This window comes from Artemia sp. Qi Xiang Cuo, chromosome 17, assembly GCF_049724085.1.
Source record: "Artemia sp. Qi Xiang Cuo chromosome 17, ASM4972408v1, whole genome shotgun sequence".
NCBI classification, from domain to species: domain Eukaryota; kingdom Metazoa; phylum Arthropoda; class Branchiopoda; order Anostraca; family Artemiidae; genus Artemia; species Artemia sp. Qi Xiang Cuo.
In genome coordinates this window covers 40,834,923-40,979,101 of record NC_142810.1, presented here as the reverse complement: position 1 = coordinate 40,979,101, position 144,179 = coordinate 40,834,923, and the positions used below count along the sequence as shown (strand labels likewise).

The window sequence follows — 144,179 nt, the reverse complement described above, 5'->3', positions numbered from 1 at the left end:
CCTTCCTCATCCCCATCTTCGCCTCATGGTTGTAGAAACTTTGGAAGATGCTCATTCGATCAGATATTTAGATTTCTAGTCTTTTTTTATAAGTCAATAGTGATTGGAAACCAACCAGCAGCGAGCGGGGGGGGGGCATTGTCCTTGATTTTTTTTCCGGGGGATCTTCCTCGCCCTTAGTATAAAAGTGGGTGAACAAAATAGCTAGGTACCACTCAAATACGGGTACGGAAATTTACCGCAGGACAGGGTAATGTATAGTGGGAAGCAGAGACTCCGAGAACAACAGAAATAGGGGAATGATAGGTGCTCGTGAAAGGAAACGATGATTCTAAATCATAATCATTCGTAAAACGTGGTTTCAGTTGAATGCAAATGTTTACACAAACTTTTCCCATAGCTTACTTGGTTGGAATGATTATCAGCTCTGGGCACTTCTAATTTACAGGAGCTTGTACCGATGATTTGTTTTTTTTTTATTGTAGGTGTCAAGACTTCAATCTTATTTCAAACATGATGTTCGACAGAGAGTACATTGTTGGTTTGCGCTCCCGCTTTATCTTCAAATGTGAATCTTGCCAAGAAGAAGGTACGCTTCGTGCTGATATTCCAGTGAAATTACAAAGGGATACGAAAGCTAGCAGCAGTAACATAACACAAGAGGAAAAAACAGAACTGTCAAATAAACGACCGCTCAGCCTGAAACGGAAAAAAATCGACTGTTCAATTAGAGGTATGGAAGAAAAGAGGCAACAAAAAGAAACCGTGTCTACAAACATAAACAAAGGAGTTTTAGTTGCCGTTATAAACGCCTGCAGGACTCAAGAACTTTGTCTTGATTTATGAACTTTTTTCTACAATTGAAATTAATTGCTCATCGCAAAAAACATTTAACATGTACGAAAGCGCTATTAGGGAGTCCTTAGAGAAAATCCTTCACGATTATTCGCTAGAAAACGGTAAAATAGGGCGCCGAATGGCATTGAAGGCTGATGGAAAGATTGAATCCAACTGAATTGTCGATACGTGTGTTATAGTTGATGGAAGTTGGTGCACAAAAAGTTATGGTAATAGATACACTGCATTATCTGGTTGTGGTGTTGTAATTGGATTCTATTCAAAAAGACTCCTTCATGTAGGAATTAGAAACAAGTGTTGCTGCGTATGCATGGCAAATCGACGGCAAGAATCTACTTCAGTTCCTGAACATAGATGTTTTATGAATTGGAGTGGTTCTAGCACTGCGATGGAATCAGATATACTGGTAGAGACCTTTCGTGTTGCACCAGCTATGCATAAACTAAGATATACAAAGTTTATAGCCGATGGTGATTCAAGCAACCATTCAGAAATTATTACAAAGGTTTCATAAGGTAGGATAGTGAAAAAAATTGAATGCGCCAATCATGCTTGTACGTGTTTGGAAAAGAGGCTTTATAACAAATGCAAAGAAAGCGCAGAATCTAGGAAATTTCTCAGCGGTCCAGTAATAAATAAATTGTGCGATTTTGCAAGAAAAGCAATTGTGCGAACCACTACGCATGCCATGTCGTCAAAAGATCTGATTAGAGAGTTAAACGCAATGCCTTTGTATTTTTCTCGCGGAAACCACAGACAGAGTCCGTCTTGTTCTGAGCTATCAAGAAAAATCGCGGAACCGGAAAATGAAAAAATCCCAAGCAGTGTCTTCATTAGTCATTCACATGAAGGATTAGGCCTTCATTAGACAAGATCGCTTACTGATCGGAAACGCCACAATTAATTTGGCAGAATATTTTATGTCCATTGTTGCTAGGTTTATAGGCGGAAAAAATATAATGGTAAGCAAAAGGGGACGTTATAACACCAGTGTTACTGCTGCAGGAATACGGTATGCAAAGGGCCATTTACGTCGCCAAGAAATTTTTAGGAAAGGCATAGGAGCAACCACAACTCGTCAATTGAAAAAAGTCAAACGTGAAAGAATTATGGCGAGCTTAAGGAAAAAAATGTAAAGCAAAAAAGTGCATATTTGGCAGTATTTCAGGAAAGATTGCTAGCCGAGGAGATAAAACTATGATCCCAACACAATTGCTCCAGATCTTGACGCAGAATCTTTTGAAAATGCAAAAGTGGCTGTTTTGCAGCGCTTACAGTGTTCAGAGTCAGAGATTTGCCAGATTGAATTAGCCACACGCCTTTAGGAACTCTGTATCAACAACAGTTGGCAGCTGCAGAGAAGAAATAAAATTACTTCTTCAGTAGCAGGGCTTCTTTGCAAGCGGCGTGTTAAGACAGTAGCTCCAGTAGTAAAACAACTTCTGTATCCTAAACAAGACAGAATTAAAGCAATGGAATCAGAACCTCGCTCTTTAAATTGTGTTCCGATTCTTTCCATTTTGAACAAAATGCCTAATTTTGATCAAATGTCTTTGAAAGAAGGGTAGCGAAGAAAAAGGCTTGGGAGAGAAATGGGTTGGCATCAGTCCCTTTGACTCTTATAAAAAGCACTAAAACTTCCAATTTTCAGCTGAATGAGCACCTTCAAAAGTTTCTACGACAGCAGTAGTAAAGCATTAATAGATACAAAACGTGATTGCGTAATTTGTCTTACCTCTCGCCTGAGGTATGAATATACAGTGTAGTCTAACCGGTACATTGGCTTACCACGGGTCAGTCACCTATTACTACGAACGATACTTGCCTTACTAGACGGGTTTCTGCAAAGTGTTATGGGCTTCCTTGAAAAAATACCATTAAAAAAAAAAAAATAAACACGTATCCATGATCTTTCTTCTGGCAAAAAAAATACAAATTCCAATCAAAACTGGTCAAACGTGTTAATAACCTGTAAGTTATAGCTATCTGATAACTTGTTCAGTATTGCATGCATTATTAGTGGTATCAATGGTATTTCATTTGCGTAAAGCTATCTCGATTTGCCAAAACTTTTATCATTCGCGTAAAACTAACTCAATTTGCAAAAAAGGTATTCCATTTGCGTAACTCTGCTCTGAATGTTCTTAATGAGGATATAAATAATATAGAATGACATTGTGACTTGACCTAGCTTTACCTCTCTGATGTGGTCTGTATAATACACAAGTAACGTTTGAAAAGTATTGTCAATTTAAAATAGGATCTTACGTTCCCTTCGTTCCCCCATGTCTAAGGGACTGGGGAAGGTTGGAAAGGGGGAGGGGGTGTCAATTTTGGAGATTTCTGATAACAAGTACCATTCATGGCGATCGTAGCTCTATGTTGGCTCGTTTTAAATACTTCAGCTTATCTATTCATTTGTGTTAAATAAAAATCTTGAATCTGGAAAATGAAAAAATAAGTATTTAAACAAAATGTACGATGCTGCTAATTAAAGAATAGTAGGCTACACTCTTAATTGTTTGCATGAGGGTTCATTTAAAGAGGTCTCACTTGCACGAGGGTTCAGATGCATGGGGGTTCACTTGCTTAGGGTTCAGTTACACGGGCAATGGGGCCCGCACAAAAGCCAAATGAATGACATTGCGACTTGACCTAGCTTTACCTCTCCGATGTGGTCTGGATAATACACATCTGGGGAGTTGAGAATGGAGGTAAGTATTTAGTTTAAAAAATTCTAGGAGGACTTGAGTTTTGTGGGTAGGGTGAAAAATGGTACTTATTCAATATCCTGGTAAATATTATATCTCAATCTATTATTCTAGTTTAACTTCTAGGAATAGGACTTCATTCCATCGGCTAAATCAGTTTATTCATCTATAACGGTGAACAAAAAGACTATTAATTCTCCGTATTCTTCTGATCATGCGCCCATTCCTCCTTCTCTCTTCTTATTCTGATCATGCGCCCACTCCTCCTTCTCACTCGGGCTCAGTTGACGTCTCAGTATCCGGTAAAAATTGCATATTCCACTCGTTCTCCACAGCTCATAATATCCATCATGAGTAATATAGTGTGAGTCATCGATCTTAGGTTCCCAGTCTAGAAATGAAAATTAAAAGGCTTAAAATATATGGAATTTGTATAAGCTGTAATGGGCAAAAATTATTACTTCATGACCGATCTTATGTATATAAGGATAATGTATTAAAAAGACCGTCAAAAAAATTTTTTTTTTTCAGTGTGAGCCCGTGAAACTTTTATGGTAAGCACCATTTATCTGATAAGTAAGGAGGGTTCAGTTACATGAGGGTTCAGTTCAAGAGGGTGCAGTTGCATGGGGGATTCAGAAGCTGGGGATTCAGTTAAAGAAAACCTCCTCGACCGATATTTTTTTAATGTATTTTATAGCTATTACCAAAATGTCTAGCATAAAGAGCAAGGTATTTCAGAGGGGGTAGCTTACTTCACATACGGGATAGTTTGCATTTGTCTTAGTTTTAATGATGTTCCTTATTTCCACTTGAAAATGCTGTTTTCACAAGAAAATAGCTGGTCTTTAGCAAATTTAGCCATAGCTAGTTGAAACTCTGCATAAATATCTTCATTTTTAGCCTAATTGCGTAGGTACTAAAGGAAAATTGAACTTTTTTTCTGATTTTGTGTGTTTTCGCAAGAAAATAGCTTGTATTTAGCAAACTTAGCCATAGGTAGTTGAAACGATGCATAAATATCTTCATTTTTAGCCTAATTGCGTAGGTACTAAAGGAACATTGAACATTTTTTCTGATTGTGTGTGTTTTCGCAAGAAAATAGCTTGTCTTTAGCAAACATAGCCATAGCTAGTTGAAACTCTTAATATATATCTTCATTTTTAGCCTAATTGCGTATGTACTAAAGGAACATTGAACATTTTTTTCTGATTTTATGTTTTTTCGCAAGAAAATAGCTTGTCTTTAGCAAACTTAGCCATAGCTAGTTGAAACTCTGCATACATATCTTCATTTTTTAGCCTAATTGCGTAGGTACTAAAGGAACATTGAACATTTTTTCTGAATTTGTGTGTTTTCGCAAGAAAATAACTGGTCTTTAGCAAACTTAGCCATAGCTAGTTGAAACTCTGCATAAATATCTTCATTTTTAGCCTAATTGCGAAGGTACTAAAGGAACATTGAACATTTTTCTGATTTTGTGTGTTTTTTACAAGAAAATAGCTGGTCTTTAGCAAACTTAGCCATAGCTAGTTGAAACTCTACATAAATAACTTCATTTTTAGCCTAATTGCGTAGGTACTAAAGGAAAATTGAAAATTTTTCTTAATTTGTGTGTTTTTTGCAAGAAAATAGATGGTTTTTAGCAAACTTAGCCATAGCTAGTTGAAACTCCTCTTACATATCTTAATTTTTAGCCTAATTGCGTAGGTACTAAAGGGGCTTTTGAAATTTTTTTCTTATTTTGTGTGTTTTTGCAAGAAAATACCTGGTGTTTAAAAAACTTAGCCATAGCTAGTTGAAGCTCTGTATAAATATCTTAATTTTTGGACTAATTGCGTAGGTACTAAAGGAACATTGAAAATTTTTTTCTGATTTTGTGTGTTTTCGCAAGAAAATACCTGGTCTTTAGAAAACTTAGCAATAGCTAGTTGAAACTCTGCATAAATATCTTCATTTTTTAGCCTAATTGCGTAGGTACTAAAGGAATATTGAGAATTTTTTTCTGATTTTGTGTGTTTTCGCAAGAAAATACCTGGTCTTTAGCAAACTTAGCCATAGCTAGTTGAAACTCTGCATAAATATCTTCATTTTTAGCCTAATTGCATAGGTACTAAAGGAACATTGAACGTTTTTTTTCTGATTTTTTGTGTTTTCGCAAGAAAATAGCTGGTCTTTAGCAAACTTAGCAATAGCTATTTGAAACTCTGCATAAATATCTTCATTTTTTAGCCTAATTGCGTAGGTACTAAAGGAACACTGAACTTTTTTTCTGATTTTGTGTGTTTTCGCAAGAAAATAACTGGTCTTTAGCAAACTTAGCCATAGCTAGTTGAAAATCTGCATAAATATCTTCAAATTTAGCATAATTGCGTAGGTACTAAAGGAACATTGAACATTTTTCTGATTTTGTGTGTTTTTTGCAAGAAAATAGCTGGTCTTTAGCAAACTTAGCCATAGCTAGTTGAAACTCTACATAAATAACTTAATTTTTAGCCTAATTGCGTAGGTACTAAAGGAACATTGAATATTTTTTCTGATTTTGAGTGTTTTCGCAAGAAAATAGCTGGTCTTTAGCAAACTTACCCATAGCTAGTTGAAACTCTGCATAAATATCTTCATTTTTAGCCTAATTGCGAAGGTACTAAAGGAACATTGAACATTTTTTCTGATTTTGTGTGTTTTTTGCAAGAAAATAGCTGGTCTTTAGCAAACTTAGCCATAGCTAGTTGAAACTCCGCATAAATATCTTAATTTTTAGCCTAATTGCGTAGCTACTAAAGGAGCATTGGAAATTTTTTTCTTATTTTGTGTATTTTCGCAAGAAAATATCTGGTCTTTAGCAAACTTAGCCATAGCTAGTTGAAGCTCTGCATAAATATCTTAATTTTTAACCTAATTGCGTAGGTACTATAGGAACATTGAACATTTTTTCTGATTTTGTGTGTTTTCGCAAGAAAATAGCTGGTCTTTAGCAAACTTAGCCATAGCTAGTTGAAACTCTGCATAAATATCTTCATTTTTGGCCTAATTGCGTTTCTACTAAAGGAACATTTTTGTTGTATCTATTGGTATCAATATTCCGGTTTTTAAAGTTTCGGTTACTATTGAGCCTTACGTGCCTGAAATCATGAATTAGAATATTTAATTAGCTGTTTGGGTTTTCAGACATAGTTTTTTAGATGTTCATGGGTGTTAGGTTCCTGGAGGTTTTATGACTCCTCCCTCCAATGAATTCAGATGGTTTTAGGACTCATCCCCCTAGCCATAACTCCATTCAACCTTGAGCGAAGATATAAAAGTTTGATGAAGTATTTTTCTACTTAACAACTAAATTAATAACTTCCAAGATGATAGGACTGTATGACACAGAATTTATCAGTTACCGAGAGTTCAATGACTCCTCCCCGCAATGACTTCCAGGGGTTTTATGACTCCTCCCCAGAATGAATTCAGATGGTTTTCGGACTCATCCCCCTAGCCATAATTCCATTCAACCTTGAGCGAAGATATAAAAGTTTGATGAAGTATTTTTCTGTTTAACAACTACATTAATAACTTCCAAGATGATTGAACTGTAATACACAGGATTTATCAGTTTGAAAAAATCATCTTGTGGTGTTATATTTGAATGTGCATTTTTATTATTGTCTATGGATCTCGAAGAAATTGACTGTTATCATTGGATAGTGAACTATAAAATGTTTGAGTATGATAAAAGCTTGTGGAATACTACATTACGTCATATAAACAGACTGGGATTCTATGATAGAGTGATTACACCACTTAATAATGCTGGTCGGGAACTGAGAAATGTTCAGGAGGAAGTCAGTGAAATTTGCAGCTTTTTCGGGGTTGAAACGCTCTACGTAAAGGGCAATGTACCTACAGATAAAGTTTTAATTCAAAAGTGTGACCCTAGAATTCCACTTTTCAATCTAGAAGAGTTTAAGTGTCCTCTATTTGAAGGGGGTTATCACCGTCCTGAAGACGAGGTTAGGTTCTTCGCACAGTGGATACCTAAGAACATACCTGATCGTGATAAATCCATAAGACATGGTAAAAACTTTTCTATATCATGGGACCATCCTTTGTGGATGTTTAAGAGTTAACTATAAGTTCTATTTTTTTTTTAAACATTTGTTTTTGTGTTGTTTTTTTCTCAAAAAAAAATCTCTTCATACGTTTAAGCAATAAATATACTTAGGCTTCAACCGTCTTTATTATCTAGAATATTTATATTCTAAACAATTAACAAACTCTTTCATAAAGTCACCTCTTGGATACACAATGCAGAAACTTCATTTAAGAAACTATGAAAAAATTGTAAGTAAGTAAGTAACAAATTCTTTCTCTAAGTCACCTCTTGGATACACAATGCAGAAATTTCATTAAAGAAATTATGAAAAAATTGTAAGTAAGTAGCAAATTCTTTCTTGAATTCACCTGCTGGATAAACAAAAAGACATTTCGTTCAAGAAATTATGACAAAATTCTAAGTAAGTAACAAACTCTTTAGTGTTTACACGACTTAGATACACGATGTAGAAATTTAATTTAAGAAATTATGAAACAATTCTCAGTAAGTAACAATTTCTTTCTTGAAGCCAACTCTTGGATACACAATACGCAAATTTCATTCAAGAAATTATGAAAATATTTGTAAGTAAGTAACAAACTCTTTATTGATTTCACCTCTTGGATATACAGTACAGGTACTTCATTCAAGAAATTATGAAAAAATAGCAAGTAAGTAACTTTTTTTTTTCTTTATCACAAATAATTTTCACTTAGCTGCACGATGTAGAAATTTAATTCAAGAAATTATTAAAAAATTCTCAGTAAGTAACAATTTCTTTCTTGAAGTCGACTCTTGGATACACAATACGGAAATTTCATTCAAGAAATTATGAAAAATTTTAACTAAGTAGCAAATTCCTTCTTGAATTCACCTGTTGGATAAACAAAAAGAGATTTCGTTCAAGAAATTATGACAAAATTCTAAGTAAGTAACAAACTCTTTATTGTTTTCACGAGTTAGATATACGATGTAGAAATTAAATTCAAGAAATTATGAAAAAAATCACAGTAAGTAACAATTTCTTTCTTGAAGTCAACTCTTGGACACACAATACGGAAATTTCATTCAAGAAATTATGAAAATATTTGTAAGTAAGTAACAAACTCTTTAATGATTTCACCTCTTGGATATACAGAACAGATACTTCATTCAAGAAATAATGAAAAAATCGCAAGTAAGTAACTTTTTTTTCTCTTTATCACAAACAATTTTCACTTAGCTACACAATGTAGAAATTTAATTCAAGAAATTATTAAGAAATTCTCAGTAAGTAACAATTTCTTTCTTGAAGTCAACTCTTGGATACACAATACGGAAATTTCATTCAAGAAATTATGAAAAAATTGTAACTAAGTAGCAAATTCTTTCTTGATTTCACCTGTTGGATAAACAAAAAGACAGCTCGTTCAAGAAATTATGAGAAAATTCTAAGTAAGTAACAAACTCTTTATTGTTTTCACGAGTTAGATATTCGATGTAGAAATTAAATTCAAGAAATTATGAAAAAATTCTCAGTAAGTAACCATTTCTTTCTTGAAGTCAACTCTTGGATACACAAAACGGAAATTTCATTCAAGAAATTATGAAAATGTTTGTAAGTAAGGAACAAACTCCTTATTAATTTCACATCTTGGATATAGAGTACAGATACTTTATTCAATAAATTATGAAAAAATCACAAGTAAGAAATTTTTTTTTCTATTTATCACAAACACTTTTCACTTACAAACAAGATTTAGAAATTTTATTCAGGAAATTATTAAAAAATTCTCTGTAAGTAACAAATTCTTTATTGAATTCAACTTTTGAATACACAATACGTAAATTTAATTCAAGAAATTATGAAAAAATTGGTACTAAGTTGCAAATTCTTTCTTGATTTCACCTGATGGATAAACAAAAAGACATTTCGTTCAAGAAATTATGACAAAATTCTAAGTAAGTAACAAACTCTTTATTGTTTACACGACTTAGATACACGATGTAGAAATTTAATTTAAGAAATTATGAAACAATTCTCAGTAAATAACAATTTCTTTCTTGAAGTCAACTCTTGGATAAACAATACGGAAATTTCATTCAAGAAATTATGAAAATATTTGTAAGTAAGTAACAAACTCTTTATTGATTTCACCTCTTGGATATACAGTACAGGTACTTCATTCAAGAAATTATGAAAAAATAGCAAGTAATTAACTTTTTTTTTTCTTTATAACAAACAATTTTCACTTAGCTACACGATGTAGAAATTTAATTCAAGAAATTATTAAAAAATTCTCAGTAAGTAACAATTTCTTTCTTGAAGTCAACTCTTGGATGCACAATACGGAAATTTCATTCAAGAAATTATGAAAAAATTGTAACTAAGTAGCAAATTCTTTCTTGAATTCACCTGTTGGATAAACAAAAAGAGATTTCGTTCAAGAAATTATGACAAAATTCTAAGTAAGTAACAAACTCTTTATTGTTTTCACGAGTTAGATATACGATGTAGAAATTAAATTCAAGAAATTATGAAAAAATTCACAGTAAGTAACAATTTATTTCTTGAAGTCAACTCTTGGATACACAATACAGAAATTTCTTTCAAGAAATTATGAAAATATTTGTAAGTAAGTAACAAACTCTTTATTGATTTCACCTCTTGGATATACAGTACAGATACTTCATTCAAGAAATTATGAAAAAATCGCAAGTAAGTAACTTTTTTTTCTCTTTATCACAAACAATTTTCACTTAGCTACACAATGTAGAAATTTAATTCAAGAAATTATGAAGAAATTCTCAGTAAATAACAATTTCTTTCTTGAAGTCAACTCTTTGATACACAATATGGAAATTTCATTCAAGAAATTATGAAAAAATTGTAACTAAGTAGAAAATTCTTTCTTGAATTCACCTGTTGGATGAACAAAAAGACAGCTCGTTCAAGAAATTATGAGAAAATTCTAAGTAAGTAACAAACTCTTTATTGTTTTCACGAGTTAGATATTCGATGTAGAAATTAAATTCAAGAAATTATGAAAAAATTCTCAGTAAGTAACCATTTCTTTCTTGAAGTCAACTCTTGGATACACAGTACGGAAATTTCATTCAAGAAATTATGAAAATGTTTGTAAGTAAGTAACAAACTCTTTATTGATTTCACCTCTTGGATATACAGTACAGATACTTCATTCAAGAAATTATGAAAAAATCCCAAGTAAGTAACTTTTTTTTCTCTTTATCACAAACAATTTTCACTTAGCTACACGATGTAGAAATTAAATTCATGAAATTATGAAAAAATTCTCATTAAGTAACAATTTCTTTCTTGAAGTAAACTCTTGGATACACAATACGGAAATTTCATTCATGAAATTATGAAAAAATTTTTAATAAGTAGAAAATTTTTTCTTGAATTCACCTGTTGGATAAACAAAAAGACATTTCGTTCAAGAAATTATGACAAAATTCTAAGTAAGTAACAAACTCTTTATTTTTTTCACGAGTTAGATATACGATCTAGAAATTAAATTCAAGAAATTATGATAAAATTCTCAGTCTAAGTAGCAAATTCTTTCTTGAATTCACCTGTTGGATAAACAAAAAGACATTTCGTTCAAGAAATTATGACAAAATTCTAAGTAAGTAGCAAACTCTTTATTGTTTTCACGAGTTAGATATACGATGTAGAAATTAAATTCAATAAATTATGAAAAAATTCTCAGTAAGTAACCATTTCTTTCTTGAAGTCAACTCTTTGATACACAATACGGAAATTTCATTCAAGAAATTATGAAAATATTTGTAAGTAAGTAACAAACTCTTTATTGATTTCACCTCTTGGATATACAATACAGATACTTCATTCAAGAAATTATGAAAAAATCGCAAATAAGTAACTTTTTTTTTCTCTTTATCACAAACAATTTTCACTTAGCTACACGATGTAGAAATTTAATTCAAGAAATTATGAAAAAATTCTCATTAAGTAAAAATTTCTTTCTTTAAGTCAACTGTTGGATACACAATACGGAAATTTCATTCACGAAATTATAAAAAATATTTGTAAGTAAGTAACAAGCTCTTTATTGACTTCACCTCTTGAATATACAGTACAGATACTTCATTCAAGAAACGTGATTAAACACGTTTTGAAACTACATGCTATTTGCATGCCTTTCCTTGGCACCTTTCCAAACTAGCGGGGATTCCCTACTGGTTCCTACACATTGCAAAAAGTTAGCAATACGAAAACTCCACGTTTTCAGCCAGACTGTTTTTTTAGAAAACACCCCTTTTTAGGGGCCAATCAGAGACAGCGGAGGTTGCTCAATATACAATAACTTGATTGGTGAGTGGTTACACACCACGACGGCGCATACAAAGTGAGAGAGACATGCAAAGTCGACATAGCTTTATTTCATTTTTTTAAGGTTAATTTAGACGAGGTTACCTGCGCGCACGTAACCTCGTCTAAATTAACCTTAAAAACGTCTAAAAAACCAGTCTGGCTGAAAACGTGGAGTTTTCGTACTGCTCACTTTTTGCAATGTGTAGGAACCAGTGGGGAATCCCCGCTCGTTTGGAAAGGTGCCAAGAAAAGGCATGCAAATAGCATGTAGTTTCAAAACGTGTTTAATCACGGTTCTTGAATGAAGTATCTGTACTGTATATTCAAGAGGTGAAGTCAATAAAGAGCTTGTTACTTACTTACAAATATTTTTATAATTTCGTGAATGAAATTTCCGTATTGTGTATCCAACAGTTGACTTAAAGAAAGAAATTGTTACTTACTGGGAATTTTTTCATAATTTCCTGAATTAAATTTCTATATCGTGTAGCTAAGTGAAAATTGTTTGTGATAAAGAGAAAAAAAGTTACCTACTTGCGATTTTTTCATAATTTCTTGAATCAAATATCTGTACTGTATATCCAAGAGGTGAAATCAATAAAGAGTTTGTCACTTACTTACAAATATTTTCATAATTTCTTGACTGAAATTTCCGTATTGTGTATCCAAGAGTTGACTTCGAGAAAGAAATTGTTACTTACTGAGAATTTTTTCATAATTTATTGAATTTAATTTCTACATCGTATATCTAACTCGTGAAAACAATAAAGAGTTTGCTACTTACTTAGAATTTTGTCATAATTTCTTGAACGAAATGTCTTTTTGTTTATCCAACAGGTGAATTCAAGAAAGAATTTGCTACTTAGACTGAGAATTTTTTCATAATTCCTTGAATTTAATTTCTACATCGTATATCTAACTCGTGAAAACAATAAAGAGTTTTTTACTTACTTAGAATTTTGTCATAATTTCTTGAACGAAATGTCTTTTTGTTTATCCAACAGGTGAATTCAAGAAAGAATTTGCTACTTAGTTAAAATATTTTCATAATTTCTTGAATGAAATTTCCGTATTGTGTATCCAAGAGTTGACTTCGTGAAAGAAATTGTTACTGACTGAGAATTTTTTAATAATTTTTTTAAGTAAGTTTCTAAGTCCTGTATCTAAGTGAAAATTGTTTTTGATAAAAGAGAAAAAAAATATTCTTAATAGTAATTTCTTGATAATTTCGTGAATGAAATATCTGTACTGTATATCCAGTAGGTGAAATCAATAACGAGTTTGCTGCTTACTTACAAATATTTTCTTAATTTCATGAATGAACTTTCCGTATTGTGTATCAAAGAGTTGACTTCGAGAAAGAAATGGTTACTTACTGAGAATTTTTTCATAATTTCTTGAATTTAATTTCTACACCGTATATCTAACTCGTGAAAACAATAAAGAGTTTGTTACTTACTTAGAATTTTCTCATAATTTCTTGAACGAAATGTCTTTTTGTTTATCCAACAGGTGAATTCAAGAAAGAATTTGCTACTTAGTTACAATTTTTTCATAATTTCTTGAATGAAATTTCCGTATTGTGTATCCAAAAGTTGACTTCAAGAAAGAAATTGTTACTTACTGAGAATTTTTTCATAATTTCTTGAATTAAATTTCTACATCGTGTAGCTAAGTGAAAATTGTTTGTGATAAAGAGAAAAAAGTTACTTACTTGCGTTTTTTCATAATTTCTTGAATGAAGTATCTGTACTGTATATCCAAGAGGTGAAATCAATAAAGAGTTTGTTACTTACTTACAAATATTTTCATAATTTCTTGAATGAAATTTCCGTATTGTGTGTCCAAGAGTTGACTTCAAGAAAGAAATTGTTACTTACTGTGAATTTTTTCATAATTTCTTGAATTTAATTTCTACATCGTGTATCTAACTCGTGAAAACAATAAAGAGTTTGTTACTTACTTAGAATTTTGTCATAATTTCTTGAACGAAATGTCTTTTTATTTATCCAACAGGTGAATTCAAGAAAGAATTTTCTACATATTTAAATTTTTTTCATTATTTATTGAATGAAATTTCCCTTTTTTGTATCTAGGTGTTTAACTAAGGACAGATAGTTTTACTTAAAGAGAATTTTTAAATAATGTCTTTAAAGAAAATTCTACATAACCAATCTAAATGAAATATGTTTTTTATAAAGAGAAAAAAAAGTCTATTAATTGCGATTTTTTCTCAATTCAGGGAATTAAGTACATGTACTTTAAATTAACTAGGTTACATTTATAAATAGATTTCTAATTACTTAAAAATATTTTAATAATTTATTGAATGAAATTTACGTATTGTGTATCCAAGAGTTGACTTCAAGAAAGAAATTGTTACTTACTGAGAATTTTTTCATAATTTCTTGAATTAAATTTCTACATCGTGTATCGAAGTCGTGTAAACAATAAAGAGTTTGTTACTTACTTAGAATTTTGTCATAATTTCTTGAACGAAATGTCTTTGTTTATCCAGCAGGTGAATTCAAGAAAGAATTTGCTACTTACTTACATTTTTTTCATAATTTATTTTATGAAATTTCTGCATTTTGTATCCAAGAGGTGACTTCAAGAATGAATTTGTTACTTACTTACTTACAATGTTTTCATAGTTTCTTAAATGAAGTTTATGCATTGTGTATCCAAGATGTGACATTAGGAAAGAGTTTGTTACTTGCTTACAATAGAACTATTCTAAAGAATAAAGACAGGTTAAGCTTAAGATATTTATTGCTTAAACGTATTAACAGATTTTTCTTTTCGAGAAAAAAAAACACAACAACAAATGTTTACATAAGAAATAGTACTTAGAATTCACTCTTAAACATCCACACACGATGGTCCCATGATATAGAATAGTTTTTACCATGTTTTATGGATTTTTCACAATCGGGTATGTTCTTAGGTATCCACTGTGCGAAGAACCTAACCTCGTTTTCAGGACGGTGATAACCCCCTTCAAATTTAGGACACTTAAACTCTTCTAGATTGAAAAGTGGAATCCTAGGGTCACACTTTTGAATTAAAACTTTATCTGTAGGTACATTGCCCTTTACGTAGAGCGCTTCAACCCCGAAAAAGCTGCAAATTTCACTGACTTCCTCCTGAACATTTCTCAGTTCCCGACCAGCATTATTAAGTGGTGTAATCACTCTATCATAGAATCCCAGTCTGTTTATATGACGTAATGTAGTACTCCACAAGCTTTTATCATACTCAAACATGTTATAGTTCACTATCCAATGATAACAGTCAATTTCTTCAAGTTCCATAGACAATAATAAAAATGCACATTCAAATATAACACCACAAGATGATTTTTTCAAACTGATAAATTCTGTGTCATACAGTCCTATCATCTTGGAAGTTATTAATGTAGTTGTTCAGTAGAAAAATACTTCATCAAACTTTTATATCTTCACTGAAGGTTGAATGGAGTTATGGTTAGGTGGATGATCCGTAAAACCATCTGAATTAAGTCTGGGAAGGATTCCTAAGATCCCTGAAAGTCCAAGTACGGAGGAGTCATATAACTCTCAGTAACTGATAAATTCTGTTTTATACAGTCCTATCATCTTGGAAGTTATTAATGTAGTTTTTTAGTAGAAAAATACTTCATCAAACTTTTATATCTTCGCTCAAGGTTGAATGGAGTTATGGCTAGGGGGATGAGTCCTAAAACCATCTGAATTCATTGGAGGGAGGAGTCATAAAACCCTCCAGGAACCTAACACCCATGAACAACCAAAAAACTATGTCTGAAAACCCAAACAGCTAATTAAATATTCTAATTCATGATTTCAGGCACGTAAGGCTCAATAGTAACCGAAACTCTAAAAAACAGAATATTGATACCAATAGATAAAACAAAAATGTTCCTTTAGTAGCTACGCAATTAGACTAAAAATGAAGATGTTTATGCAGAGTTTCAATTAGCTATGGCTAAGCTTGCTACAGACAAGCTATTGTCTAGCAAAAACAGACAAAATCAGAAAAAATTCTCAATTTTACTTTAGTACCTAAGCAATTAGGCCAAATATTAAGATATTTATGCAGAGCTTCAACTAGCTATGGCTAAGTTTGCTAAAGACAAGGTATTTTCTTGAGAAAACACACAAAATCAGAAAAAAAAGTCCAATGTTCATTTAGTACCTACGCAATTAGGCTAAAAATTAAGATATTTATGTTGAGTTTCAACTAGCTATGGCTAAGTTTGCTAAAAACCTGCTATTTTCTTGCAAAAAACACACAAAATCAGAAAAAATGTTCAATGTTCCTTTAGTACCTACGCAATTAGGCTAAAAATGAAGATATTTATGTAGAGTTTCAACTAGCTATGGCTAAGTTTGCTAAAGACCAGCTATTTTCTTGCAAAAAACACACAAAATCAGAAAAATGTTCAATGTTCCTTTAGTACCTACGCAATTAGGCTAAAAATGAAGATATTTATGCAGAGTTTCAACTAGCTATGGCTAAGTTTGCTAAAGACCAGCTATTTTCTTGCGAAAACACACAAAATCAGAAAAAATGTTCAATGTTCCTTTAGTACCTACGCAATTAGGCTAAAAAAGGAAGATATTTATGCAGAGTTTCAACTAGCTATGGCTAAGTTTGCTAAAGACCAGCTATTTTCTTGCGAAAACACACAAAATCAGAAAAAAATGTTCAATGTTCCTTTAGTACCTACGCAATTAGGCTAAAACTGAAGATATTTATGCAGAGTTTCAACTAGCTATGGCTAAGTTTGCTAAAGACCAGCTATTTTCTTGTGAAAACACACAAAATCAGAAAAAATGTTCAATGTTCCTTTAGTACCTACGCAATTAGGCTAAAAATGAAGATATTTATGCAGAGTTTCAACTAGCTATGGCTAAGTTTGATAAAGACCAGCTATTTTCTTGCGAAAACAGCATTTTCAAGCGGAAATAAGGAACATCATTAAAAACTAAGACGAATGCAAATTATCCCGTATATGAAGCGAGCTGCCCCCTCCGAAATACCTTGCTCTTTATGCTAGACGTTTTGGTAATAGCTATAAAATACATTAAAAAAATATATCGGTCGAGGAGGTATTCTTTAACTGAATCCCAAGCTTCTGAATCCCCCATGCAACTGAACCCTCTTTAACTGAACCCTCATGTAACTGAACCCTCCTCAGCTATGAGATAAATGGTGCTTACCATAGAAGTTTCACGGGCTTACACTGAAAAAAAAAATTTTTTTTGACGGTCTTTTTAATACATTATCTTTATGTATATAAGATTGATCGTGAAGTAATAATTTTTGCCCATTACAGCTTATACAAATTCCATATATTTTAAGCCTTTTAATTTTCATGTCTAGATTGGGAACCTAAGATCGATGACTCACACTATATTACTCATGATGGATATTATGAGCTGTGGAGAACGAGTGGAACTTGCAACTTTTACCGAATACTGAGACGTCAACTGAGCTCGAGTGAGAAGGAGGAGTGGGCGCATGATCAGAATAAGAAGAGAGAAGGAGGACTGTGTACATGATCAGAAGAATACAGAGAATTAATAGTCTTTTTGTTCACCGTTATAGATGAATAAACTGATTTAGCCGATGGAATGAAGTCCTATTCCTAGAAGTTAAGTTAGAATAAAAGAATGAGGTATAATGTTTACCAGGATATTGAATAAGTACCATTTTTCACCCTACCCACAAAACTCAAGTCCTCCTAGCATTTTTTAAACTAAATACTTACCCCCATTCTCCCCTCCCCAGATGTGTATTATACAGACCACATCGGAGAGGTAAAGCTAGGTCAAGTCGCAATGTCATTCATTTGGCTTTTGTGTGTGCCCCATTGCCCGTGTAACTGAACCCTAAGCAAGTGAACCCCCATGCATCTGAACCCTCGTGCAAGTGAGACCTCTTTAACTGAACCCTCATGCAAACAATTATGAGTGTAGCCTACTATTCTTTAATTAGCAGCATCGTACATTTTGTTTAAATACTTATTTTTTCATTTTCCAGATTCAAGATTTTTATTTAACACAAATGAATAGATAAGCTGAAGTATTTAGAACGAGCCAACATAGAGCTAATATCGCCACGAATGGTACTTGTAATCAGAAATCTCCAAACTTGATACCCCCACCCCCATTCCTACCTACCCCTGTCCCTTCGACATGGGGGCACGCAGGACCCTGTAGATCCTATGTTAAATTGAAAATTCGTTTAAAACGTTACTTGTGTATTATACAGACCACATCGGAGAGGTAAAGCTAGGTCAAGTCACAATGTCATTTTATATTATTTATATCCTCATTAAGAACATTCAGAGCAGAGTTTCGCAACTGGAATACCTTTTTTGCCAATTGAGTTAGTTTTACACGAATGATAAAAGTTTTGGCAAATCGAGATAGCTTTACGCAAATGAAATACCATTTATACCACTAATAATACATGCGATACTGAACGAGTTATCAGATACCTAAAAATTACAGGTTATTAACATGTTTGACCAGTTTTGATTGGAATTTGTATTTTTTTTTGCTAGAAGAAAGATCATTAATACGTGTTTATTTTTTTTTTTAACTGGTATTTTCTCAAGCAAGCCCATAACAATTTGCAGAAACCCGTCTAGTAGGGCAAGTACCGTTCATAGTAATAGGTGAGTGACCCGTGGTAAGTCAATGTACCGGTTAGACTACACTGTATATTCATGCCTCAGGCAAGAGGTAAGACAAATTACGCAATCACGTTTTGTATCTATTAATGCTTTACTACTGACAGCTCCTTCAATGCTGAAAAAGATTAATAAATTGAAACCCTATTGCTCTCTACTTATATTGCGTTTCAAAAATTCTTATTGAATACCGCCAACAATTTCATCATTTCAACACAAAATTTAAAGAGGGTTAATTAAATGGTAATAAAAGGATTTATTCTGGTACGCAAAAATTGAAAACAGTGAATGGAGAGAAACGACAAACCCTATAAAAATAAAAATACGTAAATCATTAGGTCGTAACAAAACATACGTCTTTCCCTACATAGCATGATCAAGTAGAAAAAAATGTTAGTAACTTAAAAGAAAAAAATACTTGGTTAGTATTAATTATTCGGTATGGTATGAAAAAAGATATAGAAATAGTGCAATTTTTCTTTTCTTCTAATTTAAACACTTTACCAGGAAAATTCTTATTAAACTTCAAAAATTTATATATACTGAGGTTTTAGAGTTGCTTCCAATTTAGTTCTGTCCAAAATAATGTGAAGATAGCGGTATGCAAGGATTCTACAGTTGAAAGTACCGCAACAGAGTTAGCTTTGGGAAAACATATGAATCAATATAAGTATTCAGCAAAAAATATGCTCTATGAATGATGATGATATATGAAGGATGAATGATGAATGATGAATGATATGAATGATGAGGCCTTCTTGAAATCTGCCTCCCATGAAATGTTAGTGTCTCCTGAGGTAAAATTCTGTTAATGTCCTCAAGTGAGACCTAGCTATTATGTTTATCCTGTTTATCCTTTTTATACTGAGGATCAGGATAAAAACTAAAATGTCAAAGTTGGCTGTCAAGTTCGCTTACTTATTAGGCTTTTAGGTTGAAACTTTCAGGGCATGATGAGGGGGATATTCAACTGATATAAAGGCAATACTTACATACAACTACACTTTAAAAAAAATGTTTGCTATTCGACAAATTTTTTTTGTTTATGTTTATCAGCAAAAATCACACAAGGGTTCTCGGTATTAGTTAGAAAAACATTGGATTAAGAGGGTAAAATATGTTGAGAATTGGTATTTTTAAGAATAGGATAGCAGCTTCAAAAATTTCCTAGTTAAGGAAAATCACAAAACAAATTATTATTATTATTATTTATTGGAAAACCCGTCATACAAAGAAAGGAAAAGATGGGGCAATAAGCAGAACAACAAAAAAAAAGGAATACACATAAACTTAGGAGTTATACATGTGGTTTGTAGTGACGAACGCTGGAGCTAAGATCTAAATCAGCACTTAGAACAAATTACACAAAACGAGAAAGAAAAACACAATTATACACTGCTCTGTAGGCACGCGACATGTTTCTTTTCTTTTTTTTAGGCTCCTAAATACTGAACAAACATAAATAATATGAAAATCATTGCATCAAGGCGTAATTGGTAAAAAAAGAAACAAGCTATCAAAAGTGAATTAGAAAATATATACAGTAGATAAACATATTAACTAGTGTAAATATGACAAGAAACGGTAAAAACAGTTAAACGACACTTGCGCGCCTGCTGGTCATTAACTCAGATCACTCTCAACAAATGATTCATTTACCCCTATATATACAAAAACAAAAGCAAGGAAATTATTCAATCACGGATCCTTTTACAACTTTACTTAAAGCAATATGCTTAAAAGAACCGATAATTAATAAACAACTCTATTATTAGTAATGTACGCAATACAAAAAAATTGACACCAAAATTGAAAATAACCAGCGTCACTTAAATTGGACTCATACGAAAAGAGACTAAATCATCAGTCAGTTTAAAAACTGCAGCAATTACACTAAGCGCGAAAACAAACATTTAAAAATAAAATAAAATAAAAAAACACAACAAATACATTTTAACTAATGGGTTAATACTGACGACCAGGGATGATTCAATTTCATTAAACGGGAATTATAAGCACGAGTTTGCTTTTCCACAGCTATAATGGGGTCAGCAATGCTGAATTTTCTAATCAGATAAGAATTGCGCGTCCAAGAGGGAAAACGTAAAAGATATTTTGCGAACCGGAAGAAAACTGAACGAATTTTTGACTTGTCAGAAATTGTGAGCATTTTCCAAAACGGCGATATGTACAAATAATGTGGTAGAGCGACAGAGTTAAAAAGTTTCGAAAGAAGATGGCAGTTGAACCGTAACTTATTAGATACAAAAGAAGCATATGATAACCAAACTTTACGTTCAATATGAGCAATTATTAGTTGTCGCGGGTGCATTACTGACAAACCAATGGGAAGACCGAGATAGGTGATATGATCTGCTGGCTTAATCCTACTATTTCCGAGAGGAATATCCTTAGGCGACGCTTGCTTCCAGTTGAAGAATGCAACTTCGGACTTTTCAGCATTGAACTGAAGACCTAGTTTCGCATACTCAGATTTTAGCGTTGCGAAAATCTCGCTTATGCGCTGGATAGTGCGGCTCACATTCAGAATGTCGTCTGCATAACATACGAGAGATACTGCACAAGCATTTGTATATCTCCCAAAGCGTTGTTTCTCATGTCATAAGACTGGGCATCTGGCCTCGCAGTGCTCTAATCGGGCCCTCTGCTCTCGCTGTGGATCATGCGATCACGCCTCAAACAGTGCCTCTCCGTGTTCGGAAAAAATGTTCTGTCTAGAATGTAAAATGTATAACGAAAAAAAATCGCCTATAAAAGTTTTATGCAAATATAATAATTTATTGACAAATTTTTGGGTAAGCACTTTCTAGACGTGTAAATTAAACTTTTTCAACTCATATCAAGCCAAATTTTATACTCTCTTTTTTACTCAAAAAGACAATTAGCTTCTTTTTTTCTGTTGTAATTCTAACCTTTGATTCGGATTGCTTTATAACATACTAATTTAAATGTTACCTTAATCAAATTCAGTATGATATTCTAAAAAATTTGATCTAGCATACAAATCCAAACAAAATGGATTAATAAAGCCTATTTTCGTTGGGAATTACATTTTTTTCTGCTGAAAAATACATAAATCTTTGTAATTTCAAAAATTTGATGGACCCAAAACACAAATGAAAATTTCAACGAAAAAATTGACCGGTTTAAATTCCAGCAAAAAATTAGTTGGAAATCAAATTTATTTTTTAGAGTGTACTACCACTTCTACTGTCGCTATTCCTACTGCTACTAATTTGGCTATTACGGTATTGTGGTGATATTACGGTGAAAGTTTCAGGGAATATTGAGAAAAAAGATTGAACTAAATCAAAACACACTATTTGCATGCAAGCTGTGAAAAGTGCCTATCAGTAAAATCACAAGACCAATGTCATATATTTAATTGTAAATTTATGGGATATGTTGAGGGGGAGGTTTGACTTACTCAAGAGCACTATGTTCATGCTGCAACTGCAGCGGAGGATTCTAACCGGGTATATATCCCCTCCCTGGATACAGCCTTGCTTATATAAGACTCGAGTTTCTGTTGTTACCACTGAAATAAGTGTAAGGCCTTCAAGAGTAGAAAAAAAATGTGACAACACACTACGGCAAAACTATTTCAGCGAAGGCTACGAAATACTGCCATGGCTTTCTTCACTTCTTACTAGGGCATTTAACGTTTACTTTTTATTTACTATATTAAATAGGTCTACTTATAAAAATTTTCTTTGAACCCTCTACATTTACATTTACAATTAAACAAAATAGAAATAATACCCTTTTAAAATTTTTTTCGTTTCATTTTATTGTACTTTTTTTTATACAAGGGATATGAATTGAAGAAACTAAATTCGCTGCTCTTATTTTAGAACTATCTGCTGAAGTCGACGACCTGAACTGCTTCTCATAATAAGAATGAAAATTATGGCCTAGAAACCTAGTTTTTGTAGCTTCAACCCCCCTCCCCTCACAGACACGCATTAATTTTACTTCCCCGTCAAAATATTATGTGAAGCTATGCATATTCCGGTAAAATATTATATAAAACAATACATTAAAATATATAAGGCAAAAGAAAAAAAAACTATGTGGAATAAATCGTTAATATCACTAAGCAGGTCACAAATCAAGGTCTAGTTTGTTTTTTTTAATTTACACAACAAAATAAAATGAATGATAGTTGCATGCCTAGAAAAAGTGTTATTTGTTAGGAGGCTGCAATCCCCTACCCCCCTTCTTGCGACAAATAATATTTTACTTCCTATCTTTATCCCGTATTACCAAAAGAAATTTCTACTAGGACTAAGTGGGATAGATATTAAAGATTTATAAGTTTTGAAGCTTCAATAACCTCCCCTCCCCCCTCATTTTTTTAAAAACATTCTTGTCAAAAGATTATAGTCTTATGCATCTCCCGGTAAAATATTATGTAAAATTATGCGCTAAAACATATAAAGCAAAAGGAAAAAAACTACATTCCATAAATCGTTATTAAGTACTTCATTTGCCCGTACGATAGTGGGCCCATCCCTGGATCTGCCAGTGACTAAGTAGAAGGTCATAGATCAAAGTCTATTTTTTAAGATTTACGCTACAGAATAGAATGAATTATAGTTGTATGCCTAGAAATTGCGCTATGTTAGGGAGCTACAATCCTCTGCCTTTCTCCTTGCGACAAAAAATTTGTATCTTCCTTGATTTATCCAACATTTCTAAACATTTTTTCTACTAGGGACAAAGTGCGATAAAAACTCAAGAGTCATAAGTCACATGCTTTTTTATAAGGCAAATTCAGTGTGTTTTGATTTGAAAGTCTCTAAGTGAATAGAATTGAAAAAAAAGAAAACCAACAAATAAAAATAAACACAAAATGTGTATTTGCCCTCTCCTCCGTTGCCCGTGTTGGTTTGTTTATCAGTCTGAATATATTAATTCATCCGAACAACTTCCTTAGAGAAGTATGAAAATTCAGATCTAAGCCCCTGAAAGCAAACAAACCTATAATGAGTCTAAGGTCTTTGAAAGGTTCATGCTACAAAATTAATCAAGTGGTACTTACATATGTTTGATTACCAATTCTTCGTAGCTCTTTAGAAAATAGGGCACATTAACCATCCAGGGAGAATTTTTTTAAAATATCCGATTCTAAATTGCGACACGCAGTTATAACTTTCAGTCTTAGGATTTCTGCTGCAGGCTCTTCTTGAAGAGATGTTTCGTTCAAGTCGAGTAAATGTTTTGGAAGTCGTGGTCTTCCAAGTTTTTTGTATATTTGCTTTAGTTTTTCCCTGTGCTTCTGTACAGTAACCAAGCCAATGCCTCTTTTATTACGCTTCTTTACCATCTTTCACAAAGCACTTTTGTAAACTAACAAGTAGTGTTGGGCGATATTCAATATCGATATTGATATATCGATATATCAGAGCAAATATCGATATCGAATATCGAAAACGATATTTGAACATATTTGACTATTTTCGGCCTTTTCTGCTACTGGTAAACGTCCTGCAGAAAAGATCCAACATAGAAAATTGTTTGGGAAATGGGCGAGAAGAAGAACAATGATGTATTTAATCCATTGACTCATACATGCTGATACACAACATACTTACCTGTATCCATAAGTTGGTATAGCCTGTTCTCAAACTCAAAATACGTTTAGTCAGGTGGACTTCCAAATGTTGCTAAGAACCTCCAAAAGGCCTTGGCTGTATTAATGCCTTCTAAGCTGATAGACCTTGCTCATATAAAAGAGAGTTGGCTTTCTATGCTGAATCCAAATATATAGGATTCATTCAGTTTAGTGTTCCCATCAAAAGATACGAGCCTGAGAAAATTTGCGGGATTTTTGGGAAAGGGGAGAAACTCCCCAAAAAGTCAAAGAATCTTAAAGAAAAGCGTACCATCAGATTCAGCATATCATGGAACCCTACTTGTAAAGATTTTAACCTCCCGTCAGCGTAAATGTAGAATTTTGTATTTTTTGTCAGAAAAAAAATCACGGATGCATGTTTATTTATTCCTCTATCTTTCGCCAGCGTGATCGCATCAATTCAAAGGCCCAAGAATGTTGGGAAAGTGCTCGTTCGAAAGAAAATAACAGTTCTAGTTCCCTTTTAAAGTGACCCGAGATATTGGAGAGCCAATAGCCCCCCTCCAACACCCTTTGTCCCTGAAAACACCCGATCCCAATTTTGAGATATTCATTTTGTTCACCATAGTTGAAAGATCGAAAAAATGTTCCTCTGGAGATAACCTGACTCCCCGCAACTTGATGAAAGTGTTTTAATTTATTAAGTTCCCTATTGTTTACGTATAGTATTTTTATTTGTAAGTACACAGGCCTTATTCGGGGAGGGGGAATTGTATGGGGGGGGATTTTCCACAGGTAGAATTTCCCATGGGCAGGGAAGTTTCTGGGGCTAACTAACAAGGGGGAATTTTACACCGGAGAATTTGTCATAACTCCTATACGAAATTCGTCATAATGTTTCTCTGCCGATTCAATTTTTGATCTAGAGATGATCCGAGGAAATTGTCATGATCCCCCCATGGTACCAGGGGGAAGGGCTATAAGTTATGAATTTTGTCTGTTGTTTACATATAGTTTCTGTTATTTGGAAGTAAACAGACGTTTTTAGGGAGGAAATTTTGCGCAAGGGATTTTCCACGGGGAGAATTTTCCATGGACAGGGAAGTTTCCGAAGATGAACTTATAAGGAGAAATATTACACGGGAGAATTTGCCAGAACTCTTATATCAAATTTATTTTACTTTCTCTTTGCCGATTCAATTTAACATCTATAGATGTTCCGGGGATATTATCCGGGGTAAATTTTCAGAGAGGCTAAAATTGCCTGGGAGATTTTTTTATGGGAGGGAGGGAGTTCCCACGGGGAAATTTTCCATGGGAAAGTTTTCAGTGGGAGCAATTCTTCGTGGCGGAATTTTTCGCAGGAGATATTCTCCATGTGGAAATTTTTCCCGGGAGAAATTCTTCATCAGAGGATTTTCCGTGGAAGAAACTTTCCATTCGGAGGATGGGATTTCAATGAAAAATATCCTGTTGAAGGAGTTTTCCGGCATGATTTGAAAAAGATCAAAAATTAAATGAAAAACAAGTCTTTTTTTCAAATGAAAATAGGCGTAAGAGAAATTTCTAGGCGAAATTGTCCGCAAGAAAATATCTGGATGGAATTTTCAGCAGGGACGGATTTGTAGTGATGATTTCCTGGTATTAAATGAAAACAACCAAAAATTAAATAAATTTTTTTTTTCAAACTAGGGAGACATATTGAAACTTGAAACAAAAAGAAATCCTACCGTATGCGAGGGGAGTTACCCCCTCCTTTAAAGAGTTCCAATTATTTAAGAACAACTCCTGAAACACAAGGGCTATTTAATTGTATAAGAAACTTTTTTAAAATACTAGAAAAACGTATATGAAGGGCATCCCTCTCATATACGGAATAATTTCTGTTCGTTTTAAATTTTAATGCTGAACCTTACTTTCGGTTGAAAAAACCTGTTTTCTTTTTTTTTTATTTAATCACTGAAAGGTAGAACAAATGCTCAGGGAAAAAACACTGACATGTTGCTGAGTTTGAATAGCCAAAAGTAGTCAGTAGGTCATCTTTTTTTACCCTGAGCCCGAGTAATTTCAAGTCTAGATTTCTATGATATTCACTCTTGTAATCGAAGTTTGTTTTTATTGCTTGATTTTCTATTATTCAAAGTTTAAAATAATTGTGCAAAATACACTTTTATTATAATTGTTGGTACTTTTCTATCAGCCAGTACACATTCGAGAATTTGGATCTAAGTAGAACCCTATCAGGAGGTCCGATCACTCACCCCTGCTGCCATCTACAATTTAGTTTAATGCCGACGGGACGTAATTTATTCAAGGATTATCGATCGAGTCTAATGGTGGTCAAGGTCAATCGATCTGTTGTTGTTGTTGTTTGGCCACGTGTAATGACATGAGGAGTGATTTACATAATCGATGGTGGAATTATTGATTTACGAAGGGGGAATTAAGAAACATTAAGGCTTCTTTAATCTTAGGTCTGTGGGATTAACGTTCTTTAGGTCAGAGAGAAAAATTAATATACTATTTTTAAATAGGGCTTCACGAAGGGGGAATTAAGAAACATTAAGTCTTCTTTAATATTAGGTCTGAGGGATAAACGTTCTTTAGGTCAGAGAGAAAAATTAATATACTATTTTTAAATATGGCTTCACGAAGGAGGAATTAAGAAACATTAAGGCTTCTTTAATCTTAGGTCTGAGGGATAAACGTTCTTTAGGTCAGAGAGAAAAATTAATATTCAATTTTTAAATAGGGCTTCATTGATCTTTAGTGTCATGAATTATAAATGACATCACTTGTTATCTTGGAATTATGTGGGAGTCTAAAGAGATAGAAATTCTATTTTTAAATACGGCTTCACGGAGCTTTAAGTCGGAGAGATAAATTGATATTCTAACAAAACCATAATAGTTTAGCTAGGAAAATTTATGAGATGAAGAGATTAACGTAGGAAAGGGTTTCCTAGAAATTTGAAATGTGAAAGCACTGAGATGCCAAACAAAAGGAACACGATGAAATTACTTTTAGGGATTATTTGGGCGAAACGGTTTTAGACAGCTTATGGAATTATTTCGGCGAAACCGTTAGAGACGTTGATTTAAAAGATGATTTAAAAGATGATTTTTTAGTGTGGTCGTTATAATACACAAGTTTCATTGAACAGTGTTGTGAGGTCCCCTACCCCAACCCCAAAGGGTTCCAATCCCCCACCCCAACCCCGAAGGAAGTCCCCGGTACTCAAAGGTTCCCAGGGCTCCCACCCGGCCCCCAGACCCTCAAAGGCCCACCCCAGGCCCCCCAAAGGCACATCGAGCTCCCAAAAGACCACCGGGGTCCCAAAGGCCTTCACCCGGTCACCAAATGCCCCCCCAGGCTCTCAACCGGCCTCCAGGACCCCCAAAGGCCCTCCACCGGCCCCCAAAGGTCCCCCAGGCTCCCAAAGGGCCCCCCACCCTCCCCTCCCTCTCCTCCCCACTCCTCACCGTCACCGTCACCTCCCCCTCCCCCTCCCCTTCTCCCGTCCCCTCCCCTCCTCCCCTCCCCTCCCCTCTCCCTACCCATTTTTTTAATATTTTTTGTGCATTGAGACACAGAAGGGACACCCTCCCCCAAGGGTCCCCCAAACATCCTCCCCGGGCCCCCCAAAGAGTCCCCTCTCCATTTTTTTAATACTTTCTTATGGCTTTATTATATCTTTTCTGAACAAGTTCCATTCATAATGTCATTCCTAAACCCATTTTCTAACCTCAAAGAGTCCCCACTCCAATTTGTAAATACTTTCTTGAATTTTTTAACATGGTATTTTTTAACTTTTTACGTTCCGACCTTTCTCAAAGAGTCAAATTTAAAGTTCTATTCCAAATATTTTCCCCGGAACAAGAAAAGTCCCAAGACATAAGAAATTTAAAGTTCACTTCTAAATTTTTCCGTAGAAGATAGGAAAAGTTATACTATGATTGTCATTATTTTCTATGAAGATAAAAAATTTCACTTTAATTCTAAATTTTCTTAAATTCAGTTCTGACCATTCTCAAAGAGATAAAAAAATTTAAAGTTTTGTTCCAAATATTTCCCCGGAAGAAGAAAAGTTCAACTTCGATTCTGAATTTTCTCAGTGAAAATGAAATAAGTTATTGATCATTTCTATTTTCCCAAAATAATATAAAATTTTCCACTTCAATTCAGATTTTTCTCAAACAGATGAAAAAATTTAAAATACTGTTCTAAATTTTTCATAGAAGATAGAAAAGTTATTGTTCTCTTCTGAATTTTATCAAAGAACATAATTAATTTCTAATTTCTCCAGAGAAAATAAAAAGCTTCTACTTCAGTTTTAAGTTCACCAAGACATAAAAAATTTAAAGTTCTATTCTAAATTTTTCCGTAGAAGATAGGAAAAGTTATACTATGATATTGATTATTTTCCATGAAGATAAAAAGTTTCACTTTAATTCTAAATTTTCTTAAATTCAATTCCGACTTTTCACATAGAGATGAAAAAAATTTAAAGTTCTGTTCCAAATTTTTCATAGAATATTGGAAAAGTTATACTATGATCGTGAATATTCAAGTTCTCTTCTGAATTTTACCAAAGAACATAATTCATTTCTAATTTCTCCAGAGAAAATAAAAAGCTGCCACTTCAGTTTTAAGTTCGCCATGACATAAAAAATTTAAAGTTCAGTTCTAAATTTCTACATGGAAGATAGGAAAAGTTATACTATGATTGTGATTATTTTCTATGAAGATTAAAAGTTTCACTTCAATTTTAAATTTTCTCAAAGAAGTGAAGAAAAGTTCAACTTCGATTCTGAATTTTCTCAATGAAAATGAAATAAATTATTGATCATTTCTATTTTCCCAAAAATAATATAAAAATTTCCACTTCAGTTCAGATTTTTTTTCTCAAAGAGATGAAGAAATTTAAATTTCTGTTCCAAATTTTTCTTAGAATATAGGAAAAGTTATACTTTGAACGTGAATATTCGAGTTATATTCTGACTTTTACCAAAGAACACAATTCAATTCTAATTTCCACAATAAAAAATTTTAAAGTTAAATTCTAAATTGTTCGGTGGAAAATAGAAATAGTAATACCATACATGTGAATATTTTACCGGAAGATAAAAAGTACTAGTTCAATTTAAAATTTTATAAATGAAGTGAAGAAGAATTCAAGTTCTCTTCTGAATTTTACCAAAGAACACAATTCATTTCTAATTTCACCAGATAAAATAAAAATATTCCACTTCAGTTCTTTATTTCACAAAGACATAAATAAATTTAAATTTCAATTCTAAATTTTTCGGTGGAAGATAGAAAAAGTAATACCATACTTGTGAATATTTTCATGGAAGATAAAAAGTTCTAGTTCAATTTAAAATTTTCTCAACGAAGTGAAGGAAAGTTCAAGTTCTCTTCTGAATTTTCTCAATGAAAAAGAAATTAGTCATTGATCATTTCTATTTTTCCAAATAATATAAAAATTTTTCACTTTAGTTCAGATCTGACTCGAAGAGATGAAAAATTCAAAATACTGTTCCAAATTTTTCACTGAAGATAAAAAAGTTCAATCTGGCTCGAAGAGATGAAAAATTTAAAATACTTTTCCAAATTTTTCACTGAAGATAAAAAAGTTCAAGTTCTCTTCGGAATTTTACCAAAGAACACAATTCAATTCTAATTTCTCCAGAGAAAATTAAAATCTTCCACTTCAGTTCTTTATTTCACAAAGACAAAGAAATTTATAGTTCATTACTGAATTTTTCGGTGGACGATAGAAAAAGTAATACTATACATGTGAATATTTTCACAGAAGATTAAAAGTTCTAGTTCAATTTAAAATTTTCTCAACGAAGTCAAGGATAGTTCAAGTTCTCTTCTGAACTTTACCAAAGAACACACTTCGATTCTAATTTCTCCAGAGAAAACAAAAATCTTACACTTCAGTTCTTTATTTCACAACGACATAGAGAAATTTAAAGTTCTATTCAAATTTTGCGGTGAAAGATAGAAAAAGTAATACCATACTTGAGAATATTTTAACGGAAGATAAAAAGTTCTAGTTCAATTTAAAATTTTCTCAACGATGTCAAGGAAAGTTCAAGTTCTCTTCTGAACTTTACCAAAGAACACACTTCAATTCTAATTTCTCCGGAGAAAACAAAAATCTTCCACTTCAGTTCTATATTTCACAAAGACATAAAGAAATTTAAAGTTCAATTCTAAATTTTTCGGTGGAAGATAGAAAAAGTAATTCCATACTTGTGAATATCTTCACGGAAGATAAAAAGTTCTAGTTCAATTTAAAATTTTCTCAACGATGTCAAGGAGAGTTCAAGTTCTCTTCTTAACTTTACCAAAGAACACACTTCAATTCTAATTTCTCCAGAGAAAACAAAAAGCTGCCACTTCAGTTCTTTATTTCACAAAGACATAAAGAAATTTAAAGTTCAATTCTAAATTTTTCGGTGGGAGATAGAAAAATTAATACCATACTTGTGAGACTAAAAATGAAGATATTTATGCAGAGTTTCAACTACCTATGGCTAAGTTGGCTAAAGACAAGCTATTTTCATGTGAAAACACACAAAATCAGAAAAAATGTTAATTGTTGAATTAGTAACTACGCAATGGGACTAAAAAGGAAGATATTCATTCAGAATTTCAACAAGCTATGGATAAGTTTGCTAAATACTAGCTATTTTCGTCCAAAAACACACAAAATCATAAAAAATTTTCAATGTTCCTCCAGTACCTATGCAATTTTGCTTAAATGAAGATATTTATGCAGCGTTTCAACTAGCTATGGCTAAGTTTGCTAAAGACAAGCTATTTTCTTGCAAAAACACACAAAATCAGAAGTAAAATGTTCAATGTTCCTCTAGTACCTACGCAATTAGGCTTAAATGAAGATATTTATGCAGAGTTTCAACTATCTATTGCTAAGTTTGCTAAAGACAAGCTATTTTTGTGCGAAAACAAACAAAATCAGAAAAAATGTTCAATGTTCCTTTAGTACCTACGCAATTAGGCTTAAATGAAGATATTTATGCTGAGTTTCAACTAGTTATGGCTAAGTTTGCTAAAGACAAGTTATTTTCTTACAAAAACACACAAAATCAGAAGTAAAATGTTCAATGTTCCTCTAGTACCTACGCAATTAGACTTAAATGAAGATATTTATGAAGAGTTTCAACTATCTATGGCTAAGTTTGCTAAAGACAAGCTATTTTCTTACGAAAACACACAAAATCAGAAAAAATGTTCAATGTTCCTTTAGTACCTACGCAATTAGGCTTAAATGAAGATATTTATGCAGAGTTTCAACTAGTTATGGCTAAGTTTGCTAAAGACAAGCTATTTTCTTGCGAAAACACAAACAAAATCAGAGAAAATGTTCAATGTTCATTTATTACCTACGCAATTGGACTAAAAATGAATATATTTATGCAGAGTTTCAACTAGATATGTATAAGTTTGATGAATACTAGATATATTATTGCGAAAACACAAAAAAAATAACACTAAATGTTAAGTGTTACTTTATTAAATACACAATAAGTATAAAATGGAAGATAGTTATGCACAGTTTAAACTAGCTATGGCTAAGTTTGCTAAAGACAAGCTATTTTCTTGCAAAAACACACAAAATCAGAAAAAATGTTCAATATTCCTTTAGTACCTACGCACTTAGGCTGAAATGAAGATATTGATGCAGAGTTTCAACTATCTATGGCTAAGTTTTCTAAAGAGAAGCTATATTCTTGAGAAAACACACAAAATCAGAAAAAATGTTCAATGTTCCTTTAGTACCTAAGCAATTAGACTTAAATGAAGATATTTATGCAGAGTTTCAACTAGTTATGGCTAAGTTTGCTAAAGACACGCTATTTTCTTGCGAAAACACACACAAACAAATAAAAAATTATCACTTTTACTTGAGTAAAAAAGCAACTAGACTAAAATGAAGATATTTATGCAGAGTTTCAACTAGCTATGGCTAAGTTTGCTAAAGACAAGCTATTTTCTTGCGAAAACACACAAAATCAGAAAAAATGTTCAGTGTTCCTTTAGTACCTACACAATTTGGCTAAAATTGAAGTTATTTATGAAGCGTTACAACTAGCTATGGCTAAGTTTGCTAAAGACAAGCTATTTTCTTGCGGAAACACACAAAATCAGAAAAAATATTCAATGTTCCTTTAGTACCTACGCAATTTGGATTAAATGAAGATATTTATGCAGAGTTTCAACTAGCTATGGCTAAGTTTGCTAAAGACAAGCTATTTTCTTGCGAAAACACACAAAATCAGAAAAAATGTTCAGTGTTCCTTTAGTACCTACGCAATTAGGCTTAAATGAAGATATTTATGCAGAGTTTCAACTAGCTATGGCTAAGTTTGCTAAAGACAAGCTATTTTCTTGCCAAAACACAAACAATAACACAAAAATTTTCAATGTTCATTTAGTACCTACGCAAATAGGATAAAAATGAAGATATTTATGCAGAGTTTCAACTAGCTATGGTTAAGTTTTCTAAAGACAAGCTATTTTCTTGCAAAAACACACAAAATCAGAAAAAATGTTCAATGTTCCTTTAGTAACTACGCAATTAGGATAAAATTGAAGATATTTATGAAATGTTTCAACTAGCTATGGCTAATTTTGCTAAAGACAAGCTATTTTCTTGCGAAAACACACAAAATCAGAAAAAATATTGTTAGGTTAAGTTAGATTAGGTTAGGTTAGCCTACGTACGCGCGCATATAGGTTAGGTTAGGTTGGATTAAGTTAGGTTAGGTTAAGTTAGGTTAGGTTTGGTTAGATTAAGTTAGGTTAGGCTAGGTTAGCCTACGTACGCGCGCGTACGTAGGCTAACCTAGCCTAACCTAACTTAACCTAACCTAACTTAATCTAACCTAACCTAACCTAACTTAACCTAACCTAACTTAATCCAACCTAACCTAACCTATATGCGCGCGTACGTAGGCTAACCTAACCTAATCTAACTTAACCTAACCAAACAATATTTTTTCTTATTTTGTGTTTTTCCCCAAGAAAATAGCTTGTCTTTAGCAAACTTAGCCATAGCTAGTTGAAACAGTTAATAAATATCGTCATTTTTAGCCTAATTGCGTAGGTACTACAGGACCATAGAAAATTTTTTCTGATCTTTTGTGTTTTCGCGAGATAATAACTGGTCTGTAGAAAACTTATCCATAGATAGTTGAAACTCTGAATACATATATTAATTTATATCCAAATTTCTTATGAACTAAAGTAACATTTAACATTTTTCTTTTATTTTTTGTGTTTTCTCAATAAAATAGCTTGTCTTTAGCAAACTTAGCCATAGCTAGTTGAAACTCTGCATAAATATCTTCATTTAAGCCTAATTGTGTAGGTACTAAAGGAACATTGAACATTTTTTCTGATTTTGTATGTTTTCGCAAGAAAATAGCTTGTCTTTGGCAAACTTAGCCATAGCTAGTTGAAACTCTGCATAAATATCTTCACTTTTAGCCTAATTGCGTAGGTACTAAAGGAACATTGAAAATTTTTTCTGATTTTGTGTGTTTTCGCAAGAAAATAGCTTGTCTTTAGCAAACTTAGCCATAGCTAGTTGAAACTGTGCATAAATATCTTCATTTTTAGCCTAATTGTGTATGTACTAAAGGAACACTGAACATTTTTTCTGATTTTGTATGTTTTCGCAAGAAAATAGCTTGTCTTTAGCAAACTTAGCCATAGCTAGTTGAAACGTTGCATAAATATCTTCATTTTTAGTCTAATTGCGTAGGTACTAAAGGAACATTGAACATTTTTCTGAGTTTGTGTGTTTTCGCAAGAAAATAGCTTGTCTTTAGCAAACTTAGCCATAGCTAGTTGAAACTTTGCATAAATATCTTCATTTTTAGTCTCACAAGTATGGTATTAATTTTTCTATCTCCCACCAAAAAATTTTGAATTGAACTTTAAATTTATTTATGTCTTTGTGAAATAAAGAACTGAAGTGGCAGCTTTTTGTTTTCTCTGGAGAAATTAGAATTGAAGTGTGTTCTTTGGTAAAGTTCAGAAGAGAACTTGAACTTTCCTTGACATCGTTGAGACAATTTTATATTGAACTAGACCTTTTTATCTTCCGTGAAGATATTCACAAGTATGGTATTACTTTTTCTATCTTCCACCGAAAAATTTAGAATTGAACTTTAAATTTCTTTATGTCTTTGCGAAATAAAGAACTGAAGTTGAAGATTTTTGTTTTCTCCGGAGAAATAAGAATTGAAGTGTGTTCTTTGGTAAAGTTCAGAAGAGAACTTGAACTTTCCTTGACATCGTTGAGAAAATTTTAAATTGAACTAGAACTTTTTATCCTCCGTGAAAATATTCACAAGTATGGTATTACTTTTTCTATCTTCCACCGAAAAATTATAATATAAATTTAAATTTATCTATTTCTTTTTGAAATAAATAACTGAAGTGGAAGATTTTTATTTTCTCTGGAGAAATTAGAATTGAAGTGTGTTCTTTGGTAAAGTTCAGAAGAGAGCTTGAACTTTTCTTCGCTTCGTTGAGAAAATTTTAAATTGAACTAGAACTTTTTATCTTCCGGGAAAATATTCACAAGTATGGTATTACTTTTTCTATCTTCCACCGAAAAACTCAGAAATGAACTTTAAATTTCTTTGTCTTTGTGAAATAAAGAACTGAAGTGGAAGATTTTTATTTTCTCTGGAGAAATTAGAATTGAATTGTGTTCTTTGGTAAAATTCCGAAGAGAACTTGAACTTTTTTATCTTCAGTGAAAAGTTTGGAACAGTATTTAAAAGTTTTCATCTCTTCGAGCCAGATTGAACTTTTTTATCTTCAGTGAAAAATTTGGAACAGTATTTTAAATTTTTCATCTCTTCGAGTCAGATCTGAACTAAAGTGAAAAATTTTTATATTATTTGGAAAAATAGAAATGATCAATGACTAATTTCTTTTTCATTGAGAAAATTCAGAAGAGAACTTGAACTTTCCTTCACTTCGTTGAGAAAATTTTAAATTGAACTAGAACTTTTTATCTTCCATGAAAATATTCACAAGTATGGTATTACTTTTTCTATCTTCCACCGAAAAATTTAGAATTGAACTTTAAATTTCTTTATGTCTTTGTGAAATAAGGAACTGAAGTGGAATATTTTTATTTTCTCTGGTGAAATTAGAAATGAATTGTCTTCTTTGGTAAAATTCAGAAGAGAACTTGAATTCGTCTTCACTTCGTTGAGAAAATTTTAAATTGAACTAGAACTTTTTATCTTCCGGGGAAATATTCACATGTATGGTATTACTTTTTCTATCTTCCACTGAAAAATTTAGAATTGAACTTTAAATTTTTTATTGGGGAAATTAGAATTGAATTGTGTTCTTTGGTAAAATTCAGAATAGAACTCGAATATTCACAAGTATGGTATTACTTTTTCTATCTTCCACCGAAAAATTAGAATTGAACTTTAAATTTATTTATGTCTTTGTGAAATAAAGAACTGAAGTGGAAGATTTTTGTTTTCTCCGGAGAAATTAGAATTGAATTGTGTTCTTTGGTAAAGTTCAGAAGAGAACTTGAACTTTCCTTGACATCGTTGAGAAAATTTTAATTGGAACTAGAACTTTTTATCTTCCGTGAAAATATTTACAAGTATGGTATTACTCTTTCCAACTTCCACCGAAAAATTTAGAATTGAACTTTAAATTTCTTTATTTCTTTGTGAAATAAAGAACTGAAGTTAAAGATTTTTGTTTTCTCCGGAGAAATAAGAATTGAAGTGTGTTCTTTGGTAAAGTTCAGAAGAGAACTTGAACTTTCCTTGACATCGTTGAGAAAATTTTAAATTGAACTAGAACTTTTTATCTTCCGTGAAAATATTCACAAGTATGGTATTACTTTTTCTATCTTCCACCGAAAAATTAGAATTGAACTTTAAATTTCTCCATGTCTTTGTGAAATAAAGAACTGAAGTGGAAGATTTTTGTTTTCTCTGGAGAAATTAGAATTGAAGTGTGTTCTTTGGTAAAGTTCAGAAGAGAACTTGAACTTTTCTTCACTTCGTTGAGAAAATTTTAAATTGAACTAGAACTTTTTATCTTACGTGAAAATATTCACAAGTATGGTATTACTTTTTATATCTTCCACCGAAAAATTTAGAAATCAACTTTAAATTTCTTTGTCTTTGTGAAATAAAGAACTGAACTGGAAGATTTTTATTTTCTCTGGAGAAATTAGAATTGAATTGTGTTCTTTGGTAAAATTCCGAAGAGAACTTGAACTTTTTTATCTTCAGTGAAAAATTTGGAACAGTATTTTAAATTTTTCATCTCTTCGAGCCAGATTGAACTTTTTTTATCTTCAGTGAAAAATTTGGAACAGTATTTTAAATTTTCCATCTCTTCGAGTCAGATCTGAAGTAAAGTGAAAAATTTTTATATTATTTGGAAAAATAGAAATGATCAATGACTAATTTCTTTTTCATTGAGAAAATTCAGAAGAGAACTTGAACTTTCCTTCACTTCGTTGAGAAAATTTTAAATTGAACTAGAACTTTTTATCTTCCATGAAAATATTCACAAGTATAGTATTACTTTTTTTATCTTCCACCGAAAAATTTAGAATTGAACTTTAAATTTCTTTATGTCTTTGTGAAATAGAGAACTGAAGTGGAATATTTTTATTTTCTCTGGTGAAATTAGAAATGAATTGTTTTCTTTGTTAAAATTCAGAAGAGAACTTGAATTTTTTTTCACTTCATTAAAAAAATTTTAAATAGAACTAGAACTTTATATCTTACGGAACAATATTCACACGTATGGTATTACTTTTTCTATCTTCCACCGAAAAATTTAGAATTGAACTTAAATTTTTTATTGGGGAAATTAGAATTGAATTGTGTTCTTTGGTAAAATTCAGAATAGAACTCGAATATTCACGATCAAAGTATAACTTTTCCTATCTTCTATGAAAAATTTGGAACAGAACTTTAAATTTCTTCATCTCTTTGAGAAAAAAAATCTGAACTGAAGTGGAAATTTTTATATTATTTTTGTGAAAATAGAAATGATCAATAACTTATTTCATTTTCATTGAGAAAATTCAGAATCGAAGTTGAACTTTTCTTCACTTCTTTGAGAAAATTTAAAATTGAAGTGAAACTTTTAATCTTCATAGAAAATAATCACAATCATAGTATAACTTTTCCTATCTTCCATGTAGAAATTTAGAACTGAACTTTAAATTTTTTATGTCATGGCGAACTTAAAACTGAAGTGGCAGCTTTTTATTTTCTCTGGAGAAATTAGAAATGAATTATGTTCTTTGGTAAAATTCAGAAGAGAACTTGAATATTCACGATCAAAGTATAACTTTTCCAATATTCTATGAAAAATTTGGAACAGAACTTTAAATTTTTTTCATCTCTATGTGAAAAGTCGGAACTGAATTTAAGAAAATTTAGAATTAAAGTGAAACTTTTTATCTTCATGGAAAATAATCACTATCATAGTATAACTTTTCCTATCTTCTAAAGAAAAATTTAGAACAGAACTTTAAATTTTTTATGTCTTGGTGAACTTAAAAATGAATTGTAAGCTTTTTATTTTCTCTGGAGAAATTAGAAATGAATTATGTTCTTTGATAAAATTCAGAAGAGAACAAGAACTTTTCTATCTTCTATGAAAAATTTAGAACAGTATTTTAAATTTTTTCATCTGTTTGAGAAAAATCTGAATTGAAGTGGAAAATTTTATATTATTTTGGGAAAAAAGAAATGATCAATAACTTATTTCATTTTCATTGAGAAAATTCAGAATCGAAGTTGAACTTTTCTTCTTCCGGGGAAATATTTGGAACAGAACTTTAAATTTTTTTATCTCTTTGAGAATGGTCAGAACTGAATTTAAGAAAATTTAGAATTAAAGTGAAATTTTTTATCTTCATAGAAAATAATCCTAGCATAAATTTTCCTAGCTAAACTATTATGGTTTCGTTAGAATATCAATTTATCTCTCCGACTTAAAGCTCCGTGAAGCCGTATTTAAAAATAGAATTTCTATCTCTTTAGACTTCCACATAATTCCAAGATAACAAGTGATGTCATTTATAATTCATGACACTAAAGATCAATGAAGCCCTATTTAAAAATAGAATATTAATTTTTCTCTCTGACCTAAAGAACGTTTATCCCTCAGACCTAAGATTAAAGAAGCCTTAATGTTTCTTAATTCCCCCTTCGTGAAGCCATATTTAAAAATAGTATATTAATTTTTCTCTCTGACCTAAAGAACGTTTATCCCTCAGACCTAAGATTAAAGAAGCCTTAATGTTTCTTAATTCCCCCTTCGCGAAGCCCTATTTAAAAATAGTATATTAATTTTTCTCTCTGACCTAATGAACGTTTATCCCACAGACCTAAGATTAAATAAGCCTTAATGTTTCTTAATTCCCCCTTCGTAAATCAATAGTCCCCCCATCGAGTATGTAAATCACCCCTCATGCCATTACACGTGGCCAAACAACAACAACAACAGATCGATTGACCTTGACCACCATTAGACTCGATCGATAATCCTTGAATAAATTACGTCCCGTCAGCATTAAACTAAATTGTAGATGGCAGCAGGGGTGAGTGATCGGACCTCCTGATAGGGTTCTACTGATCTACAGGTACGGGGTAGAAACAACCGCTATGCTTGGGAAATAGATAGGATATAATAATAATAATATAATAATATATATTGAATCTATAATATGCGTACCATTCAGAATCAGGGATAGCAGATGCGGATAAGGACTCATCGCTTTTAGAGGGCAGAAAAGGCCAAAGGAGAGAAGGATTAATTTTGGCCCGTGTAGATTCGATATCAATCATCTTTTTTCATATGTAAAAAAAACCATCATATAAAATCATCAATCATATACATAATTTGGGCTGTATATTTGCACACTAGGGGGATGGTGGGGTGGGGGTTAAGTAAAGCGGGGCTGCATGCAATAAGTAACCTAACCTAAATAAACCAAAATAACCAAATAAATATTTATTAAAACATAGCTACAATGTAGTTTCCCACTGAATCGAAGCTAATTGTCTCCGTATACAAACAGCAATAAACCGGTTGTTATATGATTTTATAGATTCAGATTCTCGAGTGTGTAGTGGCTAACATATAAGTACCCAATTTTTTTTTAACTTTGGCAAAGCCAAGAGTTAATCTGAATAAAAACTGATCAGAAATATCGAAATCGATTATCGAATATCGAAAGTAAAAATATCGATATTTCGATATATCGTTTGATCAAATTATCGACCAATACTACTAACAAGGCCAATTTCTTTAATTGCCTTTCTCTTCTTTCAAAATCTTTGACCGCAACCTAATTTGACTGAGCATTCCTATTTGCATAATATGTTGAAACATTCCCCTTTGATGTCAGTCGATACAAGTTGAAACCCTGAACGTTTATCACCTGAAAACCGGTAACTATGCCCGCCTATTGAAACTAAATTTGCAACCGCTCAGGAGTTACTAATACAAAACCGATGGCAACACCTTTTAAATAAATTAGTAAAAATATCTTTTTCGAATTAATTAGGAAAAAAACTTAAAAGTCAAGTGATTACTTTCAAAATCCTCCACAAGTCCGTGTTAAATTTATTAAACTTGTATTTACAGTTTCCTCATACAAGTTGAAATGGAATTTGCACGAAAAAGTCTAATTTAGAAAGCCAAGTAAAAAAATATTAAAAATTAGCAAACTCAGATTATATTGCTAGATCAGGGAACAGATAGAAATCAAAATCGATGCCTTAATGCGTCTGTTGTCGCCATACAAGCTAAAAATATTTAACATGGAAGAGATAGCCGGGAATTTTTCTTTCCGTTCCCCCTTAATATTAAATGATATTTAAAATAAAACAAATTTTTGTTAAAAAATGAATCTTCAAATACACGATGATACAACACACGTATCTTCTGGCAAGAGAGGATATATCGCGCGTATATTTGAAAAGTTGTTTTTCTGGGGTATTTGAGTGATTCTGCTGCCCGACTCCCTGTAGTTCGTTCTTTGCTGGATTCTAATAAAAAATAAGCCGAAAAATTTTCCCTTATGTAATGTATATCATGGTTGCAGTAACATTCCATATAAAGGCAAGTTGACAATGAATAATGATTTGGAAGGGGATCTTTAAAAACAAGGAACAGACTTCGACGAAAGCTAGAGTTGAGGTATTTCAGTTAAAAACTTGCAGCCAAGATAAACGACCTTTCAAAGGTCTTGTCAACGTATGGCAGTAATATAAATGGTAATATTTACAACTTTTTTGTAGAGAAGAAATGACAGGTTAGGTTATCATTTAAATCACGGAATCAAATTGAAAGTACAAAACAGCTAATCACTAAGGAAGATTTTTGCCGAATCATAGATAGTTTCCAAGAAAACGGGGTTAGGTTGCAACTCAGTTTAGTACGGTGGCGTTCAGATGCTGAAGTCAGTCTTGTTAGTTGACTTAGTTGACCTGACACCATTATATAGATAGAGACTAACCCACACAATTAAGAAAAGGCAATGCTTTAAAAAGCTGCTTTAGAAAATCTAGATTATTTCTATCACCAATATATCACAGTCATGTTCGTGATTATGCATTACCAATACATTAAAACGCACCAGAGTTCCTAAGATAAGAGAGAGTTGAAGTAATTAGTGATTAGAATTCTTTTTTCTCAATTTTGAGAGTACACCAGACATGAGGCTGAGACAAGTGAAGTTGAGACAGGTTTGTACAGGGAACGTCATGGCATCAAGGAGACCCATTTTTTGGTTCAAAAATAGTACTTTCCGTGTAATTCTTTAGTATTGGTCTAGTAAATTGTTTACTCCATACCCCATTGACTTGAGCTCGATCCTCAGCATTTCAAATCCACTCTGATGTAGTAGCTTTTTTTATATTGATTTAAAAACTTTGGTGTTATCAAACAACGGCTGCAAAGAATTCAAAATGTGTTATTTATATTTTTTAGTGTTGTATTTGAGTCCTGTAATGGCGCAATGGGTTTGACCTTGGCTTGGTAATACGCGACTCAGAAATCGACCCTTGATGTAGTATGCTACAACAGGGCTACAACTTGATTACAACTGCCTCCATGAAAACTTGAAATAATGGAAGCGTTGTTAAATAATACGAAATTATGAGAATTATCATACAAGTATTGAGCCCAGGCAGACTCAAAACTCTCCGGCCATTGGCTTAGATAGACTATTGTGAACAAACAAACTTTCAAATGGGGATAAATACATTTATTAAGACAGTGAAAAAACAGGCACAAAAGTCCAGAAAATTCGATCACATATACAGCGACCGTCTTCAGTAGAGACACTAAAATATTAAAATTGAAATTAGCATATTTATACACAACAAAATAAATAACTTTTCGGGTCTTTCACAAAATAATGAACTTCCGAATTATTCACTAGATTATTTTCAGAGAGTTCATTGACTAAGTTCATTCAAAAGGTTTGATTTTCCTTCTTTAATCTTGCCACCGTCTAAATAAATGGATTTTTCCCCATTTGAAAGTTTATTTGTTCGTCATAGAACGGCAGTGTGGTCTACGAAAACAACGCCTAATTAAAGGTGTTACGTCGAAACTAGACTATTGTATTAGCGACTGAAAGAAAATCCAGCGTTTCACATCTACAACACGTGTAAACTGACACAAAAAAAGGAGAAATAAACGCAATAAATTATAAAAAGGAAAAATTAATTACAGATACAGAATAAGAGTCAAAACAAAGAAAAATACTACGAATTGAACAGTAAGCGTACCACTTTAGAGATAAACAAAGTTCATCAATCGAAATGCTTTATATCAATTACAAATTGGAACACTAAAAGCCTACCTTTGGCATAGCTTAATCGCTTTGACGGTTGATGATTCATTTTCTGATAATCTCTTTCCTAATATTTGGAAGGTCTTCCCGATGTAGGAAGAACCACAAGATACTATACACAACATTAGCTAGAATGGGGATAGTTTTATCCTTCCTAGAGTTGAAACAGTCCTGTATTTATTTGAACCTTTAAATATGATATTGCGGTTGTCCTTAGAACTTTTATTCGTAATTTTTACTCTTTATTAATTAAAAAAACTTTCCAAAAAAGAAGTTTTTCAAAGAAAAGTAAGGGCCATATTAAGCTTAAGATCTGCAGAAATAAAAACATATAATAATTCAAACTCAAATCGACCACAAATTACTACTAAAGAATAAATGATAGCCAAAACGATCAGAAATTAAATAAACAATCATACATAAGGTACTAATATAAATGAATAGATAAATCTTAAAACGAGTAAAGCTTAAATTGAATATGCAAACCAAAAAAAATCTCGAAGAAAAATCTTTTACTATGAAAGAATAGATGACACCCACAATGAACAGAAATTAAATAAATAATCATAGCAAATAAACACACAACAAATACTAATATAAATGGATAAAAAAATATTAAAACAAGTAAAATTTTAATTGAATATGTAAATCAAGCTTAAAACGGACAAAAATCACTACAAAGAAAAGTTTGGACCCTGCCTCCTTCTTTAACTGTAAAAGTCTAAAGCCTACTGCGTCATTGGCACTTTACTGGACGCGAATTTTATTACAAAATATTTTCTTTTGTACTTATTACAACATTGAAAATAAAAAAAAATGCGGTGAAATAAAATCTTGAACTGAAGGGATTCCAGCAATTAATATATCATATATCAAAAATTCAGTTTAGTTTTATTAGATCCGACTGTTCAAGACACAAATTTTTTTAGTATCGCGTCAATAATCCAGTAGCCTTTTTACTTTTACAGTTGGGGAAGAGGGCAGTAGCCTAACTCTTGTTTGAAGTGATTTTTTTTTTCGTTTTAAGCTTGATTTGCATATTCGATTTAAGTTTTACTCGTTTTTACAACTATTTATTCTCTTATATTACCACCTGTTGTATGTTTGTTTGCTATGATCATTTATTTAATTTCTGTTCGTTTTGGGTTTCATTTATTCTTTACTAATAAAAGATTTTTGTTCGTTTTACAATTGATTTGCATATTCAATTTAAGTTTTAATCATCCCAAGATTTATCTATTTATTTATATTAGTACCTTTTAAAGGTTTGTTTGCTATGATTGGTTATTTAATTTCTGTTCTTTTTGGGTTTTATTTATTCTTTAATAGTAATTTCTAGTCGTTTGGAGTTTGGATTATTAGAGATTTTTATTTCTGCTGATCTTAAGTTTAACATGGCCTTCAATTTTATTTGAAAAACTTCCAACTTCCTTTTCGGAAAGGTTTTTTTATTATTAAATTCTGTTCGTTTTTTATTTCCAAAGCTTCAAGTTTTTTTTTAAAATTCCTCATTTCAAAATAATTTTTTTTCTTAAACATCAAAGTATCAAAACTAGTATCGAAGTAACATAGTATGAAAGTAAAGAAACTATCAAAGTAAAAAAAAGTATCAAAGCAAACAAAGCATCAAATTAACAATTAGCAATTTCCACCTAAATTTCAATTTCCGATCGAGTGAGCCCTCTCCAAATTTAATACAACACCCCTTCACAAAAGCCTTATACATTAACAATAGGCAACTTGCAGAACTAACAGCCCTTGCCCTGTAAATCAAAGTTGACCCGTAAATTAGTAAATTCAACTATCAACGTAAAAAAAAAAAAAAAAATCAGTGACAATGAGCAACGTGCATGACTCACAGCCCTTACTCGGGGGACTGGGTGGGGGGGGGTCAATCACGGAAGCATAATTATTTGGTCTTTGGACAATTTTGTTTTTAATAAATTTCTTGTCTCTAGATTTGGTTAAAAGTATGGCAGAAAGTCCTCCATCAATAGGAGTTTAGGCCCTTGTGTTACAGTGGTGATATGGTTTAATGCAGACCCCTAGATAAGGGGGACATTACTATAGTTTTGAGGGATTCTTCCTATATCACGAAGGATTCCCCTTCTTGCATACAGGTAAAAAAATTTAGTTTTAGCAATGCTCTATTCTTTTTTTTTTTTTTTTTAAAAAATTTCTGGTGTGTGGGTTTAAAAACAGTCCAAATGCTTAGGAACACATACAATTTTTTATGCTAATTTAAAAGGTGGAATCAACCTTTAACATTAAAATTTTTTGAATCTTAATTTTCTGAAGTTTTTCATGGCGGAATTTTTTTTATCAAAAAAATACAAATATTTTGCATAAGAAGCAAATAAAAGCCAATTTTTAAAAAAACTTAATTGTTTTAAAAACCTTCATAACTAATTAAACACTTTTTTAATTCAAAAATAAAGAGCTTAAAAAAAGCACCCGGAAAAATATAAAATTTAATTCAGCAAAATCATGGTTAATGAGAAAATAGGAACCTGAATATCTGGAACCGAAATATGGAATAATAAACATAATAGTTATATACTCACCTTCATCCATGTTAATCAGTTTAAGCTATGGCTAACGGGGCGTTAATGTGGAGGTTAAAAAACAAAACAAAAAAAAACGTACGATTACAAAAGAAATTCTTTATTATCCAACTTCAACCAATCACAAATATCCAGGTTTTTATTTTACAAAATTGAATGAACTATTAATATTAACGGTGAAAAAAAAATCAATGAGATATTTTGATATATGTCCATTTCTTCCACTGAAACACAAATTTTTCTAGCGCAAGATTCTCCCTGCAAATTACAAATTAGAGAATAGTCTTCTATTCAATAATTTTCAGTACCTTCCCTATTGCGATAGTTTTACCTGGAAAAGAAGAATAAAAGTTAAAAAAAAGCAATGTATATAAAATTTAAATTTCTTTATCTTAAAAAAAGAAAACAAAATCTAAGACTGTGGCAATAATTAAAAAAAAGACAAAAAGAGCTAATTAAAAAAGAAGAAGATAACTGGCAGGTTTTTTCCACAATTTAAAAATTTTGTTTATCCTAAAACCCGGTTGGAAAGTGAAGATGTGTGGGCTATTTTCATCGGGCAATGAAAAGAATGATTCAGGTGCTGACGGGATTTTTTTTTGTCATTTTTTTTTTATTACTATTATCCTCCCCTAAACTTGTTTTTATTGTTGTCTGTAACAATAAACTTGTTTTATTGTTTTATCAGTTTTGACTAAGCTATCACACTGTCTTGTATCCTGTAATGTCATAACTTTCAAGAAGATCAAGAATTGTGTATCGAGTGATCGAGAAGATCACTAAAGCCAATAAAACGAGGATTCGTTCGGCCCTTTCCATACATGCACTTAAGACTATAACAAGCAACTCATACAAGAAAAGCAGTTCTTGTTTGGTTCTTGATTAAGACTCCTTGTCTTATCTTCACGTTTTTGTAGACGAGTTTTCCATTAAATAAATAAACTAAGTAATAATTGCTTTTTATAGGATCTTACCACGGCCTTAGCCCGGGGAGGGGGGCTAGAGGGTTTAAGCCCCCCCCCCCCCGAAATGTTTGTCTGGCTGGTAAAAACGTAACAAAAGTGGTCATAAACAAATTGTGTATGCTTTTTTTTTAGTTTTTTTTGTGTAACCCCCCCCCCAAAAAAAAAAATTGAGTAAAACCCCCTCCGAAAAAGCACACTGAAAAAGAAAACGCAGTAAAGGTGTACTCTTTTCAATGAATATTTAAAGATAACTTTACTACGTTAGATATTTTTTCACATATAAGTATATACAGAATGAAAATTTTTCTCTTTACGTTTTACGCTGGCAAACATCTTTAGGTAAGTAACAGGTTTAAATTTACACATCTCAAAAATGAGCCAATACCTAGACAAACTGAAACGAATGATTTGAAGAAGTAAGGACTTATTTTTCTTCAAAGACCGTGAAAGACAAAGTAATATATACACAAAGTTATGTTAGCAACATAGTTTGACCTTCTCTTGAATATCCATATCCAGCTTGGCATCCAGACTCGACCAGTCAAACAGACGTGAGAAGGTAAAAAGAGCTGTAAAAATGATACATGGAGACAAGTACTCATCATGCAATGACATAATTATGCAATCAACTTGGAGTCACATAAAGTCGTCGACATGAGTTGGCGTGTTATTTTGGCCTAAATAGTTTGAACTCTCCAACTCATCGTGGTTTGTTCCTCCATTTTGAAAGCCCTCCTGCTAAAGGACTGAACACTAGACTCCGGCAAAGTAAAAATAGTTGTCTACAATTAATGATTTATGATTAATTAATTAAGTGATTTTTCCACTTTCTAGTGCCGAGAGATTCCGCACATAATTTGTCGCTTATTCTACTCGACATCCTAATGATCACTCTGTAGGAAGTATTTGATGTTTAATGTAGTTCGTTTTATGAATTTGCCTCTGAGGGTTATAGTAGTGATTTATTAGTACTTATTGTCATAGTATTGATCTAACAGTATATATGACGTACCTAAACTAGCTCTTGCTATTTTGGTCAAGAAAGCATCTTGGTAAATTATGGCTATTCAACCAATAGCTGTTTTCAGCGAAAATAAACAAAACAAAGAATAAAAAAAAACTAAAAAAAAAAAACAGTCAAAAATACATGATAAGCCTGAAAACGATTTTTTTCGTTCCTTTTTGCCGAGGTCGGCTAATAGTTATCCAGGATAGGATAAAGAAAACAAAATCCTCTAAAGCCATTGATGACGTGTAGGGCGTCGAATCGAAATTTTAGTTTATATGGTCTTTTCTACAAGGACTGGAACCAGGTCTGTTACCCAGTCTTGAGGCAGCAGGAACTGAACCAAGGGCCCCGCATTGCCAAACAGAGCATCAATACCCTGTGCTACCACAAGATTATTGGCTATAAAGCCAAAATACTCTTATATATTAGTTTTTCTGTCAACATATGTACAAAAAATAAAAATAAAAAAATACATAAATTATTTTGTTCATGTATGACGGAGAGAGAATGTGTCTTTTTCGACTATAGCATGTTTTAATTAGTGACCACACAGCGAGTGGCTTGAGCCACAATTGGATTGACTGATTTTATTTCTCTAAACTTTATGAATGTCATTGTAATGAGATTTGTCTCCCCAAAATCTTAGGGTCCTGAGCTCAGGAATTTGTGAAAAGTATATATGTTAAAAACAACAATCAGAAATTATATCTAGAACATAATTTGTATTATTTGATATCCTGGGATATTTTGTTCAACCATGGGAATTTTTCACAAATGTATTTTGACATTTTGTTAAAATTTGCATTTGTAGTCAAAGCAACCAGAGTTACCCAAATCCTCGATTTTTGCCTCCTGCTCTATCCAGAAGGCCATTTGTTAAAAACTAAAATTTGGGGTAAGATCTATTTACCTATTGTCAATTGGTAAAAATTGTCCTTAACAAAAATTTAGAAAATTACCTTCATCACGGAGAGTGAAACGGCCCATTTGTAGAAAGTTCTTAAAATTCTCTAAGAAAATTGTGCCAGAAAGACATTCAAACCGGATAATTGCAATTTGATCTTGTTTAATAAAACGGGGTCTCGTTGTTTCTGTTTTCCCTGTTTTCTTATCAACAATAGCAATAAGGGCTTTCACTCGAACTTCCTCTGAAACTGTGTGAATATGGCAGACACATGAAAAACCAGCGCAAATAATAGACTTGAGTTCAAGCATAACAACCTGAAAGCATAAAGTAACTATTATCAATGAAAATCATCCGTAATATCCTGTAATGACACATAGCTTTATGTAGCACAGAAGCCAATAGCCCCAAACCATACAATTAAAATTATCGCTTTATATCACACATCAAAGTAGAAATAATACTCAAGAGCCTGACACAAACCCCTTACTATATTCCAAGGTTATCAGAACAAGCCGAGCCAAGCATCTCATGGTGCCAAATTTCCTGCATTATAAATTTTAGATCCATGCACCCACTCCTTCAAATACGCCACAGCTCTTTGCAAACGGTCAAAGACTGAACAAGATCTTCACTATCGTTCAATCATTAACAAACAACAATGCCGGTCTTATGTTTACTTAACCATTTACTATGTATGTATGTATCTATTACTATTACTATTTACTATGTATCTATTACTTAGCCATTTACTACGTTTACTTAACCATTTACTAGATATGTATCAAGACATTGGGTCAAGAGAAATTGTATTTCGTAATAATTTGAAATATTCGTAATATAAAAAAAATAATAATTTTGTACTTCGTAAAAATTTAAATAAAACCTGTATAGATTATTCTAATTCCATCAAATTCTTTATCTTCCACCGCGGACAAAAGGGCGGTTTACTGATAATAAGTTAGGCGTTTATTAAATAGTTTCTAAGTTAGAGATACTACATAGGCAACTCTCAGGCATGCTCAGCCCTTCACTGTCGTCTTATTTGATTTTTTTTGCTCTTTTTGGCTGATTATATATTTTTGCTGATTATGGACAGGCGTTTATCTCTTCAATATCGTCTTACTTTTTTTTTATAATAGGCGTGCGTTTATCCCTTTACTAGTCTTATTCATTTTTTTTTACTCTGGTCGGGTGTTTATTCCTTCACTGTCGTATTTTTGTTGTTCTTTTTTTTCGGCTAGCGTTCATCCCTACATTATCGTCATTTTTTTTTTTATACTGATTATGGTCGGGCGTTTATCCCTTCATTATCGTCTTTTTTTCTTGCTGATAATGGTCGGGCGCTTATCCCTTCTACTACCGTCTTATTTGAATATTTGATGATTATTTATCTCTAACGCGTTTTTATACAAGTCCGTTGTTTGTTCTCTTTCTCTTACTTTTTCATATATGGTTTCTTATTTTTACTCAATCTTTAAACGACTGTATAAATGCATAGATCCAAAAAAATAATATACTGTAGACAGAGAGACAAAAGAGACAATTTATTTCAGCTAGACTACATCTGAATTTAGAAAATTTGCTTGCAGGATAAGAACTTTTCAGTCAGTAATTAATTAGCAACTTGATGGAATTTCTTATCATTGTCCTTAACAACTGTCCACACTTACTTGATTTTTACAAAAACACTGATCAAGACGTTGGGTTAAACATAAATTGTAGTCAAAGATAACGAGACAAGTTATTTCAGATGAATTTCAACTAAAATTTAAGAAAGAAAATTTTCAGTCTGCAGCTCATGTATTACAAATATTTATTGTCATTATCAGGAAGGCGCTGGCTGGTCTTGAATTTTGTTAGTATAATTTAGACAAGGCGTTGATCCTTGTAGATTCATTCCTAAACAAAAATTTCCTATTTATACCACAATAGTTTTGAGATCCCAAAGTCTAAAAATCTTCCTTTTTTCAGATTCAATAACATAAATCAATCAGAAATAATAAAATACATCTACAATTCACACAAAAATGGGGGGGTGGGGGTTATAAAAAAAAAACTTTACAAAACGCATATAAAATTTGTTTATGTGCATACTAGTTACTTTTTTTATGAGTCGGACAAAAATTCGGGGGGGGGGGGGTAAACCTGGTAACTTCCTCCCCCTGGGTGTTGTCTCAGAACTGAACCTCTAAATAAATTATTACTTCAAGAGTTATCATAATATAACAGTCCCTTGTTAAAAATTACGCGGGTTATACAATTAACTATAGTCAGCATTTTATATCTATCTATTGTACTCTTTGTTTTGATCTGACTCTATTTTTAGGAGTTATGGGTTACTTTAGTTTTTAACTAATATGGGACAGGATCGTCTCTTACTAGGTTGCTAGCTACCGCTGCAACCCGGACTAGCTACCACTGCAACCCGGATCAGAGAATAAGGCATTTAACTAAGTCCAGTATGTGCCATGGTTTGTTCTCTACTAGGTTCCAGCTATCTCTGCAGATACCAATGAAACTCTACAGCTCTCTATGATTTTCCAGTGCCCAGCTAGCTGAGGAGTCAAAAAAGGAGAACAAATCATTAAGAATAATAGAGAAGACAAAAAATTTAAATGTTCCTCAAACGTATGGGATATTTTTTCATACATTTGTTTCACGTCTTAGACATCATAAACTGAATGGTATATTTATATTACAAGTTGTCACGGGCACAGTGGAGTAAGGACTTCCCTTTAATTCCGAAGGATTTGAGTTCAACACACTCCGTGGCAACGATCGATCTTGAATGATACAAGATCTGAATAATGTAGCATACGATATAAGATCAGAGCTGAGCTTGCTAAAAATATGCTCTTCCAGATCTGCCTCGGCTGGCATATCTTGTCGGCTGGATGTTACTCAACGCACCAAGATTTCTACCTTTTTGCGGAGAAAATAATCTTTAAAAATAACAGGTATCTTTTTAAATATCATCTGATTCGTCAACTAGTTTTTAATCGAATAAAATTGCGTAATGAGCCACTTTAAGCTAAAAAAAAACCAAACTAATTTTAAAATTTTCAGGTATATTTTGGTTTGAAGTAAAAAATTAAAATTATTGCTCGGACATCATTAATATTTGTGCGGTTTGCAGTTAAATAATTTTTTTTATTTAAAGTTTTTAGTAATTATTCCAGTTTCTATTGACGAATCAGATTTTTTTAATACCCCCCCCCCCCCTCAAATTACTGCGTTTTATATTCATATTTCTACATGCTTTTTATAATGGAATTACGTCACGTAAGACGTAAAAAGTGAATGCAATATTTATACACGTTTATCTTTCGATAAGATAATTTTATTTTATTTTACTTCTCAGTTTAGGATCGCTAAAGTTATTATGTAAACTGCAAAAATATTTTTGGTGTCTTTGCAGTAATATCAATTTTTAAATTAAAACTAAAAAAATACCTGGAAATTTTAAAATTATTTTCATTTATTACGTCATATAAAACGTAATAAAATAATGCAATATTTATGTACACACGTTTATCTCTGGACGAGATAATTCTATTTTATTTTAGTTTTCAGTTCAGGATCGCGAAAGTTATTATGTAAACTACAAAAATATTTATGGTGGTAATTTTTGTGAGCATTTGGAAATCAAAGCTTAAACTCAATAACTGATACTAAGTTTCCTAACATTTTGATTGGATTAAAAGTGACAAACTAGGAAGAAAATCTCAACATCTTCCTGGAGCTACTTCAGTCTGCATTTTATATCATTTAATTACATTTAAAACAGATGAGCTTTTCATTTTTTATCTGAGAAAATAGCTTGCACTTCATTTTTCTTCATACCGAACAAACAATTAAGTGTTTTCTGTTTCATTGTAATTGAAGTGTTCTCATTTGAAGTGTTCATCATGCATTTTACAACTTGATAAATTTACTCCTTTTAGATGCAGTTGATAATTTAGCTGATATTAGGTATTTATGAGTTTATAATTTGGAATGAATCTCCCCCCCCCCCAAAAAAATTAATAATATCCAAAAGAGCAGCCAAAAGCAATAAAAAAGCAGCAGTTCAGCCTCAGCCTACATGACATATATTCTATAATGAAGCCAAAAAAAAAAATTTAATGCATTCTTTTTAATTGTTATTAAAAACCAGTTTTTAATAGAAGAAAGGCTTTTTAGGAATCCAAAAGAGCAAAAAAAAAAAAAAAAAACAATATAAAAGTCGCCAATTTAAACTGTTTTAAAGGTGACAAAACAGAAATATGCAAAGGGCATTATGAAAAATTAAGCTTATAATTTCAAACTTATATTAAAAGTTTTTACCCAGATAACTGACGAATTTTGTGATACGGTATTTGAAGTTTTGTACGCAGTAATCCTCGACGAAAAAAACTACTAATTTTCATAAATATTTATGGTAAGAATACATAGCTAAAAGATAATTTAACTATTATGCGAGGGTAATGAAACGCAACGTTTATTTCTTTTTTTCTTCATCTGGTGCGAGCAGTCCTTTTTCAACTGATACTTATTTTATAGCAGGGTTGTTTGATAATTTACTCTCACTTCAGATCTAGGGTCGTCAGGCCCAGGGGCGTCCCGGAAATCATTTCATAGAGGGGGCGATCTTCGTAAATTTTACCGAATCGCTACCTTTCACCGAATACAAAAAACATTGGAGGGGCGGCACGCCCCTCTCCCCCTCCCCCCCTCGGAACGCCTCTGGTCAGGCACACTCAATATGCCACTACTTCTACATCCAGTTTCAACCAGATTGTACTAAAGCATTTTTTTTAATGAGTCAGCAGAAGTTTTAAATGGAAGAGCCCCTCAGGTTAAAGCGAAACAAGACTGTCTCGCAAGGGCTTTTCCCTAAGGATAACTCGTGCATATAATCAGAGTCAGTTATGTGTCTACGCCACTGTCGTGTCGTTTTGAAAAAAAAAACGATGGTGCAAAGAGAGAAAGTTTCACAGAAGAAGATGCGTAAGAGGTATAGTTGCATAGGTATATTTACAGAGAGGTACAGGGGTATAAAAGATAGGTGTAATAAAAGAGGCATGTAGGAGAGGTATAAAATGAGAGGCATATAAGAGAGGTGTAATTGCAAAAGAAAGCCGCCGATACCACATCATATGATATGACCATAGCAGAAGATTTGAGCCTGGGTAGGGATCAAAGAGGAGCCTTTGAGTATTTTGACCACAGGGAATTATTGTTTGGACAAGGTTTGGACAAGGCGGTTCTAATAGTGTACTTTTTGTTTTGATCTGAATCTTTTTTCAGGAGTTATGGGTTACTTAGTTTTTACTATGGGGCGTGATCGTCTCTTACTAGGTTGCTAGCTACCGCTGCAACCCGGATAACAAACAGGAAAACGCCTAGGGCTTTTCTATTCCATATGACCGTCTTTTAATGTAACCTATATAACTATAACGTCATTCATCAAGCTTGTACACGAAAATGCAGTATTTTTTTGGTCAAAATTGATTCTATTTTCAAAACTGTTTATTTTTAATTACAAAAGACACTAGATGTTGCAATTTCCTTTAAAATGAGCCATTAAACAGCTTTCTATGATTTTCCAGTGCCCAGCTAGTTGAGGAGGAAGAAAACGGAAAAAAAAAAAGATACCGTATATGGAGAATATCGTGGTTTCACCTACTTTTCTTTATTTTTAAGCCAATATAATGTCCTTGTTGTTCAAGACATGGGACGAGTATATAGAGGTTTTGGACAAGGCGGCTCTAATATTGTATTGTATCAGTATTGAATCAGAGTTCAGAGAGTTAAGAGCAATTCAATCGGATAAAATACAGGATTAAATCTGGACAGCTTGCGTAACCAATTTTTACCTGTGTGTGGCTTTGTGCCAAAATTGTGAATATCTTTTTCGAAAACAAGATAAATAACTTATTGCTTTGTTACAATACTAGATCAAATTAAGGACTACATTTGTACATCGATAAGATCCAAAGTGTGAAAATGACAAACCAAACAATAGAGGCCGAGAAAATAGAAGTTCAAATAGGGATAAAATCCTTTTAATAGACAGTGATTGATAGAAATTCACAAAAATACCAGATATTTCGGTCACATATACAGTGACCGTCATCAGTTTTACTACTGATGACGGTCACTGTATATGTGACCGAAATATCTAGTATTTTTGTGAATTTCTATCAATCACTGTCTATTAAAAGGATTTTATCCCTATTTGAACTTTTATTTATCGTCATGGAAAGGCAGTGTGGTCTCCGAAATTATCTAGGCCGAGAAAATGCAAAAAGTCCAGTTTTTGCGAGAAATAAATTTCAAATTGGATTTATTACCAGCGCTTTCGGAGAAAGTTAATGCAATTCCTGGACTTTCGGATAGCTTGCTGCCTTACAAGTACAGATGAATAACATTAGTACATAGCTATCTAGCAATGCTAAGACAAATGAAGAAATTAAAAAAGAGCTGGTAAATGTAAAATAAGACCCAGTGATCACATCCTAATAAGCCAACCAGCTCGAAACAGAGCAGAAAAGAACAAATTTGATTATATATAGTAATACTCCGCAGTACCATGGCGACTATACTGTAAAGAAAGAAATTAAGTATTTATTAAACCATGCTATGCCTTCTCTCAATATAAGTCGAGGTGATGTACGTGACATTTTTAGATTGAAATCAGGGCCAGTAGTAGTGAAGCTAAACTCGGTCGAAATCAGAGACTAAATCTTAAGGAATAGTTCCTTATTGAGAAAGGCAGGTCTATCGGTAGCCCCAGAATACACGGCTAAACAAAGAGAAGCCCGTAAACACTTAAAGGAAATTAAGAATCTTGCACAGAACGACGGCCGTGATGCGAAGCTACGAGGTGACAAGCTGTTTATCCGAGGCCGACTATTCAGGTACGATGGAAAGGCTGTGATTGAGGTTAAATGTAACTTGGCACTAGTTAAAAATCTTGGTCCACCCCCTAGTGCTAGACTCCAAATTACCCTGCTGTTATCCCAATGGGGCTAGATAGCGATGCCAGTAATAGCGATGCCGAAACAGTGATATCATCAATAGCCTATTCTCAGGCAGTATCGGCAACTAAAAGACCTGCTAGTGCTGTTATTAGCCCTAATGACCTACATCGACCAGGCACTCATAACGTGGCACCCAGAGGAAACCATTCTCCAAGAAAATAACTTAACAGAAGACCTCGTTGTGTTTTTTCCCGTAATTTCGTTGATAATAGACAGTGATGTGCTAACATATATTAATAGTCACACTCATGAGTATTTCTATTTTTCCCTTTACCCGGAAAAGACAAGGAATAAGAAAATCCGAGATAAGACTAGTGGTGTCAATGCACAGATAGAAAGCGTAGACACATGAAAAACCCAGGGCCATAAACTCAGTTTAGTGCCATGGAACATACAGGGAATACGTGATAGGCTGGCTTCTTTATACGACAATTTACTTTCGTTTGACTTGATTTCCTTTATTGAAAAACGGAATGATCATTCTCCTATGTCACCTCTCCCAGGGTCTTTGGTTGAACAGGTTGTGCGTAAACCAGCAAAAAATAATAGACATTATGGTGGTATTTTGGTTTTGATTAAATCATCAGCTATTGATGGTTATGAAAGGTTAATAGTAGATCTGAAAATTTACTTTGGCTGCGTATTTGTTTTAAATGTGGGAAGAGATTAATTTTGAGCGTTGTGTATATCCCTCCACAAAATAGTTCTTATAATCGAGAAAATACTTGGGGAATTTTAGATGATGAATTGTCGCTAATACAAGAAAGTTACAGTGATTTTGAGTGCGTTTTGATGGGGGATTTCAATGCTTATACCGGCGTTGAAGTTCCAGATTTAATAATCCCAGATTTAGGGGATTTGGTCCCAATTTGTTGTAGATTACCGCGAAGTAATAAGGATGAAAAAAAAATGTTTGGGGAAGAAAGCTCCTGGCGCTTTGCGGGGAACATGGTCTGATCGTTGCGAATGGAAGGTTTGGAAATGATAAGGGTCTGGGCGAGTTTACTTGCCTTTCGGGCCCAACTCCAAGTGTTGTAGATTATGCGCTGATTAACACGAAATTTGTACCTGAATCGATTTATATTGATGTACTAGATTTAGTTGGATCCGATCATAGAGCTATTAAGCTTGTGCTGAAGACTGGGAAGTTTCAGGATGATGTTCCTCGAGTTAGAAATTTATGTAATGGGGAGCTAATGTTAGACATCTTACGAAATTAAATTCTACATGGTTCAAATGATATGGTTTTAAATTATCTTGAAACATTTAAAAGGGGGCTTTTGAAATTGCATGACTCAAAAAAGTTGAAAGCGTTGGAAAAAGATGGAAAAGATATATAAGATATAATTATGTGTGGTAAAGCTTTCTAATTTAGTTAATTATTATTTGAGTAAAAATATATAAAAACGCAAAAACAAAGTTTAAAAATACCACTTTTAAAGATAAAGATACATATCGTGGAATGTGTGGGCTTGGAGGGAACTTGCTCAATAACCAATTTCATGGCTCAATGCGCCAATGTGCCGGAATGACGTGGTTAGTTTTTCATACATATACCCCGATTTTTGAGACTGAAGTCAGACCTTTTGACTTACCGAGTGAACCTCTGCCCGTTTATTTTCTCATTAGAAATACCTTGGAATTTTGTCTTATCATTGTAAGTGCCTTAGTTTCTGAGACTTGTGGTGTACTTGGGACAGTCAGTCCCAGTAGAAAGAATATATCCGATTATATTATATGGTACATGAAAAAAAGTATTGTATTTTAGACAAACTCTCTACGATCTACCTTTAGCCCCTCGACATACCCAGTCGGTACGCCTCATTAGTTCGGTCACAGCCTAAGGCACGCTACCAAAGTTAAATTACCTTAGGGCCAGAGTTTATCTCCCCTATAAAGGGAGAATAAAGGCATCTACGACTAAAACACCCAAATACCACAAAATTAGACTTCACAACAACTGGTGGCAGCGGTGGGATCCGATATAATTAAACCTGGGCCATCGTCAAGAAAACCTTCTTTAAGAGAAAAATTATGGAGAACAGTAAAGAAACCAAAGGGGCAGCAAGAAGTTCCTTTGTCAGCAGCACAAGTAGCTAAAACACTTATGAAAAAGGCCTCAAGAGAAACAAAGATTAAAGATATTTGACGAGGCAACAAAACAGCACTCGGACTCAGAGCCTTGTAAACCACACTATAGAGACCACTGAAAAACTTGCAAATATTATAAAGAAGAAAAGCAAAAAATTGGGGTCCAAAACTCGGACCAGGAAACGGAGAAAGGCAGAACAAGCGCTGCCCCCAGCAGATTAATATTTGAATAAAACAATTATAACAAAAAAAATAATAAATAAAAATAAAGCGAGTAAAAAGCCTCTAAAGTAATATCTATATTTCCTTTTTTAATTGGTATATAAATAACATAAAGTTTTCCTTCAAATATATATCGCCAGCAAAAAAAATTATTACCGTCACGTTCTAACGCTAAATTATTAGCTCCGATCTGAAGTGACATCATAGGTTCCTGCAAAAGCTTTTGTTTCCGAGACGATATAAAATTTCGCGAATAGTGACAAGACTTGTCAAAACAAATTAGGCTTTGTTTCATAAAAGAAATTAATAAGGCCACGTAACTGGTAAAGAGGTGTTGTGAAACTAATTAAATTATACACTTAGAACCAGCATTAAAAGGCAATTCTTTTAATATGTATATTGAAAAAAATATATTTTGGGGGGATAATTAAAAAAAAAAATAATGTTTTTGAAGAATTTTAAAATTATTATAATGGGAAAAACGGTAAGAGTTTACATTAAGTCGACTACATATACAAGCTAGCTGCAATCTTATTATAATTAGTTATAGTCTAATATAGTATTTTTTATTAATTACAAATGGTAAAAAAGAAAAAAAAAATTTAAAGAAGCGCTATAAAGGTTTAAGCAAAACTTAGAATAAGCTTAGAAAGCAAAAAGAGTGCTAGGTAAAGGAAACGAAAAGCGATATAAAAATAAATTATAACCTATGAAATTACCAGGAGGTAAAAGTCAAGGACAAAATCCATTAAAAAAGAACCAAAAGTTAAACCTCATTGTCACAAGCAAACCACAGTAGTTCAAGATAATAATTTTAACTCTAGCGATGTTTTGGATCTGAGAAAACGAACTGGCACTGGAGAATCCTAGTTTAAACAATTGGTTTTCACCTGTGCCAACCCAAACAACAAATCCCAATCCGTTGAACCCTAGCACAAACTAAACAGTATCTACTTTTTCTTTTAAAATAAAATACAGATTCACACAACAAAAGGAAACTCTCAGTATGGAGCACTGATCAGAATTTATTCTTGTAATTCTCCCAGATTCAAGCTTATCTATAAACCCCAGACAAGGAGCAACAAACTCAAAGCTATTTAGCCTTGCAACGGAAGTATTGTCTCTCTTTCTTTGGCAAATAAAATAGTAATTAAAGTGGGATAAAATGGGCAACCAGTATATCGTAAAAATTGCATTTTAAGGAAGAAATGAGAACTAGCAAATGCGGGGCAAAACTTAATTAAAAGTGTTAAAAAAAAATTAGCTGAAAAACTACAGTACTTCTAACACAAAAACTTTCAAATAAAAAATTTGAATAATTTAAATAATTACAGGTTGCAAAAATTAGACAAAACGCCCCCCCCCCACCTCTTAAAAATATGGAGATAATGAATTTGATCATAGAAGGGCAATCAGCATAAAAACTTTTTAAGGGTTTTTGAAAAATACGTTAAACATATAAATATAGGCTTATGAAAGACATATTTTAATGAAAAAGCGGGAAAAGACTTGAAAAAAAAACCTTAGGCTCCATTGAAATAACGAATCAAAAAAAAAGAGAAGGGTTCAAGTTGAAAATATATCCAGACGAAACTAAAAGGAAAATAAACTGAATGAAGTCAGTTAAACTCTGTTATACGCACTTAGTGAACTTGCTGAACGAAACTAGTACGAAAAACTTACTAAATAGGTACAAAATGAGTAGCATTAATACTACAGAGCTGTGTGCCATTATTACTGTGTGTTATGTGTGTTACAAATTACTGTGTGCCATGAAGGCCATGTTTTTTTTTCTGCAGAAGGGCCACTTTTCTGAAAAAAGAATAGCCCAAGAGAAAATTGCGGCCACAAATCAAAAAGTGTGGCAATACTATAAATTATTAATTATTGTGTGTGCAGGTTCAGAATAGTCCTTTTAGCTGTAGCTGATGACAAAGAGGACCTGGAAACGTTATAAGGAGCTACCAAAAGGCAGCCCTGGTAAGCAAACCTTCAGAGTACAGGCAAAGTCATTTGATAATGGCATAACAGGTATAAGGTGAACAGCAAAATTTTTTAGCTTATCAGATATAAGCTGTAAATAAAGCCTTAAACCAAAAGGACATTAAAGCTGAAAAAAAAGAGAGATAAAAACGTTATAAAACTGTCTCAAGTACCAAATCAATTTGAAAAGAATTAGAAAGCTTAAAAGTCTGAATAAACAAACAGGCTTATAAGCTAATGACAGTTAATGACACAAGCTAGTTCGAGATCCAACTAAAGTTTTGAAAAAAAATGTATATAGTCGTATATGGGAAAAGCTGTACAGTTGTAACAAATGGAATAGAGAAAATATCTTCTGTTATAAATATATTTCGAAAACCTTTTATAAACAGAGAATTATATTTAAAAAAAAAAAATTATAAAAATGTAAATAGAAAAGTTATGTTATATGAACTATTGCCAAGCCCTTATATAGAGGCTAATCACAGTTATCAGTTATAGTGCATAAATCTATTTGTTGGAGTTGCTTTTGTTTTGTAAATATTTTAATTACAGTTAGGACTTGTCATATAAAAGTCTTGACGTACTTATTTAAAAGTTGTACAAAAAATAAATATTGCAGTGATTAAATAAATTATTAAAGTACTTAATTATTATTTGTTTTTAACAATTAAGTTATGTATCAACATAACTTTTGTTAATATATATATATATATATATATACATATATATATACTAAACTATCCATGTGAATATAGTGAATTAAATGTTGAGTATTTGTGTTTTCTATGTTTATATCATTCAAGAAGTATCCTACATTAATACTTCATAAGCAATTAACAAAATAATAAGTGGAATTAATTCCAATGCTAATCTATACCGTGTATTATTTTTTAATGCTTTAAATTTTAAACAGTAGTTAAATATCCTATCTAGTTTTCTGAATTAAAAAAAAAAAAAAAAAAAAAAAAAAAAATTTGTGTACAATGCTTGTATACATATATACTATATTTTTATTTTCTTTAAGTTTTAACTAGTGATTTAATGCAATATATAAATGTTTGACGCATAAATATTGTTTTATTGTGAAGCAATCTGTCCAGTGATTAATAATTATATATTAAGAGTAAAAAGAGGAGAAAGTAATTTAAAGTAATTAACTTTCGTTTAAAAAAAAAGAATACATTGATATATACGAATTTTGAGTGTTTCTTTCTACTATATATGTAAAACTATATGCTATTATATGTATTCTAATGTGAATATTTATTTTAGATACAGCCTTAGCTATTTTTTTTTGGAAACAAATTTTTCGTAGCATCTTTTCGGATTCATTTTTCTTTCAATCATATTTTGACATATTTTTGGAAAGTAACAAATTTTGAAGCCACTTCAAATATATCCTGATACTATCATCTCAACCATCAGAAACCAAACCATACTTGATCAACTGATATTTGGAAACTATAGCAGAATTAAAGACTTTGCTACAAGTTCATCAAAAGTGAAATATAATCAAAACTTAATTTAGGCCTAGATAATGTACTACCTTTCCCAAATAGTTGGAAATATGTGAAAATATTTTGTGCTGGAAAAATATGTGAAAATTTAAAAATCAATAATGTTATATGTAATTTATTCAAGGTAATTCTAAAAGGAAAAACAAACGGTACATTAACCACATCACACAGATAAATTAAATTATTAATGGGAATTAAATTTAAACTAAAAAAAAATTCATAAAAATTTTCTAATATAAATCTAATTTAAGCAAAACCACTAATATAATGTTTAAGCCGCTTGGGGTAAAGTTAAAACAGAAGATGCATATAAGAAGGGTAAAAAGAGTATTTTTCAGTCCTAGAGACAGAGAAAAAGAGAAACAAGGATGAATTTCGAATTGAAATCCTTCTACAGAAAAGAACATGGCCTATATTGGACCAGAAACATAACCCTAAGGAAACCCATTCAGGGTATATGCACATAATGACCCAAAGATGGCAGCCTATTAGCTTTAACCAAAATTAAGTTGTTTTAAAAGTAAAATATTGAGAATTGGGACCATTCTTCGTTAAATGAGGAGTGCCGTGGTAGAGATTTCTAATTTATTTAAATACTAATTTGGTAAACATATGTTAATATGAAAAAACAAAGTTTTAAAATACTACTTTTTGTGATAAAGATACAAATCGTGGAATGTGTGGGCTTGGAGGGAACTTGATCAATAACCAATTTCCTGGCTAAATGCGTCAATGTACCGGAAGGAGGTGGTTAGTTTTTCATATATATACCCCGATTTTTGAGACTGGAGTCAGGCCTTTTTGACTTGCCAGGTGAACCTCTGCCCGTTTATTTTCTCATTAGAAATACCTTGGAATTTTGTCTTATCATTGTAAGTGTCTAAGTATCTTATAATACATTATTGTAGTTTCTGAGACTTGTGGTCTACTTGGGACAGCCAGTCCCAGTAGAAAGAATATATCCGATTATATTATATGTTACATGAATAAAAGCATTGTATTTTAGACAACCTCTCTACGATCTACCTTTAGCCCCTCGACATACCCAGTCGGTACGCCTCATTAGTTCGGTCACAGCCTAAGGCACGCTACCAAAGTTTAATTACCTTAGGGCCAGAGTTTATCTCCCCTATAAAGGGAGAATAAAGGCATCTACGACTAAAACACCCAAATACCATAAGATTACACTTCACAACATATGGAGTTAAATGAAATAATTTGCAGTTGTGCAGCATCGTGTAATCTAAAAAAAAAAAGAAAAAAACGAGCGATATTTTGATTTGGATTGTAAGTTAATGAAACAAAAGGTCAGATATTTATTGCGTCATTTAAAAGAATGTGATAGATCTGAAGATCAAAGTTTAAGTTTAGCCGAATATAAAGATAAAAGAAGAGATTATAAAAGGTTAATTAAAAGGAAAAAAAGAGTTTAAGATTAAGAAGAAACTGGATTTTGCAGATGATTTTAGAAATAAAGATTTTAAGAAGTTTTGGGGTTATATAAGGAATGATATTGGAAATGAAAAAGGAAATATACAGGTTGCTCCAGACGCCAATTCATGGCCTGATTACCTGGAAAGCTTGGAAGGTGATTGCGCAGAATTACAAGAGGTAGCACATACCACAGAGATGGCTGTTTATCCTATGAAGGAAGATGATTATGATTTAGTAGGGGAAGTGAGTAATGATGAGGTTAAGTTTATATTCAAGAATTTAAAAGGAGGTTCGGCTGCGGGTGTTGATGGTGTACCAATAACGTTATTTAAGAATTTTCTTTCAATTTTTATGTCGATAATCGTTTTTCTTTGTAATAAGGTGTTAACTTCAGGACAACGGCCAAATGAGTGGGAGAGATCATTGCTTATGTCGCTTTTTAAGAGAGGGAACCCTAAGTTGCACATGAATTATCGTTTAATAGCGCTAGTCCCTGCTTTAAGTAAGATAATCAAGAAAATACTAGATACCAGGCTTTCTAAATGGTTAAATAATAATAATATAATACATGAAGAACAAGGAGATTTTAGGTCAGGTTACGGGACGGTAGATGCAATATTTATTTTAAAGGCATTAATTGATAAATACGGAAACGGAAAAACTTGTCTTTATGTGGGTTTACTTGACCTCCACAAGGCGTTCGACAGTGTCGACAGAGAGCTATTAAAGGATGCCCTGTTTAGAATTGGCCTCCCTCATTTGTTTGTGAGGTTGATAGTGAGTATGTATATTTGTGTGAGTGGAATCGTGTTAGTTGGTAACAGGTTTTCTAGGCTTTTTAATATTAAGCTGGGAGTAAAACAAGGCAGCACTCTTTCTCCTAAATTGTTTAATATTTTTATAAATGATGCTGTTGATTATCTAGAGAATAGACAGGCTCCGAACGTTAGTTTAGGGACCTATTAACTACCACTGCTGATATTTGCAAACAATATTGCTTTTGTGGCTAGCACGCTGAAAGAACTATACACACCTCCGGGTTTTACAGAAGAATACTTTCAGATGAAAAAAATAAGGCTAAATGTTGAAAAGAGTGAAGTTGTTATTTTTAAAAAAAGGAAAACAAGTGGCGAAGATAATTATAAATTTCAATTTAATAATAAGGAACTGAAGTAAGTAAAAGAAAAAAATATTTAGGATTTGTTTTATCGGAAAATGGAAGTTTAAAGAGTCATGTTGATGAACTAATTAATAGTGGTAAAGTGGCCATGTCTGCAATTTTTAGAAATCTTACGATAATTGGAATCAAAAACCTAAAAATGCATAAAATAATATTTAATACAAAAATTTTACCAGTATTAGAATATGGAGCGGAGATTTGGGGCGGAGAAGCAGCACAGAAGTTGGAGTCCCTCCAGCTCCAGCATTATAAAAGACTGTTTGGATTACATCAGACAACTCATTCACAGACTCTGAAAGGTGATATGGGCCGGTTTTCGTTAAAACTACGTAGGTCTTTTTTGATGCTAAGATTTTGGTTGAAGATCATTAGGTGTAATGAAGATAGACTAGTAAGTGCTACTTATTATCAGATGTTGAGTTATGGTTCGAAAACGTCGTGGCCATCCCAAATTAGGTCATTATTAAAAAGAGTGGGAATGGCTTACTTATGGAATGACGGTCTTGGTTCCCGTGATCTACCAACAAACTTATTAAGCCAGGTACGATTTATCTTAGAGGGTCAAGGAAATTCAGTATTGGCAAGGGCTGGTTTTAAATTCTGCTACATTGAATCATTATAATCAGGTTAAACCTAGTTTTGGAGAGGAAATTTATTTTAAATTCAATTTACCGGCTATGATTTTATGTCGATGGATTCAGCTTAGGGCGAGTTGCCTCCCCATCCAGAGCAGCCAAACGGTGTTCGACAGGGGGATAGTACATCCTGATGATTGGTATGTGTGTCCTCTTTGTAGAGAGGAGGACGAAGATTTGGACCATTTTCTCCGAAAGTGCCCTGTGCTCTCTGATTTAAGGGAAAACTGGTTACATGGGATTGTTTTACTGCTTCAAAAAATTTTACAGAGTAGTAATCCAACCACAATATTTCGTATTGGTGCGTACATAGAGAAGGGATTAGAAAGAAGGAAAAGTTTTTACAATTAATTATTATTAATTATATGGAATTAAAGTTATTTTCCCGATAATTTACCAGAAGGTATTTTTTGCTATGAACCATGTTAATGTGTGTTTCGTAATTTGCTCTGTTGTGATTTTTCTATTTTTCATAATTTTTGTGTGTATATGGCTCTTGGGCTTTTGAAATACACGATCTATCTATCTATATCTATCTATTATACTCTTTGTTTTGATCTGACTCTATTTTTAGGAGTTATGGGTTACTTTAGTTTTTAACTAATATGAGACAGGATCGTCTCTTACTAGGTTGCTAGCTACCGCTTCAACCCGGACTAGCTACCACTGTAACCCGGATCAGAGAATGAGGCATTTAACTAAGTCCAGTATGTGCCATGGTTTGTTCTCTACTAGGATCCAGCTATCTCTGCAGATACCAATGAAACTCTACAGCTCTCTATGATTTTCCAGTGCCCAGCTAGCTGAGGAGTCAAAAAAGGAGAACAAATCATTAAGAATAATAGAGAAGACAAAAAATTTAAATGTTCCTCAAACGTATGGGATATTTTTTCATACATTTGTTTCACGTCTTAGACATCATAAACTGAATGGTATATTTATATTACAAGTTGCCACCGGCACAGTGGAGTAAGGACTTCCCTTTGATTCCGAAGGATTTAAGTTCAACACACTCTGTTGCAACGATCGATCTTGAACGATACAAGATCAGAATAGCCAAATAATGTAGCATACGATATAAGATCAGAGCTGAGCTTGCTAAAAATATACTCTTCCAGATCTGCCTCGGCTGGCATATCTTGTCTGCTGGATGTTACTCGACGCAACAAGGTTTCGACCTTAGTGTGGAGAAAATAATCTTTAAAAACAACAGGTATTTTTTTAAATATCATCTGATTCGTCAACTAGTTTTTAATCGAATAAAATTGCGTAATTAGCCACTTTAAGCTAAAGAAAAACCAAACTAATTTAAAAATTTTAAGGTATATTTTGGTTTGAAGTAAAAAATTAAATTATTGCTCGGACATCATAAATATTTGTGCGGTTTGCAGTTAAATAATTTTTTTTATTTAAAGTTTTTAGGAATTATTCCAGTTTCTTTTATTCCAGGAATTATTCCAGTTTCTATTGTCGAATCAGATTTTTTAATACCCCCCCCTCAATTTACTGCGTTTTATATACATATTTCTACATGCTTTTTATAATGGAACATAAGACGTCACATATATTACGTCACGTAAGACGTAAAAAGTGAATGCAATATTTATACACGTTTATCTTTCGATAAGATAATTTTATTTTATTTTACTTCTCAGTTTAGGATCGCTAAAGTTATTATGTAAACTGCAAAAATATTTTGGTGTCTTTGCAGTAATATCAATTTTTAAATTAAAACTAAAAAAATACCTGGAAATTTTAAAATTATTTTCATTTATTACGTCATATAAAACGTAATAAAATAATGCAATAATTATGTACACACGTTTATCTCTGGACGAGATAATTCTATTTTATTTTAATTTATTTTAGTGGTAATTTTTGTGAGCATTTGGAAATCAAAGCTTAAACTCAATAACTGATACTAAGTCTCCAAACATTTTGATTGGGTTAAAAGTGACGAACTAGGAAGAAAATCTCAATAGCTTCCTGGAGCTACTTCAGTCTCCATATTATTTCATTTAGTTGTATTTAAAACAGATGAGCTTTTCATTTTTTATCTGAGAAAATAGCTTGCACTTCATTTTTCTTCATACCGAACAAACAATTAAGTGTTTTCTGTTTCATTGTAATTGAAGTGTTCTCATTTGAAGTGTTCATCATGCATTTTCAAACTTGATAAATTTACTCCTTTTAGATGCAGTTGATAATTTAGCTGATATTAGATATTTATGAGTTTATAATTTGGAATGAATCTCCCCCCCCAAAAAATGTATAATATATAAAAGAGCAACCAAAAGCAATAAAAAAACCAGCAGTTCAGCTTTAGCCCACATGACATACATTCTATAAAGAAGCCAAAACAAATTTTTAATACATTTTTTAAAATTGTTATTAAAAACTAGTTTAATACAAGGAAGGCTTTTTAGGAATCCAAAAGAGCAAAAAAACAATCAATATCAAAGTCGCACATTTCAACTGTTTTAAAGATGACAAAACAGATATAGGCAAAGGAAATTATGAAAAATTAAGCTTATAAGTTCAAACTTAAATTCAAAGTTTTTACCCAGATAACTGATGAATTTTGTGATACAGTATTTGAAGTTTTGTACGCAGTAATGCTCGATGAAAAAAACTACTAGTTTTCATAACTATTTATGTTAAGAATACATAGCTAATAGATAATTTAACTATTATGCGAGGGTTCTGAAACGCAACGTTTATTTCTTTTTTTCTTCATCTGGTGCGAGCAGTCCTTTTTCAACTGACACTTATTTTATAGCATGGTTATGTTTGATAATTTACTCTCACTTCAGATCTAGCGTCGTCAGGGCCAGGGGCGTCCCTGAACTCATTTCATTGAGGGGGCGATCTTCGTAAATTTTACCCAATCACTACCTTTCACCGAATACAAAAAACATTGGAGGGGCGGCACGCCCCTCTCCCCCCCCCCCGTTCGAGACGCCTCTGGTCAGGCCACTCAATATGCCACTACTTTTACATCCAGTTTCAACCAGATTGTACTAAAGCATTTTTTTTAATGAGTCAGCAGAAGTTTTAAATGGAAGAGCCCCTCAGGTTAAAGCGAAACAAGACTGTCTCGCAAGGGCTTTTCCCTAAGGATAACTCGTGCATATAATCAGAGTCAGTTATGTGTCTACGCCACTGTCGTGTCGTTTTGAAAAAAAAACAAAAACGGTGGTGCAAAGAGAGAAAGTTTCACGGCAGAAGATGCGTAAGAGGTATAGTTGCATAGGTATATTTACAGAGAGGTACAGGGGTATAAAAGATAGGTGTAATAAAAGAGGCATGTAGGAGAGGTATAAAAAGAGAGGCATATAAGAGAGGTGTAATTGCAAAAGAAAGCCGCCGATACCACATCAAATCTTTTCTTGCAGGGTAGCAAATGCTCTTTGTTCCTCTAGCAGCCTGTTTTATTTTGGAAGCTCTTGAGTCATTCCACGATTTTTGGGAGCCCCAGATGGGGCGAGCGGTGTGCGTGTAACAGCAAGCGCATGTACCTGAAACCGCGTGCAACTGAACCCTCGTTCAGTTGATAAGAAGCTCAAAATTTGCTTCTCGCTTCGTCCGCAGTTTCTAACTGTATTACCCATCTGGCTAACCCCACAAATTTTCCAAATAGAGGTACTTTCAGGAATGGGCCTATTGGCAATATCATGTACGATGTGCGGTTGTTGCTTTTACATGTATCAGTCCATGACTTTGTTTAAAATCGGCATTTTTATTCTATTAAATATTAATCTAAGAAAAACACTTTCCAGTATAGAGACCTGGATGAGCATAGGGTTTAGTTTAATGATGGTGGAATCACACGGGGGTTAAGTTGCACGGGGCTCAGTTAAACGAGGGTTCAATTGCTAGGGGGTTGAGTTATATAAGGGTTCAGTTGAATGGGACTGAGCTGAACGGGGGTTTAGAAGCACGAGGGTTGACGATTTCCGGCAACCGGTGGGGATCTGATAAGTGTACTTCCCGTGGCATGTAAGCTCCAAGCTCCAAGTACAGGAGCTTGGAAAGTATTGGCCCAAGACACCACGCTAAGGACCACAGGTGTCAAGCTCCAAAAACCCTCTTTCTTTCTCTCAAGAAAGATATCTCGCATAGTATAGGCCTCCTATCCTATACCAAATCAGTTTAATCTCAGCCTCTCTCTATACTTCAGACTCTAGTCTCTACCTAGGCCAATCAATAAGTCAAAAGTAAGACATAAAACAAGGTTTACTATTTATATCGAACTCATATCAAGAACTGAAAAATACAATCAAGCAAAAATACAGGGCGTCTTCCTCCCGCGCGGATGTTTTCACGCAGCTCTCGCTCCGACCAAGGACGCAATGAATGGGGGATTCGAACTTAAATTAAAAAGTTTTCCCAGTATCCTTTGCAGCCTAATCTTCACTTGTATGAGTCATCGGTCTCTTGCATTTTTTAGACTTGGACTAATTAACAATTCCTTTCCAGACGTCTCATAATAATAGCTAAGTCCAGGGTTGAAATATTGAAATTAAAGAAAAATTAAGTTAAGTTTACTAAAAGGGAATAAATCTGATAAAAAGGAGCCAAAGGTCCCAAATATTATTATTCTTCTCTTTTTTCTCTTTTATTATGTAGGATGAATTGGCATGAATGATATGTAACTAGTCAGGTTTTCTAGCACTTATTTGATTCACTATGACTTGTTGTCACATTGAATTTTTTTTTGTTAATAAAACTGTTTAAATCGAAAAGGAAGCCGTATCTTTTATATCTGTATTAGGGCGTAACCGTTTGCGTTTAGCAATTTCATGAACTAATGATAGAACTAAATAGATATGATGATTTTTAAGCTAATCAACATCAAGTTTACCTGAGCATCGAAAATTCGGCCAGTGGTGCAAGTTTTGGAAGGGTCACAGAGGACAAAACCAGGTGATATGTCTTCTTCTTCGACGCCTTTCAGCTTAATTCGTACGTTTTCTCCAGGTGCAACCTCCTGCACCTCGTCATCGTCCGACCACAGTTGATCAACCACAACTTGGCTCTGGAAAAACAAAATTCTTTGGAATAGTCACAGATTCTACGCGCAGCGTATGTTTATTCATTTCTCTAATTACATTTATTAAAAATAAAGGGAAAAAAAAACAACAAAAAAAACAAACAAAAAAGAACTTTATTTTAAAGGGGGCTCTACCTCAACCTCTTTGATGAAGGAGGTTTGAAAATTGCTCAAGTGCCTTGCTTAAGATTCTATAAAAAGGCTCAAAACTCTAAAAAACACGACAATATTAAAACTTGATTAAGAGTTAAAATGAGCGTCATAGAAATTACAGATAAATCACAGCAAAAACAAAGAGAAGGATGAGCCACCTTGAATGCTCATATATATATATATATATATATATATATATATATATATATATATATATATATATATATATATATTATATATATATATATATATATATATATATATATATATATATATATATATATATATATATATATATATATATATATATATATATATATATATATATATATATATATTTATATATATATATATATATATATATATATATATATATATATATATATATATATATATATATATATATATATATATATATATATATATATATATATATATATATATATATATATATATATATATATATATATATATATATATATATATATATATATATATATATATATATATATATATATATATATATATATATAATATATAATTTTTTCATTTATTGGGGAAGTTCCAGTCCATACTCGGCTATGGTAATTCAAAATTAATTATGTTTCTCCACATAAATTTCATAGAAAAGTGGAAAAACTATAATACACGTTTAGGATTTTTTTGGCAGTTATTTGTAATCTTCGACTTCTTGTAAGAACAAAAGAATATTTTTTAGACATCAAAAGTGTGACAAGAAAATTGGTAGTAAAAACTCTAATTACTAGCAATTTATAGGGAAACACAACACATTCTTGGACAATTCCTATTGATTCCATCTAGAGAATAGATTAAACAACTGACCGGAAAAATTAAGGGTGTGTCAAAAAGAACCCCGGATTTGGATCTATTATAAATTGAGTTTATAACTCAATTTATAATAGATCTGATCACTGATCACTTCAATGATTAGTGACAACAAAACTTACCAAAACAATGTTGCCCATAATAATAAATAAATAAATGGACTTTTTTAAACACCCAAGGAGATTCCTTGAACCGAATTTAACTGGCAGTGACAAATACCCACAAAAAAAGAATGACTTTATTTTCACTGATTATTGAACATTGACTATACTGAATATTAAGACAATACTATTATTATTGTCATAATGAAATATCGTCATTGCTGTCATACTTGTATTTACAGTACAATATTTTCAGCATTTGTATTGTCACATTTAAATCTCATGTATTAGTCATTATTGTCATAATTGCCTTAACTTTTGTAATGCCAATATGACAATAATGACAATATGTCATAATGAGAATAATGTCAAAAATTCATTGTTACAATAATAACTTTATTGAATGCTGATATAATTCAACAAATGGAGGAAACGTAACCAAGAAAAGGATTAGTTCACATCAATACAGCATTGACAATACATGTACTGTACTTTATAATCATCTTTTGTTGAAAACATTTAATAAAACAAACATTTTAATTGGAAATTCATTCTAAAAATAGACAGAGTATATTTTACTGATAAAACCATAGCTGAAAAACCAAGTATTCAATAATAACCACTTTGTTTATAATTTAATTCTGAATTACTTTTGGAGTGCTTAAACAGACATAAAACAGAAGAAAAAAGTGAAGGAGTAGTATATTATACCAGAATTAAGAGATCGAATATAGAAGGCCTATAAACTGTTGATGGAAGTGCGAAAAACCCTCAGCATGAGCCTGGAATTACTCTTAAACTTTTAAAACTGAAAAACTTTTAAACTGAAAAAAAAAACAAAAAAACATTTATGATCATGTTTCCAAAAAAAGCGACATCTTTTGCAATAATTTTGATTGTAATTTAGCGCAAACAGTATAAGTGTGATTTACAGTGGGAACTGACGCTAGCGTTTACAAAAAAAAAAAAAAAAATCACCAAAACCTTCAAGCAGCCCAGGCTACCTGGCATTTTTTTTCAAGCTTCGTAATTGCGTTTGTGATTTTTCTTAGAAACTGAGATCGGACACTTGTTACTACACTGATTTGCCAATAGCACTAATCATACCAATTTTACCTTCAATACACTGAAAAATTGCAAGAAACACCAAATGCTAGATGGCATAGGTGATTTCATTTTTGTGAACACTAGCACCAATTTCCCCTGTTGTAAGTCACCATGCTTTTCGGTTTAGCTTACAAATCCTATTCAGTTTTGTTTAAGTTTCCAGCATTCGTTTCTCAAAGACTTCAAAATAACTTCAGTAAACAGTTCAACACAAGTATCATCAACAGCGTTAAGTAATAAACCAGTCTCAAATAATTTAGTAAAAAAGCAAACACCCCTTAAGTGATCTTATTAGAACAACAAATGAATTCCCCGATGTCCCCCCCCCCCAACACCCCCCGCCCCCGATCAGAATCGTATTGGAACAAAAACAAAAACACACACATACAACCATACATACATACATGACCTATATATATATATATATATATATATATATATATATATATATATATATATATATATATATATATATGCCTTTTTGAAATGCCAAAGAAAATAATATACCTTATTGGGCATAACAATTAATTTAGTTCCTAGTTTAGCAGTGCCAGCTTCGACTTTCCCCAAAACTACAGTGCCCATATCCTTGTATCTGTCAACAATTGGCATAACAAATGGGGCGTCTTCCATTCTGCTTATTGGCGCCATCTCTTCTATGAAGTTTAAGAACGTGGGTCCCCTAAAAAATAAACCAAAATTTTTTCAAAAGAGAGGACGTGTAATGCATCAAATAAAGACAGAAATAACAAACCAATGAAATTTAATTCTGCATCAGCTACATGTGATCATGTGAACATACCAGGAATGTGGAGTCAGAACAAATATTTTCTAGAGGAGTCAGTGAAACTAACCACAGTGCCAAAACAATTGTTTTTACGCTTTTATGTTCAAGACCGCATAGTAGGAATCAGGGTTAATTTACCCAACTCCATACTCTGGAGTCCACAAAGTCAAAGAGATTTCAACTTCCAGGAACTTTCCAAATTTACATCTGGTAGTTCAGCGTTGTCCCTCGAGATGTCCCAGACAACTTGGGGATTTATTTGCCTTTCCCCCCCCCCCCCGCCCAAAAAAAGACAAAAGATCTAATTGATATGAGAAATTCTGTGCCACTCGCACTATTTGCACCTTAGAAGATTCCTCTATTAGAAATACTTGGGGCCACTCATTTCCAATCACAACTTACTCTATAAAACAGCAAGAAGTCTTGGATTGAGTAACGAATACACTAAAGAAACAGATATCGTAGTAACAGTTCTAACAGATAAACAATTTGTGAATTTTGACAGACATAGACGGTGCTTCAGACTACTTGGATTGCTTATTCAATAAACCTTATTACTAACCTTTGTCCTTTCAAACCGCAATCTTCAACATCGTAGATTGCAAGGGATACAATTATTACATGAACTAGTTGGTGATTTTTCTCGGGGGGGGGGGGGTAGTGATTGATTCCCTTAATTTACCCCACGTGGTAAACAATAATATTCTAAACTAACTAAGGTTTCAACTAATTTTTGGTTAGACAAACACAGATTGTTATCTAGGACAACATCCGGGGAAGTTAAGATTAGTCAGATAAGTAGGCTTTATGAGGGGAAGAACAACACACTAAAAACTTCATAATCGTAACATTATTCCTGATTACTTTAACATTTCATGCCGTAAAATCTAGCTCAAGAACCTGTAATGGTTTATAGAAGGTAGTTTAATACTTTTTAAGCTTTCCTGAGCATTCAATTGAATTGATTTGTTTTTCTTGTTATGAGCCAAATAATTTCATGTAAGAATTTATTATATTAGCTGTTTTTTAACTCTTAAGAGAAATTGTTTCAATCTAAGTGATATCAAGGCTTGTATATAAACAAAACATGCAGCAAAATTGCAGAATTAAAACTTAATTTTTTCCATTTCTTTTATCGCCCTGCGATTCTTTCTTACTAGAAATGAATTGCATAAGATAAACTGAGAAATGGTCGGCCATTGACAATCAAGACACATGATATATGTCGTAACGCACTATAAAAATGTGGCGATTTTGATACTTCAGTTGATTTTTCATAATTGCAAACTTATTGTGGTTTGGAGTTCATAACCTTATGCGTCCGAATTAAGTTTTTATCAAACAGTTTTCTTGCAAGGAATCTGAATATACGTTAGACAACAATGATGGGTTGCATGAAACAATATAAGAGTCACGATCTTAACAATAAGATTCAAAAGAAAATTATATTCGAAGAACACACTGCTTTCAAACATTTTAACTAATAAATCATATAGCATTTTGTCCAACCTTATATAACATACAAGGTTTGGCCAGGAAATAACCGAGTGGGTTATCGTAAGCCCTAGATTTTTACTCCCATCGTTGGTGATAGAAGGGCGTTGACCCTCAATGATCTCTCCACTTACTCTTTCATGCCATGGATCTACTTACTCTACTGATAGGCGTGAGACCTAGTTTGCTCATAGTAGTCGTTTGAAGAATACCGAGTGTTTATACTGAGTCACAAAAATGCTTAATTCTAGTCTGGAGTAACATGCGTGTGAAATTTCTCATTAAACACGACAGGTCTGCCACATAAACATCGAATTTGTTTCATAAAGTGTAAGGTCTCTAGTTATCACGATCTCAATTTTTTGAGTGGGCTTGGTTTAAAGAGGAGAGAGAGGACGCTACAGGGAATCCACTTCTTGGTCGGCACCGAACAGTGAGAACTGATTTAGAACAATAAACAATTCAATAAGGTTATTCAAGAGAATCATCGTTTGAGTATAAGAGCAGTTAGTAAACGAACATTAACCAAGAAATAGTTTGGCAAATTTTAATGACAGTTTCAATATGACAAAAGTGTGTTCCAAGCTAGTACCGAGTTAGTACCTAATCAAAAGGAGACTCGAAGGACCATCTGTGCTGAAATCATAAAAAAACCTTGAAACTGACCCTACCTTTTTACACAATGCAATAAGATGTGACAAACCATAGTTTTTCACGAAATTCTTCAGCTAAGCGACAGTGCGTGCATCCGTGCACTGGAAGACCCCTAGTCCAACAAGGCAAGAAAAAGAAGGAAAAAGCAAGGTAAAGTTCTAAGCCATAATGACTGGGCATTTCGACATTCGAAGTACCTTTTACTACAATGAATGGGGTATTTGAAAGTCAAACTATTAACCTAGTTTAACTCCAAAGGGGTTCTGACTACTCTTCGTAAATGTGTGGGCAGAAAAATACGTGACATGTGGAAAAATCGTTCCAGATCCTTCATCAAGACAATACATCAGCACACACACCAATATCAATCAAAAGTTTTTGACAAAACAGAATTCCTGTGGTGAAGTTTGCTACATGTAACCTTTTTCATTTTTTAAGGTCAAGAGCGCGTTGAGAGGAACATCTTTTGATTCTATAGATGCAGTAAAGAAAAAAGCATGACGACCATATCAGATGACGATATGCAGCATTGCTTCCACCAATAAAAATTCGTATGGAGTGGTGTAGGGATCCATGAAGCGTGTTTGTTGCAGGTATAAGGTTTCCCCTTAAAAAAAAAAAGAAAAAAAAAGGCTATTATTTCAGCCACACTTCATACAATAGGATCTCGCGTCACTCGACCCATGAACTCTTGGTAAGATCTTATTTTCACCCCTCCCCCCTGAAATGTTTGGATTTCCTATGGTAACCAAAAATAAAAAAATGTGTTTAAAAATAAACTTGATAGTGAGAAAAATTGTCTTTGGTAGCTGTTACTTAGTAAAGAACGAAGGACGGTCCATAGTACCCACAAATTTAGCGAATATATGAATACAGAAGCGGGTAGAATTTGACTAGTGGTACGCAGTTCATATTTTTAACTTTTACTAAATTTAATTCCAAAACTTAAGTTTCTAATGCATTCGACAATATTTCCGAAAATATTTCCCAAAGTCACCCGATCAAAATTTTGAGATAGCCATTTTGTTCAGCATGGTCGAAAATATGATAAATATGTCTTTTAGGATGACTTAATCCCCCGAAGTTCCCAGAGGGAGGGCTAAAAGTTATGAACTTTACCCAATGTTAACATATAGTATTGGTTATTGGGAAGTATACAGAAGTTTTCAGGAGGTTTTTTTCTGGTAGTGGGAGGGAAGGGTGGGTCGGTGGTTATGTTGGAGGATCTGTTCATAAAGGGAGTTTTCATGGGGGAAGGGAAATTGCCATGAAGGGGGCGCCGGACTTGCCAGCATTATTTATTGGTTATTGGGAAGTATACAACCATATTCAGGAAGGATTTTTTTCTGGAGGGGGGGGGCTAGAGGAGGGGGTTACTCTGGAGAATTTTTCCGTGGAGGATGTTTCCTTGGGGTAAGGGACATTTCTATGAAGGGGGCGCCGGATTTCCAAGCATTATTTAAAAAACGATCAGAAATTAAATATAAAAAAAACAAGTTTTTTCAACTGAAATGTAAGAAGGAATATTAGAACTTAAAACGAACAGAAATTATAACGTATGTGAGGGGGTTCTCCCCCAAGTCAATACCTCGCTCTTTACGCTACAGTTTTTTTTTAGTGCTTTCAAAAGAGCTATCTATTCTACTTAAACGGCCTTTGTGATTCAGGGGTTTGTGAATCAAAATTTTTTTTTAACTTTTAACGTAAAGAGCGTGGTATTGACTAAGGGGAGAACCCCCTCATATACGTAATAACATATACGTAATAAAAAAACAATAAAAAAAAAAACATTCGATACGGCTCAATAGTAATCGAAACTTTTAAAAACGGAATTTTGATGTCAATAAATGTATCAAAAGAATTTGTTTATAATGCTGATTCTAAATATATAAATTTTATTAAGTTTAGTATTACTCATCAAAGGCTACGAGCCTGAGAAAATTTACTCGATTTTTTAAAGAGGGGGGAAACATCCCCTACAAGTGAAAGAATTTTAATGAAAATCACACCGTCAGATTCAGCGTATCAGAAAACCCTATTACATAGGTTTCAAGCTCATATCTGCCAAAATCTGCAACTTTGTATTTTTTGCCAGAAGAAAAATACACGAATATAGAAGTTCGTTACGTAAGTTAATTTGTAAAGACACTCATTTAGCAAAAGAAAAGTAAAATTGTTATGCAAATAAAAGCTGCATTAACTAAAAAACGATCAGAAATTAAATAAAAAAAAACAAGTTTTTTAAAACTGAAAGTAAGGAGTGACATTAAAACTTAAAACGAACAGAAATTATTCCCTATATGAAAGGGGCTGTCCCCTCCTCAACGCCTCGCTCTTTACGCTAAAGTTTTTTATTGTTTTAAAAAATAAAGTTGTGAGACAGAGTCAAACTTTAGCGTAAAGAGCGAGGCGTTGAGGAGGGGACAGCCCCTTTCATATACGGAATAATTTCTGTTCGTTTTACGTTTTAATGTCGCTCCTTACTTTCAGTTTAAAAAACTTGTTTTTGTTTATTTAATCTCAAAAACAAAGCCAAACCGTTAGTATTTTACTAGTAGTTTAAAATACGGAAGAGTTATTTTCGCTTATGTTTTGCCCACATAATTGACTTTTTATATTACTAATTTATAATGAATATTTATATAATTGGATTGTTTTCCATGGGGTGATCATTTTCCTGTTTTTGCTTTTAATAATTTCAACAATAGGTTGGCCGAGTTGGATTGACGACAGACATACTAGCTCCACTCGGACGCAAGAGGAAGAGATAATGGAAATCTGGCCAGACTAATAACTTTACGTGGAAGCAAAATTTAGGGGTACCATGGATAAAAAAATGGAGCGGCCCTTATAATTCCTAAAACCCGAAAACCGAATTCAATATAAATGGAATATATGCTCGAATTGTTTTTAAAAACCTTTTTGTTTTACATTCAATGTGGAGAAGCGATCGTTTCTAAAACGACTGGAAACTTTATGAAAAATATTATACGCATAATTATTCTAAATTTATTGAAGACGAAGATGAAGAAGATGGACAAATTCCAGACTTGGGAAAATTTGACTTGTCAGATCATTTTTCTGACGGACCCAAACAGGTTCCACATTGTAATATCAGTGAATCATTTTATGAATATTGCATAGGCAGACAACAGTTGTAGGCAGACAGCCATCTTGGGTAAACCTCAATAGGTACTCAAAAATGGAAGCTTTATTGGTTCCATTCATGAAACATATAGGGAATATTATATAGTACCTCCTTCATACTATCGAATGAATGCTAATGAATTCGATATTGTTATTTACGTAGCGAAAAAGTATGAAGAGCCTATACGAGCTCTCGAAATGTCCTTAGAATATAACGTACGTTGTGAAAGACTAAAAGATAATGCCTCCATCTGTAGTTTAAAGCTTATATCTTACGATCACATGTCGGTACCACAAGATCTCACAAGTCAACATTAGTCAATGAATCTTGTGGTAATGAATCATTTTATCCATGGACGAAATGATCAAATTATAATAATGACTCTGATTGCTAGTAAAATAACCCAAATTTTTCAGAATCGGATTGTTGCAAGCGTAAGTGACTCAGCTAGTTTAAACATAAGCCTGGCTATAGAAGAAATTGAAATTCGGCAGTTTGGTCAACATTTTTTTGACGACTCGTTACAAAATTTAAGACAAGAACATAATTTCCATATAGACAAGGCCGCCCGAAAGTTTTGCGTCCAGATTGCCTTTCCTTATTTATATTTTGATCCGATTAAGAGTCAAAATGTAAATATGACGACGATTATCTTTAACAATCGTCATGAAACAAGACCAACAAATTATTTACTAGAGGCCTCAATATCAAATATCTTTTGAAGACGCATCTAATTTTAAAGACAAAATAAACACATTATTTTCCCGGAGCCCACTTCGAAAAACTCCGACTTGAGAGACATCTATACAGAGCTGCTGCCCTTGGTGTGTCTCAGATTTTCTCAAATCTCTCAAAAGGAAGATTGTGATAATTCTAATAAAGATTTTTTAGAAAATAGTATTTGTCGAAATGCAATGTTCAACGGTATCAACAGGCGCGGAGGATGTTCAAAAAAGCCCCCGCGTACTATTCCCTTAATGACACCCTTCGAGGGAAATTAACCTCCCCCCAAAATTTCTTCTGGGGGCTGTGCTGTCATAGCTGGGTAAAATACAGATTATAGATAACAGTTCACTAGAAAAAAACCTTTTATTTGACAGTGAAACAACAACAACAAAAATCTGGAGATTTCATTTATATATACAGTGGCCGTTATCAGCAGATAGACTAAAATAATACGAATAAAACAAACAACAATTTTGTTTGTTTAAATAAAATTGTTTAAACAAAAATTTATACAAACAACAAATTAACTACATATTATTTAAAACTCATTTCTTACAAAGCATTTACAGATGCAACTCCCTCAGTTTCTGGTCCACTGAATTAATTTTTGTATGAAAGCTCCATTGATTTTTATGTGAAGGGTCCATTGATTTGACGGTAGTACATTACCACAAATTGAATTAAGCCAAATTCACCTGCATCTCTGTTCAAAGCCAAATTTTTGAATAAGATTTTTTTGGTTTCATTTTTTTCGTTTTTGATTTCCTTAAAAACTTGTTTTGAACCCCAGTCCCTACAAATCAGAGATACATTTTCGAACAGAATAAAATGGATCGGGAAATGTAGAAATGTGTTCAGATAGAGCTGATGTAAAATTCCCACATTTGAAATTTAACTTGGCGTTGGCGAAATAGATTCTCGATGTTGTACTAATCTAATTTTTAAATTCTGGTTAGCATGTCCGACACAAGAGCCTCTGCAGATACATGAGATTTGATAGATTCCATGATAGTGGAGTCTGATAGACTCCACTTTGATGCTCCCCTGAAGTTTGATTCTTTTTAGAAGTCAGAAAATTATTTAAAGTATTACAGCTTTTTAAAGCAACCTTTAAACCATTACTTCACAATTTTTTTTTTAACTTTTCACTCAGTCCTAGAATATATGATAAAGTACAAAAAACATCCTTCTCCCCAATTGTCTCTAAGACTTCCTTAGAAATCTATAACATAGATTACTATAGTATATGATGCGCTCATCCCTTACGGTCGAGAACACGTCCACTAAGCGTGCATCAGAAGCTTTTCCTGTCTAAAGCCCCTTTAAAATGCATTTTTTCTTATTGAATTTTAATAACAAAGAGTCCAACTGAAAGTCAGATCCAAGCAGATTTAGAACTGACAGAGGTTCTTTTAGTTCAAGTGGGGAGAATTCTCCACAAGGGGGTTTTTGGAGATCAATTTTCCAGGGGAGGGGGGAGTGTCAGTTAAAGAATAATTATTTTTCCTTTCTAGTACAAAAAGGCAAGTTAGTGCTTGGACAACAGATAAGACTAGACAGTTGACAACGTATTTTTAGCTGATATTTTTGTCTCAAAATTTCAGACGATAAGCGTTAGCATACTAAAACTGCTACAAACACGCGAAAAATTAAACTTTCGGGCGATTCAAAGTGCTACTCTGGACTATCATGAAATTTAAAGGCCCATGATGAATCATATCTGCAATTTGGCATCCTCAAAGCCAAAAGTCCTAATGATTCGAGAAAAATCTCCAGTATCCGCTGTGCAACCCGTAGAATATCACAGTTTTTAATCAAGCCATCCATTGACACGAGTCACCTTTGGTACGCAGATGACATTGTCCTTCTGTCTGATAACTTGCAATCATTGCAGGCTGCTGTGAACAGCCTTTATGCCGTGTTGTCTGACATCGGGCTGTCAGTCGCTTCTGCTAAAACTGAATTTCTCGTTTTTGATTGTCATCACCCTCCCGATTCAAAAATTCAGGTTGGCCCTGCCACAATTTCTGCCTTTGATTCCCTTAAACACCCTTGGACTTACATTCAGAGCCTCAATTAGGGCAACGTGGTCAGTAACAATTCATATGTTGGGAGAGAAGTTGAGAAAGTCCTATGGACGTCTCTCTAGAGCGAAAGACCAATTTGACAAGAGAGCCCTCAATCGGCTATATAACGCATTTTGAAACCACATGCGTTAGAATACATCATACTTTTCTCCACCTCTGATAAGAATCAAATCCGATCATTGTTCTTTAGGCTCTGCAAGTATTTTTTAAGCATCCCTATTTGGACTCGTAATAGTTACATTTCCCGACGGTAGGGTGTTTCCCAGATATGTCAAAAAATGAATGAACTGTCATGTAGATTTGCTGACAATTGAAATAGAACTGTCGATTTTCCACCGATCTGTCTTCAATCAAGTACCTAGTGTTGTAAGTTGTGAAGTCTCATAGTATTAGACCCTTGTTGAATGAGATGTTTAAAAGTTAAGTTGTCAGTATTTGTGCGTAATTTTTGTCAGTGTCCTTTTCGTTTTTATTTTTGTTCATACTCCTCTTGGTGCGTTTCTGTTATGTATAGAGTGTAACAACAAATTATTAATATTAATAACAATGCTTCTTGACTACTTACGTCCTTGCTTCGGCCCTGCGGTGTAATGCTACAGCTGAGTTCGACCTCTTGGTTCGGTATTACCATGCTGAAATCAGACCCACTGCGCCACCACAGGACTAATTTTTTTTTCAAATAATATTTCTAGTATGAAAGTAGCTAGTTATAGGAAATTATTTACTTACGAGTACCATGGACAAATATCAGATCCAACAGGTTCTTTAAGACCTGCACCGGTCAAACCAGAGGCGGGCATGAAAGTGACATCTTTCTGAGGGTTGAAACCAACTTTCTTCAAGTAAGGCATTAATTTCTCTTTGCATTCATTATACCTACAAATGACAACGGTATAATACAGAAATCCCCGAAGAAATTACAGATCCCAAAGTTAATATATGATGCACTATCATGACGTCCAACGTGATGACACAAATGACATGACAAAAAATACCATATGACAACGGTCGTAGTTGCAGTGGCAACCGCAACCTAGTCAAGGTATTATAACGAAAAATCCCTAAAAAATCATAGCCCATAAAATTTATATATGATAAACTATCAAGACGTTATACATCATGACGTAAATCATCATAAAAATGACAAGACAAAAATATACTATAATGACAAAGTGACAATGGCAAAGAAATCCCCTAAGACATTATAGCTCGCACAATTAATATACGATGCACTAAAATGACATCACACATCATGATAAAAATCATAAAAAAGTGACATAGTAAAAATACGCTATCACGAGAAAAATGACAATAATAACAAAGAAATCCCCAAATAACAAAGGAATTATAGACTACAAAATTAGTATGTGGTACACTACAATTACATCACACATGCACATCAGAACTACTCTTGAAGACACAGACAAAAGTCTGAAGGACAGACACAGTCTAAAAGATGACAGTTAGAAGGACTGGTTCAAAATGATGTAAATAGATATTCGTGTACCGTTCATGCAATATTTTTACTTAGATTCTTGCATTCAGAGTGGTGATATATGCGACTAACTTTCAACAAACAATTTATGCACTTAGCACTTCTTTGTCAAATGATAATTATCTGTTTGGGCAATTTCCTTAAAGAATACAAAAGCTCATCTTTGGTACACATTAAAATTACACCTAATCAATTACAATTTTACCGGGGTTTTAGTTTAACAGATTAGTTGGAAAACAAATCACCATAGAAAAGAATAAAATTAGCTGTTACATTGCCGTCTTTTTCAATAATACCTATTAATAAGGAACAATTATTAAAAATGATAGAGGACCGAGCTTGACAATTTTAATACTCGAATATTGAGTAATTTTAGTTAAAAATTTCTGCATATTTATGCTGGCAAATTATTCTTTACTATCGACAATTAAATTGTAATGTCATTTTCAAAGTATTTAGCACATTCATCTTCAGCAAAATTTATTATAATTATTCCAAGTATTTGCGACGTCATTTGTTTCAAAAATGTTGGGCGAGATCGACCACGGGAAAATCATTCCAGTGAAAAATTCGACAACAGTATGAGTCGAAACTGCGATCTTTAGAGAAAAAAAAATCCAAAGTACTATCCAATGAGCTGGACAGGATTGGAAATATTAATAGAGGAAACAGAATGAACATGAACGGATATATGACGTCATTCATATGAACAATGTTTTCTAAAATTAGCCCCTAAACAAATTTTCCCAAAGTTGTGACCTATCTAGATCATCTTTCCACCAAAAAAGGCATAAATGAAATTACAACTGCACAACACATTTTGTTGAAACAACATAACGTTGGGTCAGATTTAATAGGTCAGTAAGTTTTAGAAGGGAAATGACGTTATTGCTATTCACTCATCCTTGTAAAGCCTAGAACCAGTTCCTCAATTTCAGGGCCTCTAATTTCAGTCAGTAGAAGATTTAAAAATATATATATTAAGCGAGCTCGGAAGGGGAAACCAATTTTCTTCTAGATCGTTATTTTCACACCAGAAAACATTAGAATGCAATTTTTCTGAAAAAAATAGTTCTGTTTTCGAAAACAAAAAATATAGAAAACATAAACAATTACTGCTCGCTCAATTATGATGACGAGTACATTTTACTCCTTCCCTGCCTTGCATCATAAAGTTTGTAATGTATCTGTTCTAGATATTTCTTAACTTTTAGCAGCATCTTCTATTAGTGCCATCAGGGTGCAAAACTACCCACAAGTATCATTGGGTAGATTCGAAACATATTTTTACAACAGCATTTTAAAAAGAATTTTTCGGATAGCAGCTAGTTAATTATCAAAACACGATGTAAGTTACAACACTGCTAATGAGGGTAATATCACTCGACACAATTATTTCTTCACTTGGTCTAAGCTGGAATTACAACTGGAATGATGTGTGTTCTCTTAATATTTCGCTAAAAAAAAACACCGATATATAATTTTTAGTCGTTAAGCCTGGAGTTTTCCAACATTCCTAAACAGCGTTTTGTAAAATAAAATTGTGCTTTTTTGCGATGCGTGGGCGATTTTGTGGAAGACGGACAACTTATAGAAACAAATTTGCAATAAAATGTAGATCTGCATTATTTCAGCTCATACAGAATAATACATCCACAATAACAAATTTCACTTATTATTCCTTTTCTTGCAATCTCCCCAACTTGAAGCATTTTCTATAAATCTTAGCAAATTTGCAAATATGGCCAAATTGCTCTTAAAAAATTACTGCTATTAAGCATGCAGGGTTGAAAAAAGAGTTACTATTTGGGCATCAACGAATCACGGGCTTCCCCATTGGCATAATATGGCCCTCCAACCCCGTAATTAGGGCAGATTTTGATCCTCTGAGGGGTTCACGTGTTCCTAAAATCATCCCCTGGATCCGCCTTGAGGACGGTTGTGCCAAACAGGGAGTACTATTCATGAAAATCCCTTGGTCCAATCTATCTTTGTGTACCGACCATAGATCTCACCAGTAAATCTTATCTGATAAAAGTATCTGCAAATCCCCTCGGTTCCGATTCTCACTCAGTGGTATTTCGCAAACGCAGTATGTGAGAATATAAGGTTAGTTATTCACTCAGTATTTTAAAACAAAACATACATTTTTTCGGCTAAGAATTGTAAGTATTTATTCACAACTTTTTCATGCAGAGAGAAAAGAAAATACCTTGCTTCGCTCCAATTTACTGTAGGGTCATCCATTTTGTTAATCAGCACCATTAAATGTTTAACGCCCGCTGTTTTTGCTAACATAGCATGTTCTCTAGTTTGGCCTCCTCTTTCAAAACCGGTTTCAAATTCACCTTTTCTGGCTGATATAACAAGGACAGCAAGATCAGCCTAGAAAAATTATGACGCATGAATGATGTAATAAATGAGTGAACGACGTAATTTTTCAAAATACGTTTTGCAAACACAAGAAGTAAGAACATTATTATAAATACCAAAAGAAAATAAGAAATCGTGGACAAATGTATTCGAAAGATTAATATCAATTTGAGCAGCATTAAAGTATAAAGAAAACCTTCGGAAATAATCAAAGTACCAATGAATATTGAAAGTCAAACCTGATTGTTTGTATTGGTCGTGAGAGAATTTAACAACTAATGGTTTACATCAAGTTTGATGGCTCAACATTCAATTAAGTTTAATGTTTGTTAGACATCCTTATATAATATATATATATATATATATATATATATATATATATATATATATATATATATATATATATATATATATATATATATATATATAGCCTTTTCTTGATGTCAAAACGTCCACACGGAGCTTAAATTAGAAGTGGTGCCTTCCTAAAGTACATATTTTTTTTACTGGACCTTTAACTTTTGCCTCGGCTTGTCTTTTGTCATTATGAATGACATATCACCGAGCCTTTAGTTTCTTTTAATTTTTCATGTGATGGGACAAACACTTCTTTTTCTTCCAACGAGTAATCTAGTCCATATTTTTGATTTTCAAAGGTACGGTAGGCAGTGATGACCTTATCCATGTCAAAATCCAAAATCCAATAATCATCGCTATCATTTTCAATTAGTTTGGTTCGTTTTACCTCGGCTTATCTTTCGTCATTATGAAATACATATCGCCGATCCTTTGTTTTTTTAACAAAGGTATGGTAGGCATTAATGAACTTATCCATGTCAAAATCCCAAACCCAGTCGTCATTGCTATCATTTTCATTTTTGACAAGTTGTGATTCACGCTGTCAAGGTTGATTTTCATTGATTCGCTCACATGTTCAGTTTCGCTTGTTTCCTAGCCGCGTATCTTTGCTCTTCATTTTCATTTTTGACTTACTCACATGCTCGAGGTCGTGTGCCTTCTAACCGCAGGTGTCTGCTCTTCATTTTCATTTTTGACACACTCTAATTGTCGCTTTCGCATATTTTCTAATCACCCGTGTATTTGCTCTTCATTTTCATTTTTGACACGTTTTTGGATTTTGATTACTTCAGACAATTTAGCAATGGCCTTTGCTTTAGCTGTCCCTATTGGTGTTGTCGCGATTGATAGTCGAGGTTGTCAAATTTCTCATCTTATCACGTTTTATAGTTCCCGTGCTGGTTCCAAAGAATGATCATTTATAGTAACCGCAACTACAAATTTTCGTTTTTTGGCCTTCCAGCGGACATTATATTATATAAATAACTGTTGAGTTGGAAACTCAACAATCTTATTTATGCTATGCATGAAATCATATAAGAAAATGCTAAGATGATGCCATACATGATGTCTCAAGTGTACTAACATAGTACATGATGTCATTTGCAAAAACCAAAATTAAGGCTCTTAACAAGTTCTCTCAGACTTCTGACCTATATAGATCGTTTTTTTCTGCGAGAATATCCCAAGATGCCAATTTTCCCGAAATAATATGGAGCCGTTTTCGAGAACATACATATATATATATATATATATATATATATATATATATATATATATATATATATATATATATATATATATATATATATATATATAATATATATATATATATATATATATATATATATATATATATATATATATATATATATATATATATATATATATATATATATATTCTTGATTAATTGATAATTCTTCTGGGTTTGGTCCGTGTTGATGGGCGTTTTCGGGCTGAAAAGCCTCTTCCTAGCTAAACCATGAAACCATGTTGTGACCAAGATCTGCAAGTCCCAGGGACTTTTTGCCGTCCGGTTCTAAGCCGGCTTAAGCGCTTCTGGGTACACGTGAGAAGTGTGTTAGATGTGTTAGTCCCTGTCCTGTACTGGCTCTGGGACCATTGCTTTTCCTGAGTCCAAAATCATTTCAATGATTTAAAAATTATAAAATTGCTATTTGGATTGTTACAACATTAAAACTTTACTACTGTATCAACATTTTGACCGACAAATTCAGACGCTTCGAACTGGAATTAATGGAAGTTCTAGAAAATCATATCTCAAGGGTAGGAAACATGAAAACAGGTGGTATGGAATTTACTTACTCAGGCAGGAAGGATGAGGTATATAAACAGGGAGTAGGGCTCACGATGAATAAGGTTTTATTAGTAGATTTTAACGCCCCTGTCGGTAGATATAGGGATAGATGGTACCCTAGCCTAGGTAAATTTGGTGCAAAAAAAAAAACAGTAATAGCTACAGACTGCTGCAATTTTGTAGGTATAACAATCTAGTTACAACCAATACAGTATTTGGTCATAAAATGACCCATAAGTTAGCATGGTATTCACATAATGTTGGGACGGCTACCTTTATTGATTATGTTATTGTAAACCAAAGACTGGCGGGATCAATATAAGATACTAGTGTATATAGGATTGCTGTAGCTGAAATTTAGGAAAGGTAACTACCTTCTGCTATGACGCGGGTAGATTCCAGGATGAGAATTTGAGAGAAACTTTCCAGGAAGAGTCTAATACTAACTGGAGTCCTTAAAATTTGATAATATAGAAGATAGATGGAATAATTTTAGGAAAATATTTGTGAAGTCGCTGATGGTGTCTTAGGGAAGAAAGTTAGGAACAGAGCGAGGAATATCAGTGAAAATACTTTTTGTTTAAGAGAGGAAGACGGATTTTTACAAGAACTATCGTATGAAAACCATGTGATAGATCATATGAAAATAAAAAGAAAGCATTAAAATATGAAATAAGGACGTGTGAAGTGAGGGCCATGGATACTATTACTACTACTAACAACTCACCGCAGCACCAAGCCACCTGAGGCCAACACAGCTACGCACGCTCCTCCTCCATCCCAATCTATTCAAAGCCTCCCTTTTTACACCCACCCATAAAGTTCCTTTTTCCTTTAAATCTTTCTTCATGACGTCCTTCCACCCCAGACGAGGACGACCTGCTTTCTGTTTAGCCCTAGACAGTTGGCCGAAAAGAACAATCTTCGGCAATCTGTCATCCGCATAACGTGCCCTAGCCAACTCAATTTTTTTTTTCATTATAGCCCTAGAGAGCTGTATTGAACCATATTTTTCGTATAGCCTATTGTTTGAAATACGGTCAGTCAGCCGGGTACCCAGAACAATCCTTAAGCAATTTCTCTGGAAAACATCTAGCAAATCTTCATCCGCTTTTCCGAGCGCCCATGCTTCAGAGCCATATTTGACCACTGTCATCACTGTAGCTTCTAATATTCTAATTTTGGTTTGCAGACTTATCTTCCACTTCTTCCAAACTTTTTTTAACTGTGAAAAAACACCCTGAGCCTTGGCTATTCTACTTTTGACATCTTCACTGGTCCCACCATCTTCACTAATAATACTACCAAGGTAAGTGAAGCTGTCCACCTGATCAATCTTTTCATTACCCAACTTCACCTTTTCATCTTCACTTATTCCTAGCCTTTGTGTCTTAGTCTTCTAACATTAATTTTCAAACCTATTCTGGCACCCTGAACTTGCAAAAGCTCTGAAAGTTAATTCATTTCGCTCACAGTCTATTTCAAGATGATTAGATCTTCAGTATACCATAACTACAGGAGACTCTTCCCTCCCCGTTAGATTCCGTGTTATCCCATCGTCTTTCCTGTGCTCCTTAAGACCAAGTCCATCAAAATGATCCATATATAGGGGGTTAGAACACAACCCTGCTCAACTCCTGATTTAATACAAAACCAGCTGCTAACCTCATTTCCTACCTTAACCAAAGCAGTGTTATTCTCGTACATAGCACTAATGACTTTAATGTATTTATCTGGTATACCATACAAGGATAAAACCTTTACCAAAGGTTTCATCACATGATGAAAATCATGTGATAGATCATATGAAAATAAAAAGAAAGCATTAAAATATGAAATAAGGAGGTGTGAAGTGAGGGCCATGGATACGATTGCAGAAGATCTAGAAGTCAAAGTAAAATATTGCATATATTGTACTGGTATGTTAAGAAATTGATAGGGAGTAGTTAAACTGGGCTTGTCCCAGTTAATATAAGAGCGCGGCGAAAATTAATAATAAACAAAGGGTTAAAGAGAGACGGGCAGAACATTCTGAGAACGTTTTAAACTGGGATAGATATACAAGAATAGATATAAAAGAGAATGACTAAAGTTCGTGACAACTAGGCAGTGAAGAAATATTTATTTTCTGAAAAAGAATTACTAACAAAACTAAAAGGATGATAGAACAATAAGGCTCCAGGTGCTGATTGTGTGGTAAATGAGTTTCTTAAATATGGTGGTTATGAGGTTAGAAACAAGTTACTGAAGATTATGGACATCATTTTAGAAAAAGGGGATGCACCAAGCATTTTAGGAAAACCCTAATTAAACCCCTGTATAAAAAAATTATAAGAATGAGTGTGCTAATTATAAAGGCATTAGGCTGGTTTCTGTAGGTATCAAATTATTTAGTATGAGTATACTTTTTAGACTTAGAGAAGCTGCAGACAAAGTTTTGAGTTAAGAACAGTGCGGTTTTAGGGAGGGTAGGAGATATGTCAACCAAATTCTCGCTCTTAGATTAATAATTGAGAAGTGTCTGAATCACCAAACACCTTTAGTCCTCAGTTTTTATAGATTATGAGCAAGCGTTTGATTCAGCTGATATAAGAGCTTTAGCAAAAATCTTATCCTTGTGTGGTATGCCAGACAAATACATTAAAGTGATTAGTGCTATGTAAGAGAATAACACTGCTGTGGTTAAAGTAGGAAATGAGATTAGTAGCTGGTTTAGAATAAAATCAGAAGTTAAGCAGGGTTGTATTCTATTTCCATTTATATTGACCAATTTGATGGACTTTGTCTTAAGGAGCACAGGAAAAGTAATAGGAGAAGACTGAATCAAATTTAAACTGCAAAAATATTTACGGTGCCTGAGCAATGATTTTAATGTTTTAATTCAAACCAGAAAAATACCAAATTTAAAATTTAAAAATTATTTTTTTTGTTAGATAGAATCAACTCGCTACGTTATTAAGCTTATAAGTTTTAACGCAATCAGTTATATTATGTGAGTAGAAAGGCCAAAAAACCAAAATTTGCAATTATTACAAATGATGATTCCATTTTGACTCGGGATTACAACAATTTAAAAAACCTTTAAAAAAGAAAACCCAAAATTTGAAGCTTATTACATATCCTTGTTAGAAATACGACTAGCTTCAATAATCAAGTATCTTTGAAAAGGCACAGAATGAAAAGTTGTTTGATACGTGAACACGTTTAACGCTGTATATAGTAATCCTTAACGAGACACATTTTAAAGATAATTACAACAAGGAAAAAGCCCATGGCTTTTTTGTAGTTAGAGGTGCCTGAGTTATAACACTTTTGGTCTTAAGCTTTATAGCTTATGAGCAAGCATTCAATTCTGTTGATAGAAGCGTTTTAGCGAAGGTCTTATCTTTGTTTGGTATATTAGACAAACACATTAAACTGATTAGTGCTATCTACGAGAATAACATTCCTGCGGTTAAGGTAGGAAATGAGGTCAGCAACTATAAGGTCTGGTCACTATGGGCCATGTTCATCTTTTACTAGGTTGTAGCAGCCACGAACAGGCAATGTTCGCTTGTTATTCCTTACCTTAACTTCAATTCTTTCCACCTCATTGCAATTTTCTCTATTTGTGTTTTTTTTTCTTGTTTTCTTGGGAATAATTTCTTCCCTGACCACTCAAATTTAGCAATGACAGCAGTTCACGTTCTTATCATTCCTTAATTTGACTTTCACTCCTTCCAACAGGCGGGGTTTCAACCAACAACCCTCCAAGGAAGAGGAACAGTTTTATCCACTACACTGTTACAAGGTATTTGCAACTTTAATTTTTCCACAAAACTGTTCACATGCTTTTGACAAAGGGATTGTAATACCAATCTTCGACACTTTTGAATCGAACCATTTTAAATGACAGTATACACTAAGTTATCGCTATATATTCATGAACCAGTGTTGAATCCTATATGTAAATAATAGAGGAGAAGAAAAAGTTAATTTCTTCAAAATCGTATGGGATAATTTTCACACATTTTTATTACATCTTAGACACCATAAACAGAATGGTATATTTATATTAGAAGTTACCACGGTCCTCTGGAGATGGACTTGTCATTCAGCTACGAAGGATTTGAGTTCAAAACGCTCTGTGGTAACGATTGATCTTAAATGATTTCATTATTATCGATATAGATGGCCCAATGGCTGTAAATCCCGTTAAGTCGCTGAAATTCCAGGAGGTATCCTCGTTGTAGAAAAACATTCCCCTCTTTAGTTTTGACGCAATCTATCCTGGTGGAATCAATGGTCATTTCCGATCTTCATCGGTTTTCAGGCAACGAAAGTATTTTAGGACATATTAATTCCGTCTTTAGGCTCTTTAGGCTTGGACGTTTCAGGTGCACTACGACTGCTTAAGAAATAACTGACGGCTGGAGCGGACTGGGTAGCTAAAAAAACTATCAAGCTTCCGAGAAAATTCATTGACTTTGGCAGTAACTGTTGCATTCATCACATCACCAATAACCAGAACCGAGCGGGGGTTAAAGATGATAAATTTTGGCATGCTGACATTCTTTTTCGCGGCTTCTACTAGAAGTTTGCACATTTCAATGATATTGTCTTCATCTTTAGATTTGGTGACAAGACGATTCGTAATATTCAGCTCAGACTGAAGGATTCGCTTTGCCTTTATAACGTCTTCATGTGTATAAAAAGCAACACGCGCTTTCACGACACAGTCCAATTTTATTCCATCTGTAAGAGCTCTCGTAACACAATTCAATAACGGGTTCAAAATAATTTTTCAATTTCAGCCATCGTAAGTCTAAGCGTAGTCAAATCTCAATGTAAAGTCGCTAAACAAAGACTTACCCGCAAGGGGGGCGTTTTAATTCCCCCCACTTTCTAATAAACACCTTCTAAATATCCAAATGAAATAATCCAATCTAAATAAAATAGTTCAAACACGCAGTCAATATAGCCAAAAACCGGTTTTTTTCAACAGATAATTCTCTCAGAAAACAAGAGATGTTCACTGAATGAATGCATGAACGCTACTGAGCACGCAAGACATATACTGTTGTCTATATTATTTTGATTTAAAATATAATTAACCAGAGATCATCACATAGATGACTAACCTAAAAATTGATAGCCTCCCCCCATCTTCTGCCCTGACCGGTGAAATAATTCTAAGAATATAAAGTAATTCCGATAAAAATCTACCTGGGAAGCTCCTCCAATCATATTCGGCACAAAGCTTTTGTGGCCTGGTGCGTCCAGAATTGTGAAATGCTTGCTGTCAGTTTCAAAAGATGCTCGACCAACTTCAACCGTTTTTCCTTTGTCTCGTTCTAGAATCATAGAAAATAAATTAAAAGCGAAAAAAAGCAGACGATATTGCTGTGATTGTACTTAATCCTCGATCATCTTTGCCCCAAATGTAAGAGGTAGCGTTGAAATAAAAAGTAAAACAATGAATTCAAAAACTGGTTCTAAAAACAGGGGGAAGAAGTGTTTTAGTTTTAGTAAATGGTTCGATATAGACCGTCTGAGACTTGGTCAGAATACTGATCAAGTCAAGACCGAAAAATTAACCATCTTAAACAAAAGTTTTATTGACTCTAATTTTTTCTTTATCTATTTCACTGTCATATCATCATTCAATTCTCAAGCCTTATCTCCCAGCTTCTCAGTGTAAAATAGCAATAATAGTTAAAATGACCATGACGTAAGGGAATATAGGTTATGTTTCATGAAACAAAGTGTTTTCGCATGTAATTGTCTTTCATAAAAATACAGTTAGTACGAAAAGAGTGTTAGTATATACCCACCATGTCACTAGACATGTTAAGAGGGACTTCTTGCTGTAAAAGGACAATAATAATTAAAAGGATTATTTATTTAACAAAATAGACATTAGGTTTCATGAAATAAAGTGTTTTCTAATGGAGGCTTCATGAAAACCCAACTAGTGTCAGAGGATTGTTCAGATGGATTCCTAGTTTGTGTGCCTGTGTCTGAAACATTTAAGAGCTAGTTGTTTAAACAAATATCCACCCCTTCATCAGCGAAATAAAAACACAAAACAAATAAAAAGAAAACGAACTTACTCAAAGATCCCATAACTAAACAACCTTTAAAACAAAAGTCATGAAATACGTTTTTAAAAAGTCTCAGCTTCCTCACCTCACATAGGTTCAGCAAAGACTGACCAAAAAAAAGTTGGCTATTCATGCTACTTGAATTGGTTAAAAATTGGAAGAATTCCTTATTGCAATATTAGCCATTTTTGCTGCTAATATTGAATTCGTTTTGGAAACTGATTTATTTTGATTGGCTCCTAATTTGATTTTATTCTGTAGTCAATTATTTTTTTTTAATTTTGTGTAAATGAGTTAAGTGTGTACCCACCCAAGTCTCTATTTAGTTAAGTTTAATTATTAAGATTTTGCTTCATTTCAGTTGCTTTACGGACAATTTGATTGATTCCTAGGTCATTGCTAATTAGAATTATTTCATCCAATAGTACGGAACGGTTGGGATTATCGAAAACGTAGTTGCTTAAAGCTGAATGAAAAGATGCTGAACTATCTTCAGAATTTAATGCTTTCTATAGTTTTTGAAGCTCTTCCCCCTCCTCTGTCTTGAAAAAATCTCTATAAACGCCGTCCTACCATATCCAAGAACTTTTCTGGATATATTCAGTATTTTTCTATCATATTTAATAGCAGCGAAAAAAGGAACCATATAACACACTAGAATAAAAAAAGGAATACAGTTTAAAGTAACAAGAAAAAATAAAATCAGATTCTTTAACTGGGTAAAGGGCAAACTTACATGACAATATACGTCATAAATATCAGCGAAAATACAAAACTTAAGTATTAGTGGAAAGGATCTCTATACGCTACCATGAAGGTTCATAACTTAGCAAACGCCAAGTTTGAAAATAAGGGACAAGTGCACGAAATAAGGGAAAAGCTTACGAAAATGTAATTTTCCTCATTGTTGTGACAAAAAGACAAACACTCTATTAATTTGGTGGTAAACTGTGTCAAAAACAACAGCAGTGATTGAATGAGCGAAACTACGTAAGAATGTAACCCTAGCATCTTGTCACGAAATACGCAAAGAATGAATAAAAATTGTATATATCATTGAATAGCTAAAATTCTAAGCTACACGTTAATTTTGTTATTGTTGAATTCATTCAAGATTAACGCTTCAAAATACCCTAATAGTTAATTGACTTATCTGCAAGAGCATACTTTTAGAAAGGCAAATCATCATTTATTGTTACATTTATCTCTTTGCGCATATGCATATAATTCTGATTATTTCTGATTCAAATAATCGCTATTATTGCTTAATTTTTTTAAAGCTCATATTAGATTCAATTTTCTTCGTCAGAAGTCATGATGTAAATCTCCCAGTCCGACTTGTGTGTGTCATAGGCTAATAGCCCTTAGACCTTGAGGGTACTAACTCGGTTTGAAGTAACGTGTTATTAACAAAATAAGAGTCAACAAATTGTCTTTTGTTCGAATCTTGACAAACAAAAAGCCTCGTCGTATTTACCGAAATTTGTTTACGCATATTACTTTTCACGGCTTGGCTTGGAAACACTGGTGAAACTTCGTACATTCATTGTGACCTTTAATATTTTGTGACAATCAAAAGAAAATCTGAACAACCAAAAGGAAAATCATAGAAAAAAAAAATTCAAATAGGGATAAACCTAAGATGAAGCCATGTGCAAACAATGTTTTCTTCTTACCTTCTAGATTTGTATCAAGGGCCCATGAAAGATACCACGATTCTCTGTTTTTTTCTTTGGCTTCCTTTTCATATTTTTCTAAGGTCCTCTTGTCAACTTGTCCAGTCAGAAATAGAATCTGTCCACCAATAGTTGACTTTCCAGCATCTAAAAGTGTATAAACAGCTATAAATGTGTGAAGAATTCTAAACCAGGGGGGAGGGGCTCAAAAGTCATAGTCAATATAAAGATTTCCACCATGACAAGACGATACGCTTTTAAACAATTACTACTACTAAGCATGCAGAAGCTTCCCCAATGGTATTTTCCGGCCTTCCAACCCTGCAATCAGAACAACTTTTGACCTTCTGGAGGGTACACGTGCCCCTAAAACCACTCCCTGAGGAATGTTGTACCAAACATGGACTTATACTCATGAAAATCACTTGCTCCCTTGAAAATCACTATTATTAAGTGTGCCAACCATATATCCCCCAACTTACCCGTACATCTCATCCGATAAACGTAAGAGCAGCTGACAAAGTAAAGAAAAAAAGAAAACCTTGGAATGCCCTTGGAATGGACAAAGTAGTCTAGGGCTGTCACTCCTTCAGATATTCCCCTTGGGGATATTCCTTGGATGTTGAGATTTCAGTCCTGAGTTAAGGAGATTGATAAAAGTATAAATACTATCCCAAAGGCGATACATATCCCAAGTTATCCCCAAACAGTATTCTATGTAAACAAATTATCTGTTTTTATAGCTTGAATTTTTTAGGGCTTTAGGATTTTTTGCAAAACAGCTTTAATTTCCCATCTTTTTTTGTTCCATTAAATATTTTAGTAGAGGGTAGATTATTGAATGACTATCACTAGTACATAAACTGCACAAACTAGTCATATTCAGTGTATAAAAAGACCTTTAGTGTTTATATACATGCTTTCTATTGCACCGAACATTATTCATGGTGATGTAATTAATTATTGTTGATTTAAAATGATGTAATTAATTATGGTGTTATGCAAAATTGAGGAAGAACTAAACTACATTTCTAAGAACTCAAATACGCATTTAATCACTTTTTCCTACTACATCTTACATATTTAGCATTTTTTTTTTTGTACTTTTTTTGGCATACACATACCAAATCCACTTTCGTCTGAAACTTCTCATAGGTCGAGAAGTAAGAAAAAATTCAAATATTGAGTTTAGTGATATATAGAAAAGAAAATTTAGGAAATACAAAGGAACTGCTTTAAAGACAGTGAAAATTGAGACTAAAATCAGCCTAGTTCATTGGTAATGTCAGAGAACATTGCTAACTTATAAGATTCGAAACTGGCGCTAGTGCTGACAAAAAAACATCACCAACGCTATCTAGCATTTAGCGTAACTTGGCATTTTTTTCAAATTCTGTAATCATGTTTCTTACATAAGCTGAGTGTCTTGTAGTGGCACAGTGAGTTTGACATTAACATGATAATACAGTACCCAGAGATCAAACCTTGCTGTAACAACACACTGCAGGGCCGACGCTGGGACCCTAGTAGTCAAGAAGCGTCATTAATCCGATTACTATCCCTTATTACAGAAGCCGAGTGTCCTTTGGTGGCGCAGTGGGTTTGGTCAGGTAATAAGAGACACGAGTTTGAACTCAGAAATAGCGCAACACACTACAGGATGCAAGGACCTTGTACTCAAGAAGCGGCGTCAATCCAGTACATACAGAAGCTGAGCTCAGACACTTATTCCTCTATTATTTTTATTAATTGGCACACATTTTGCCAAATTATGACACAGAAAAATACCAAATACTAGATGGCAATATTTTTGTCAGCACTAGCGCCAGTTTCTACTCTTTTAAATCACTCATAGTTTATGGTTTATGCCTAATTGAACTTTCTCAATTAATAATTTGCCCTAAAATTTAAGCACAAAGATCCAAGTCAACAATATTTCAAAAAGGTTCTTCAGTTTCTTCATGACACAGAATAAATTAGAAGTCAGAGCAGGTGAAAGGGCTCTTAATACTATCCTAATTGGAAAAATGAAAGGTAGATGAACACAAAGCTAGCACAAAACAAAACCTGCTACATATACAATGTATCATGTCATCACAGGATGACCATTTCATTTTATTATAGCCTAATACTTTAAGATATCCTACAGACTAAAACAAAATTATACAGCCTTTTTTTAGGATCTGTATTGTATTTCAAATATCATATTAAATTTATTAAAAAAAAACAAAAAAAACTGTAGTTTATTAGATTCAATGTTTCTTTTGTTTTCCTTTTTTGCTTGGAATTTATATTATTCATGTTAGTTTTATGAATGTTGTTTTTTGTGTTAAATGTTATTTTTCAGAATGTTTTCTGTTTCATCTAGCTTTATTTTCTTTTTCTCTCTTTTCATTGATAAATCTATTTAGATCTGAAGCCAAGACCTTAATACTTCCATTAGCATCATGCATTTATGAAAAAAATCCCAACATTCAAATTTTAAATTAAAACTGTTACCAATTGTTATATTTACAATCCATTCCAAGTAAAAATGAAAAGTACGTTTCAAATTAAAATTTAAATTAAATTTTCGCTCTAATCTTCCCAAAATGTCTCTAATTTTAAAACTGGTATATTTCGTTGGTAAAAATTTCAAAAGAGATAAAAAAAACCTCTCACCAACATGACCTATGAAAACAATATTCACAATCACCATCTTTATTCTATTATCAGTAAATGTCAAACCAGAAAATACCTTACACACCTACAGTATTTTATAGTTTTTTTTTTCTTCGAATCTGTATCAGCGTTGCCAACGCGGTACAATTGCCCTACTTTTTGTACAATAAAAATTTTCTGGTATATTTGGGTTTTACTTGCTCCTTTCTGACTTGGGTATCTGTTCAAGTTTTAATTTATTTAAAATTTTCTTCTCGCTATGAATTATTTTTAACCTGCTGTTCAGATGGTACACATTAATCTCTCGTGGCACGATTTTAGTCCGAAATGCCGTACAGTTTATTTTATAGCGTAGGCAACGCTTGTCTGTATTGTTCTTAACAACGGATCTGTTTAAAACAACAACTATGGTTTATCAGACGTGGCATTTTAGTTTGCTTTCTTTTCTCCATGAATAAACCTTTCAGATGTAAAGAGCAAAAGCATGCTCTAAATTAAATATAAATTGAATTTTCTTTCTAATCTTCCCAAATGTTTGTGCTTTTAAGACTTGTATATCTGGTTGATAGAAATGATGAAAGAGAAGAAGGACCACTCACCAACATGGCCTATGAAGACAATATTCACGTGCTCCTTCTTAGTTCTATTACCAGCCTCATTAAATTGTTTCTTAGGTTCTTCAGTAGATGTATCGTCGTCTTGTGATCCACTATCATCATTTTGAGTTCCTTCAGATGACTCTTCTGGCGTTCCAGGTGTAGTGGCATTGTCTTCATTGGTAGGTCTTGTTTCTGGCTTTGGTACTGGTTCAGCAGCTTCTTCCCAATCGTCTATTGGGGGTTCTGATGCTGGAGATGGCCTGTCCTGTACTCCTAGTAGACAACAATACGTAAAAAAAAAGACATTGTTCAAATAAACGGCATATGACAACAATATTAAGAAAAGATGAAGCTAGTTATGTTTTTATGTGAAAGCTGCAGCACTCATCTTCCAATAAGTACTTGAAGAAGTTAAAAGAAATTCAGATATTTTACAAGATAAGGCCTTTTGGGAGAATAAATGCACTTACAGCCCTTCCTAGAGGTCATTTGGACAAATTCTGTCCCACCCCCATTTCCAGATCTTTGTAGATGAGTGTTCTGTACTATAGCATAAACAAATAAAAATGGTTATGTGCTTTTATCTCACTGCAGTTACAAGACGAAAAGGCCTATAATACAGACAGGTAGCTATCTTCTCACTGTTACGTGGATACTTACACGAAGAGTGGTCTGAAAGACTCCATGATTCGAACCGGACTTTTCTTAGGATTACCACGACTGCCCCCTTGAGGGTAGGAGGACTAGCATACAACTATAACTTAGAGTTTGTATATTTATGGATTCATTCTCCAAATTCAAAGCTAAACAATTGTTAGCAGCCACCCACCAAAATTAAAAAAAAAGCAACCTAAAGGGATTCAGTAAAAAAAATATGCTAATTATGCCTTGCGTACCTCTTTGAATTCCACGAACTCGATAATCCATGTTAATAATTTGACTTCAATACTCTTTGTGCAGGTTAGGTGAGCCAGGCTTTTGACTGACGGTGAAACTTTGTGGTGTTTGAAGTACTTTAACAGTTTACTTTGAAGGGTATGCTGTACAGGCGTTAGTATATTACATTCAAATACACAAACGTTAAGTGTTTCATTTCTTATAATATACGATCTGAAAAATGGGAAGGATGGAAATAGACTCGGTATTTGACAGGGGAAAGCATGAAGATTTAACCGATTTGAGGCAGCGTAATAGCGCTGCCTAAGTAAGAACGATGTTGGCACAATGTATTATTTTTTTTGTGTTTTTTTTTTTCTTTTAGACCAGGGCACTTCGCATCGAAGGAGTTGGCGTAGAAACTTCGAAAAGGGCTCATTCGATTGGAAATTGGAAAGGACTGTATCCTTTTCAATACTCGAAAGCGATTGGAAGGTAACTAACACCCCTTCCACGCCCACCATTTCTCCAAACACATCCAATCAGAATTTTTTTGTTCAACGTAGTTGAAAGGTCCGGAAATTATGTCTTTGAGGGTCACACTCCCCCCAAAGCCCCCAAGGCATTGGTTGTAAGTTATGCCCTGGGACATATAAGAATTTTACAGAAAGCGATGTCGTAAAAACATCAAAGGGCTCATTCAAATGGAAAGTAAATGGGCTAGTGCCCTTTTTAATAGCGGAGTGATTGGAAGGCAATTAACCCCTTCTCACGCCCACCATTTCCCCAAACACATCCAATCAAAATTTTGAGATAGCCATTTTGTTCAACGTAGTTTAAAGTTCTGGAAATTACGTCTTTGAGGATGAAGACCCCTCACAGCCCTCAGGGTGAGAGTTGTAAGTTATGCCCTGGGGGCATTCAAGGTTTTTTTTTTATAGAAAGCGTTGTCGTAGAAACTTCAAAAAGAGCTCGTTCGATTGGAAATTGAAAGGGCTAGTGCTCTTTTTACTAGTCGAAAGTGATTGGAGGGCAACGAACCCTATTCTCGCGCCCACCCTTTCACAGAGCACTTCTGATTAACATTTTGATATAGCCATTTTGTTGAACTTAGTTGTACTGTCCGGAAATTATGTCTTTGAGAATGACAACATCCCCCCCCCCGAAGCCCTCAGGGCAAAGGTTGCAAGTTATGCCATGGGGGAATACAAGTTTTTTTTTTTTTTTATAGAAACCGTTGTCGTAAAAACTTAAAAAAGCACTCATTCGATTGGAAATTGAGAAGGCTATTCCCCTTTTTAATAGTCCAAAGTAATAGTAGGGAGAATCCCCCCCCCCCACGCCCATCATTTCCTCAGACATTTTGATTTGGCTATTTTGTTCAGCGTAGTTGAAAGGTCTAGAAATTATGTCTTTGAGGATGACAACCCTCCATAGTCCTAAGGACAAGGGTAGTAAGTTATGCCCTTGGTGCGTATAAGGCGTTTATAGAAAATTTTGTCACAGAAGGTTCAAAAAGGGCTCATTAGATTGGAAATTGAAAGGACTTGCATTTTTGATTAATCAAAAGTGATCAGAGGGCAAATGACCCCCTCACCACCCCCATCATTTCCAATCAAAATTTTGAGATAGCCATTTTGTCCAACGTATTTGAAAGGTCTGGAAATTATGTGTTTGAGGATAACAAATCCCCCCAGCCCTCAGGGCAAGGGTTGTAAGTTATGCCCAGGGAGCATATAAGATTTTTATAGAAAGCGCGGTCACATAAACTTCGGAGGGGGCTCATTGGATTTGTAATCAGACTTTCTAGTATTCTTTTTAAGAATCAAAGTTATCGGAGGGCAGCTACCTCCCCTCCCACACACACAAACTTGTCGTATTGTCCCGAAATGTATCTAATAGAAATTTTGGGATATGCATTCTATTCAAAATAATCTAAATATCATATAACAAGGCTTTGGGGATTAAAACGAACCTCAGAGACTAGGGGCAACGGCTGTAAGTTATGCCCAGGGGATATTTAAGGTTTTTATGGAAAGGATGGTTATTTAGCTTTAGAAGAGCCTCATTTGCTTGAAAATTGTAAGTTCTAGGTCTTTTTTAAGCGTCAAAAGTGATGGACGGCATTTAACCCCTCCCCCCTCTCCTACAACTCCTCCTTGTACCAAACATATCTGATTGAAATTATGAGATAGCGATTGTTTTTTCAAAATAGTGCAAAGAACATAATAATGTCTCTAGGGATGACACAACACCCACAGTGCCCTAGGGATAGGGTTTTGAGTTATATTATGAGGGCATGTAAGGCTTTTATTGAATGGGCGGTCGTAGATACATCAGATGGGGCTTATTTGATTTAAAATTGGAAGTTATAGTGCCCCTTTTAAGAGTCAAAGTGATTTGAGAGCAAACAGCCCTCCCCCCTCCACGCTCATCATTTGCCTAAACATCCCCAATCAAAATTTGAAGAAAACAAATTTGTTACTCGTAGGTAAAGCTTTCGAAATTCTGTCTGTGAGGAAGACACCCCCTCTCCTACTGCTCTCAGGTAAAGCATTGTAAGTTATATCCTTTGGGCATATAAAGCTCTCATAAAAAGGGTGGTCGTATATGCTTTGGAGGGGACTCACTGGATTGGTAATCATAACTTATCGCGCCCTCTTTAAGAGTCAAAGTGATCAGAGCGCAGCTACCCCCCCCCCCCCCCGACACACACACACAGACATGTCGTGTTTTCCTGAGATGTATCCAATAGATATTTTGAGACAGTCCTTTTATGCAAAATAGTCCAAATATCATATAACAAGGCATTTGAAGTTGATACAAATCACTAGAGCCTGAGGGCAAGGGCTGTAAGTTATGCCCCTGGGGCATTTAAGGCTCTTATGGAAGGGACGGTTGTATAAGCTTTAGAGGTGGCTCATTTGGTTAAAATTTGAAGTTCTAGTTCCCTTTTAAGAGTCAATAATGATGGCAGTCAAGTAGCAGCCCCCCACCGAACTACCCTTCTTTTCACCAAATGCATTTGATTGAAATTGTGCAATGGCAATTTTGTCTAAAATAGTCCAAAGAACATATAAGAATGCTTCCAGGGTAGGCACAACCCTCCAGAGCCCTGGGGCAAGGGCTAAAGTTATGCCCTGGGGGCATATAAGGTTTTTATGGAACGGGAGGTCGTATCGAGATTCAGATGGGTCTCATTTGATTTTAAATTGGAAGTTATAGTGCACCTTTTAAGAGTCAAAGTGATGAGAGAAACCTCCCTCCTCCCCCCCCCCACGCCCATCATTTCCCATAATAAATATCCAAACAAAGTTAAGAAACATCAATTTTTTCAGCATTTTTGAAAGGTCCAGTAATTATGCGTAGTTATAGTTGTAGTAGCATTAGTAGCAGTATTCAAATAGCACCTTTTTTTTCAACATCCCCTTCAACACACAATGAAATTTTTTAACTTAATACCATCAACCGGTCCTGAAACATTGCTGATACGTCGTTTTGACAACCTACATGGGCATAGTGTGTTTTCAATTTATTTCAATACAGTTGCAATATTGCCCAAAAATTTTGCCTCAATACCCTTAGGTTTGTTAGTTGTAGCAGTAGCACCAGTAAATATAGTAGTAGCAGTAGCAATGCAGTTAATAGTAGTAGTCTTAACTTTTGTAGCATTAGTAGCATTAGCAGTAATAGTAGCGGTAATAGTAGCAGTAGTTGCAGGAGTAAAAGCATTAGTATTATGATGCAAATATTGTCTTTTGGTTAGTTCCACTTCCCCCACAACAAACGTCGTAAGTTTTAATTTTGCACACGAAACGGTTCCTAAGATATTACTCATATGCCTTTTTGACAACCTGCATACGGATGGCAGACTGTCATCCATACAACAGAAATATTCTCTGAAAATTTAATCTTCATAGCTTAATAGGTTGTGGATTTTGATCTAACCAGAAGACACTGTGTGTATTCATTTAATGCTGCTTCTTCGGTTACTGTAACTAACGACACTAATTGCATTAAGTTGAAACTTTTAGGGAATGTTCAGGAGTTTCGATTAAACAAAAACCTAGATGCATGCAGGCATTAAAAGGGCATATAAACACTATAGGACATATAAAGACATAGGCAGCGATGCTCTATCATAGCTAGTAATATCATTGATATCTTAAAGGAGTTAATTTGACTGAAAATTAAAAGTTCTAGTGCCCTCTTAAGAGTCAAAAGTGGTTGAGGGCAATCAGTCCTCTTCTTTAGCTCATAATTTTTCAGACACTTCCAATCAAAATTTCAAGACAGCCATATTGTTCAGCATAGCTGAATGGTCTAGTAACTATATCTCTAGGGTTACTGGGTAGGTCAACCCCCAACAGTTATGTAATTTGCCCATTATGCTTAAAAGCTACTGTTGCTTTAAAATTACATCAAAACACACTGTTTGTATGTTGGTTACAAATACGACATCTCGGCAATATATCAAGAACGACTGAGGGTATTAAGTTCAAATTTTTGGGACTACTTCTATTACTACTTCTGCTCTTAAAATTTTACTAAATCAAAGAGTGTAATTATATTCAGGTTGTGAAAGAGCATGGATATAATTTTCGGGGAATGGTATTAATTTTTATTTATCAGGTCAACTAGAGGATGTATATAACTAAATTAAACACCACTATGTGTATCATGATTTTCAAAAGAGTTTATGTTGTTAAAAACTGCTGGAAGGGTTTCTCCAGCATATAAATAGCAGGCCAAACTATAAATTTTTAAAGAAAAACCGGAAAGATTCAAACTATTATTTCCTTTTTCCCTGAAAAAGGCTATGTAAATATAAAACGAACAGAAATTAATTAAAAAAAAAAACTTTTTCCACAAAATAAGTTTTTCAAAAAAAGTAAAGAACTCCATTAAACCAAAAATGAACAAACATAGAATCAAATAATTTACCAAGCATACAACTACCACTAATCAGTATCAATAAATAAAAGAAACCCAAAACAAACAGAAATTAAAATAAATAATAGTCAAACTCAAAACGTGCTCAAAACGAGCAATGCACGTTCATTTGACTTTTTTTTTCAAATGAATGTGCATTGTCAGTTTAATATACATATGCTGATATTTATTCCTTAAAATCTTAAATAATTTTTGATTTCTTAGTTATAAAAGCAAAAACATTAAAAAAATTCAGTAAAGTACAAATTATATTCTGACTTTTAGAAAGCATAAGGGTTTTGAGCCCTACTCATATTAATTTTTGCTCGTTTTGAGTTCGACTGTTATTTATTTTAATTTCTGTTTGTTTTGGGTTTCATTTATTTATTGATACTGATTTGTGGTAGTTGTATGCTTGGTAGATTATTTGATTCTAGTTTTGTTCATTTTTGGTTTAATAGAGTTCTTTACTTTTTTTAAACTTATTTTGTGGAAAAAGTATTTTTAATTAATTTTTGTTTGTTTTATATTGACATAGTCTTTTTAAGGGAAAAAGAAAATAATAGTTTGAATCTCTTCGGTTTTTCTTTAAAAACTTATAGTCTGGCCTGCTACTTATATTCTGGAGAAACTGTTTCTTCAGTGACATGTGCATTGTCAGCTTAATACACATATGATGATATTTATTCCTTAAAATCTTAATTAATTTTTGATTTCTTAAAGTTATAAAAGCAAAAACACTAAAGAGAAAATTTTCAGTAAAGTACAAATTATATTCTAACTTTAAGAAAGCATAGGGGTTTTGAACCCTACTCATTAATTTCTGCTTGTTTTGAGTTTGACTGTTATTTATTTTAATTTATGTTCTTTTGGGGTTTCTTTTATTTATTGATACTGATTTGTGGTAGCTGTATGCTTGATAGATTATTTGATTCTATTTTTGTTCATTTTTGGTTTAATGGAGTTCTTTACTTTTTTTTAAAAAACTTATTTTTTGGAAAAAGTTTTTTAATAAATTTCTGTTCGTTTTATATTGACTAAAGTCATTTTGAGGGAAAAAGAAAATAAAAGTTTGAATCTTTCCGGTTTTTCTTTAAAAACTTATAGTTTGGCCTGCTATTTATATACTGGAGAAGCTTTTTCAGCAAATTCATCAAAGATCCATTTTATCATCTTTTCTCGACTTTCTCAGAGTACCTAGGTCTTGTAGTTGATGAAATTATATCTTAGAAGCTTCATGTCTATAGACTTAGGATTCAGCTAGGAAGGAATGTAGTGTTACTGTGTTATCTAAAATTTTACCTCCCTTCCCCTGCCCTTAAGTGGGTTTATTATTCTTTAATTCATTATTATTTTAATTATTGTCCCATTGCTTATTTAAATACTTTTAAATCTCGAATTAAGCCCCTTCAACGTCTTCGAAATAAAGCCCTTCGTACATTAAAAGCCTTCATTCCTTCCCCATCAGTACTTCCTGATAATTCCCCTACTAAGAGTCTATATACATTTTGGTACAGTTGAGCTCGTCATTCTAGTCCATAGTGTCCTTTTTAGACTTAAACAAATTAAACAATTATTACCATTGGCTCTTGATTCTATTAATTTCTTTTGTTCACCGTATACCTTAATTTGCACTTCAGAGCAAAATAAGGTCCATGCTGGATCTGTTCTGCTCCGCATCAATGATGATAATTTGGAATGTCACTGTGATATGGGCCCAGTGATGTTGCATTAGTTGGCAGCTGAGAGGGATGGACTGTCCCACTTATATTTCCATGGCTTGTTGTTTCATTCTTTGTCAACTCTTAACTTGAAGGAGGCACTAGTGGGAGCAGTCACGGTTTCGTCTTGAAGGTTGTTCCAGTTGTTGGAAATAGACTCAGTAAAAACGTTTTGACGTATTCTGGTCTTCACTCTTTGCTTTGCTAGCTTCTGCGAGTGTCCTCTAGTGTTGTGTTGACCTGTATCTTTTGTGAGGAGGGTGTTGTTTTGCTATTATATTTGTAGGTCAGCATCATATCACATCTGCAACGTCTGAAGACCAGCTTTGGTAGTTTTAGGTGCTCCAGTCTCTTATCACACAGCATATTTTACAGACCTGTTATGCGTTTGGTGGCACGTCTTTGAACTCCTTCAGTTATTCTGTTGTCATGCTTGTAGGAGGGGGATGTCAGACATCTTCCGAAGTCCAAGAACGGCCTAAAAATAGCCTTGTAAAGTCTCAGGAAGACAGTACGGGAGCGGCTGGTGATAGTGCGTTTCAGCAGGCCTAGACTTGAGTTAGCTTTCGACACTACTTGTTGCCAAAGCCCGCGGAACTTAAGTATAGTCTAAGAGGACGTTCAGCTAAATTGCCTGGCCCTAGAATTCATACTGAACAGTCCAGATTTTCTCCAAAAAATTCAATAATAAAGTTTTGGAATATTTATGAAAGTTATTTGGATTGGCATTCTTCTATTTTGCTTTCTAAAAATAATTTAAAACTATATGTAATAGATAATTATTAATTATTATGAAGCCATGGTTACCGGTGCTGGTGTTTTTTATATTAAGTTTTTTATTTGATATGGAATGTGAGCTATGAGTTGAATGTGGTGTCTTATTTACTTTTTTATTATGTGTATCTTTATTGTTTGTTATTATTTATTTTTCATTACTTTTATAATATTACTTATTTTTTCTTTTAAGGGTGCCGGTTTTCGAGTATAACTCACTTTGTAGGCACCCTCTTTAAATATTTTTCTTACAGGACAGACAGACACTTGTTCTATTGATATAGATAACTAGCTTACTTGTCATGCATTGCTGCAATCTCATAAGAAAGAGAATAAAAGGAAAATCCCCCCTCTGTATTAATAACAGTTATGTTTTTATAATAAAATTATTTGAAAAATTAACCCCCCCCCCTTCTTCAGAAAAATCATAGGGGAGTATAGTAGCAGTATAGTATTTTTCCCCTTTTTTTTCTTCTTTTTTTTGCATTCCATCCAAATTTATATGTCTTTTTTTTTCATTCAATATATTTCTCTGATTTTTTTTTTTTTATATATATTTAATCCTAACTTCCAATCTCTTCCTCGTTTATATATTTGTTTTCAATTATTTGTGAAGTTTCCTGTCAATTCTCCTATTTTCATAAATGTCTCTTATCCATTTTTTTTTTAAGTATGTTTTTTTTTCTTTTTTTTTTATGTGCTTTATAATAGTGTCTTATTCGTTTTGTTGGCCCTTTAGAAGCTGAGCTTCTTGGGCGTGTATAAACTTTAAGTTTGTAATTGTTTTTTTTTAGTATTAATAAATTGATTGATTGATTGATTGATTGAGAATATCCATACTTGGGACATTCCATTCCTTTAACAGGCCTAAAAAGACATCAACCCTCATCTTGCAAAAAAAAAAAAAAAGAAAAAAAGAAATGCACAACGCCATTTTGCCATTGCCAATGCCATTTGCCATTTTGTCCTAAAGTGGAAGGGTCCTAAATTTTAGGTACACTCTCAAAAATATTTTGTGAAGTTCTGTAAAATATTTAGGGATATATAGGGGTTGAAGTGACCATTTACTTACACTCCCTTATTCATTAGTTCCTTATGAAATAGAATTGGTGGGTCTGTAGAGTTCTTTTTAGAATTTCAGATTAAAATTGAATTATTTTTTCAGTGACAATGTTTGGACTGTCCTAAGTATCAGTACTTGGGAAAAGTCCTATGTATGGCAACTATAAACAAAAACTAAATAGCCAGGGTTATTTTGCTTTGACATATTAAGATAACTTGGAAGTCCGTGAGTTAGTCCATACAATTATGCAAGAAAAAATGGATTACACATTGGGATGACAAGAAAGAATAGGCAATAAATGGTATTATGAATTTATGTCACAAAATCAAGGCCTCTTACTCAGAAAATTTGAAGCAACTAGTCTCTCAAGGGGAACCAGTTTCAACTGCTACAATGTTAGCATCTTCTTCTCCAAGCTCTGTAGTGTTATGATCAGGTATTCTTTCTCTCTCCGAATTATATGGAATATGGAAGAGAGTGCCTTGACCACTATACAGAAGCCACACAAGATTATTGCAGAGAAAAGAATATGTCAAGTTGGAAGAGCAACTTCTGCAGATAGAGGACATACTGTGGTAATTCTTGCCTGTGTTTCAGCATCTGGAGACTCAATTCCACCAATACTGGTCTTCCCAAGGAAAAAGAAAACAGGAAGGATGACTATAGGGGCTTTACCTGGTACTGTTGCTTGCATTAGGGACAGTGGCTGGACTACAGCCTCAATGATCATTGAGTTTCTTCACCACTTTGTCTCCACAGCATGGCCAAGCAAATAGAAGCCCCAGCTACTTATTATGGATAATTATGAATCTCACTTATCAGTTGAAGCCATCTTGTTAGCCAAAGATAACCATTTTATCAGGTTGACCTTTCCACCACATGCATCCCAAAAACTGCAACCACTTGATCTTGGGGTCTTCTACTCTCTGAAATCCTGTTATAACAAAGCTATTTCCAGTTTCTCTGTATGAAATCCCCCAGGTTCTTAGCGTTGCTTAACCCCTCTCATTTACCCTAATAAACCACTGGAGGTTTTCAAGCAAAGGTAAGCCCATTTAATGGCAGCATCTTTGTCAATGAAGACTTTTTGCCATCAGCAACACCTGACAAACCATTGAGTGAGCCTGCATCTGAGCCAAGAGATGAAGACTTAAGTTTGTCAAATCCAGAAGAAGGGGGAGGTGTAACCTAACACAAGTCACCTGCACTTCAATCCAGACAGTTTCACCTGCCATGATAAGGCCATATCCAAAGACTTGTATGAGAAAGGCCACATCAAGAGGTCAACCAAAAGAAGTCTGCAGAATACTGAAAGAAACTCCAGAGAAAAAAAGATTGAGGAGCAGACAATGCTTCGAAAAGCTAAGAAAGTGAAAGAGGCTCTCAAAAACCATTGTTTAAAATCCAAAAACTATAAGATATCACTCTTTATTAAAAGTGACAGCAGCTCAGAAGAGGTTTCAGCCTTGAAGGATGCTTTTGGATCCAATGAAAGGATTCAGTAGAGGAGCCTTCGTTTCTGGTTTAAATGTTGGCATTTTTGTTTTGTTTCTTGAGCAAGAAACAAAAAAAGGAAAATGCTGCAGTGTTGGTGAACTCATTTCAAAACTTGCAGAAGAACAAGAAGTAGAAGTTCACTATTTTAAAAGAAGTGTTCCATTCTTGAAGTTTGTCCTGGCTGATGCTTCCTACCAGTAGTTTCACTGATATTACAACTCTCTTGCCAAATCCTGAGCCTTCAGGACAGACTATAAGACAAGCAGGACACTTTGTATTTCCTCTTCATCTATCAGAATTTGATATAATGTAGACACATTAATCTTTACTCTCTATTAAATAGCTGAGTTTTGTATCAAGAAGACATACTAGGGTCTGTTTCAAGTGTGGTTACCACTTGTTTCATCTATAGAGCCCCATTCCATACTTGAGACAAAACAGGGAGGGGGGAGGGGTTGTGAAATTAATGCCTTTCCTTAAAAACTTAATGAACTACCAGTCTTAAACCTTGGGAATAACTGTCTTAGTTAATGCAAAAGATACTGAAAAATGTTTGTTTCCTCATCACAAAGCATGAGGAGGTTGGAGGCAAACAAAACCAAATTGTTCCAAGTACAGACATTCTCCCCTACACTGCAAAAATCCTCCCCCATAGAAAAACTGCCCATTCAACTCCCTTTTATTGGGGAATTGAGCCCATGAATCATAAACCAAATAATGGACTAAATCAATAATGGACTAAACCAATATTCACAATTATATTCAAACATCATGACTGAATAATCAAGTCCATAAATTAAAAAAAAAAAAAAAAAAAAAAAAAAAAAAAAAAAAAAAACAGTGCACTGAATTGATAAACACAAATAATACTTTTTTGTGCTTTCACGCCAAAGAGTTAATCCAAGGTTGAATGAAGTTGTCCTTTAACAAACATATATATGAATTAATTTATTTGGACTGCATATACAAAAAAACAAGCAAATCAAACATATTTAAATGTGGAAAATCCCCCCTGCAGAAAATGTTACTAGGACATGAGGGATCATCAAGAAGGGAATGGTGGTTGATTAAAGTAATTGATGCATAGAGAATAAGTTTAGTCTAATTTCTGGGCATGTCATGAAGCAAGAATTTTGTTTATTAAGGATCGAAAATTCTTAAATTGGTGTATAAAATCCTCCTCGTGGAATAATCCCCTTCCCAGTCACCTTTGCAAGTCAAAAACAAAAAAGAGTTTTGAAAAATTGCCAAGTGAAAAATCATTCAAATACAAAGCTGATTTATTAAGGATAGAGGCTATTTATTTTCCATTCATCATTAAAATTAATTACAAAACAAATCCTTAGAGATTACAAAGAAGTGCTTGATATCCAGACATGTCTTCTTTTTCTCTCTTGTTTTCCCAGCACTAGCTGGTCATTGGAACATTGTAGGGGAACTGGAGTGGATGACTATCTTAGGTTCTTGGAATTTGTGTATTTTTCCCACCCCATAAAGGTAAGCATTAACTGGTGATTGGTTTTAATGCTACATAGCTTACTTCACCCAAAATTCCAAATAAAAAGACTATATTTGACAAATAATTGTTACCATCACAATATTCTTTTATGACATTTTTTTTTAGCAGAAATTTTTGATCCTGTAATACTTAAGTTTCTTCCCAATACCTCTTGGGTTTTTTTTCAAATTCTTTCTGATTTTGTGTTTTCCAATACTAGAGACTAAGTCTGACTAGAGCAAAGTTATTTTTAATCTTAGAGCTAAGGCTCTAATCCAACAACCCTTCCTCCTCCTCTTGGAGGAGGAATCACCCTCTCGGGAAAAAGGGGGTTGAAGAATATTGACATGCTATGCTTGACGCCCTGCTTCTTAAACGTGCACTGCCTGTGCTTGTAATTGCTTGCTTGCTTATCAGAGTATAAACACATACTGACCAAATACTGACAAACTCTCCAAAAGTGACCCCACGTACCTCAGCGCCTCTAGAGGGTAAATGTTGTACTACTTAATCGCTTCAAGCCAATTAATTAAATTTAATACAGGTTTTACGGAACAAGTATAATCACCTACGGAACTTGTGATTTACTCGCCAGGTTCGCATAGGTATGGAATCGTCTCCGGAGACGCGGACAAAGGGTCACTTTTTTTGTGTGGAGAGGATAGGTTTTGTCAGTACTTGTTGTATGTGTTTATACTTTGCTTGCTTATATATGATTAGTACCGTGCTTACAATTGCTTGATTGTTTATATATGCTTTTTGTTGTAGGTTCTTGCTTGGGTTTCCATTAAATCATTAATCTAAACCAAAGATATTGCATGGTGTCAGAAGTAAAACAGTAATCTGGATAGTAACCCACATCCGTCTTTGGACTGGTCATCGGCAAACCTTAAATCGGCCTGGAAAAGGTTCAAACAACACTGTGAATTAATGTTCTCTGGACCACTGGAAGGCAAATCTCAGGCTGTCCAGTGCTCGTATTTATTAATATGGGTTGGTGATAAAGGAAGAGACATTTTCAGCACATGGACTCTAACCGATGCTGAGACAATCAGGGTTCAAACTTACCTTAATAAATTTGGAGCCCATGTTGAACCCATATCAAAGCCCATAGTGACAAGATTTACTTTCCACAAGCGAGACCAGGGTAATGAAAATATCGAACAAAATGTGCCCGATCTCAAGTTAATTGCTAATGACTGTGACTTTGGTACTAGTAGAGATGACCTAATAAGAGATCACCTTGTCTTTGGGGTTAAGAGTGACAGGATTAGAGAGAAATTGCTAAGTGAAGGAGGGACATTCACCCTTGCCAGAGCAATAGAGACTTGCCGCGCCATTGAATCTGTACAGGAAACCCAAACGCAAATGACAGCTGCTAATAAGGCTTCAGTGCCTGTGATGAAACAAGAGATAGATGCCGTGAAGAGACAGTAGAGCAACAAGGAATGCTATTTCTGTGGTCCACCTTATACCAAGAACCACAACTGCCCAGCCAGGGCAAAACATGTTTGAAATGCAACAAACTGAATCAGTTTGCCAAAGTATGTAAAAGCAAAGTTGTGAATGAGATAAGCCAACAAGAGGCAGACACAAATGCAAGTGAGTTTATGATCAACACTGTCAACAGCAGGTTACTAAAACATGAAGATGGGCCAGATGCTGTAATAAGAATTGTTGATAAGAAACTAGACTTAGTCTTCAAGACAGACACAGGCGCAGAAGCAAACGTTCTTCCAGTCAGTGACTATAATATCATGGTACCTAAACCTTGTTTACAACCAACAAATGACATTATCACAAGCTACTCTAGAGAAAGATTACAGGTTTTGGGGCTTGTAGAACAATGGATCTGCAACAAAGAATGCGAGAAATAGGTTCACCAGTTTCATATGGTCGACACTGATCACAAGCCAATCCTTAGCAGAAAGACAAGTCAGAATATGAACTTGATCAAATTCATTCTGAATGTACATAACGAACCTGAACCCACAGTGAAACCCGAAACGGCCAGAATACTTGACGAATATAGAGATGTTTCTGAAGGCTTAGGAAAACTCCCAGGAAAGTGTAAAATCCACTTGAAAAAAGGAGCTGTACCGACAGTCCAAAAAGAGTCCCATTTGCCCTGCAAGAAAAACTCAAGGAAGAACTAGATCGCCTTGAATTCAAGGGCATCATTGAGAAGACGACTACACCAACTGAATGGGTAACTCAATCGTAGTCGTCCAAAAACCAAATGGATCTCTCAGGATTTGTTTAAATCCCGTTGATCTAAACAAATGGGTGCAGCGTCCTTACCAGCCAATACGATCATTTGATGATGTTGCAGCAATATGTTCAGGATCTAATACATTTTTCAAACTGGATGCAAGACATGGATACTGGTCCATGGAGCTATATGAGGAGTCATCTCGACTAACTACCTTTAGCACTACATTTGGCAGATATCGCTGGAAGCGATGTCTATTTGGAGTCAATTTGGCACAGGACGAGTTCCAACGGAAGATGGAGGAAGTCTTCGCAGGACTCGACATTGAACTCATAATAGATAATATTGCTGGAACTGCAGCAAATACAGAAGATCATGACGCCAAGTTGAGGCTGGTATTAAAACGAGCCAGAGAAAAAAGAGTAAGGTTCAACCGAGATAAATTTATTTTTAATGCCGTAAGCATTCCATACTTTAGGCACTTGCTGACCACTGAAGGGATCAAAGCAGATCCAGAGAAGACGAATGCAATTGCGAACATGCCAGCACCAGAATCACACGAACAGCTACAGGTGCTCCTAGGCATGTCCAACTATTTAGCAAGATACATCCCAAACCTCTCGACTTTAAACCACCCTCTGTGTGAACTGTCTAAATCCAAGACTTACAACTGGATAACCCAGCATGAGAATGCAAGGAAGCAAATCCAAGCCTCAATCTGCAAGAACCTCTCATACTTTGACCATAAGAGCAGAAATGTGGAAGTCATAGTAGATGCCTCTCAACATGGTTTAGGAGCCCAACTAGTCGTCGACAGCAAAACAGTTGCCTTTGGATCCCGGTCCCTCAGCAGAGCAGAAAAACGGCATTCACAAATTGAGAAAGAAATGCTAGCCGTAACATACACTTACAAACACTTTCGCCGAGGTAGGACAGCCACCATAACCACCGACCACAAGCCTCTCGAGTCCATACTTAAGAAGCCCATATCCAAGGCTCCATTGTGACTTCAAAGAATGATGATTGAGGTTCAGAAGTACGACATACAAGTCATATATCGCCCTGGATCCGAGATTACTGTTGCAGATGACCTTTCCAGATTACACTTGCCTGAAACAGATACAGACACACAGCATGACCCCGAATTTGCAGTACTGAGTATTCTCAAATCTGTCCCGATTCACGACAACAAGATCAAACAAATCCTGGAGCAAACAAGGATAGACTAAAACCTACAGGTGTTGGTCAAGACCATCGCTGAGGGATGGCCCGATCATCGCCATGAATGCAACACTGCAATACTCAAGTTTTGGAATCACAGAGATGAACTAACATATATGGATGGCGTGATTCTGAAGGGCGACAGAATCATAATCCCAGAAACACTTTAGAATGACATTTCAAACTAACTGCACGCTTCCCATCTAGGAACGGTCAAAACCAAAGAACGAGCCAGGATGGTAGTTTTCTGGCCAAACATTACAAAAAATATTGAGAACATGATTGGCAGCTGCAATACTTGTGGTACTATGGCACAAAACCAAGCCAAAGAGAGTATGATAACATCCGAAATCCCCACCCATCCATACGAACATGTCGGAATTGATATTTTCGAATTCATGGGATCTCAGTATTTAGTTACTGCTGACTATTACAGCAAATTCATCGAAGTCGATAAGTTAACAACTAGCACATCACAGCAAGTGATCACCAAACTGAAGGCCCACTTTGCAGACATGGGATCCCGAAAACACTGACGTCAGACAACGGGACCCAGTTTTCGCCAAAGGAATTCAGAGAATTCGTAGACAAATGGAGCATTGTCCACAAAACGTCAAGCCCAAACTATCCACAGTCAAATGGATTTAGCGAAAAAGCGGTACAGACGGCAAAATGGATCATGTCCCAAGCTGTACAACACCGGTCTGATCCATACTTGGCCATGCTGGAGTACCATAACACGCCAGTCGATGGGCTAGCCTCACCAGCACAGTTACTGATGAGCTAACAACTCAGATCCATCTTACCAGTTCTTCCCAAACACTTCGATCCCAAGGTCATTCCACCTTCATCTTTCCAACAAGCCAGAGAAAGAGAACAGAAACTACAAAGTGAATCGTATAATAGACACTCAAAGGACCTAAACCCACTGCTCAAGGATCAGACTGTCTGGGTAAAGCTCGACCCGAATGCTAGGTGGCAGAAAACACTGATACTGGAAAATTATGAATACGCCCCATGATCCTACATTCTTCAAACAGAGAATGGAAAGATCTACATACGAAACAGGCAACAGATCAGAGAGAGAAACCAAGGTATGCCCACCAAGCCGCATTTTGAAGCAACATCCCCGGAACCCAGCATGCCTGGAGACCAACCCCACGCATCTCCTCAAGCCCAAATAGAAATCGAACATCCACATAACGCCCCGTCTAGTCCCACAAAGTTCCCAACACTCCCTCGTGCTGCAACAACACCCGCCGAAGGATTTAATACCCAATAGCAGATGCTGCCACGGCAGTCTCCTCCACGATCCCCTCCGCACCTAACCCAACGACCAAGACAGCCTCCACGCGACACCACGCGTTCTGGCCAAATCACAAAGCCACCCACTAGGCTCAACATTTGAAGTTATCAAAATAAGGAGAATGATGAATATTGACATGCTATGCTTGACGCCCTGCTTTTTAAAAGTGCACTGCCTGTGCTTGTAATTGCTTACTTGCTTATATATGATTAGTGCCGTGCTTACAATTGCTTGATTGCTTATATGTACTTTTTGTTGTAGGTGTTTGCTTGGGTTTCCATTAAACCATTGATCTAAACCAAAGATATTGCAGGGGTGGTATATTATTTTTTGTCCAAGATAACCTCCAACCAAAACTCATCCCCACCCCCAACTTATCAGATTATGATGAAATCCTATCGCTGAGCCTTAGACCAAAAGTACTTTCCTGCCCTTTCAATTTAATTGTATTCGCTGTCTTCTATCACTCCCTTAACCAAAGTATTGACCAGAAACGCAAATTTATGCACCAATTCCTGGTAAGTGCTGACTTTATATTATGAAATTATCCAAACGCTGGTATTTTCTTACTTGGCGATGCAAATGACCTGAGGATGGACTCTATTGGTACCTCTCTTAATGTTAAACAACTGATTAAAATTTCTACAGCAAAAGGTAACACCTCTCTGGATGTTATTTGTTCAAATATGAGTAAGTATTACAGCCCCCTGCAAGCATTGCTACCATTAGGAGGCAATTACCACTACTGTCTTCTTTTTTCTCCTTCTTCAGCCATTGAACATTCCTTAACTACCTCCATTGGGGTTTGGCGTCCCCTCAGTTACACAGGCCTTTTTCTCTTTTGGTTCATGGCTGACCAGTGAAAGTTGGTCAGACCTTTATAATTCTAATAACCTTGATGATAAAATGTTGATTTTTCACAAAAAACTAATTGATTCCTACTCATTATGCTTCCCAGAAAAAAAAATCAGAAAATGCTCCAGTGATAAAGCTTACATAAATAATCACATAAAAATGCTAATCTGTACAAAAATAAACTTATTTAAAGGGATAATTTAGCTAAAGCAAATAAATTAAGAAAGGAATTAAATAGTCAAATTAGAAACGCTGCCGGAGCCTACTTAAAAATGAAATAAGACTTGTGCCATGATAAACCAAAGAATTGGTACTCTGAAATTAGAAAAACTTACCAGCAAGAGTCAAGAACAACTAAATTTTAATATAAATGAACCTCCAAAGACCACAGCTAATGACCTCAATAATTTTCTGGCTTCTATTGTCCAGAGTCTCACATCACTATCTTACATATTTCCAAATGTTCCTGATCCTTTTTCATTCCCCCATATTTCCTCACTTGATGTAAAAAAAAATTAAAAACTAAAACAATCAAGCATTTGCCCCTAAGATATTCCTGTTCCTCTTATTGAAGCTTTCAGTGATTACCTTTTAAGGCCCCTATCCACCCTGTTTAATGAGATTACCGAATCTGGACAGTTCCCTCAATATTGGAAACAAGGCTTTATTACCCCAATCAAAAAGAAAAATGGGAAGCCTGGCTTTGATGGCATTTGTCCTATTACCCTCACCTCAATTTTTTCAAAATTGTATGGAAGTTTCCTCGCAGAAAGCTATAGATGTAAGTCCCCCTCATTGATCTTATACAGTTTGGTAATCTCACATCCATGTCAACCTTCCATTTCAGTCTTCCATTAAGTCTTGACCTGTCAAGACGTCTTGTTTTGAAATAAATGACGCTTGTGATTTTTAAGTGAAGACGCGAGATCAGCCTTGTGAACTTTTCTTTAGCAAGTGCCAGTGCTAATCGTAGCTTAGGCAACCAGGTTTTAGTTGAAGATGTAGCTTCCAATTCAAGGTCTGTCTCGTTTTTATTCCTTAGCCTAGAAAGTCCCATCCTTGTAATGAATGCTACAGAAAATGTGGAACTTGGTCTTCCCAGTGTTCTAAGTGCAATGCTTGGTTGTACCCTGCTTGTGCTGGTATAACAAAAAGTAATCGTCTTAAAAACCCTAATTGGTTATGCTTTCAGTGCCGAGCGTCGATGGTTGAAAATGACGTGATTAATTCCATCGATAATCAACGATATTTGCATCGATTATCAACCAGAAGTGGTTCAACCAATCGAGGCTGTAAAATCCCCCGTTATTTCGGATGAAGAAAATTCATCTATCTCCAACGAAAATCAGTTTGAAGTTATCGATCAAAATGGTATTAAAAATTACCCCAGTGTACTTTGTGTTTTGAGTAATGTCAAAAATAGTTCTGGTGAATCGATCGATTCTGCATAAGTAAACACAATCCATCAATTCCAAAATACTCCCCAAATCTATGTTTTCAGTAAAGGTGAATTGACAAGAATTGCAGAAACGGCTAGTGACTTCGAGCCCCATACCTGTGAAGATTGCCTAAACAAGACGCGGAAATCGTCAATCTCAGGAAATGGATTACTAATCTTGAATTTCTTTATGATAGTTTATCTGATCTTTACGAACGCCAGAAAAGTGATCTTTTCAAGGACAATGAAATCAAAATGTTAAAAGTTGGTTTTCAGCTAGCAATTGTTGATGCTATACATGCATTAAAATCCCCTACATCGCCCAGTGTTTCTCCTTCAGCTGATACTTCTAATCCAAATATGCGTTATCCAAATTTTTCAAGTGGCGTAAAAACTTTAAAACCCTTTGAACCTGAAAACGTCACTATATGCAATCAAGCAAGTGCTAGTGAACTTCCCTCGTCAGAATTTTTTCAAGGGATTAAAAATGTTACGCAAACTATTCCTTCTGACCTTGTTTTAACTGAAGATAATTTATTATTGAAATCCAGTGGTAATGACACATCTTTAAAAATTGACAATGATGTCGAACTTACAAGCGGAAGTTTTCACCCAGTGCAATCATATATTAAAAAAAATGAGTTCAGTGGTCTTAACTGCAATAAACCCAATGTTTGCTTTAGATTTTTAGAAATTTGGTGTATATCTAACAGTTTTAAACTTTTTTATGTTTGCAAGTTTCATTTTTTTACCTGTTGCATAAATAAACTATGTAAAGTTCCCCATGTTGATATCTGTAAACAATTTTCAAGTGGAAGATGCTTTGGCTGTGTAAAACATCATATCAAATTGCCCATTAAGAGTCGTAGTAGGTTCCACAAAACTGGGCTGCCCAGAGGCCATCTAAATTCTGCTAATTCTACTAAATGTTTATTAAACCATTGCTCACACACAAGAAAGCCCTCGAGCCATCCAGTCCTTACTAATCGAGTATCTATCCAAAGGATACCCTCGTCTCCATATCCACGTCCTTACCCCCGTCCTTCTTTTTCAAAGATAAACCCACCCACCCCTCCGGCTGCTTTCCAACATTTTCCTACCCTTCCATCTATCATGCCCCACCACCTTGCGTACCCACTCAACGTGGACTTTTCCTACCATTCCCCTGCAAAAATAACCTCATCTCTCTTTATTCCTCCAGTTCACCCCAAACTCAACCGCTACTTACCGCTGTTTAGAGTCTCCGCTAGTACCTGCTCAATTAAATGCAATTGTATTTGAAAAAGATGGATTTGATCCCCCTGTCCCTTGTTCTCACTATCCGAGTTTAGCCCCCGTCAAGAATTCCACTAGAACCCCTGACCCCATCTGTGACATAAAAAAAGTAAAGTATAAAAACGGTACCTTGACAAGTCGCTTTCGATCCCCCCCACTTATGTTGAGCAACGCTGAAAGCCTTAACTTTGAAAAACTTAATGAATTAGACACCCTTTCTAAAATATATACATTAGATCTAATTGCTATTACTGCAGTTCAAGCTCAAAATTTGCACATGTTGAAGATTAACTATTTTTCTTGATTTATTAAACTCAGACCAGAAAACCACCCTCTGGGTAAGAAAGGTAGCGGAATTCTGTTCTTTGTCCGTAATGACTTGTACTCAAGTGAAATCTCAATTCCGTGGCTTGCTCCCTTTGATGAGATTATGTAGGTGTGTGTTCGACCTAAAGTCTTGCCGCGTCCTTTCAATTTAATTGTCCTGTGTTGTTTTTATTACTCCCCTAATCAGAGATCTGCTGACAAAAGAAATTTTATCGAAAAATTACATGCAAGTCCTGATTTTGTACCAAAGTTTATAGAATTAACCAGTATGATCATTCCCTATCTCACCCATTATAAAAACCCGGAACGAGGTGCAAGTGCTCCGAAGAACGTAGAAACATAAGCGGCATTAGATCTTTTCACGGGTAGACAAGTCAGATTTCTCTTGGACGCGAATCGGAAATCAGTGGAAGAAACAATCGGAAATAAGTGGAAACCCGCTATTACGAATAATGCACTTTGTAACCATTTCTCATGGATTGGCGCAAACACACTGATACATAACTGCACAAACAAGTGGGAGGAGGTTTTTGTTCGCGGCGAGAATGAAGACCAGAAATGATCTGCGATAAACTTACTGGTTAATTCTATAAACTGTGCTTTGTACTATCAAAATACCCAAATGCAGGAATTTTCCTGATGAGTGACGCAAACGATATAAGGCTTGATTCTACATGTAATGCTTTTAATTTAAAACAGGTCGTTAATGTCCAAACTACATAAGGCAATACTACTCTTGATTTAATTTGCACTAATCTTTCGAAGTTTTATAAACCCATCTCCACTCTGCCCCCTCTAGGGGGTAGTTACCACTTCATCCTTTTCCTATCTCCGCTGACTAGAAAAAAACAGTCGTTTTCTATAACTGAAACCGCTTATAGACCTCTCACTGACTCAGGACTTTTCAATTTTGGCTCCTGGATGACTACTGAAAATTAGTCCACCGTATATCAGGCAAATGCATTCGCTGTATGGATTTGTCCCTCCTAAATTTATTGAGGAGTAATTATGAATCCCACTTCCCTGAGAAAAAATTTAAAACGTGTTCTAAAGATAAGCCTTATGTTACTGAGTCTTTTAAAAAACTATAAGAAAAAAAAATCAATTTTTTCAAAGCAGGTCGTATTACTGAGGCAAATGGTCTAAGGAAGTTCATAAAGAAAAAATTAACATAAGCAGCTTCTAATTATTATAATAGTAAAGTCAAAGATCTATGTTCTAACAAACCCAAGCAATGGTACAGAAAAATTAAAGAAATATGCGGAAAAAGTCCTTTTGAAGTTGATTTTTATCTCCCTGAACCCTCTAATATGACTGCCAACGATTTAAACTTGTATCTTGCTTCCATCGTGCAAAGTCTCCGCTCTTTCACTGGCTCAAGTACGACTATTTCTCCCAATATTTGCTTCCACTTTATTTCTCCCTCTGATGTTATAAATAAAATTCTAAAGCTAAGAAAATCAAGTATTTGTCCCTTGGACATCCCAGTTGACTTAATAAAAGCCTTTTCAGACGAAATTGCTGACCCTTTATCAAATATTTTCAACCACATCACAAAATTTGGTAAATTCCCAAGTTGCTGAAAACAAGGTCCCAAAAAAATGCACCAGTCTGACTTTCGCCAATATTCGCCCCATTACACTCACTTCAGTTTTTTCAAACTTTATGAAAGTTTCGTCTGTGACTGGCTTAGGGATATAATTTGTCCGTGTATTGACACCCGGCAGTTTGGTAACTTAAGCAAAACTTCCACCACCCATTACCTTGTGCATTTAATGCATACCATCGTAAGTAACCTTGATAAACCAAATGTTTGGCTGAACCTTGTCTTAGTTGATTTCCAAAAAGCTTTTGACCTAGTTGACCACACCATCCTAATTCGTTCACTGATGGTTAACTTTGAACTTGATCCTCTGTTAGTAAATATTGTTGTATCGTTTCTTTCGAATAGATCTCAAGTTGTTAAATACAAAAATATTTTCTCTAACCCCCTGCCTATATTATGGAATTCCATATTGTGGAATTCCTCAAAGAACCTTATTGGAACCACTTTTATTTCTAGTCATGATTAACGATATTGGTAGGGATTTTCCCAAAAGGTGGAAATACGTGGATGACTTGTGGATCCTTGAAGTATGTAACAGGAATACTAAAAGTGACCCCCTCGGAATCCTAATCCACATTTCAGATGAAGCTAAGAACCTAAATATGAAAGTAAATTCCACCAAATCAAATATAATGACGATAAATTTTTTGAAATCCACTCCCGCTTTCCTTGACCCTAGCCCACCCGAAATGCTTGTGAAACTTGTTAAAGTCCTTGGTATCACAATTTCAAATAATCTTAAATGGGACATGCATGTTTCTAATATTGTTAAACAAGCAAAAGTTTCACTATCTATGTTAAAAATTTTGAACAAATTTAATTGCCCCAAGATGCAGTCCCTCCGTGTTTATTTATCATTTATCAGGCCGCTATTAGAATATGCATGTCCGGTCTGGCATTCGCATCTTTCAAGCGAGCTTAGTGACAAAATTGAGTTGGTCCAAAAGCTTTTTTGCTCAGGATCATCTACAAAGAGAGCAAAATTCCATACTCCTTCCTCCTTAAATCCGCAGGTACAAATTTGTACCTGCAGTACAAATTTGTTTGCGTTTTGCTAAATCTGCAATATCTACTCCTCGTAATGAGGACATCTTTCCTGATTTACATGACCCTATTAGACCCCGTCTCCCCCGCTTAGCTTCCTTGGCAATTCCAACATATTCACATATCCATACCGTTACTTAGAGGTTCCGGAAAAGTTTTATCCCCTTTATTTTGGCACACCTAAATAATCCCTAAAATATGTTCTCCATAAAAATTGACTCCCTCATAACTTATGTTGTTGTGTATGTTGAAATTAATAAAGCGTCATTTTTTTTTTCTCTTCATATTTTTTACTTTTATTTTTTCTTTTGTTCACCCTAATTTATTTTGATTTTCTTTTATTAACTTTAATTTTAATTTTTTTCCACCTTTATTTGTATTCCTTTCTTCAATTTTAAATATATATTTTGGCAAATAATTTGGCTTGATTTTAAGTGTTTTTTTTTAATTTTATGTACTTTACCTTGAACACGATTTCGGCAATGCTTTTCTTCTTGTCTGTGATTTTCTTTTATCCCTCACCCCTTCTTCTTCTATATTTCTGTTTCTATTCTAGTCATTTGTTAAATTCTTATTGAACATTTTTATGCTGGATTGGTGTTTCTTTTCTTGCTGTATTATTTGTTTCTTCGTTTTGCTTTGTCTATTTCTTTTTGACATATGAAGCGAATCCGGCTCTATTAGAGCTTGTGATAGCCTTTGGAAAATAAATATTATCTTATCTAACCTCTCATTACCTGATCCATCTTGTTGATACCATGGGTAAATTACTTGAAAAACCTAAAACTTGGCTTAGAGTTAAGCCTGATTTCTATTGATCTTCAAAAAGCTTTTGTTTTGATTAACCACAATTTACTCATAGATAAACTTATAAATGAATTCCACATTGAAACTTTCCTGGTTAAGCTTGTTGCCTCTTTTCTCTCTAATAGATCTCAAGCAGTTAAATATCTAAATTGTTTCTCAGATCATCTCCCCATATTTAATGGCATTCCTCAGGGGACTATTCTAGGCCCTCTCCCTTTTTCTCTTATGATTAACACCCTTTCAACCCTTTATGACAATAGGTGGAAATTTGTCAATGACTTGACAGTTTTAGAGATATAGTCATAAAAACAAATTTAGCAACTCAATCCAATGGGCATACTCCAAGATATTGCCTGTGAGGCCTCTTCCCTTGACACGACAGTTAACCCATCTAAACCCACAATAGTCTCAGTAAGTTTCCTTAAATCTCCTCCCCTTTTTCTTATTCCTGTTCCTCCTGAAACCTCTGTCACATCTCTTAAGCTCCTTGGTGTTACAATTTTTTCCAATTTGAAATGAAAAGCCCATATATATATAAATAATATCCTACAACAAGCAAACTCCTTGCTTTCCCTCCTTAAACTTTTAAATAAATTTAGTTGCCCCCAATCACATTTACTACTAGTATACATTTCTTTTGTGCATCCCATATTAGAGTATGCTTGTCCTTTGTGGCACCCTGGCCTCTCAAATGAAGCAAGATGAGAGATTGAAAATGTCCAAAAGAAAACTCTAAGAATTATTTTTAAAGAGGGCAAGGTATGATATTTGCATTTGAGAAACATTTCAAAACTAGAGACCCTCAAGCAAAGAAAAAATAATTTGTGCCTCTGTTTTGGTAAGTTGGCACTTCTGAACCCCTGTACTGTGAACCTTTTCCCTGAATACCATGTACCTGATAGAAATCGTCCTCCACAAACTGTGTCCCAGCCTATCCCCATCTTATCTCCCATTCTTTGTACTAACTTGTGCTATAAAAAATCTTTTATCCCTTTTTTACTGATATAAAAAATAGTTGTTAATTTGTATATAAATCTTATCTCTTACATATAAAAGTAATGGCTCGTTTTTCTTTTCTTATTCCCTACCCCCTTACTATGTTGTTTTTAAAACATTTTTAAATGTATATATTATTTATTTTTTTTAGTTTTATCAGTTTTTATCTTTTTAACTTGTTGACATTTTGCAGTTTTTAATATAACTGACAAAGGAATGATATGTTATTCCAATATTTTTTGTTTTTGCATTGTTTGCCATTTTTTAGTTGTTGTGCTTTCTTTATGATTTTCTTGTTTATTTGTTCTTTCATGAACATTGAAATTCGAATTTGGCCCTTCAGGGCCTGTGATAGTAATTTCTCACAATAAATATCTTATCTTATCTCCCTATCTACAAATTTTAAAACAAATCAATTATAATATTTGATCAAATAAGAGGAAAGAAATAAAAATCTGGTTGTTTAAATGGAGACTGGATAAATTCTAACTTGATTGGAGCAATTATTAATTTTGTCATGTGCAAAAAGGTATGCACAGGCAGCTTCCTGAAAGACAATCAGTTTCATTGGCTGCCAGTGATGAAAATTAGTTACAATTACAACCCTACCAGTTCTTTACCTTTGGCTGAACTTAGTTTAGTTTTTCCAAATGAGTAATAAAAGTTAGGAACTCTAAACAAAGCAAGAAGCAAATATATAGCTTCTAATCAGCACTAACTCAAACTTATTCTTAGGCCTTGGGCAGAGTTAAGGGAAACAGGCCTTGATTTAAATGGAATTACATGAGGGCTGAGTTAAACAGGAGTTCAGTTAAATGGGGGTTCAGTTAAATAGGATTGAGTTGCATGTAGATCCAGCTGAACAGAGGCTCAGTTGCAAAAGGGTGTAGCTAATAGGGGTTTAGTTGCATGGGAATTCAGTTACACAAGGATTCAGTTACAAAGGGGTTCAATTGTACCTGGATCAGATTCATGAGGGTTCAATTACACACAAAAACCCTATCAATCATCTTTTCTGCTCTTTAAATGCATTTGAATGTTGATGTGATTCACTTGAAAAATGTTTTTTTTTTCAAAATTAAGGGTCAAAAGTATAGTCAGTCAAAGGGTGCATGTCCTGCCCATGACTCACCAAAATATTGCCATGCCCTATCAGCAGGGCCTGTACCCCATGTTGAAAATCATGAGCCTAGCCTAAGTGAATCATGAAACCTGTCATGTCTGCAATCTTCTAAGCTCTAGAAATAAGAAAATAGCAGATATAGTAGCTTGCCAATACCTTTGCACAGTATATTTTTAGCCCTGGATTCATTCCTGGAAGTTTTATCTACATAGCTTAGCCTTCTTTCCAAAATAAACAAGCAAGAAGAGCATTAATGCAAAATCAGGGAAGGCCTATTGAGAGTGAAACCTGAAAAAGAGAGCAAAGAGGGTTAACAGAGTAGCTTGGCAATACCTCCCCAGAGTATGTTTTTAGCCCTGGATTGATTACTGAAAATTTCATTTTCCTAACCTAGCCCCTTTCTAGGATAGTCAAAAGTAGCTTCTCTGGAATTTTACTATGGTATGCAAAAAAATTGCAGATAACAAATTTTGATGGCCCTTCTACTATACTTTATCTCCCTCCCCCTTTTCTAGAGGGCCCTGACCTTTGGTGACTTTTAACAATTTGGGTAAATTTCTAGTGGGCCACATAATTTAGCTAAGATGAAAGTGAAAACAACATGATGTCTTTTTTTATGTTTTGTAATAATTCAAGAATTGCTTCTGGGGCTAGTTGCATCTTGAGCCCTTAAAGGGGCCCCAAAGGTATTTCATTTTTGCAACCACATAAAGAAGTTATCAACACTAGTTAAGTTAATAAAAAGTGGTTGAAAATATATCACTAGCTTATAAATAAGTTGTTCAAGAGCAATATATTCCAAAACAGTTATTAAAAAAAATTCAAACCTCATTTATTAGGCACCTCAAATATAAACCGTTTTTCTACTGTTTCACGTTTTTTGAATGCAGTCAACAAAAAAGCAATGAATTTTCCAATTCAAAACTTTGCTGTTGAGAATTCACGGTATATGTTTGCACATTAGGGGGTGGGGGTGGGTAAATTTCATGGTAAATTTGCAGCAGGCCATATAATTTAGCTAGGATGAAAGTGAAAACATCATTTGATGCTATTTTATGCTCTTTCATTATTCATATAAATTATCTTTGGGGCCCCTTTAAGGGCTCAAGATGCAATTAGCCCAAAAAGCAATTCTTGAATTATGCAAGAGCATAAAAAAAGGCATCAAATGATGTTATCACTTTCATCTTAGCTAAATTATGTGGCCAACTAGAAATTTACCAAAAGCTGCATGTTATAAAAGTGAAACCTTGCAAAATAGGTCTTCTGTTTAAATAAAGTACAACACAACTATTTTCAGCTTCACAACTTTGCTCAATCCCAATTTATAAGTTTTTAAAGACATACAAATAAATTTCCTAAACTTTGAAAAAAAAACATTCTTAAAATTCTACTCAAATAACAGGATTTACATTTCCAGAACTAGCCTAAAGCCAGAGAAAAATAAACTGATAATTGAAAATTAAGGTAAAATGCTGTTTTGTCAAAATTTCAATAGGTAGACCTGTCATGTAGGCAAATTTCAGGACCCTTTAGAGGTCCTGACAAGGAGAAGGAGTGGAGGTACTTCAAAAAACATTCCCAGGACACACTTTAGCCTGTAGGCCCATCCCTGAAAGTTTCATTTTCCTAACCTAACCCCTTTTCAAGATAGCCAAAGGTAGCTAAAGTAGAATTTTACTGTTATTAAATAAAAAAAAAATTTGACAAAATAAGTTTTTTAAAGAAAAGTAAAGAACTCCATTAAACAAAAAATGAGCAAAAATAAAACCAAATAATTTACCAAGCATGAAAATACCACAAATCAGCATCAATAAATAAATGAAACCCAAAAAAACAGAAATTACAATAAATAACCAAGTCAAACTCAAAACAAGGAGAAATTAACATAAGTTGGGCTCAATGCCTTCCCAAGGCCAGAACATAATTTGCACTTTACTGAAAAAGATATAAATGTTTTTACTTTAATGCACATTCATTTGTATTTTTTTCAGTAAAGTAAAAATTATGTTCTGGCCTTGGGAAGGCATGGGGATTTTTTTGAAAAAAAAGTTTTTTTTAATTAATTTCTGTTTGTTTTATATTGACATTGTCTTTTCAGGGAAAAAGAAAAAATACATCATACCCACAAAAATCTTTACTATAAATATGTCAAGCCTTCTAATCACTTTTGACTATCAAAAAGGGCACTAGGCCTTTCAACTTCTAATCAAATGAGCAATTTTTGAGTTTCTACAACAACACTTTCTACAAACACCTTATATGCCCCCAGGGCATAAATCACAACCCTTACCCTAAGTGATGTAGGGGTGGCTGTCATGCTCTTTGACCTAATTTCCAGAACTTCCAGCTAGGTTAAACAAAATGGCTATCTCAAAATTTTGATTGGATGTGTTTTGGGAAATGGTGGGCATGAGAGGGGTGTTAGTTGCTCTCCAATCACTTTCAACTATTAAAAAAGGCAATAGCCCTTTCAATTTCCAATCAAATGAGCCCTTTTGAAGTTTTTACAAAAACACTTTCAATAAAAAGCTTATATACCCCCAGGGCAAAACTTACAACCCTTGCCCTGAGGGCTGGGGGAGGTGTCAGCCTCAAAAGCCTAATTTCCAGAACTTTCTACTATGTTGAACAAAATGGCTATCTGAAAATTTTGATTGGATGTGTTCAGAGGAATGGTGGGCATAAGAGGGGGTTAGTTACCCTCCAATCACTTTTGACTATTAAAAAGGGCACTAACCCTTTGAATTTCCAATCAAATGAGCCTTTTTTGAAGTTTCTACAATGCTTTCTATGAAAACCTTATTTGCCCCCAGGGCATAACTTACAACCCTTGCCCTGAGGGTTATGGGGGGGAGTGCCCTCCTCAAAAACATAATTTCTATCTGGAAATCAACTATGCTGAACAAAATTTTGATTGGATGTGTTTTGGGAAATGGTGGGTGTGGAAGGGCCATTAGTTGCCTTCCAATCACTTTTGACTATTAAACATGTGTCCTTCTCAATAGTCTCAATTGTGTATTAATACTGCAACAAGCCCTAAACAAGAACTCTACCATAGTTTCCAACATGAATTAGGAACCAAACTGAAATAGGAACCAAATAAAACATTTTGCAGTTTATATTGTTGACTTACAAATAAAGTAAACATACCACTTGATGCCTTTTTTTCTGCTCTTTCCAAATATAGTTATCATTTTGGTAAAAAATTTTGGCTGTTCATATTACTGACTTACCATTTAAGTGAAAAAACCACTCAATGCTTTTTTTATGCTCTTTATGAATATAATAATTGCTTCTATTGGAAATTCAATTGAGGGGCTAAATTTATTTCTGATGTAAATGAGAGGTAAGTTTAAACTTTTCTCCCACCCCCCTAATGTGCAAATATATACCCTGAATTGGTATATATTGGGGTGGGGGTAAAAATCCATTCCCAACAAAATTGATTATTATATTTGTAAACAGCATAAAAACAGCATTAAGTGGTATATTTACTTTATTCATAAGTCAATAATATGAACAAAAAAAAAAAAAATACAACTTAACTAGTGTTGATAACTTCTGTGTGTGGTTACAATACAGGGTATATATTTGCACATTAGGGGGGTGGGGTGGGTAAATTTGAATTTCTAATAGAAGCCATTATTATATTTGTAAAAAGCAAGGCTGTAACCAGAGCAGGTTAGGGGGGTTTGAACCCTGCAAAATGTTTTCTTGATTTGTAAAGCATAACAAAAATGGATATAAACAAATTTTTTATGTGTTTTTTGTGTAACCTCCCCCCCCCCCCAAAAAAGAAAATTAAGTAAAAACCCCTCCAAAAAAATCCTGGGTACAGCCTTTGTAAAGAGCATAGAAAAGGCACCGAGTGGTATGTTCACTTTATTCCTAAGTTAATAATATGAAGTGCCAAAAATTTCAATCATTTTTTTTTTTAAATGAATGTAAAATTCTACTTTAGCTACTTTTGGCTATCTCGGAAGAGGGTTAGATTAGGAAAATGAAACTTTCAGGGATGGGTCTATAGGCTAAAGTATGTCCTGGAAGTTATTTTGAAGTACCTAACTCCACTAGAGGGTCCTGACCTTTGATAACCTTTAAAAATCCATGTATTATAGAAGTGAAATCTTGCAAAATAGATCTTCTGCTTAAATGAAGTAAAACAAAATTGTTTTCAGCTTCACAACTTTGCTCAATCCCAATTTATAAGGTTTTGAAGATATGCAAAGAAATTTCCTAAATTAAAAAAAGACAAAAAACATTGATATGGCTTAAAATTCTACTCAAATAATAAAAATTGCACTTTTCAGAACTAAAACCAGAGAAAAAGCAACTGATAACTGAAAATTAAGGTAAATGTAGTTTTGTCAAAATTTCAATAGGTATAGAGGTTAAGTTAGGAAAATGAAACTTTCAGGGATGGGTCTACAGGCTAAAGTGTGTCCCCAAAAGGTATTTTGAAGTATATATCTCAATGCCTTCTCTCTCTAGAGGGTCATTATCAAAGCATTAGTTGGGTCTCTGTAGGTAGTAAATTACTTAGTAATATGATACTTTTTAGACTGAGAGATGCTGTAGACAAAGTTTTAAGAGAAGAGTAGTTTGGTTTTAGAAAAGGTAGAGGATGTGTCAACCAATTTTTCACTCATAGGTTAATAATTGAGAAGTGCCTGGGTTGTCAAACACCTTTGGTCCTCAGTTTTATAGATTATGATCAAGCATTTGATTATGTTGATAGAAGAGCTTTAGTAAAGGTTTTATCCTTGTATGGTATACCAGACAAATACATTAAAGTGATTAGTGCTATGTACAAGAATAACACTGCTGCAGTTAAGGTAGGAAATGAGGTTAGCAGCTGGTTTTGTATTAAATCAGGTGTTAAGCAGGGTTTGTGTTCTATCCCCCTTTATACGGATTATTTTGATGGACTTTGTTTTAAGGAGCACAGGAAAGGCAATGTGAGACCACGGAATCAAATGGGGAGGAAAAAGTCTCCTGGACTTGGATTATGCTGATGATTTAAGCATCCTAGATGAAAGTGTGAGCAAAATGAATGAAGTTTTAGAGGTTTTGTGAGTTCAGGGTGCTAGAATTGGTTTGAATATTAATGTTAGGAAGACTAAGTCACTAAGGCTAGGAACAAGTGAAGATGAAAAGGTGACATTGGGTAATGAAAAGATTGATCAGGTGGACAGCTTCACTTACATTGGTAGGATTATTAGTAGCAATGGTGGGAGCAGTTAAGATGTTAAAAATAGAATAGCCAAGGCTCTGGGTGTTTTTTCACAGTTAAAAAAGCCTGGAAGAATAGGAAGATAAGTCTGTAAACCAAGATTAGAATATTAGAAGCTACAGTGATGACAGTGGTCAAATATGGCTCTGAAGCATGGATGCTCCAAAAAGCAGATTTAAGATTTGCTAGATGTTTTCCAGAGAAATTGCTTAAGGATTGTTCTGGGTACCTGGCTGACTGACTGTATTTCAAACAATAGGCTATACAAAATATGGTTCAATACTGCTCTAAAGGGCTATAATGAAAGAAAGGTTGAGGTGGCTAGGGCACATTGTGAGGATGAAGGATGACAGATTGCCAAAGATTGTTCTTTTTAGCCAACCATCTAGGGCTAAACAGAAAGCAGGTCATCCTTGTCTGGGGTGGGAGGACATCATAAAGAAAGATTTAAAGGAAATGGGAACTTTGTGGGTGGTGTAAAAAGGGAGGCTTTGAATAGATTGAGGTGGAGGAGTGTGCATAGCTGTGTTGGCCTCAGGCGGCTTGGTACTGTGGTGAGTTGTTAGTAGTAGTATTTGCATATCTTTAAAACTGTATAGGCCTAAATTGGGATTGAGGAAAGTTGTGAAGCTGAAAACAATTTTGTTTTACTTCATTTAAGCAGAAGATCTATTTTGCATAATTTCACTTTTATAACACACAGATTTTTAAGGGCATCAAAGGTCAGGACCCTCTAGAGGGAGAAGGAGTGGAGGTAGGTACTTCAAAATAACTTCCCAAGACATATTTTAGCCTGTAAATTCATCCCTGAAAGTTTTATTCTCCTAATCTAACCCCTTTCCAAGATAGCCAAAAGGAGCTAAAGTATAATTTTACTGAATTTTACCCCCACCACTATATGTGCCAATTCATGGGTGTAGGGAGGGGGGCAGCTAACCCCCCCCCCCTAGACCTTCAAATTTACATTAGATATGGCTCAAAAGGCAGTTGATAAAAGGCCCTCCATCACACTATTGACTGCCCCCCTAGACAATATGCTGCCTATACCCATGTACCAATTCAAGGTAGGCCTATATATTTGCAAATTAGGGGGGGAGGGGGGGGGGTAAAGTTTATTTCTGATCCAAATAAGAAGTAAGTTTACACTTTAATCCTACCCCTAATATGCAAATATATACCCAGAATTGGTATATATAGGGGTGGAGGTAAAATTCATTTGCAACAAAATGATTATTATATTTGTAAAGAGCATAAAAAAAGACATCAAGTGGTATGTTCGCTTTATTCGTAAGTCAATAGGCTAATATGAACTGCGAAATATTTACCCACTTTTTTCCCCTATCTGATTTTTGAGTTAGTCTAGCCTACAATTTTAGGCCTAATTAACTGCCTAGCTCCACTTACCATTTTCTTGATCTGCTGCTCCCGCAGAGGAGGCTGAATCTTGCAGCCAAGACGGAATAAAAACAGCTGCATTTATATTAGGTACAAACGAATGTCCATCCACGTTTGACTCAGTCATTTCATCAGGAGTTTTTTCCGGCATATTTGATTAGGATTTTGGCAGATTGCTAATTATGAAATTGTACAATAATAAACCTGAAAAAAAATCTTCTTCTGGCACAAAACTATTATTAAAAAGTTTTTCCTATATTATTTGCATATTCTAAATTCCCCATTAAAATATAAATTGCTATAATAGACTGTTATACAGATATTAATTTATATAGTAGTTTCCAATATAGAATAGATAGCAATAACGCATAAGTATGTAAGCATATATAACACTAGTTACTGTGCTCATAAACTTTTGAGAAGACATGGAATGCCAGCCAAACTATCCAAAAGTATTTGATAGGATTCCAAGAGTGGCTGCTCTAGTATTAAAAATTGCTAGAGCTATGCTACTCTGCAGAATACACACCAGTTAGTAAAACATTTATAATTGGCCTAGAGGCCATTCCCACTGTCCCCCAAATCTCAAACTTTCTTAGATTCATTGAGATTTTACTTTTAAAGCACAAACAGACAATTCAAAAATTTAAATAAAAACATAATTCTTACCAAGGTTACAAACTAAGTTTGTCTGTAAATTTGATTTACGTTAGCACAACCGAATCTGTGCCTAATGTAATTTTTTAATGGTTGTTTCAATTGTGTCGATTCTCCTTCAACTTTTTGCTTTCGTTACCATAATAGACCTCTCTTTTCTTTATAAATTTTGAGCACTTCCCAAGGTTTTTTGTGTTACATGTATTTTGCCTTTTTTAGCACTAAAAACGACTTTGAAGAGGTCTTTGCCAAAATTTCTAGTGTGTTTTCACTAGTCACTTCCTGAAAACATCTACTACCAGTACTAACAACTTGCCGCAGCACCAAGCCACCTGGGGCCAACACAGATACGCAGGTCACTGTTCCATCAAAATCTACTAAGAGCATCCCTCTTTACACCTTCCCAGGAAGTTCCCTTCCCTTTCAGTATTTCTTTACAACATCATCCACCCCAACCGAGGACGACCTGTTTTCCGTTTAGCCCAAAAAGGATGATTTTTGACAATCTGGCATCCTTCATCCCCAGAACATGCCGTGGGGATCTCAGCCTTTCTCTCATTATGACCCTAGAAAGCGGGATTGAACCACACTTTTCATACAGGCTACTGTTTGAAATAGGGTCTGTCAGTCATGTACCCAAAACAATCCGTATTCAATTTCTGTGGAAAACATCTAGCAAATCTTCCTCTATTTTTTGGAGTGCCCATGCTTCAGAACCATATTTTACCACTGTCATCACTATATTTACCACTGTCATCACTTTAGCTTCCAATATTCTAATTTTGGCTCGTAGACTCATCTTCCTATTCTTCTAAACTTTTTTCAACTGTGAAAAAACACACTGAGCCAAGGCTATTCTAATTTTAACATTTCCACTGCTCCCATCATCTTTACTAATAATACTGCCAATTTAAGTGAAGCTGTCCACTTGATCAATCTTTTTGTTACCTAACTTAGTCTTCTTAACATTAATTTTCAAACCTTTTCTAGCACCCGGAACTCGCAAAATATCTCAAAGTTCATTTATTTTGCTCACACCTTCATCTAGGATTCTTAAATCATCAGCACAATCTAAGTCCAGGAAAGTTTTTATCTAACTAATCACTTTAATTTATTTATTTATTTAATTATTAATACCGACAGCGATAAGCTATACAAAAAGCTTGTCGCACTAAGGAATAACATAATAAGGCAACGATAGATCATACTTTACAAAATATACACACAACAGAAATTCCCTTTAAATATACATGAAAACACATTTAAAATGGATCTTGAAAGGACCGACTTTGAAAATTCGTAGAAGCTAGTTTTGTTTTGAAAGTGTGAATTGTGAGAGTATCAACGGTCTCTGACGAAAGTGCATTCCAAGGCTTGCACACACGGCTGGACAGTGAGTTCTGACCTAATCTTGTACGTGGCCGTGGTGGGTGAATTTTGTGCTGGTGTTGACGGGTGGTGTTGTATCCTGAGAAGGCGAAGAAGTGAGATGGGGTGATATTGTCAATGTTCTTAAAGATTAATGTATTTGTCTGATGTACCATACAAGGATAAGTCCTTTGCTAAAGCTCATCTATCAGCTGAATCAAACGCTTGCTCATAAACCATAAAACTGAGAACCAAAGGTGTTTGAAGATTCAGACACTTCTCAATTATTAACCTAAGAGTTAAAATTCGGTCGGTACTTCCTCTACCCTTCCTAAAACCGCACTATTCTTCTCTCAAAACGTTGTCTAAAACATATCTAAGTCTAAAAAGTAAAATCATACTAATTAATTTGCTACCCACAGAAACTAAGCTAATGCTTCTATAACTAGCACACTCACTCTTATCACCTTTCTTATACAGGGTTTAATTAGGGTTCTCGTAAAACCCCAAGGTACTCCCCCTTTTTCAAAAATCATGTTCATAATTTTCAGTAACTTTTTCTAACCTAATAGCCACCATATTTAAGAGAATAATTGAACGCAATATCAGCACTTGGGGCATTGTTATTTTTAATGCTTTTAGTACTGTCACTAATTCTTCCTCACAAAATAAATCTTTTTTCAAATCCAATGTGTCACAAACTTTCTCATTTTTCTCTATATTTTTTCCTGTAACTCTATCCCGGTTTAGCACATTCTCAAAATGTTCTGCCCATCCCTCTTTAACCCTGTCCTTATCACTAATTGTAGCCTCATTCCTGTCTTTAACTGGGACAAGTCCAGATTGACTAATTCCTCTCAATTTATTAACATGCCAGTACAATATTTTACTATTATGCAATCTAGATGCATCTTCCAGATCCTCAGCAATTTTATCAATGTTCTTCACTTCATACCTCCTTTGTCCATATGTTAATTTTTTCTCCACTTTTTTTATATTCCCCTTATTTTCATATGAACTATGCCTCAGATAATTCTTGTACAAGCCCCTTATCTTCTCTATTTAACATAAAGCCCTTTCACTAATATTTCTAGCAGCATTTCCAATTTTCTTCCCTAAGACACCATCAGCAACTTCACAAATCATTTTCCTAGAATTATTCCATCTATCTTTCCACATTGTCAAATTTTAAAATCTCCAGTTTAGTATTCAACTGTTCCTGGGAAATTTTTTCTCAAATTCTTACCCTGGAGTCTACCGACGACGCCATAGCTTCCTAGTAAGTAATTACCCCTCAGAAATTTCAAAGGGTACATAACACGGTCATTTTTATTAAACAAAATTTGGTTTGTTTTGTTCTGCCATGTATGTACCGCTCAAGGTATTTTTCTATAAAGAGGTCAGCTTTTATAGAATCAAGCAGCTAAGAAATTGTTTAACCAGCACTATTGAAAATAAGAGAATAAATTGAACACAAAATAAGTCAACTATTCCAGAAAATATACAAAAATACATCTTCTAAATTTAAAGCTTAGTTTCTTGATGGATGTAAAAATATTGATTACTATAAATGTTTAGAAAACAAAATTGAAGTGCTTAAAGCAAACACACTGGGTCATGTCACAGCATAGGGTGAATGAATTGTATCTTGGTCCTTTTTTCATCTTTCTACGTTACATAGGATGTCCAAGATTCATTTATAGTTTACGATTACTGTGGCAGTAAAATGATGAAAATCCAAGAAGATGTCTCATCTGTATTAAATAGCCTTCAAGTAGCCCTCTGGTGTAGCGTAACTACATCAGAATTCAAGTAAAAAAAAAAAAAAAAAACAAAAAAAAAACGATTCTATTCTATGCAAAAATGTCATGCGTGACAAAGCAAGAGCTTTACGAATGGGGAATGCAGAATATATATACTGCAGACTTTTTAACCGGGACACAAAGTTTCGTCTTTATAAACAGTATCTTTTCATTATTATAAATTGCAGGAACTTTCCTATATGTGTAATTGCATTGGTGCTCCATCCCGAAGTTTAAAACCAAAGCACTCGTCAATTTATGGACAGGCTTCAAATGTAAGATGAAGGGCTGGATGCTACTTTATTTTCTGTCCAATCAAAAATGAGCGGATCTTACTGGTATTTTCGCTCACTGTCTTACAAAGTAAAATCAATTATTGAGTAACAGGATACCTGAAAGCTTCATGTGCTGAGTAGTACTCTCCGGAATTTATTGACTACTTTCGGACTGTTCATAATCAAGAGCCAGGTGTGGAGAAAATAACCCCACCAGAGTTGAAGTCTCTATATCCAATCTTAGTTTACATGCACTTTAGCAAGAACTTTAAGTTAATTTAAATTAATTTTGATTCAACTACCTAATTTGTTCAAAGCCATATCCTTTATTTGGTAAAGATAAGGGTCATTTCTGGAGCATTGAGCATTGGAAACGAGGTGCGCCTCATATGCACTGCATGTTGTCGTTGGAGATGCTTCTGTTATTAGGAAACCCATAGCATCGTTAGTAATTCAATTTATCGATGGCATTACAACCTGTGAAATTCCAAATATGTTGATAAGTCCAAAGCATCACAAACTAGTAAAAGACCATCAAATTTTATCACTAAAACATATACTGTCACCGAAAGTACAAGAAGAAAGGACACCAGTGGATAACATACTGTAAGTCTGGTTTTCCTCGTCCCACTAAGGAACAGATAGAATTGTATGATGCTATTGACTCCTTGGCTCATGGGGGAGACCACAAAAGGCCACAAAAAATAATATACCATCTTCTTCTAAGAGATAACGAGCTTTACATAAATGACTACAGCCGGGAATCGCTGATAGCTAATTAAGCAAACATCAATGTCCAGTATATTGGCCATTTGGGTTCCAAATTGCTATATTACATTACCGACTACTTGAGAAAAGCGGAGAGTGCCAAAGTAGATGTCATGTGGGAGGAAGTGAATACTGCAAGCAAGAATCTTGGTCAACGAACTAAGTCCTATTTGTCGAATTACGTGAAAACCCGTAATTCGGAGCTGTTGAAGCTGCTGATAGGCTTCAAGAGAATCAATTGTACATCTGGTAATTAAGATGTGCTGACCTTACAAAACAAGCGAGATGAAGAGGATATTAAGAAAATACCAGGAGCTTAAAGAGTTTGCTAAAAATGATCCACAAAGCTGCAACTTGTACATTGCCCACTGTGTTGCTGATATCAACTCAAAAGGGCTGGCACATATGGAGAATGAAAGTCTTTTTCAGTTGTTGTCTTGGTACGAGTGGGAGCGTAAAGGTCCTTTTGCTAACGCGTTTTTAAAAGAAGGGCCTTTTTACCTCAGAAAATGTTCGTGTAAACCATACATCATTTAGCACAAAAAGATCAACCCATTTGAATCTGACGAGAAAAAGAGGTTTATAATGGAATTCTTTCAAAAATTTTCAAACCATGGCGGAAAAAAAATGATTTAGTAGTTAGAGGAAAGAGAAACAACGAAGCCTACTGCGTTGAAAGTATATGTCATCCAGATGTAGTAGCTTACCATGAGTACTCATATCATAAATTGTGTAACAATATCAAAGGCGACGGCAGAACATTTTCCAGGAGGGGTGGGGGGCACACCAAATAACGAAAATATCAGTAGTGGTTGGATGACAGGGAATAAATTCCAGAATATTTTATCGTAGGAATAAGTTTAGTTTTAAATCATTTTATGAAAACACTCTCAAATAAAAACAGCAATTAAGTTGCATGCAAAATGAAACAAAATGCAGTAAATTTTAAAGTCAAAGATTCCTGGCAAAGGGATCAATTTATTTAATCAATAACATATTTAATTATTATTAATTTAACCTTAAAAGAAAATCAAGCTCGAACCAAAATTACAGAAAGATTCATTGCTTCCGTAGATTATAACAGATGTAGACTTGCCTTTATGTAATTTCCCACGCATTAGAATAGTTTACAGAAGGAGTAGAGATACTCAAAATCATCCTGCCTGCATATCATTTTGATTTTATAACGGTCATGTAAATGTGTTTCTAGGGTTTTAACACCCCCCCCCCCCCTAAGTGCAAATCTATAGCCCAAATTTGTTTCTAAAGTAACGAAGAAACTAACAAAAAAAACCGATTTGTTCTCGAGTTTTACGCATCGTAAACTTGAGTGAGTGATATATAATACACAAGTACCAGAAATTTCATAGAGAGAGAAAGAGAGAGAGCTGGATTAGAGAACAGAGAAAACGCTAAAGTTAGTATTTTTTGTCCTAATTCCTTTAAGAACGATTCCTAAAAAACAAATGATTGTTTAATTTGAACAATAAGCTTTGTTTTAAAATCCTATACAATTTTTTTTAGCGTAAACAGCGAGGTCTCGAGGAGGAGGTTGTTGCTCCTTACCTTCAGTAGAAAAAATCTTTTTAGCATTTATTTTCTGATCGTTTTTAAATAAAAAAGAGAGCCGGGAAATCCGGCTCTCTCTCCATGAAAAATTCTGGTTCTAGAGTATTATATGCCACTCACTGAAGTTTACGATGACTCGAGAACAAACCGGTTTCTTCGTTAGTTTCTTCGTTACTTTAGAAACAAATTTGGGCTATATATTTACACAAGCGGGTGGGGGGGGCATGAAGTATAGCGGGTCTGCATGCAAAATGTGTTAGGTACAATTATTCTGGATTTTATGAAGTAAGAATTGTTTTTTTACTAGTAGTAACTATCTATGGAATTTGCCTAGACATATAGAAATTCCCATGTTATTTGCTTGCCTGTATAGGACCATGCTATTTGCTTGCCTGTATAGCAATTTCAACGTTATTCTATAGAAGCTTTGCATAACATGTTATGAAGGACAAGTTTTTCTGACACAATTTACATGGACCAGATTTCTAGTTCATGGTATACATGTCTTTTAGAGTAAACTTCGCAAAAAGGTATTCCGTTTGCACAACTCTGATCTGATTGAATTGTCGCCCGACAATGAGATGTAATCACAGCTAAGCCTTTTGTTATTGCGAGAGGGTTACTCAATTCTCTTCTTACTGTTAACTGACAGAGTTCCAAATACGAACATTTTGAAAAGCAGACAGATTTTTTTTTTTTAGCATTTGCAAAAAAGGGGTAATTAGTGATTGGAAAATTTTTTAATGCTTTTAAATTCGGAAATGTTTGATTAACCTTTGCAAAAAAAAAGGGGTAATGGGATTTGCGAATTGGAAGAGATGGGATGATAGTGTACTGTCTAATGCACAAGTGATGTTTTGGAGAGTATTGTCAATTTAAAATAGTTTAGAAATAAAAAAAAAATTAACAAGAAATGGCTGAAAAGTGTTTTGACGGAGATGGGATGCATGGAGGGTTGAGTTGCACGAGGGTTCAGTTAAAGGGGGTACAGTTACACGGGGGTTTAGTTAAATTGGGTAGAGTTGCACGAGGGTTTAGTAGAGAGTGAGTTCAGATGCAGGGGGGTTCTGTTGTACAGGGTTTTGATTATACAGGAGTTCAGTTACAAGGAGGGTTCAGTTGCACGAGGGGAGGGGGGGATTTGCGAATTGGAGGAGATGGGATGATAGTGTACTGTATAATGCACAAGTGATGTTTTGGAGAGTATTGTCAATTTAAAATAGTTCAGAAAAAAATGAACAAGAAATGGCTGAAAAGGGTTTTGAAGGAGATGGGTTGCATGGAGGGTTGAGTTGCATGAGGGTTCAGTTAAAGGGAGTACAGTTACACGGGGGTTTAGTTAAATTGGGTTGAGTTGCACGAGGGTTCAGTAGCACGAGAGTTCAGTAGCACGGGGGTTAAGTTGTACAGGGTTTTGGTTATACAGGGGTTCAGTTACATGGAGGGTTCAGTTGCACGAGGGGGGATTTGCGAATTGGAGGAGATGGGATGATAGTGTACTGTATAATGCAAAAGTGATGTTTTGGGGGAGTATTGTCAATTTAAAATAGTTTAGAAAAAAAATTAACAAGAAATGGCTGAAAAGTGTTTTGAGGGAGATGGGTTGCATGGAGGGTTGAGTTGCACGAGGGTTCAGTTAAAGGGGGTACAGTTACACGGGGGTTTAGTTAAATTTTCGTCTGAAAAATAGGAGTTCACACTTAAAAAGTTCTATTAAGAGCTATTTTTATGGAAATGATTCATTTTGAACCAAAACTACGTTTTTCTGACTGAAGATACACATTTGAATCAGAAAAAGTGAAAATGCGTGTTTTAACTGTATTTTCTATAATTTCGACTGAAAAATAGGAGTTCACACTTAAAAAGTTCTATTAAGAGCTATTTTTATGGAAATGGTTATTTTTTAAACCAAAACTATGCTTTTCTGACTGAAGATACACATTTGAATCAGAAAAAGTGAAAATGTACACAATTGAAACAGAGAAGTGTGTTTTGACTGTATTTTCTATAATTTCGTCTGAAAAATATGAGTTCACGCTTAAAAAAGTTCTATTAAGAGCTATTTTTATTGAAATGGTTCATTTTTGAACCAAAACTGCGCTTTTCCGACAGAAGATACACATTTGAATCAGAAAAAGTGAAAATGTACACAACTGAAACAGAGAAGTGTGTTTTGACCGTATTTTCTATAATTTCGTCTGAAAAATAGGAGCTCACACTTAAAAAAGTTCTATTAAGAGCTATTTTTATGGAAATGGTTCATTTATGAACCAAAACTACGCTTTTCTGACTAAAGATACACATTATAATCAGAGAAAATGTTTAAAAATATGCTAAAAGATGATTCCCGTGAAACTATTGAAGTTTTCTATAAAAAATGAATGATTTTCAAAATAAAAGAAAATGGCCCCATCTTTAACAAATATAGCCTTAGCTAGTTAAAACTGCGCAGAAATTCTTGATTTTCATTCTAACTTAACTTGTAGGAATAGGACTTCATTCAAACAAGTAAATCAGCTTTATTTAATGTATAATAGTGCACAAAAAAAAAGACTATTATTTTTCATCGTTCTTCCCTCCATGACCAGGTGCTAACGCCTCTACCTCGCTTTCACTTAGTTTCCTTCTTAGTATACGGTAGTAATTATGATTACGCCATTGCCATACTTCATAATAGCCATCATGCGTTATGTAATTATCATCATCCAATCTAGGCTTCCGATCTAAAAAAAAAAAAAAAAAAAAAAAAATAAAATTATAAAAAAAAAAACAAAACGAGCATAAGTTAAAATATGCAGCTAAACTATTCAAGCCAGAGACATAAAATTTTTACATTTTTATGTAAAATTTATTAGGGTATATTTGTTGGGGTTCTGAGAATAAAAATTTCAGGGGCAAAATTCCTGTATATTTAGTTTTGACCTGAAAACATAAAGCATGTGTTAGGAAAATGCTGCACAGACACAGAGAAGACACAGAGATGACTCTGTGTCATCTCTGTGTCGTCTCTGTGTCGTCTCTGTGTTTAAAAAAGTTCTATTAAGAGCTATTTTTATGGAAATGGTTTATTTTTGAACCAAAACTACGCTTTTCTGACTGAAGATATACATTATAATCAGAGATAATGTTTAAAAATATGCTAAAAGATGATTCCCGTGAAACTATTGCAGTTTTCTATAAAAAATGAATGATTTTCAAAATCAAAGAAAATGGCCCCATCTTTAACAAATATAGCCTTAGCTAGTTAAAACTGCGCATAAATTCTTGATTTTCATTCTAACTTAACTTGTAGGAATAGGACTTCATTCAAACAAGTAAATCAGCTTTATTTAATGTATAATAGTGCACAAAATAAAGACTATTATTTTTCCTCGTTCTTCCCTCCATGACCAGGTGCTAACGCCTCTCTCTCACTTTCACTTAGTTTTCTTCTTAGTATACGGTAGTAATTATGATCACGGCATCGCCATACTTCATAATAGCCATCATGCGTTATTTAATGATCATCATCCAATCTAGGCTCCCGATCTAAGAAAAAAAAAAAAAAAAAAAAAAAAAAAACTCAAAACGAGCAGAAATTAACATATGCAGCTACCCAGAGACATACAATTTTTACATTTTTATGTAAAATTTATTAGGGTATATTTGTTGGGGTTCTGAGAATAAAAATTTCAGGGGGCAAAATTCCTGTATATTTAGTTTTGACCTGAAAACATAAAGCAAGCGTTAGGAAAATGCTCTAGAAAGAGCTCTTTACTAAATTTTAAGGTTTTCTTTAGTTTCAAAAATGTATTTGTCCGTCACCATCTTTTATTATTCACAAATAATACTGAAGAAAACCGATTTCTACTGTATATTGACATCAAGTTGTTAAGAAGGCTATTATTTCATTGGAATACGCATTTATATTTTTAATTTTCAGGTTTTTCGATTTTATGTTGATGAAGAATTTAAACACATCTTCAACTAGTTTTTTTTTGTTCGGCATAGATGAAAGGTCCAAACTTTAGTATTTTATGGTCTTACGTACCTGAAATCATGAATTAGAATAGTTAATTACCTGTTTAGGGTTTTCAGACCTAGGTTTTTTAGATTTTCGTGTGTGTTTGACTCCTGGGGTTTATTATTTGAGAAGTTAACTTTAGTATTTTGTTGTTTGCAATTCCAAGTTGGGTTTTGAGACCTACGTTTATTAGATTTTCGTGGGTGTTTCGTTCCCTGGGTTTATTATTTGAGAAGTTAACTTTAGTATTTCGTGATTTGACTTGCCTGGAATCATGAATTAGAATAGTTAATTAGCTGTTTGGGTTTTAACACCTAGTTTTTTTTTTAGATTTTCGTGGGTGTTAGGTTCCTGGGATTTATTATTTGAGAAGTTAACTTTATTATTTAATAGTTTGACTTGCCTGAAATCATGATTTAGAATATTTAATTGACTGTTTGGAGATTTTCAGACCTAGGTTTTTTAGATTTTCGTGTGCGTTTGACTCCTGGGTTTATTATTTGAGAAGTTAACTTTAGTATTTTGCGGTTTTACGTGCCTGAAATCATGAATTAGAATAGTTAATTTAGCTGTTTAGGGTTTTCAGACCTAGTTTTTTTTTAGATTTTCGTGGGCATTAGGTTCCTGGGATTTATTATTTGAGAAGTTAACTTTAGTATTTTGTGCTTTTACGTGCCTGAAATCATGAATTAGAATATTTAATTAGCTGTTTAGAATTTTCAGACCTAGGTTTTTTTAGATTTTCGTGGATGTGTTTTCAGACATAGTTTTTTAGATGTTCATGGGTGTTAGGTTCCTGGAGGGTTTTATGACTTCTCCCCCCAATGAATTCAGGTGATTTTAGGACTCATCCCCCTAGCCATAACTCCATTCAACCTTGAGAGAAGATATAAAAGTTTGATGAACTATTTTTCTACTTAACAACTACATTAATAACTTCTAAGATGATAGGACTGTATGACACAGAATTTATCAGTTACCGAGAGTTCAATGACTCCTCCCCGCAATGACTTCCAGGGGTTTTATGACTCCTCCCCACAATGAATTCAGATGGTTTTAGGACTCATCCCCCTAGCCATAACTCCATTAAACCTTGAGCGAAGATATAAAAGTTTAATGAAGTATTTTTCTTCTTAAAAACTACGTTAATAACTTCCAAGATGATAGGACTGTATGACACAGAATTTATCAGTTTGAAAAAATTATCTTGTGTTGTTATATTTGAATGTGCATTTTTATTATTGTCTATGGAACTCGAAGAAATTGACTGTTATCATTGGATAGTGAACTATAACGTGTTTGAGTATGATAAAAGCTTGTGGAGTACTGCATTACGTCATATAAACAGACTGGGATTCTACGATAGAGTGATTACACCACGTAATAATGCTGGTCAGGAACTGAGAAATGTTCAGGAGGAAGTCAGTGAAATTTGCAGCTTCATTTTTTTTAAGCTTCATATTTCATTTTTTAAGGTTAATTTAGACGAGGTTACGTGCGCGCGGCCGTAACCTCGTCTAAATTAACCTTAGAAAATGAAATAAAGCTATGTCGACTTTGCATGTCTCTCGTGTTGTTTAAAAAACCAGTGTGGTTGAAAACGTGGAGTTTTCGTACTGCTCACTTTTTTGCAATGTGTAGGAACCAGTGGGGAATCCCCGCTCGTTTGGAAAGCTGCCAAGGAAAGGCATGCAAATAGCATGTAGTTTCAAAAAGTGTTTAATCACGTTTCTTGAATGAAGTATCTCTACTGTATATTCAAGAGGTGAAATCAATAAAGAGCTTGTTACTTACTTACAAATACTTTCATAATTTCTTGAATGATATTGCCGTAATGTGTATCCAAGAGTTGACTTCCAGAAAGAAATTGTTAATTACTCAGAATTTTTTCATAATTTCTTGAATTAAATTTCTACATCATTTAGCTAAGTGAAAATTGTTTTTGATAAAGAGAAAAAAAAAGTTACTTCCTTGCGATTTTTTCATAATTTCTTGAAGGAAGTATCTGTACTGTATATCCAAGAGGTGAAATCAATAAAGAGTTTGTTACTTACTTACAAATATTGTCATAATTTCTTGAATGAAATTTCCGTACTGTGTATCCAAGAGTTGACTTCAAGAAAGAAATTGTTACTTACTGAGAATTTTTTCATAATTTCTTGAATTAAATTTCTAAATTGTATATGTAACTCGTGAAAACAATAAAGAGTTTGCTACTTACTTAGAATTTTGTCATGATTTCTTGAACGAAATGTCTTTTTGTTTATCCAACAGGTGAATTCAAGAAAGAATTTGCTACTTAGTTACAATTTTTTCACAATTTCTTTAATGAAATCAATTTTTTCATAGTTTTTTAAATAAAGTTTTTTCATTGTGTATCCAAGAGGTGACTCCAGGAAAGAGTTTGTTACTAGCTTAACATTTTTTCATAATTTCTTAAATGACATTTCCGTATTGTGTATTTCGTATCCAAGAGGTGACTTCAGGGTATCCAAATGGTGACTTCAGGAAAGAGTTTGTTACTTGCTTACAACTTTTTCATAATTTCTTAAATGAAATTTCCATATTGTGTATTGGATATCCAAGAGGTGAGTTCAGGAAAGAGTTTGTTACTTGCTTACAATTTTTTCATAATTTCTTAAATGAAATTTCCGTATTGTGTATCGCGTATCCAAGAGGTGACTTCAGGAAAGAGTTTGTTACTTGCTTACAATTTTTTAATAATTTATTGAATGAAATTTCCGTATTGTATAACCAAGAGGTGAAAACTATAAAGAGTTTGTTACTTACTTGCGATTTTTCATAATTTCTTGAATGAAGTATCTGTACTGTATATCCAAGAGGTGACTTCAAGAAAGAATTTGTTACTTACTTACTTACAATTTTTTTTTTCATAGTTTCTTAAATGAAGTTTCTGCATTGTGTATCCAAGAGGTGACATCAGGAAAGAGTTTGTTACTTGCTTACAATAGAACTATTCTAAAGAATAAAGACGGGTTAAGCTTAAAGATATTTATAGCTTAAACGTATTAACAGATTTTTTTTTTGAAAAAAAACAACAACAAATGTTTACATAAAAATAGTACTTAGAGTTCACTCTTAAACATCCACATACGATGGTCCCATGATATAGAATAGTTTTTACCATGTCTTATGGATTTATCACGATCAGGTTTGTTCTTAGGTATCCACTGTGCGAAGAACCTAACCTCGTCTTCAGGACGGTGATTACCCCCTTCAAATTTAGGACACTTAAACTCTTCTAGATTGAAAAGTGGAATCCTAGGGTCACACTTTTGAATTAAAACTTTATCTGTAGGTACATTGCCCTTTACGTAGAGCGCTTCAACCCCGGGAAAGCTGCAAATTTCACTGACTTCCTCCTGAACATTTCTCAGTTCCTGACCAGCATTATTACGTGGTGTAATCACTCTATCGTAGAATCCCAGTCTGTTTATATGACGTAATGTAGTACTCCACAAGCTTTTATCATACTCAAACATGTTATAGTTCACTATCCAATGATAACAGTCAATTTCTTCGAGTTCCATAGACAATAATAAAAATGC

General features: G+C 33.9%; 1 protein-coding gene across 1 annotated transcript; it reads right to left on the bottom strand.

Annotated features, from left to right (window-relative positions):
* Positions 1 to 44,859: 44,859 nt before the first annotated feature.
* Positions 44,860 to 130,341, bottom strand: eRF3 (eukaryotic translation release factor 3). The gene is made up of 10 exons (XM_089103726.1): positions 130,178 to 130,341; positions 96,967 to 97,239; positions 93,707 to 93,853; positions 91,153 to 91,280; positions 83,610 to 83,782; positions 80,632 to 80,778; positions 71,514 to 71,688; positions 68,611 to 68,784; positions 47,709 to 47,970; positions 44,860 to 45,106 (listed from the first exon to the last, which is right to left on the bottom strand). Exons 1-10 carry the CDS (start codon positions 130,317 to 130,319, stop codon positions 45,063 to 45,065), a joined length of 1,665 nt encoding a protein of 554 aa, XP_088959852.1. The 5' UTR covers positions 130,320 to 130,341; the 3' UTR covers positions 44,860 to 45,062.
* Between the last annotated feature and the right edge of the window lie 13,838 nt (positions 130,342 to 144,179).

Excerpts from the sequence above, each read along its gene's own strand:
- eRF3 (XM_089103726.1), bottom strand. The coding sequence starts at position 130,319 with ATGCCGGAAAAAACTCCTGATGAAATGACTGAGTCAAACGTGGATGGA. Across the intron at positions 71,689-80,631 it reads GATATTTGTCCATGGTACTC|GGGACCCACGTTCTTAAACT; the intron begins GTAAGTAAATAA and ends TTTATTTTTTAG. Across the intron at positions 47,971-68,610 it reads GCCGAATTTTCGATGCTCAG|GTTGTTATGCTTGAACTCAA; the intron begins GTAAACTTGATG and ends TTATGCTTTCAG.